Source organism: Rhipicephalus sanguineus, chromosome 3 (genome assembly GCF_013339695.2).
Source record: "Rhipicephalus sanguineus isolate Rsan-2018 chromosome 3, BIME_Rsan_1.4, whole genome shotgun sequence".
Taxonomy (NCBI): domain Eukaryota; kingdom Metazoa; phylum Arthropoda; class Arachnida; order Ixodida; family Ixodidae; genus Rhipicephalus; species Rhipicephalus sanguineus.
In genome coordinates, this window is record NC_051178.1 from 108,724,447 (window position 1) to 108,853,697 (window position 129,251).

Genomic DNA, 129,251 nt, shown 5'->3' on the forward strand with positions numbered 1-129,251 from the left:
ATGCCCTTTATATTCACGGTGTTACCAATTAGCGCCACTTTTTACTTGCAGACGAGCTCTAACGTAATTCTAATTGGCAGGACCGAACCAAGGTAACTATCGATCCTCCAAAACGAAAAAAAAAAAAGGAGAAAAGCATTTGAAGCACTTGGGCCCTTCCAGAGACATATGGTGCGAACCTTCTTTTTCTGCCTTATCACAATGCATTAATTTTGCTAAATATGCAAACTTTCTCATAAACGTTTCACTATTTGGAACCCTGTGTCCATGTCTGTCGCCATGGCAAATATAACAATGAAACACATCGAGGAACAAGCTCTTATTTCATTGCAGCCGCAGTCAAAAATCTTTCACAGATACGTCTCAACGACTGTCATTCGAGCGTCAAGAGGTCATAAGTCACAATTATTCTCTCATCTAAATTTATCCAACGAGTATTCAGTTCACCCTTGAAACAGAAGACTCCCTGTCGTTTTTAGATGCCCTTGTAACTTGCAAATGAAACTGTGCAAACACACCTACACAAGTCGATATTTTCAGTTCACTTTAGAACCCCACAAAAATCCGCAATACATCAGTAGTAAAGATATTAATGCGAAGAGCCGGAACGCAGTGCAGCACACAAGTTTAGAAAGAAAAACAAGAAAAACGCGATATATTCAGGAAACGCGCCAGGAACGGCTACCCAAAATCTTTTATTCAGGAAGCATTTCGCTTCCAAAAACACAACGACGCAAGCTGAGAAATCCAGTAACAGGTGTCCCCCAATCAACATCACGACAGAAATACATATATCCGCTATCCGTGGCGCCAGCAAAACCATCGCCCGTTTCCGCGGCCGGCTGAGTAACGTGACAGTAAGAACGCGAATGGCCCGTCGGCTCTTGCGCTTTGCCGCCTTTGTGCCATACACACGTGCAGTCCGAAACGGGAGGGATAAAGACCTGACCGAAGCCAGTTCGAAACCGCTAACGGTGGCGCGCGCGCGACTTCAAAGCGAAACCACATGTTCGAAAAGCCGCCGGCGTACTAGGCTGCCGAAAAAAGAAGAAAAAAAAACGGTCTTGTTGACACCCCACTCCTCCGAGCGTGTGGCCCGTAGCCGACGATGGGGACCGGCGGTTCGTGAAAATGTTTGCAGCATTACGAACACAATAGCGCGTTCTATGCCTTCTCCCAAAAACCGGCCACCGGAAGAGCGTACCCAAGCCATCTTCAACAAAACTGATTGTACTGGCTGCGACGCGAGCTGCATCAGCGGAACTGAGAGAGACGGAAAAGACGTCCCCAATCCATCGCAGCTGAAGCCAATTACTGGAAATGAATGCTGGCAGGACTTCGCTTTTCCCCGCGCAAAGCGCAAGAAAAAGAAAAGGAAAAAAAGATGTACGCGTACAGCCTCACAGTCCGGCACTCCAAGTATCTCCCTTTCCCTGTCTCTCATCTAACAGTGCACCTCGACACATCCACACGCCAAAGGTGCTCCCCACCACTTTTTACTCTTCAACTCATTCCCACCGATCAATCCCTCGCACTCCTCTGTTCTTTGACCGAAGAGCACTGCCGCCGCCTGCCTCACCCTTTCATACCCACCAAACAAGAAAAGAAGCCCTGTTCATCCCTCCCTCGACCGCTCAAGAAGGAACCGTATGTATTCCGAAAAGTAGGGAAAAATGTTCACTCAAAGTTCCAAAGATAAGAGGGCGTCGGCGGCGCTTCGAAAATAGTGTTTTTTGTTTTCTTCGGGGCTTGCGTTTTCTACAGGCAAATGGTGTCGCCAGCGGGGTGGCCGCGCATTTTTTTTTAACTTTGTTGACAGAGGACGGACGAGCTGTATTGGAGCGGCTAGAAGAAAGGCGACCTCGTACGCGGCTCGTTCGTCAAAGCGACAGCAAACCCGGGAGGCCGTACAGCTCGAGCGCATGGCGATATTCGTTTAAGCACATACACTGTGGTTCCTGCATTTATGAGCAAGCCTTGGCGCAACTAGTGTGTGCGTCGACAGCCATGCCTCAGTACCGCGCGCACGCAGGGACCCCAAGCAAGCACGAATGCTATGCGAAAATCCATACGTTGCGATAGATGGGAGGAGTAAGACGACGGGGCAGAATGAGTAATTGTTTTCAAGGACGCGTGACAAGAAAAAAGGGCTTTGGAAAGTGCGAGAGTTATATTGGGGTGCCACGTTTTCTTTCTCTTTTTTTTCAGACAACTCTCGCCCTTTCTCTTTTTACCACTTCTTTTTTGTATGTTGTACATCGGACGGAAGCTACGAAGTTTGATGTGCCCCCATGCACACGTTCAGTTCGCTCGCTAGAACTTGCTTCTGTGTCTGCTGCGCGAATCTGCGTCGAATGAGCTACCACATCACATGCATTTCGCTGAAGCGCCAGTCGAACACGATCCTCACCTACTTCCCGAAAAAGAGTCCGTATTCAGATTCAAGAGATGCAGCGACAGCACCGGAATGCCCGATTGCGGCCAAAAAGGAAGCGATGACTCAGCACTTATCGCCTTCAGATGCGTCAATCGATCAGTCACTTATCACTGAGGATACTTCAGTCGCCGAACCTGTGCACCCGAATGACATGGCAAGACGGTAAGCCTGGCTACAGTGCAGCTGCATTGAGCTGCACGTATATACTGTTTATAATCAATGCCACAAAGCTTATAGTAAATATTTACGATGCACTTTCAGATTTGTAGTTTGGCGAGGCTTGAAGGAAGTATAATATAGGATGTTCTGCTCACATTGTGCACAACATTCTCAGTTACAGAGTTCTTTAATTGCTAAAGTTGCCAATGGGGCTTGTTTGTATGACATTTCCTGATTACTGTGGTAATCGGGCACAAGACACAATAAATGGGACACAAGAAAGGCACACGGCGCCGGGTGTCCTCGTGTGCCTTTCTTGCGTCCCATTTGTTTGCGCTAACATAGTAATAATTTTTTTAACAGCAATGCGCGACCGCCAGCAGGCCGGCACGTCAGCACCCTTATCACTACCTGGAGCTGAAAAACTAGCAAAAATAAGTATTTGCCAGGCATCTTTGTTGGAACTATATTACGCGTTGGTTTATTCAATTTGCCATTTATTTTCTCCGTGCGCTGCTTCACTGAACAGTTTCTTGGCCCTCTCAAGTTTTTCAAGATCTTGCTGTAAAATGCTGAAAGATCATCATCATCATCACATTTGATATTATTATTATTATTATTATTATTATTATTATTATTATTATTATTATTATTATTATTATTATTATTATTATTATTATTATTATTAGCAGTAGTAGTAGTATTGTTATTACTATTTGGTATCTCATATTTTCTTTGTCGTTGCAATCCTCCAGCCTAAACAACGAAATGGCGTATTATGCAATGTGCCTGCACCCCCCCCCCCATCCCACACTCCTGTAGGCTTCTCAGAATTTCAACCCCCCCCCCCCCCCCCTGAGAGAATTCCTGGGTGCGCTACTGGTTCCATGGCTCAGCATCGCAGAAACAAGGTTTGGTGTGGTGTCGGCTGTCACAATACCTACAGCAATTCACCTGGAACAAAGTTTTACCGCTTCCCGAAAGCTCATGAGCAGAGGGAGAAATGCCAACGTTGGATACAACTTGTTCGCCGAGACAAATAAGATTTCTGTCATTGTATTCGGTGCAGAGTGTTACGTTTATTCCATGGGAGAGACGCCCATGGAATGAAAAATTGTTTCAGGGCCCGCCTTAATTGTGATACACCCATTAATCATGGTCTCCAAATGGCGATGTACTTTTTTTCACGCTGAATCGGTATCGCGAAGACATTGTTTATTTCTAGTTCTTATTCAATGCGCAGCGTTGATGGAACAGACTGGGAGCCCACAGAAAATAGCAGAATTTGCAGTAGGCATTCTTTGGGCGATGCTAAGGCCAGTGAACAGGAGCACGCAGCCTGCCTCTCAACAATGCACAGTTTGTCTTTAGGGCTGATATACCTGTTTAGAGCTTATCATCCTCGTATGTTGTTTTTGTTAGCTTTAAATAACAAAAGTTTTCGTTCTAAAATCAGATTTTTATATCTTTGCAGGTACACGGCCAGTCGGCCACTGCCGCAGCGTGCTTGCACTAGCCGGCTATGCCTGCTCCGCAGTCGCAGGTCGCGTCAGTGACGCATCTGTTTCGAGAGAGCTTCAAAACAAGCGAACCAAATGAAATAATACGAGACCACTGAATACAAATGCTTGCTTACTGTCAACTTCATGGCCTTAGACGGAGCGTGGGTATGCGTTTACGACAAACACCGACCTGTCACCACGCTTCCGTCCACAGAGACAAGTTCTTTAATATTATGTACATGACCTGCCTCGCACAGAAGCTTGCCTTTATCAATCTTTACTCCCCTGAAGAATTTATCCAAACCTTCGATGGTTTGCGCCAGCAGTTGCAGAGGAGCGCGCGCAGACGACACCATGCTTGCACAAGCAGCCGTGCCTGCGGTCTGGGAAGGAACGCTGTCACCCCAGGGACGCGGAAACGGCCGCGTTGGCGCTGAACGCCGCCGCACTGGTGGAGCCGCCTATGCAAGCGCAGTGTGCCCATAGCCGAGCTAAGCCGCAGCCATTTTTGTCCGTAACAACTGCAGTCATCGACTATTGAGGTATGTGGACGTCGTCGGGACTGAACGTTGTATCTTGGTTTGTACTAGTGAGCGCGTTAAGCTCATTGCCCAAGTGCACCTGCGCATGCGTAGACCGAAACAGTCAGCGAGAGTGTCGGCGTCTTGATGTTTTATACCAGACATAACTGATGTCAGAGTTCAGAGTCATACTCCTGCATACGTACAATCCACTGACCTAAGCGTCCGGAAAAGTTATTCAGAGAGCACAGGGTGTGGTGTTCCGTAACGACTGTGAAATGACGGACGTGGAGATGGGGACGGAACCGTTCCGTCCATATCTCCACGTCCGTGGCTTGGCTGTGGTTTGGTCAGTGCAGAAGTTCTGCACTGACCAAACCACAGCCAAGCATTTCTGCTCATTTATCGTATGGCTCTTCTCGGCAGCGGTGACTACGCGGCTGGCGTATGCAACAGCTCTCTCTTGCGAGGAATTATCGCAAATAGGGGGAGGGCCGCCCCCCCCCCCCCGCGCGCACGCCTATATACACACTCGCACTAAGGTTTTTCAATAAGGTGTCTCGACAGAGCATTCTCGATCCTTTGACAGAAAGGAAAATATAATGGACGCGTTTGTAGGTGAGTTGTGAACACTACGTATCTTTTTGAACTTGAGTTGAATTTTACGGGCGAAGCACCTTATGGTCTCAGCTTGTCGGCGTGTCATGTCGTCGTCACGGTAAATGAAGTTGTCAAACTATGGTCAAAAACAAGTGTATAATTAGTCAAAACTCGTTCAGAATAAACTAATTTGAACTGATCTAAAAGAGGAACAATCAGGATTTAATTACACTAAATAAGATTAATTTATTAAGTTCCATCTCAAAATTGGTTTCAAATGGCAAGTTTTCTCCTAAAGCATACTTCGTAGCATGTTGCGGTGTGTAACACGAAGACAACTTACGGCAACCTTGCCTCGCATTTAAATGATTAAAACCGGTTCAACGCAAGAAACGCCACCGCCTCGGCAAGGGCGCGATTGCTTCTCCCACCTGCGCTTCTCCGGCGCTCAATCAGCGCGCGCCGTGTGGCGAGAGAGAGCGAACGGTGCACGTTGGTTGCGTAAAAATTCTGCGATGGATGCTGAACTGTAAGCTCTTAAGGAACGAGAACACGCGTTCGCCCGTGAAAGACAATGCCGACACAGGGCCGATGAAGCTAAAACACCGGCGCACACTGCATGCTTCGCCCCTCCCCAGGTTTCACGTTAGTGGCGCTGAAACATGTGTCAAGCTTCGTTGCTTCAAAAGTTTTTCCCCCTTTTTTTGCAGCAGGCTTGCAGGAGACAGAGAAAAAAAGTCAGTAAGGTAAAAAGTTGGGCGAGTTGGTGTTGGTTCATGATACACGGAAGGGCGCGATAATACGGTACACGATGAAGAAGATGGACACGGGACGACGCGCTGTCCCGTGTCCATCTTCTTCATCGTGTACCGTATTATCGCGCCCTTCCGTGTATCATGAAAAAAAGTCAATTTCGCCGCAGAAGCGAAGCAATGAACGCAATAGCAACAAATTGGAATGTTATACGAAGCAAGGCTAGCACCTTTAGCATCCGGCTTGGCACAACTCAAGAAAACGCTGGATGGAAGTGCGGCCGCTACACCGAGCAAGGCGACCTTCGTTCCTTCTACATGTACTGCGATTAAGCAGTGGATATACGGTCCACGTATAGCGCCCGTTTTTGTGTGCACTTCCCTTGTCCGCGTGTAAATCAGCGCTGTTTTTTTTTAGATGCGATGAGAGCGCAAGACGCATGAGCCGTCTGCTGATCGCCTCTAAATTTACCTGACATCACACTTGCAAATATTGGTAACAGGTTGACTTGCGCATTTCGTATTTGTTTATGTTCTTTCATTTTTCAAACACGAAAGTGTTTTATGCCGGGGTCCACCAAGACATCATCAACGTCATTTCCGTCACAGATATGTCGTTGGTAAAATGCACACAAACATATGACAAAGGAAAACGCGAAGAAAAAGTTTCGTTGACGCCCTAGGTGTCGAAACCATGACCTCTCGGACCACGACAAAAGGCACCCGGCGCTGTACCCATTGCGCTACCGACGCACATGCAGGAAGCTCCACAAACTCGCTCCCTCTCACCATGCCTCTCACAGTGCTCTTTGTGGCGGGGGTGTCGCCATCTGGGAGCGGTGAAGTACTGCCGCGGTAGGCGCTTCGGTAGTTTCGGCGTGACGGAGGCTTTCGGTGCAACCTCCCCCTCCCCCCCCCCCTGGCTACGCCCCTGGTGATTATGTTCTTGTTGATGCTATCCTTGTGCGTGATTCACCACATGCTGTATCCAGGTGTATGTTAACTACTTAAGGTAGGTCACCACCTTCGAGAAAAATTTTCACAGTTATGGTCCGAAAGTTACAACTGCACTTTTGGTGTGTAAAGCTTAGTTATTTGGAATGTTTAAATTTAGAAAATTGCAAAAAATAAAAATTCTTTTTTTATAAAAATCAAAATGTGCCAAAATATGCATGTTGCGCCAACAGCCATAAGTGAAAAATGGTCAATGCGATTCAAATGCAACTTGGCAGGTATGTAGTGAGGACAACAGGCTGTGCATCTAAGCACGATCATCACCGTATCTCAAAGCTGAGGTGCGTTATCATAAAAAAACTAATAAAGATGATCTCCGGCAGGTTTTTTTTTTTACGCAATTGGCCGTAGCATAAAAAGTTACTGCTGGTTCTCACTAATTCTGCTTGAATGCACAGCTCTATGTATAATAAAACAGCACACAAAATTTCACTCGAAAATATTTATTACACGGAGAGTTATCATTGTTCGCGCAAGTGCAGAAAGCAAAAAAAACATGTTTTGAGAAAAAAGGGTTTAAAGATTTTAAATGAACGTTTATGTAATAAAAAAACATCAGAAGTGCCTAAAATCCGCCAGGCTCATAGCTTGGGCCCTCCTTGGAAGCGGCACGGTCTTCTTTTGAACGAGCTAATGCACAGATTTTTTTTTCTTGCGTGCTTTGCGTCTCCACCTGAGTTGCGCGCGGCCTTCCTCACACGGCAGCAGTCACTGGTCAGGCACGCCATCGTCGTGTAGTGGCCGGGTTCGATGCCTACTCAGCTTTCGTCGTGACTCACATGCTCTGCATTTGCTAGAAAGTCCCTCTACGTCGATGACTTTACCAGTATCGACAGAAATCAATGACACACACCCATTGAGTGACGATCGAATGTTCGCGCTTTTGCCATGTGCCGTCCCCCGACACGCCGCACTCGTTACTGACGACAAGATTACGCACTTCACTGGCAGCGTCGGCCATAGATTTCATGGTAACAATTTTAGCAGCTTTAGAAAGCTTTGACGATAATTTCTGGTATGCAGAATGCCAAGGAGGTGGCGGCATGTTCATGACTTTGCAGAATGTGACAGCACCTTTGTGTCCTTTTCCGAGTTGTCGCATGGCATAGACAAGGCGGACATTGCTTTCTATTGTGCGGCTACTCTTTCTTGATGACTGGAACGCACATTCAAAGTCGCACAAAACACACGAAAGACCATAAGTAAAAGAAACACCACAGCGGGTGCGTTCGTCGAGGTTTAGCGAAGTGTTTTTGCATTCTGGACATGCCAAAGATGAAAAAACGGAAGAAAGGATTCCAATGTCTATGATCCTGTTACCTTCGAGGGGCCGATCTTGCGATGAAATGTCACAATCCTGCTCCACACAGCCTAGTTTTCGGGCACTCGCTGAAACAGTAGCATCCACATGCTCTACGGCGGGCGCACACTTGGTATGTTGATTTCCTAAGAACTTCCGTTGACGCTTCCTTGTAGTCCTGTATTTTGCCATATTTCATAGAGTACACAGACTTTCTTCTTGAGTGTAGAGCGCTAAATCCCCGATGGTCAAAAAGCGCGCGAAAAAGCTCACGCGACACAGACACAGACGCAAACGCCACGCGAACGCGCAAAGTTAACAAAGAGTGCTGTATCGCCCCGTAGCCCTCTAGTAGAATTTTTTTTATGAACTCAGAAGATGACTTGCCTCAAAAGGCTTAGAAAAGCTTAAGAATGAACTAAAGCATACGAAAATGATGTAATATGCATTCTGAGAGACATTTATGACGAGGTAGCAGACGCCGTGGTATCAGTTTCGGTTTCGGACGCATCTAGGAGGGGTTGGAAAAATCGCCAGAACTTTTGAACCGCTTGAGCTATCAAAATAATTCTTTTTGCTAAATATTCTTGAATAGACAGGGAATCTAATAATATTAATTTTAAAAAATCAAAGTTTTTTCGAAAAGTCGCTTTTCGAAGGTGGTGACCTACCTTAAGCTACCACAAAGGTTTAATCATGATCAAGGACGTACGTTAGTCATCAGAATTGAGATCTCACTAGGCGTCAACGTGGGTGCATCCACGTCAAACGGTGCTACAGCTGCCAAACACCAATGTACACTGTGCAAGCTCTCATGTATCAGGGTAGCATACCGGTTAACATCCATGCATTTCCTCTGGCTCCTGTCTTCCGTCCATCTCATATATCAATGTACAATAAACAATCAACTACTTCTGTGAAGACACGTACGCTTCACTTTCGTGTTATACCAATTATATGATGGGGGATCGAATCAGCCATGCATCTTTTTTATAATTTTGCCTCTCCCTTGGAATCTTTTAATCTCAGTCCCCATTATAGGAGGTATTCACGTGATGTCATCCGCAAGGGGCGCTAGCGCGGCAGTCGCCATACTCGCGGTCGCGCGCGGACATCATCGTTGGACTACAACCAAAGTTCTCGGCAGCACGTGTTGTTTTTAAATTTTTTTTCAAAGAAAACGGCGTAGTGAGGTGCAGCGTCGCCAAACAAACTGTCATACGCCGGATCGCTGAAGGACCACGGCTGTGACGGCGTAAAGCCCCTTGATCTAGGAAAGTAACGACACTCTCCTCCGCGCGCTCGTTTCCTCCTCGATTCTCCTCGCCCGCCGCCGGCGCGCGCTGCGCACGGCGCCATTTTACGCCGGGGCTCCCGCGGACGCGCGGCAGAATTCAATACAGGCGCGTGATTTGGAACCACTTGCGCGCCCCAGTGGTGTAGAAAACTTTGAAAAACGGTGTTAACAAGATCGAGAACACTGAAATGAACGTTCATTAAAAGATTAGTTTCTTCCGAAAGCCGTGCAAATGGGGCATGCTAATTTAAAAGGAGTTTTATGGAGCGTTCCCTCATGCAGACGTTGTTTCTGCCGCATGATAACATGCTTTGCATCTGCATCTGATATAGTTTATATCAGATGCGTTTGTGGTGTCCTGACTTCTTTCTTGTGTCCGTGTTTGCACGCCCTGTCTTTTTAGAATGAATACTTACCAACTAGCTCAGCTCTCTGTTATTCTATGATATAGTTTAGCTTGCGTCATGTCCGCCTGTGTCCGGATTTTTTTGTCGCTTTCCTGTGCGCTCATGTGCAACACAGGTGCTTAAAGCGTCGCATCTTTTAATGACTTCGTGGATAATACATTCTCAATCCATGTGTTATCTTGACGTGAATGTAGGTTTGCGCGGGTGTCTCCTAACTGACCAAGACGCTTGCGCAGTCTCGGCACGATCAAGTAGGGCCAACAGTAACGCATCTACCGCAATAACAGAAGCGCCGTAAAAAGAGATTTCAGAATAGTATTTTGAGGTTCGTGTCAAAGAAACTAGCACTCGGTTTACCTGTGAGAGGAGACATTCCGTACGTTGAGGATAAGTAAACGCCTCTAGTAACGTATTATGACAGTTACACGAAAATGCCGTTGCAATATGTAGTAACAGAGTTGCAACTGTGAATTTCATTAGGCAAAACAAATGATAAGAGCCAGAATCAGAGTGCAATATCAGCAGGATGTTTTATTTTCATGCGCGCGCAACTCGTTGGTTGATACGTAACTAAAAAGAGCGTCGTATCATAGTCAGCCCCAGAATCATCGCTAGTGCATAACTATGTTATGAAGTAGTACTGTTTCGAAAAATACAGTGTCAAGAAAATATAAAAGTGGTAATAGTATATCACTGCACAAATATACACAGATTTACACATGACACAGAGGTTTCACTGCGACAAAAGTTGGACGGAAGACGATATCTCGCACTATCAGCTTGTTGTTTACAAACAGCGCCTTTATATTCTCGGAAGTGACAGTGAGAAGAGGTAGCACGTTTTCTTTTGAGCCGAGCCACTTTTTGCAAAGAATATTCCACGCGGATATTCGTGCGATTGAGATTGGCTGCGCATATTCACAGTCAAGCCAATAATTTTATGAGCTCGATAGTCGGATACAGCCCAAGAAGCACTTAGAAAATAACAGTGTACATGCAGTGAGCATTGGTAGACGTGGTATCCCGTGACGCAAACAAGCGCTGTTTTCGAAGGTCCATTCAAAGTATACAGCTTAACAGGGACAACTGCAGTGCCTTTACGATAAGCATAGGCACTCGTCAGGTGAATGGTCATAAAGCAGACAACACCGTAATCAATACCGGTGTCACGCGGGCACTTTTGATCGTGATCGGGGCCGACCGGATTAGGCTCGATCCGGATCAGGTGCTGCTACACGGTCACTTTGATAGCGATCAGGTTCGATCGGGATCGAGACCATCGTGATATACTCATCGACATCTGGCTCCCACAGATTGCGATTTGATTTACGTTTGCGCCATACTCGATCTGGATTTGTTTGTACCGTATAGTAGCGATGATTGTTGATTGCGATCAAGAAATTCGATCGGGATTGACTGTGATCGCGATGAAAAGTGCCCGTGTGACTCCGGTAAAAAAAGAGAATCTAGTTTCTTATTGGGAAACGGACAGCGCGTTAATGCATGCAGGCGTAACTAAGACGAGCCATTTCGGCCGCAGCATGCTAGATAACGGCTCACTTGCGCTCACCTTCGCTATCACGGTGTTATTGTTTTGTGTTGCGCAGTGGTTGTTTTTATTTTTTTTTTTCTTGCGCCGGATCGCATTTATGTTATTATTTTTCTTGCATAGACACCCACGTTCCCCCTCGAAAAAAAAAAAAAGAAAACAAGAACCTAAAACGAACGCCAGTAAGGGTCATTCGTCCAATCGTTTCTTTTTTTTTCACCAAACATTCACGTTAAGCGGATCCTAACAATCACGACAAGCGCGATCGAGAAGCTGTATTGTTCGCAGCGGAAAGCAGTTTTTGTAGTTGTGCATTTCAGACTGAATAACAGTTGCCGACATGCGAAGTGATGGAGTCTCAGCATATTGAGAACAGCCCCATTTTTATGCAACGCGTAAATAGCCAAGAAAAAGAAGAACGTTTATGAGCATCCAGAAGAATAATAAAAACGCTGCATTCGGCAATGCTTTGACACGACCGATAAGAAAGGCGCCTTTCCTCGCAAAGAACACTGTTCCTTGTCGAAACAAGGTTTTTTCGGCCCATGTTTTGCAGCCACTGCTTGTTGCGCCGGCCATCACGCTTACTTTGGGGAATCGTAAAAAGTGCATAACCGTTCGCACTCTCGTTGTTGCAGTTATAGGCGCAACAGAACGGCATAGCGCCCACGCAAAGCACAGAAAACAAAGCGCGCGCAACGTTCGCTACGTGGAGCCCCGGCGTAAAATGGCGCGAGCGAAAAAGAAAAATACCAGCAAAACACAAGATCCACGCGTCTCTAAGGGCAACGGCGAAGGAGACCAATCGTCGGCGCGGAAAGAGCGGCGGAGAACGGGAGGCCGCGAAAGATCAAGGGGCTTTATGACGGCGCACTCGCTGGCGCCGCCTGGTGGGAGGAGCCCCGTGAATACCTCCTAGCATGCCAGTGGTTATATACGCGCGAGCAAAAATTTGTTTTTCCAATAAACAGTCTCCCTCTCTCGCCTCTAAAGAAGCGCGTGCGACCAAGCCCTGAAAGTTAAAGTACGCTTTCCTTTCGCAAGCACGCACCCCCCCCCCCTCCAGCTCCTATCTCCATGCGCCTTTCAAGCGACGAAAGGCGGATCGACCTCGCGCGACGCGCGGGGCGTTTTCGCATGCGCCCTTCGCGTGATGGAGATAGCCGGCTCGTTTCATCTCTGCTTCAGCCGAGTTCGGCGGCGGCGCTCGCGCGCTTTCCCCCGCATATATATATATATATATATATATATATATATATATATATATATATATATATATATATATATATATATATATATATATATATATATATATATATAATGTTATCGATGTGGACTTTATGCGGAACGTGACGGCGACAGCAAAAACCAGCCGAGTGTCCATGTAATTGTTATCGCAATTTTAAAAATTAAGCAGAAGTTCAATGAGTGGGAATTATCCAAGGCATGCATGGCGTATGATGTCCGTGTTGCTTGCTGCTGCTGCGACTGTTTAGCGGATGGGATGTGGGAAAAGTGGTGCTTGGCGTATATGCGTGTGGTATTACTGTACTTGCACGATTCTAACGCGCGCTTTTTTTTACTAAATGTAACCTTCAAATACGTGTGCACGTTAAAATCGGGCTCAAAAACAAAACAGGAAGTCATTTTTCCAATTTTCCTTATGTAAAATTACCTGTACGGTACAATTGAGGGCACACTAGAATCGTGCAAATACGGTAGTACAACGTATATACATGATATACACTCGCGTAGTCTTGTATTTCACTTTCCCTTATGTCCCCCATATCAATGAAAGGAGTAGCTTGTATGACAGAATCTTCACACTTTTTGTAAGTTGACAGAACCTTTGCACTTTATGCAAGTTGGACAACCAGTAGACTTGTGTCACCGGATTACTATGCTGAGAGGAACCTTTGAATACATTTCACAAGATTTGCCTTCACCCAGCAAGCACCTAATGATGAATGATGATCCCTTAATATAGAGCTGCGACTATCACAAATATGGTCATATGGACGTTTATGTTCCTATTGAAGAAATTATCAATTATAAGTGGTCGCTCAGTTCTATCTCCTTCCTTTGTCATTACCATTTTGGCACATTTTAATCTCATAGATCTGGCAGATTGAACTTGCCAGTTATAAGCAATTTGCATGTGAAACATATATATTCTTATAACTTCACCCCCGATCCTGGGCCGATACCACAGTGGGTATGAGCGACGCCACCTATAACATTGGTGTTGGTATAAGCCTCCCCCCCCCATCAGCGGACGTTTGCCTTGAGGGATGGCACTGGTTGTAATACAGCTTTTGCTGGCCCTTCAATTTCCTTAGAGGGAAGTTCAATGCATCACAAGAGACAGCGCTGACATCTGTGCTGCAAAATGTGTATAAGCTTACACAGCACACTCGTCTGGAGACGAAAGGAAGCAGTCAATGGCTACTGACCCAATCGCACTTCCTATAAAAGTCTTTATTCACCCAGCATTATTGCATCCTTGTTCTTCAATACCTTGAAAGTGAAAAGTCAGATGTAAACCAGCACTTATGCACAGGCAAACACGCACACACGCTTGTCAGGGAAGGCCAGTCCCAGATTTAGATATATATAGGTCATACGGATTGTTCCAGCGCCACACACCATACGATTCACAGGGCAGTGGCGACAATGGCACTGCAGCAGGTGACCCTTAGTCGTACATCAGTGGTGCTGGCACAGCGGTTCACAACAGAGGAGCAACAGCGCATAGTGCTAGAAGAGTGTAGCCAGTCGTATGACCTGGTGACAACACATACATGTGGCAATATTTCCATTGCCAACAATTAGCTGCTCATGCACGCCCGTTCCAAGAGACACGTACATTTACAATTCTCACAGGCTATTTTCAAGCTCGCTAAGACAGGAAAATTCGTGGAAGCAAAGCCACAGTGCACTTTCACAGCCTTAGAACCATGCTGAATCCCCACAGTACATCATCGAGGCCAGCATCAGCCACCAGACAGCAGAAATCGCACCATGCTTGGTGCCAAGACCTCAGACAAGCGCCATGCATGAAGAACGACCAAATGTTCTGTACGAGTGACACAGATTGTAGAACTGCTACTAGTGTAGGATAAAGTGTATCACACCAGAACTGTAGAAAGCTCCTTTTCAAAGCCACTAAGGCCACATCATGGAGGAGGAGAAATGAAATAAAAAACAATGGGCACAAGTAATGCAAATCGCGATGGGCCAACTAAAAGGGACCGAGTATGCACCTTGGGTCAACACTGTTAGCAGCTAGCATGTTGTACAATCTGTAGAAGCCTAAACCAGTAATTCTACCCTCGGCCATCAGCTATCATGGAAATGGCAGCCAGCAACAGAAATTCTCAGAAGAGTGACAGTAGAACGCATGTGCTCCCTGCTTTCAGTGCTGACAGGTGATGCTTTATATGCCTTTATGGGTGCAAAAGAATGTTTACGGCTAAAACATTACATTATAAACCGATTCTGTAGCTTCAGAACTGAAGAGGTTCGCAGTAAACCAGTGTTCTTTCACTGTTAGTCATTCAGAAGCTCCAGGTTTCACAAAAGGAGCTGCCTATTAGTTCTGGCTACCAGGGGCGTAGCCAAGGGGGTGGGGGGTTCAACCCCCCCCCGAAAATTTTCAATTTTGCTTGCGTATATATACACGCCCACATACAAACGCATAAACGAACATACATAAAGTGTGGTTGAACCCCCTCCCCCCGAAAAAGATTTCTGGCTACGCCCCTGCCGGCTACCACCAGTCAAAAATGAGAAAAAGTGATGACAACACCCAAGCTGATGTCACTACCTAGCACTGACACCAACGTTGGTGCCCTTTTACACCATGCACGGTCTTACAAGAAGCAAAGGAGGTAGCAGCAATGTCGCTAGTGTGTTCTGTTAAATATCAATGCTAACAAATACAGATGTCAGAAAAAGCGTGTTAACCATGCTTAACTTGAGGACAACATTTACAAAGATTCAGCTAAGTTAAGGCTGTCAGGATTGAACAGCGAGCATCTCAGCAGTAAATATTTGCCAGTGTAGGCAAGCCACTGGCGCTAGCTCACACGACTCTAGCGTCAATGGAGAACACACTTGTGCAGTACTCCCTCCAGAAGCAGCATGGCTGAGTGAAAAAAAGTTGACAAATGATCTGACATTGACAGCTTCGTGGACTTCCTTCAATGTTAGTCCAAGCTGGACTGCAATGTTTTTACCTTCGTTATAAAGAATCGTCCTCCATTTTTATATCGCTCTCTTCACAATCTGTTTAAACTGTAGCATAACTCAGGAATTTCGATATGCTATGCTCAACAGACATCCCAACCACTTTAGGGTCGCCTGCATTGAGAGGCGGTAATTATCGTATGAGGTGTGCTACCGTGCCAGCCTGGTGCTATTGCATTGCACTGCAGGTACAACTCAATGCCACAAGCCAAGAGATATGCTGATATATGAATGTTTAGAAACAAGCCTTCAAAGGATTTGCTGTTCTAATACATTTTGGAGACCCTAACCCAGCAGTAACCCTTTGAATGATAACTGCAGTGCAGGCAATTTAGATAGATTGAACTATGCAGAGTGGTTTGACTTGAAAGCAATTTGAATGTCGCAGGAGGAGGAATAAACTTGATTATCAACCAGCAATTTAAGTTGCTTGGCCTAGGCCTCCCACGTGGGGACGTCAAGGTCAAACTAGAAATTTCTTCATTCAAACCAGGCAGTAAGTATGAGGCCATCAACCTGAGTGCAGCACAGGAACAGAATGAAAGCTGGCAAAGCTACAATGAAAAGTTACCAAAACCTGACACCTTGGAGCCACTATGGTTCCTTCTTGAGGATTCACTCATGGAGAAGTCAGTCAAGTCCTGAAACCTCTCCTTTTATCAAATTTTAGTTGTAGATTACTCAGCTTCAATGTCGTTAATCGTCCAAGCCAGGCAGACTTCTAGTGAGTGTTTACGTTTGAAAACTGAAAGCTGTTGCCACATGTCCAGATCCTAAGTGAAAATCGCAGACAAAATATAATTGCTTTATATTCATGCCTTTGTTTGCTGTTGCAAAATGGGTATACTTGTAAGAATTTTTATGGAAAGACTGAAAACTCAGTTGTTAGATCATGTGAGCAAATATCTTCACTACGAGTACTTAGCAGTCACACGCATTACTTCAACCCTACAGTCAATCTGTCCATCAAAACATAGGAATGCCATGATCTTTAATCTCAGTACTTTAGCTTTCAAAAGGTACACCTGTACAGGCATACCGCCATAATAGAGTGACATGGCACTAAAGCTACCTTATAAATGTGTTTGCGCAAAGATAATGAAACATTTTTTAATGCATGTGCATGTGTGTATAAAATGACCAAGATAACCATTTCTATAAGTGGTACGCATGCACCTAAGACCTTCAACAGGTAAAATGCAAGGATCGCTGAAAATTTTGAGAGGAAATGACACCAACACAATAACACTGTAGATAAAAAAGGGGGGCCGACACAGGCACCATTATATATTTACACCTCATTCGTGACTCACAGCTAACACAAAGTTTGTGTATGCAAAAACAGCAAGAAGTACACTCTATCATGGTAAAACTCCGTGCATTTAACATCTTTGTCGGCAAACTCCACTAGTTGCGCATCAAACTGAGAGAACTCGTATTCCAGAAGCCACAGAAAATCAGAAGTAAAAACAGCTACCTCGACAAAAGCAATGCACATGCAAACCCACAAGAGCAGAAATTAGTTTAAATACCTTAAGAATGCTATAAATGTGGCACAACAAAAAAATAATTTAACTTGTAAAATCTGCCCTTGCAAACTCAAATTTCAGTGACCGCAAAGGGGCTTGGCAATAGTGAAAGTAAAAATAAAAACAAACTGCAGTTTACTGCTGTGCTTTGCTGAGCAGCAGGTGGACAGATTCATCATTAGAAAAGCTTTCTGTTTTCTTTGTTAGTTTTTTCTGGCTGCTAACGAGAGTGACAATGCCTTGTTTTGTCATTAACAATTTTTCAGGAGATTGGAGAAAGCACTAGATACGCTGTTAAGCAAAATCGGCTTGACAAACAAAGGAAGTCAGGCAAGAAAGCCCGGTACCTTGAATTACACTTCTCATTGTCTTTAAACAGGAGATAAAACTTTCCCGGGTTTTATACTGCCCTACAATACGCAGATTTACAGAATGCATCTCTTGTTTCCTTGACTCTTCGCTTATGTGCATTGTAAAAGTTTTTTGCTGCCTTAGACACACACCACATGGAGTGAAAACTCGGAGGGATGCAGCCGTAACTTCCGATGAAGCAGATAGGTTAAATGTTATTTGACTTGAACATTCTAAAGAACAGCAAAAAAAAATGCAGAGCTTCAAAAGGCACAGTCACTACCCCAGCTGCCCGACTACACCGCAACAAGAAGCAAGGCTCTTTGAAACACCATCACTCATCTTTCAAAGAACATCTGCACAAAGAAAAAATTCTTGTAAGATTGTGTGAAAAAGCAGATATCTTGGTGAAGTCAGCTTATAACAGTTCAGGAAGTACACACACCCTGACCACAAAACTAATTGCTAAAGGCAGTGGGGGAAAAAAAACAAGAAATAAAAAAAACAGACTGCCAGTATGCAAAAGCTAACGAAGTATGTTCAGAAAAGAACACCAAATAATGTGAGCAGCTAAGTGCACATTTAACATTTTTGAAAGAGAACAACAGTGAACTCAAAAGTACACACAACCAAGTAAGAGTTCCACTATAAGATCATCCTCACGGAGCACTGCATTCTGTTACTGCAAAGGAAAGTGTTCTACAAATGTGCACATTAGCACTAAGAGAATCCAGACTTCAGAAATGACACGCAAAATTTTTTAACACTTCCTATGCAATGACAAAAAGCGCCAGCGGCAACACAGAACCATAAATCACAAATGCCAAAGTTGTTCCAACCGACAAAAAAAAAGAAAGAAAACGATCAAGCAAAGGATAAAAAGTGCGACTATGCGTCTCGTTGGAAACCACCAACAAAGAATAAAATATAAAGAGTAGGACAGCAGGAGCACAATACAATGTAAAATATAATATGCTTAAAAAGAGGAGCAAAGTGAAATTCAATGCGTAAAAATATAGAAGCCACCATTCTGCAGTGGCCACTAGTGGAGACCACTAAAACTAGACCAGCCAAGAGACACGGCAGCTACACTCATTATCACTACATATCTCTTTTGTTCATTTTGTACACAACATGGCATTCTCAAAAAAAGAAATTATGCAGGAAAAACATAAAGCGGTGAAAGCATGACATTCGCTCGCTGATATTGCACAAGGACGTTAATACGATAAACATTTTTTTCTTGTGTTTTGGGGCTGCTGAAGTCCGATGATTCAAACCTTTCGGGCAAGCTAGAGATGTGGACGTCAGCAGAAATATCTCACTTATAGCTTCATAGTGTAACAGATAGCTCGACTACAGTCATATTGAAGTGCTTTCCAAAAGAAACCATTTACGTCAACTCCCTTTTCAAAGCCCAGTAAGCAATTGCGAACATTTTCAGTCATTTCCATCCAAATTTTTATTTTTGCCATCGGTAATTGTGTATAAAAATATACCGCGAATGATCCTAAGTCATTACAGAAACTGGTTAAGACAATGCTGCAACCAAGCAAAAATATGAATAAGCGAACTACGTGCTATGTCATCGATCTCCTCATCTCTTCTTGATCTTTGGTACCACTTGCATAATCGACTAACACGCTGCCTGGTGGGACTTCAAAGAGTACACCTGTCTGCAACGAGTCCCGTCGTATTTTCACGCCCAGCCAGTTTACTTAACAAGGTCGCGTCAGTAGGAAAGGGGTAATTATATAATATACCATAAATAAACTGTAAGATAAATACTAGACAGCAAAGCAGTAGGACAAGTAAAAAAAGCATCAAGTACTGGACAAACTGCAAAAGGCACAGCTTGACACATGAACACAGCTAAATGAAATCGTTGCTCAAGAAGACAAAACCCACATCAGGGAGGTGAAGCACTCTATGAAGCGTATTCCCGCTAAATGAGCGCAATACCAATGAAAGACGGCCACATTCTCTTTTCTGAAGGAAGTGGAACAAGCCACCAGGCACCCTTTGTCCTTCCAACATCATTATTCCAATGTCGCATGCCACATTTTGACTGCAATACATTAACTGGTGTGCCGTGATTCTGTCCCACAGTGGCACTCTCAAAAATACCACAGTCTACAAAATACCTTCAATCCTTTCAAAGCTACCTGAAGAGTAAAAAAAACCTGCACTGTCACATAGAAAGGTGCCAATAGCAAAGGAAATCTAAGTGCACTGGCAGCCTGAAGCACCTACGAGCGTGCAAGGAAAAGCTTCAACTTGTCAGCATAGCTACATGTAGATGCGTGAGGCTACCGGCTGCCGAGAAGATTTAAGCTGCACAGAAGACTAAAGCTGCCACAAAATGAGCACAGAACCCTAGTGAAATCCCTTGTATGTCTAGTGCTAGTCTAGATGAAGTCCACAATGTGGAGGCGCCTTGATGTTCAGAAGGCTTGCAGACTTACACTCACATATTACTTGAAAGGTTTTTCTGGCTGATAGTGGGGAATAAAAAAGGCGCATTGGTGAACGCATGCGCTTCCACTGATAACACAGTAATGAGAGGCATCTAATCAAGAATCAAGCGAGTTGCAAAGAGAGAATAAACATTCAGCTATTTCTGCACAATGAACGAAAACAGCGGAAAAGTGATGCCATTTTCCTCACATTTACGCTAGCATGATCAATAAGGCTTGCAACCTCAAAAATTTTAATTATGCCTCGTCTCTCGACAAAGGCAGCAGAGTAAACTAGTTTGCACGTGCCACTTCTCGCACCCCTGCCATATTTGTCTGCATTCACACTCTGTCTACCAAGTAGCTGCCCTCAACTAAGTCAAGTTTTCAGTGCGAAAGCTAAAAGCCAAGTTGCCAACCAAAACAGTTCATGCAAGTCGAGCAACCTCAAGAAGTGCCCAAATGAAACATTCCGGAAAATAGCATTATAAATTCTTTATAAAGGTATGCCCACTTGAGAATTTTAGTTGCTGAACTGGCACAAGCCACAGTCTCGGAGAGACTCGATATTTCGAGGACCGTTTGGTCCCTTCTTCAGGGGTTGACTGCAATGACCGGCTAATGCCACTTAAGCATCCATTTGAGAATGCGTTTCACACACCTTTTTGAGCTTTTCACACGTTCAATTTTGACACACCATTATTGTCCTGAGCAAATGATCTATTTCCAAGTGACACCAAAACCTACTGCGGTGTGAGTAATGCCGCTGACTACAAATGACAATGCATTTTCCTGTGTGGCAGGAGAATTACTGCACTGCGATGTTGAACACAACAAAATTCAATCTGCAAGCACTCGCACGTTATCGCATTCAGCCTATTTTTCTATGACAGCATTCAAAAATCATGCATCTTAAAAGCCTCACCTCACATGGCAGCAAGCTCTTACTGCCACTTATTCAAAAGAACCTTTCAAAGACTCGACAGCAGTACAGGAGCAAATGCAGCTTATCCATGAAACACATCAATGCCCATTTTGCATGGCAAAACGGAACAGCTCACACAATGACGTGACCAGCACAACAGCAAACAGCACTGCTGCCACCATTTACCGACTGAACATCGACAAGCCATCCTGATCAAAGACACGGGCATGTGGTAGACTCCCATTATTACAAACATAGACACTTTGGAAACCTGAGGCTACACTCTTGACCAAACACTTTTAGACATACATGCTGAAACACAGAGGACAACACCTTGCTGAAATGACAGCTTGAGAAGTAAGCAATAAGAGAACCATTCCGACCGGGGACATTCTCTCTATGTTGTACATTTCCATTGGTTCAGATCATCAACACGCACTAACTGAGACATCCCTGAAGGTTATCAGTCTCATTAGACAAAACTGTCAGGGCACTGACCAAAGTTGAAACAAAAAGAGACGTTACGGGATCACTACAGATTTTGTTCGCAACGGAGTCTGTTGCAAACAAGGAATTCGCAGTGGTCCCAAAACATTTTTTTTTTCGGCTTCGGTGAACAACCCACCACTTTTCCGTTACTATACCTGACCAGACGGCACTCCGTTACAGCCTTGACTACATTCGTTTTGTCAGATGCTCACCATAGATGCGCCAAAAGGTACGGCGTACTGGAGAAGTCAACCACACTAGGTTTGTATTGGAGGGAGTCTACCACGTAGCTTACAACACGGACACATCTTCCCGCTGCGAACCTTGCAATGTCGCCAAGTCAGTCACGCAAAACGATTTTCTCTGACGAGTTTCCACACCCAGCGACGACATTAATCCTAGAAAGTGTTGCCTCTAAGAGAACCAGCTAAGCAAATTTTCAGACATCTTGATGAGAATGACATGTCAGTCGAAAATTTCGTGGACAGGTGCACTAACAATAATACCAGCAGTGCTTGGCCAATGATATGCTAGACTGCAGGAACGTACACTTTGTTTCAGCACTTTGTACAAAGCATGCAATGCCATGGAGACTAGCGAGACTTCTTGTAGTAGCTGTGTTACAGGAGGAAATAGCTTAGTGTTTTTCCCAGAAAATACGGAAAATTCTGCTTTTTTCAGGCTTAGTGGTAAGTCAAGACTGTTTGCTGCCTTAAAAAGGCACAAACTGTACGGTGCATTTTTGGTAGAATGTGGCGCGCACACAAACACGGACACTAGAAAATGAAGAAAACCACACAGATGCTGCTGTTACCGTGTTGTGCAATGTCAGCATAAAGTTTTTAAATATTTTACATTTTGCTGTGTTCTTTTTCGGGTTCTTCGTGTGCAGCTTGTTGCGGCGCCTCACATACAGGCTCGTGCTCAACTCATACCAGCATTCAAACTCGCGAAAGCTGACCGCAAAACGTGCAGCGTTATGAATTTTTCTCACCGAGCTTTTTGCGTAGCTTCCACGGCATTGCATGCTATGTACAAAACAGTGTAGTCAAATTGTTCTTCTCTGACTCGCCCTTAATACATGCACGTTTTGAATGCACAGTTTTGAATGCTTCAGCCATTGCAGCAAGCCATTTCAAAGCAACAACACGACTGCCTTGTTTTCTATAAACGAAAGTAAGCAGAGCATAAGCAGCCTGTCCACATGCATGTAACTAGTTCGAACAAAAAGAACTAAGCAGAGGATGCTCTAATGTCAAAAAAAATAATTGCTGAAATTTCATGAAGTGCCTTGCCTTACGGATTTCCGACCACTCCTCACAAGATCAAATTGTGCCTTTCTCACTCACCTTAAGCTAACTTTTTCCATTGTTGTATCAAAATGTTGCCTTTTCATGTCATGGACATGCAACACTCGCATAAGCAGAAATGCTACACAGTGAAGCCTGTTCACCGACTGGATTAAAGGGTATTAACAAATATACCTTTCTATGTTTTCATTTTAGCTAATCTGTCTTTGGTTGTGAACCTAGGCTAAGCAATTGTACACATAAAATCCAGTTTCCCTGCTACAACATTCCTGAAGTTTACTGAACCATACAGGGGTAAACTGATAATGAGCCTCTTGTGTGAACAAGTTTGATGCACCAGGATGAAACATCTCCAATATTTTACGAACAAGGAAAATAGCGCTCGCCACGTGAGGCCAAATTCTGCATTGCTGTCATTTTGACTTGGCGCATAGACTTTGGTGAAATTCAGCCTTGTTTTGTCCTTCACTCTTTTAAAGAATTTATCAAGCTTTTAAGGAATCTGCCATACAATAGTTCAGGCAGTCACGTTTCTTACACTATTTTGCTGTGGCTTATTTGTCATGAATGCTCAAACACATAACCAGTCGAAGTGTTGTGCACCAATCGCAACAAGCAACAAGAAGGCCCTCGGAACATAGCATCATAAAGGATGGAACTGTCACTTTAAGAATAGAAATGATAATTGTTACTTGGCCAAAGACCACTTAAAGTAACTAAAAGCATTTAATAAAAGCGCAATAAAGGTGTACACCGCTCGGAGAGCCCTATTGCTGAAAATGTGCAACACTTAAGCTTTAAAATAAAAAATGCGTCGCATGTTTGCATGCAATTCCAGGGTGCTTGGTTTTGACAACTTGCACTTGTTTGTAAATGCAATGTAGCAGTCCTAAGTTTCTTGTTTGCTTTTTTTCCTTCCAAAAGAAGTAGTTGTGAAGCTTCTTGTGCAGCCCAAACACAGCAAATGCTCTAGACACAAGAGCACCAGCACTTTGTACAGGCCAATCAGCCAATTCCTCTGCTTGAGATCTTGCTTGCAACATCTTGAGTAGCTGCCAAGGCACCTGCAGTCGCTGGATGTTCTTTTTCTGCAGCAGCACAAATGTTTCCGCAGCTTGGCCTTACAGCACAATTCACAAGGCCTTGTTGCATACATCGAAGCTGACAGCAGGAGGCTAAGCTTAGCCCGTGGCCTCAGTGATTAGCTCCGGCAACGCGCCGTTGCTACGGCCATCCCATTCAGCGCGTTTCAAAGAGGAGCAGTGTAATTTTGTCAATGCATTAACATACCACAAGGTGGCAACGTTAGCCCAAGCCTTGCTCATAGCATCCATCCATATTAGAAAAAGCTCTGTGACACTCGCCTGCCTATAACACTGCGTTCCCCGCTTACGCTCGTCCAGTGAGAAATCACAGCCGGGCTAGACGGGAGACACAACGCTCGTTGCATTTCCCCCTAGCCCGGCCATCCGTGGGATATTCTGTTAACTCTTTAACTTGCTACGGGATGGCGGCCTTAGCCCAAGTTCTCTGTCCAGTCAGTGACGCTCTTCTGGCTGTCACACTGCTTTCTCTGATTACACTCTCCCGATGCGAATAGAACGGATTGAGCAATGGCGCGTGGCCAAAGCTAACCGCTTAGCCTGACAATGATGTGCATCTCCAAACCAGACACACTGAGAGTATAAGCACGATCAGTACATACAGGCAGCTCTGCACATAAAAAGAAAAAACCTCAAGAAGGCATCTGCAGGGTGTACGGTGATAGTGGCGTTTTGTGCTAGTCTTCTTCACAGTGGTGGCAGGTCACAGCGGAAGGCTTTCCCCAACACCAACAAAAAAAAAGGAATCACCATCACCACGTCAGGTGGCGGGAACCTGCATTACGGCCCCGACGCGCAACCACCAGTTATATCACTGTTGGTGAAGCTTCACTGAAAAAGTGACTCCAGCACCGACCAGTCGACGCATCGGGGTTTTGAACACCAGTGCATGAAATGAATCACCATCACTGTGTCTGGTGGCCGAAGCTTGCTCTGCCAGCATGCCAGCGGTAAGCTGGATCGCTCTTCCCGAAGCAATCCAATACGCAGCCGAAACCACGAAATCCAAGGTGACGAGAGCAGGTCCAATCTCGGGCCCACCTTCTGTGGTCAAAGCAGGAGGTGCATGGCCTTCTTGCAGAAGGCCAAAGTGCTGTCTCGAAATAGCTCGGCCATGCAGCCGAAGATGGAATCGGAACAGCGGGTGAGCCTGCCTTGTGTTGTCTACAGTGCTTGGCCCTCAGTGGCTCTTGGCTGCCTCCTTGGCGGCGACAATGAGCGGATGCAGGCTAGTGAGTGGCCGTGCTAGCTTCAGAAATGGGTGCTGTGGGCATGGACAGGAGAGAGACACCATTGAAGAAATTAAGAAAGGTTTGTAGTGCACAGTATAATCATACAGTTCTACCATCACAACTCTAACCCCATATTCGCAGCCAACACTTGACTCTATGCCCTTCTACACTAGGTAATGAACACTGCCTACCTTTGAAAGCTGTTGTCGCAAAATCTCAAAAGTATCCAGTCCAGGTTACAAGTGATAAAAGTACTTGATGACACAGAAAGGGTGCAACCAAATAGGCCGCACAGTACACAGATTCCACACTAGTTTATGTGAGCATGGCAGACAATGCAACGGTTGACTTAGAGTATGGCAGTATTGCCTCATAACATAGCATTGCGAACAAATGCTTATGGCGAATTCCATTGAGAGAACAGGAGTGGGGGCGCCGTGCAGTGAGGAGTGGGGGGCAGAGCACTGAGAGCAGTGTCACTCGATCTGCCACTGGAATGCAGCACGCTTCCAGAGAGCAGGTGGGAGGGAGTAGAAAAAAAACGAGTGAGGAGAAATGTTATGCATCCCAGCATCCTCTGCTGCGAAGCACGTGTGATCTGAGCCGGGCCAGCCGGGCGGTCGGGGAAAGCACATGTGGCAGTGATCGGTAGGACGCACTCGCTTGCTCGCCATCCTGCAAAGTTGCCGCTTCCTACTATTACATGATGGAATCGCAAGCTCAGCGCATCCTGCTTTCTTTGATGCAACGTCAGCCACCGTCTACTACAGAAGTTAAAGTGAATTTGATTGCTTTTTTGCTTGTTTGAGCGCGCACGTCGCACATGCATTTTTGCGCGCGCGGCCACGCGTCTAGTGGTTGTTTGTAGGGACCCTAGCCCACTAGTCTTACCGTAAAATGCCGAACAAGCGCCCCCCTTACGGGGAAGGATAATCCGACCAGATTTGAAGGTGATGGGGGGGGGGGCTTGTCCCGAACCGAAACTCAAGATTGTCAAGTATTTCGGCAAGACGACGACGCTTTGCTGCCACCGTCCCCCGTGCATTTGACGACAGGCAAGGTAGGCGAACACTACCAGAATCTACCGCAACGACGTCAAAATTGTTGGAGCCAGAGCACCACACACGCTTCGCTGCCGCCATTGCCGCCGTACACGAGCAAGCGAAATACAAACAAGTGAGGAGGATTGTTGGGAGGGTATGAGCAGATATGACGTTAACAAGTCACGTGACTTCCTGTGTTCTCCGCTCACTCCGCTTTTCAACGGGGAGCAGACTGAACTGCTCTTCGCTGCTCTCGGCGCAGCAAAAGCGCTCTCGCTCTACCAATGGATGACGGTGCTCCAACTCCTGTTCGACCACTGAAACACGCCGGCTCTGAAGAGAGCACTTTCAGCGTGCTTTTGAGTGCTCCTGCTCTCCCAATGGAATTCGCCATTAGTAAACCTGAAGGTACAGTACTGCAATGGTATAACACTGTTTGCGCAAGGCTTAGTATTACCGGCCATGATACAGCACTTCACATTGACAGCCGAAGTATTGGTTGAAGACATCTTTGTTTTCATTAACAACACCAGGATAATTTTGTAAGGGCAGTTTTGGTGTGCAAGCTCTCTGGAATTAGTCATGGTCACAGCATGTGTGACGTCATTTCCTACTAGGATCAGAACTACCGTATTTACTCGATTCTACCGCGCCCTCGATTGTAACGCGCACCCGTTTTCCGCGACCAAAAAAAAAAGAAAGTATTACATCGATTGTAATGCGCACCCATTTTTCGTGAGAGAAAAAACAAAAAAAGTCCGTAGGAGTCAAACTTCGCACATTCAGAACAACAAGTATTTCGGTTTTACAGAACTTAAGTTTCAAAAAGTAAAACACAGTCAAAAAGCGGGCCTTGCCGCTAAAACTGTCACCACTACGGCGGCGATACGAGTCGCGTAATGGATCAGTCCTCGTCGCTATCCGACAACTCCTTGTCGCTGTCAACACTCTTCGATTTCAGGAAACCGGCCCTGCTTTGGTCCACTGAGACCTTTTCGTGAAGCTTTGCTGTAAAAAATCTGCTTCCGTTTGCGCCAGTCTCGCACGCACGTTTCGGGAACTCCGAACTATATCCGAACGACCGCGATGCGGCCCGATTTCCGTCCGTCTCTCTGCACATGTAATAACTATTCTTTTAAATGCGGCATCGTGGTACACTCGTCGAGTATTTGGAGTCGGCACTTCCATGCCGTCGACAAGGTCAATCTAAATAGGTCGCGAAAGTCGGAACGAAAAGTGGTCGGAAACCTATTGCGACAAACATCAACACCCGCGTGACGATTAAAGCGCTAGTAGGTGAGGGGGGGACAAATAATGAAAACAAAAAATTGATTAAGCGTTTATTTTCATTAGTTTTAAATTTATGTGTCACGAATTAAATTAGTAGATTACTTTAATCAAACTTTAGTCTTGGGTATGTGGTTGAGTGGCCAATTTTTTTCGTTTATTTTCAGAAACAGCGGGCACATGCAGGCAGTCTGGTAACATGGGCCAACGGTTTTGCGCATTTTGAGATGCAAATGCCGTCGCTCGTTTTTGCGCGGTAGGTTTGTGCCTGTCGTCCGTAGGTGATTTCCTCGCATAAGCGTTGTTTTCTAGTCGTGGTACTTGGCAGAAGGTAATATAGCCCATCGCAGCCATCGGGAACCGTTTGACTGTGTTTTGCCAGCGCACGGCCGGCGTGCTGTCGCCCTTCGGGACGATGAGTCCGCCACGCTACGCGAAGAAACGCTGCGCTGTCTACGGATGCAAGGTTTGTGTGCAAGGTTTGTGTGTGTGATGATGTGGATTGTGTGGCCCGTGACGGGGCGAAGAGGGAACGACAGTTCTGCTCTGCGGTACGCCTTGGAGGGGAAGACGACGAAAAGGAAGCGCGAGCGGGGCGTGCGGCTCGAGGAGTTGGAGCGTGACACGGTTGGAACGGCAGCCGCTGGTCGGCGGTTCGGGTCGCGACATCGCTTAACCAGGCTTCCGGCAGCCATGTGGACCTGGTGAGCCTGATTCCCGCTCTGTGCCCGGTGCTGACACTGAGACCGGCAGCCTAGTCTGTTCCTGGCCTGAGGTCCTGGGGCCCGAGTGGTGTCACGAGGTGGCCGCGGCTCATGTTGGCGACGGGCAGCTAACCTGCGCTGCAGTGGCCTGGTGATCTACCGGCCTGCAGTGCCATCATCACCACCACTACCACCTCGCCACGGTCAAGGCAGCGTGACTGTTGACTGCCCAAGGAGTACCGGTGACGACCGACCTCGCCGCAGCGGCAACAGTTCATAACGGCGAGTAGGACAGTTCGTGTGCGAGGCGCGTAGGACCTTTAGGATGTAAATAAGGAATGCTGTAGTGTGTTGTGTGTGCATCGTCAGAGTTATCGGTTGTGTTAAAGTCTGTGTTGTGTGTACAGAATCACCTGACTGCCGGTTGAATTATTTCGGATCCTGGGCCCACATTACACCATCACAGTGTGCACGTTGAATTGTTATGCTACTTCTGATTTCTGTGTTATATATTTTCGGGTAATATCGTGTTCAACTGCAATATTTCGCCAATAAAATACACCTTATTTATCAAATCTGTCATTTTCGTCTTCCCGTTATCTTGGAGGCTTCCATTATGGAGCCGTCATAGTGATAAGAAAAAGAACACGCAGCTATAAAAAAGTAAGAAGCGGCGCCCTGTCAAAAAATTTCATGATTTCGCGCCCATCGCGTTAAAACGTGAGTTCATTTCCGCTTCCGGTTGTGACGTCATCTTTTTCTTTTTTTTTTAATTCTGTTTGTCCCCTCCTCACATAGATGGCGACTGTTGCAACAACTAGACACCAGCTTGACACGTTGGCTTCTACGGAAGTTACGCTACCAGTTTACATATACCTTGCCGTCGATGCGAACGCAGAACGGGATGACAATCTCCTCGGCACACGTACGAACTGAAAAAATGGCAGAAATGGCCAAGGCGCGTGGGAGGCGGCCATTTTGAAATGTCGATGGCAATACGATAACCGAGTTTCTTTTTTTTTTTTTTTCCGGTACTCGATTCTAACGCGCATGCGATTTTTGGACTCGTTTTTCCGGAAAAAAGGTGCCCGTTAGATTCGAGTAAATACGGTAGCTGGCTGCCACAACTCGGAAAAGTGAACAGATCCAATGCTGGTAGCCACTACGAAAGTTTGTCTTAACCATCAAGCAGTTCATATTAAGCTGCTTTTTTCTTACATTGAGTCCATTAAAAAACACCCAAGCATTCCCACACTGCTCAGTACGTCTGAGAATTTAGCTTGCCAGAGAGCTAGCCTTGACAGGACTTTACTGCATTTGTAGCCCAACCACGAACAGCTGATTGCCGATTCTCCAGCAGAACTTCAATGCATACCTTTGCAATGGTCAGTAAGCACAATACAAGGACATGACAGAGAGCTTTCGATAAAAAGAGAAAACAGCACGAGAGAAAGCCTATGCACCTTGAGCAGCTCGGAAGCCGAGTATCGTCGATCGACGTCGACCTCAAGGCAGCGATCAAGCATGTCCTGGAAGACGGCGCTGAGCTTCTCACGCTCCTTGATCTCGGGCTTGCCATTGGTGGCGATGAGGTACAGAGCACGCAGGGGGTTCTCGTTCAGATAGGGGGGCTCCCCTTCGACCATCTCGATGGCCATGACGCCCAGCGACCAGACGTCCACCTTGGGGCCATACTGTTTGCGCGTCACCACCTCGGGAGCCATCCAGTACGGCGTGCCCACCATCGTTGTGCGTTTGCTCTGCTCTGGCGAGATCTGTGCGCAGAACCCAAAGTCCGCTGCGCATACGGGAGAAGGTCGGGAGAAGGTGTTTTACCAAGGGTAGCAAGAAGGCATGGAAGAGACCATCCATAAAAAACAATGCACGGTCCTAACCTTTGCCCGATAGCACTTGGACATTATAAATTTAGTTAATGCAGAGCCCCGTTACAGCACATTTCTACGTATAAATGTGCACATCTGCTCCTTACCAAAGTTTTATTTCGAAGTTCAATTTCTTGCAAAAGCATGCATGCTTGCTGGTAAAACGAACGTATGTGCAGCAAAGCTATGCCCTAGGCCATTTTGGAGTAGCTTTCGGAGCACGCAAAAAAAATTTTTTTGAGCAGTAACGTGGCTTTTGGAGCAGGCAGAATCTGTTTTCTGAAAATTAAAAATTGGCTTTTAGAGCAGCTGTCTGTAGAAACTATTGTAAAACAATTAAAAATTGTAAACTGCAAGTGAAGCCCTTGCGATGAACAAAAGGTCAGAAGCAAGTAACGAGTTACAAGTTCACTGTCATGGTTACAAGTTCATTATAACCAGAGGTAGGGCAATTTTACTTTGTTAAAATTAAATTTTAAATGCATGGCTCTCTATAAGGAAGTTAAGAGGAACTTAATTTACATTTTTATATCCATTATTTTGTTACATCCAATCTAATTTACAATGAGGTACAAGAGTAAGTGGTATACTAATTTGACAACAAGGTAAGTTAAAAGGACAGTGAAGTGGACAGAAATTCAAATCGCGTCCAGTAGGCTGCCACTGGCACGTTTCTGCTCACTTCAGCTCTGCATTTCGCGCAGTCGGTTCGGACTAAAGACCAATGCAAGTGGGAACGCACTCAGCTTGACGCTGCCGTCCATGCCGAGCAAGATGTTGTCGCTCTTGATGTCGCGGTGGATGACGTGGTTGCGGTGCAGGAAGTCGAGCGCTTGCAGCACCTCACGGCAGACGGCCGCAATCTGGCCCTCGTCCATGCACGTCTCGGTGACGACGTCCGTCAGCGATCCCCCCGCCAGGTATTCCATGACGACCCAGAGCTCTCCGTCGCCCACCAGGTAGCTGTCCAGGTAGTTGACGACGTTGGGGTGCTTGTTCTCGCGCATCACCAGGATCTCGTTGATGATGAGCTCCTTCTTTGGCTGCTGCGACAGGTTCATCTGCTTGATGGCCACTTCCGCACCGGTCGACGTCTCGATTGCCGTGAACACCTGCAAAACAATGTGGGCATGAAACCCAGTAAGGCATCCGTAACAACTGCAGACTTCTAAATGATATTTAAGAAGCATGTTCTACAAGAGAGTGGTATGAGCAATACTATATGCAATGACAGTGCAGTCTGTCAAGGTCTGCAACTTTAACTACTTAAAAAGAGTAAAGTAAGCCGAAATGAAGACGCTCAGGAAAATGAGCAGGGTACAAAGGGTGAGCTCGATCAGGGTATCTGTTGTGGACAGGAACGCAGATAGTATTGTGGACAGAACGTATCTTCGGGTGGTGAGAGGTACAAGATCATGTGTCACATTGGTGAAAACAAGCATTCCTTTGTTTCACAAACAGTGTATATTCTTAAGTTGGCCCTCAAAGTGGCACAAAAATGAAATGTGGGATGACTTGGTGATGAAACAGGGTAAGCCGAACTGTATGGAGCCATGTTACCTGAAGCTTGTGCAAGGATAGTTATTTTGCTTAGATAAATTCATTGCTTCCAATTTTATTTCATGCACTTTTGCTAACTTTTCCTCATGATAGAGTAATTTCTTTCACATTTGAAGTTCCCCTTGTTAAAAGTACTTTCATGCAGACATACAGTGTTGTGCATCAGTGGTGTGAATCACACCAACAGGCCATCAAATACTGTTTACTAAATACTGTTGACGATGCTTACAACCGTCTTGACAAAATTATTAAATAAATGCATGCACCCAATATTGGCTATTTATTTTATATTATGGGTACTAAAGCAAGTAGTAATTATATTGAGCGAGGTGATATCACACCGGACAGAATTAACTTTTGATGCCGCATGCCAACTGCCCCCTGCTCCCCCACGAAGTTGTTAGTTATTTAGCCCTGGAGTTTTTCAAGCCAAAACCATGATAAGATTGTGAAGCACTGTGGCGGCGGACTTCAGATTAATCTCGACTACCTAGGGTTCTTTAACGTGCACCCATATCTAAGTACATATATGGGCAATAATAATACACTTTGTGGGGTTTTAAGTGCCCAAACCACAATATGATTGTGAGGCACGCCAGAGTGGAAGGCTACACAAATTTCAACCATCTGGTGTTCTTTAAAGAGACACTAAAGGCACATGTTAAGTCGAAGTTGATTGCTGAAATAACGTTCCAGAAACCTCGTAGTGCTTGTTTCGTGCCAAGGAAATGCTTATTGTGAAAGAAAATCACGTTGTACTGGTCCACACAGCGTTAGCGCACTTCAAATCACCCGCCTGAAAAGCCCTCCTGACGTGGCGTTTGCCTTCCCCAACGTTGCCCGCCTTTACTGCCCGGCAGCCGATGCTGCGGTTTCTGCTCTGAAGGACACATTACAAGCCTTGCCCAAGTTGCGGTTGATCTCGTAACCCTCTGCACGAAAATGCAACGAGCACACACGCCGATTTTTTGGTTGTTTAGCACACTGTCACAGAGGCACAACACTTAGACACTTCGGCGTGGGTTTATTTGTGGCACCCATTGGAAAGTTATGTCGGCTTCTTTGCTGCAGCTGCTGTTGCTCAAGCGGCACACACCATTAAGGCATCCGGCAACATAACAGGGACACAGCATTTTGTCAAACTTTCCTTTAGAACGACTGTCATGTGCATGCAAAGCACACAACAGTATGTGATAACGAAACTACCAATGAGACACGACCGCACGATCGGAGAGGAGCCCGGCGAAAATGGAGCTTTTAAACCACCCATGCCGTTCCCCTTGGTAACGCCAATGCCATGAATGAAATAGAAACACACAAGCGGCATTCTATCACGTCTTGTAACGTACGGAACATTATTTTTTTATTATAAGTAGTTTGAATAATAGTGATTATTTGTACTCGGGACTCTTGACGCCATCGGGCTCATTCCAAAATGTCCCACTGGTGGCATATCATGTCCTACATTTACCTTAATTTCTCGATTAGCAGAGCACTGCTGCGGATAATACTGACGTTGTAGGCATTCTCAAACGTTCACCTTTCGCTCTGACACAAATATTTATCAGGGGTGTGCGAATACTTGAACTTTCAAATATTTTTCTAATAGTGTTTACTATTCGAACCTCCGGAAAAAGAAATATGTAACGGTTTATAATAAAGGAAAATAAATATGGTGACGATAAATCAGCGTGTAGCGTGCTTGGTCTTGCGTTTTGGGGCGCCAACATGCGAAGCTGCTAGCCGCTTCCATCGGTGCTCCAAGCGGTCGCTGTGCAACGAGCAAAGTACGTCATGCTCGATCGCGAGTACAAAGAGTTGTCCAGCGATGGCCTTCGTCACGAGGTCCGAAGTGCTGACAAGCAGAACCTCTAACCGCGGGTTCCACGAGTTGGTCCGAGACGCGCGTATGCGATGTTCGCGACGAGCGCAGCGCACTATCGTAATCTGATGATTGAGGTTCCGCTTGTAGCTGCCAAACTAAAACATAATTATATTCTAAGTGATCGTCGACTCGAGAACACACAACGAACGAACGCGTCACTAAGCAGCGCGATTGTCGACAACCGTGACCTCGCGACGTGCAAACAGCAGACGACGCTCTCCCGGAGCGAGCATCGGACCAATGGCAAGGTGTGCTGCAGCAACATTGCGGACACACCCAATGGGAGAACTAGAAATGAACTTTAAACATTTGCTTTTTGTATGCTTGTTTCCGAATGGAGAACCTAGCTGAAGCGGGAAATTTGAAGACGGAAAAATTATCTTTCCGACGAGCCCCAAATGGTGGCGCCCGGTTGCGCCACTGCGGAGCTATAATTTTTTAGAATATAATTTAGAATATGCTTAGGGACCCTCTGCAATTTTTTGTCCGTAATTCCGCTTCGAAGTATTAGAAAAATATTCCGAGAAATATTCGAAAATTATTCGATTCGATTCACACTCAAACTTCATTATTTGAATTCGCTTCGCACTCAAAATTTTGCTATTCGCACAGCTCTAATATTTATTTCCTTCAGCGTCCCTTTAACGTGCAGTGACATCGCACAATAATAGGGCCTCTAGCATTTTGCCTCCATCGAAATGTGACACCCACGATCAGGATCCAACCGGCGACCTTCGGGTCAGCAGTTGAATCCGCAACCACTTAACTACAGCGGCGCATGGGTGTTTTCCGAGTTTCAACCCCATCAAAATGTGGCCTAGCCGGGGCCGGGAATCGAGCCCATGCCCTCATGCTTGGCACAACGCCACAGCTGTTAAGCTACCATAGCAAGTCCCACTAAAACTTTCATGGCACATCAAACGAGAAGCAATGCGAACACTTGCCGTGCCCGAGGCGCCCTGCCCGATTTTCTCCATCTTGGTGTATTTGCGGTTGGGGTCGCCGACGGACACGATGCTGCGCAGCTTCTCCATGATCTCCTCGTCGGTCATCTTCTTCTTGCGCGGTCGGGTCACCGCACCTGGCGCAGCAGCCGTGCTGTTGTTGTTGGCAATGTCGCGTACATCGTAGCCAAACGCCGCCCCATTCTTGTTCTCCTCCTCAATGGGCTTTGTGTACTGCGAGTGGGAAATCCAACAAAAATCCCGTTAGACCGATGCATGCAGTGGCAACAACATAGTATAGAATACTGTAGAGAATACAGTATGAGGCCTTTTCAGTGAAAAGGTTCTATCACATTCATGCTTAATTCGTGGCTTTCCAGCACTTTCCTTAATTTATCGACACTTGTTATTTGTCTCCCACTTGAAAGATTGTTTGGCTTTTCAATATGTTAGCGAAGGTTTGAGTATTAGCCTGCGTGTTCAGTGATAAAGCTGAAGTAGAGCACCAAGTCGGGCTAGTTGGTTAAGATTCATTATGACGACTAAAACTGCGCTAAAAACACAAAGACAAAGACGAGGAAAACAGGACTTGTGCAGACTCACAACTGAACGTTTAATGTTTGAAGGATGACATATATACATATATTTGACATGTATTTAGAGGATGAGAACCCGGGAGGGTGCCAAGCTTTCAGCTTGGACGTTGAGGATCTATTTTATGCCATCCCGCAAAGAGAACTTATGGTTGCTGTGAAGGAGTGCATTACGCAGTACAATGATGAGCAGTGTTTTGTCGCACAGTGCGGCATTTCTCTTCAAAGTTTTCTGGAACTACTGAGCATGTATTTATCTTCCACATACGTGTGCTGGCGAGGCCAGCACTACCTCCAGAAGTCAGGGGTGTGCATAGGGTCTCAGGTCGCCCCTGTGCTTAGCGATATATTTTTATCTAAAGTGGATAGAACTGTGTCTAGGTGTGTAGGTAGTACTGCTTCTCGTATTTTCCGCTTTGTGGACGACTACCTGATATTTGCAGCTGAAGGCGGGCTTGAAGAAAGAGCTTTTCAAGCTAAGCAAGTGTTTAGCGAATCGGGCCTAGGCCTCAGTTTTACGACTGAGCTTCCTAGTAACAACGAGTTGCAGTTCCTAGACATTCGGCTTCGTTTTGGTTCATCCCATACATGCTGGCTATATCAACCTAGGTCTCAGAAAAGTCCGCTAAATTTCTCATCTAGGCATTCAAAGTTAGTTAAGAATGGAATTGCTTTATCTTGCATTGATGCTGCGGTGTGGAAGTCTTGCGCGCATGCAGTGACGGAAAGTGTGCAAATGCAGTTGAGCAGGCTAACTAAATCTGGTTATCCATTATCTATGATTGCAGCAACCTGCGAAAAACTAATTAAGAAGTTTAAAATGAACGGCGCCCAGTCACCCCGAAATCGCGCCATCGAGGGTGGGGGCTTTGCGGTTATCCCGTATCAGCATAAGGTAGCTCATCACTTGAAGAATGTAGCTCAACGCTACGGTGTGAACATTGTGTTTTCGGCACCTCAGAAAATGTCGCGATTGTGTGCCAGGGTAATGAATGCCATTGATAAAGCACCTAATTACAGCCCATTTGTTTGCAGCATTGAACATAGGTCCAGGTTTGTCCCATGCGCCTGCGCAGTAGTTTATGAATTTCCTTTTTCTTGTGGGCAGGTATACGTGGGACAAACGGGGAGGTGTATAAATATTCGGCTGAAAGAGCATCTTAGGAATTGGTCTACAGATGGCTATTCGCACATGTCCAAACACTGTAGGGAGTGTAAAGTAGGCAGCAACGAGTTGTGCCAACCGCTTGTCAATAAAACCAAGATTTTGTTTCGTCACAAGGACCGGTGCACACGCGAGACGTTCGAGGCTTTCAAGATTAAGGGGGGACGTGGCTTTCGGTACCAACTTTTTTATTTCTTCATGGATTTTGATGAAAATTGGCACACTTATTTGAAATGTTTTTTTAATGCTACTGTAGAAATTTCATGAATATATCTTTACAACTTTTAGATGTACAATATATTTCACCTTCTGCTCTTGTTCCGAGTCTGACTCGTTTAAAAAATGTGATAGCAAACTCGTTCAAAGTGCTATGCATTCTAAGATGTCTGATTGTGGGCATGACATTCTTAGATTTTTTTATTTGCAACAAATTTTTTTTTAGTTTTCATTTTTCATGAGGTGACTGTGCAACAGGCGTCGAGGCTTTGTGCAACTCGTCAAATAGCTAATTATCAAAAGGCCATACTGAAAAAGCAAGAATGTCACGCCCTGAACTGTGCTTCAAGGAATATAGAACAAAAAACGGAACTGAAATAGACCCAGCGGTCAGTGAGAAATCAGCGGAACAAGCAAAGCAGGAAGCAAGAAAAGTCGTTTTGAGAAAACGGCTTTTAAAGTTGTACCAACGATATTACTTTATCAAGAGGCACTGGGGTCGTAATCTTTTGGGTCCTTCGTAATGTGCAGTTTCTTGAGTGCCCTGTCTTTAGTTTGAGGTGCCTTGTTTCTCTAAAACACAAGAAGATTGTGGTCTTTAATGTGTTTTATAAGGTTAGACCGCCTGCACATGTGGCCTTTTATCTGTTGTGCCTTTGTTTCCTTTCTTTTTTCTTAAAATCCTTTTCTGATATACAAAGAACATGTAGCATGAATTTTAAACGAAGTTATGAAGTGGTGTAATAGACATCACAAAAAACAAGATATTGTAATGCAAGTAGGTCATGTACTACGATGATTTGCCAGCTTTCTTGTATTCATGCTCTCATTAACATAATTAACAGCCTTGATTGCAATTGATCATTGAATCATTTTTATAGGATACTAAGAGCGGCTCTCATCATGACAACCTATCCCTTCCTCCTAAATAACAGGCAGTTATGGCCAAGACATTGGTGGAATAGGAATTCCTTAGCAGTTTATTCAAGACGCGAACTGGGCAGCTATGAATTCATCTCCCTGTTTCACTCGTCAAGTTAATTTGTAAACCTCGCCTGCGATGCGCTTCATCATTCACCCGGTCGCGGATACGGTTTTCTGCGTGGCTTTTATTTTTTCAGATGATTCATGAGCGCTTACGGCGATACCAAGCACGGCCCCAAGCGCGCCTAAATTGCATCACCAGTGCTCTGTTTCACCACTAAGTGCTCGGCCGCATAGTCCGGGAAGTCGGCATGCGATGTGCTGGCTGGCGGCATTCGGTGACGATGCGCAATATGCCTAGGTGCGGCGACAAAAAATATGCGCGCAACGTGTTTGGCCTCGCATTTCGGGACGCCAACGCGCGCCCGCTGCGCGACGAGCTTGGCCGTGGGGTCCGCTGCCGATGCGTGAAATGACCATCTGCTGTACCGAGGAGCCGGCGGGGGAAGCGCTTCGTTCCTTGCGAAGAAGCATACTGCCGCGAGTCCGCTAACGCGTTGTTCTTGCCCGCAAAGTTCGAGGTTCGTCTCGCGTGCCGACGCCGTGAGCGGAGTTAGGCCTAGTGACGACTCCGAGCAGTAGACGCGCCGGCTGCGGTGCCCGATGTTTCAAAGCACGTAATGCGTGGTCGCGAGTACAAAGAGTCGTCCTGCGATCATCTTCGTCACGACGTCCGAAGTGCGCATAAGCAGAACCTCCAACCACGGATCGGACGAGTCAACGCTAGAGAGTCGGTCCGAGACGCGCGTTTGCGATGTTCGCTACGAGTGCGGCGCGCCGTCGTAATCCCACCGAGCTTCCGCTAGTAGCTCCAAACTAAAACTTAGTTCTTGTTCAAAGTTATCGTCGAGCCGTGGATTGCGAATACGCCACGAAGTAGCGCGACTTTCGACAGCCGTGAGCTCGAGACGCACGAGCTGCAGACGACGATCTCCCGGAGCAAGCATCGGACCAATGGCGAGGCGCGCTGGGGCAACATGGCGGACGCGGCCAATCGGAGGGCTCGAAACGACCTTCGAACATTTGCTTTTTGTGCGCTTGTTTTCGAAGGGAGGAGCCAGCTGAGGCGGGGAATTTGAAGACGGAGAAATGCGCTTTCCGGTGAGCCCAAGATATAGGCGCCCGATGGCGTCGTTGCGGATCTATGATTTTTTGAATATCAGTGTTTTTTTGCGATTTCCCCAATAATTTTCGCCACCTCGGCAGGCGCAACAATTTTTTTATAGCACTTCTACGCGGTTTTCGGTGAAGATATTTTGGAATCGGATATAAAAAGGGCTACAGAAACTGAAATTGTGATTTTCAAAAAATCGATTTTTTTGCCATTTTTCGCGATACGAAAGCCGCGTCCCCCCTTAACATTACACGGGGGTGTATAAGTGAACCTTCCGTATCCCTTGCCGATTGTGAGCTGAAATATTTAGGTGCCACTTTGTGACGTAGACATATCTGTGTCCAATGATCTTATTTCATCAAATGTTAACTGCGTATATATGTCATCCTTCAAACATTAAACGTTCAGTTGTGAGTCTGCACGAGTCCTGTTTTCCTCGTCTTTGTGTTTTTAGCGCAGTTTTAGTCGTCATAATGAGTGATAAAGCTGCTTGCTAATGTGTGTTATGCAAATACAGATTGTGGGGATTGAGGCTTGCCCGTCGCCACTGCGCGGGTTTTTCGCCTATTTCTGCCATCCTCATGTCCGATCATGTCGCTTCCCTCCTCCGGCGTCCTACGGCGCTGGGCGAGCGGGGGTGACGTTAACCCCCTCACCCCGGCGCCGGATCGCGACGGTGGCGCCGCGTGCGGGTCTCGCGTGCTCGCGTCTCGCGAGACGTTTTGCGCGGCGAGTCAGACCCTCTCTGGACCTCGTAGGGTAAGCACGCATTTTCTTTCCTGTCCGTCGGCTCCTTTGTTTGGGCTCGCTCGGACGGAGTTCGCCAACGGTGCCTTGCGCCAGCGGCGAGCGCTTACCTTACGTTGTCCTTTCCGAACGCTAGGCTGAAGAGCGGTGCGGTGCATTCGCGCGTGGTCTTACTACGCCGAAACCGTATCTATCGAAGCCAACGCGAGCGGAGTTTGCCCTTGCTCGAGCGATCGGGCCCTGTTTTGGTCGCTGATCGTGAGAGCACGCAGCATAGTCGCGAGGGAACGTTTCTCTCAGCGGCGTGTCGCCGTGAGCCCTTTTGCCCGCGGAGACGTGCTAGCGGCACCCTTTGTGTTGTACTTTCGCCCGTGGCGTGGTTAAGCCTGTTTTGCTTCTCCCGCCGCCTTTGGGAGCGGGCGTTGTACTGCGTTTTGTGGAGCTGCCGCAGGCAATAAAGTGTTGCGGATTTCGAGAGCAGTACTGTGTACTTGCCGCGCTACGCTCGGCGCCTTGTTTGCGCTTGAACGTACGCATGCAGCGGCGCGCTAGTTCACGCGAGGCGACGGCAGACGCGGCCCGGTGGCTCGCTAAGTCCGAACCCACGCTAGTGGCCGTACTCCTGTGAGGTACGTGCACACTATACTGGCGCCCAACGCGGTATCAAAAGCTCATTAAGCTTTTGACTGCTCTTAGCGAGTCAGTACGCCTGTGCGTCTCGGGCTCGCCGCAACATGTCTGCTTCGCGGGATTTTTGTCCGTTGACTTTTCTGGCGGATGCCGCGTTGCACGAGAATGAGGCCAGTGCCTCTGTCGAGGGGCACCTTTGTGCACCCATACGTGTCGCAACCCCCTGTGGGGACGACACAAAGCGCCTGCCAGCTCCCTTTGGAGATGGTGCGTCGTTGCGGACTGGGCCCTTTGCCCTACCCGAACGGTGCGCTCAGGCGCCTTCGACTGCTGCAGTACCCTTCGAAATGCGTGGCAGTTCGACGGCACAGTGCTTTCAGTCGGTTCCCTGTGGAATTGACGGGGCGCAGGCTTTGGCCCTTGCCGACTTTTGCCCGCCGTCAGCCGTGCAACCGACAGTTCGACCGCACGCTGAGCAGGCGCCTGTATTGTCGACGGTAGCCGCCCCAAGTGGCAATTATGTTCGACAGCAGGCAAATCCCGCTAGGAGCCTCTTTTGCTCTGGGAATGGCGCGCAGGGCGGTGGTCCTTTTGAAACCGCTCCACTGATCGAGCTGGGAGACTGTTCACCTTCGCTCGATTGCGCCGCTAACGCACCAACGGCTTCCTGTGAAGCAGGTGCGACGCAGACGCTGCTGCAAAACGCCGTCGAGATGATCCAAGCGCTCTCGGGAGCTGTCCAAACGCTTTCGGCTGTTCCGAAACGCGCCCACCCCGCTGTTATGTTGCCTATGCCAACATACAGCGGATACGGGGATTTGCTCAGCGCCCGAGACTACCTTGACTCTCTGTCACGTTATCAGAGAGCAATGGGTTTGGACGATCAGGAGGTGCTCGGGCGCGTTGTCCCAGCTGCACTGACTGATACGGCGGCGAGGTGGTATCGGCTTTCCGGTTACCGAGCAGCAACCCTCGAGGAGTTCCGCGCGGCCTTTCTGCGCGAATTCCTACCCGCTGACTACGAAAGTAGGATGCGGCGAGAGCTCGAGCTCCGTACACAAGCTCCTGATGAGTCGCTTCAGGAGTACGTACGCGCGATGGATGACCTTTTTTCTATCGCTGAGCCCAGGGCCTCGAACGAGGAACGCGTCGAACGGGTGATTCGGCAGGCACATCCGACCTTTTCGGCGTACCTGCGCGGCGGTCGCTTCCGCGATTTGGAGGAGCTGGCCGCCGAGGCAAAGCGCATTCAAGGCGACCTTCTCGCCGCGCGTGCCTATCGCCCGCCACCGCCAGCCAGCGAGGCCCTTGAGCCGCGCTGCGCATGGCGAGGGGCCGTGCCCCAACAGCAGCCCCACGGCGCTGCCTTTGCGGCTGCCAGTGGCTGCGCGCGGGAGTTGAGCGCTCGCGCTCTTGATCCCTACACGCACGAAAGGCGGGCAGCCTGTGCTGCACCACCTGAAACCCACACGAAGGGACGCCATCCGACCCAACGCAGTGTGGGTGACGCTCGTCGATACGTATCCTGTGATAACGTGGCGAGCCGATCACAGCAGCTCGAGGCTGCTCCGTCTCGTGAACGAGACTGAGATGGAGTGCGCTGTTTTCGCTGCCGTGAAAGAGGGCACATAGCAAGGGAGTGCACCGTATCTAGGCCTCCTGTGAGGCAGGGAAACGGATTTGCGGGTCGTTCGTGAAGGCACGGGCGGCCCAACCTTTGCTTATCCCCTCTGCGTACAGGGCAAGCAGTCTTGCTGGTACGCACGCGCCGTTCATTCCGGTCATTATTGCCGGCCGTGAATTTTCGGCGTTGCTAGACACGGGCGCTAGCGCTTCGTTGTTTGGCGAACAGGTATTGTCCCACTTGCAGAAGCATTCGGTGCGCTTGCGGGACTGCCGAACGACATTCACTCTTGCGACAGGCGTGGCCCATTCGGCTGGCGCCGCAAGGTTGACTGTCAGATGGGGAGATCGAATGAGACGCGCGCGTTTTGTTCATCTCCCAGGGCTCAATGTTCCTGTGATTCTCGGTCGGGATTTTCTTTTGAAGACCGGGATCGTTGTGGACATTGCGAATGGCGGCTATCGTGATGGGCCCTTTTCCCAACTCAAGCCGTTCATCAGCCCTCCGGCGCTTACTGTTGCCTTTGCTGCAGAAACGTCGGAACCGTGCCACGCGGAGAGTTCGGGGTCATACCCCTGCTCAACGCATTCCTCCTCTCACAGTCCCCTTTGGGAACGAGAGGCACGGCACGAACCGTGTCGCGCGCATACTTCGGGGTCATACTCCGGCAGTACGCGCTCGTCGGCTCGAAACCCCCTTTTGGATCGACCGACACGACACGAAGAGGCACCACATCCTTTGATCGCCTGTGCGACTCATTTGGATGATACACAGAAGGCTCGTCTGTCGGCGCTTTTACGCCAGTACGACGAGCTCTTCACCGATCAACCGGGCTGTACCGATTTTGTCAGCCACGTGATCGAAACTGGCGACGCGCTTCCTTTGAAGTGTAACCCCAGGCCCGTCAGTCTCGCCAAAAGGCAGATTATCGACGGCTTGCTAGACGACATGCTATCGGCAGGCATTATTCGCCGTTCGTCTAGCTCCTGGGCGTCTCCAATTGTGTTGGTGCCTAAGAAAGATGGCAGTCATCGCCTGTGCGTCGACTATCGCCGTCTGAACGGAGTGACTCGTAAGGATGCCTATCCGCTCCCTACGATAAGCTCCATCGTAGGAAACCTGGGCGATGCACGGTACTTTACCACGCTTGACGCCTCGAAAGGTTACCTACAGGTCCGGATGGGTGAGCGTGACCAGTGCAAAACTGCTTTCACGTCCCACAGAGGGTTGTTCGAGTTCACTCGTATGCCCTTTGGTCTTTGCAATGCTCCTGCGACGTTTCAAAGACTCATGGACCGCGTCCTCGGGGAAGCAAAGTGGTCATACTGCCTGTGCTACCTCGACGACATCGTGATTTATTCACGAACCTTCGAAGAGCACTTGGCCCATGTTGCCGATGTGCTCGAGAGGGTGCGGGCTGCCGGGATGACGTTAAATCCCGCGAAAGCCCAATTAGCGCAGACCCGTATTCAGTTACTCGGGTTTACGCTGGGCGAAGGCTCCATTGAGCCGGATCGGGAGAAACTTCGAGCAATCCTCGATTTCCCCGTGCCCAAGGACGTACGTGGCCTTCGCCGCTTTTTGGGAATGGTTAACTTTTACCGTTCTTTCATTCCGTCCTGTGCCCGACTGCAGGCGCCCTTGACCAAGCTCTTGGGTAAGTCTGCAGTTTGGCGATGGGGACCTCAGCAGCAAGAGGCGTTTTGCCGACTGTCTAGCGCCATTGCGGAGACAGCGCAGCTCAGACTCCCCGACCTGACCAGACCGTTCGTTGTTCAGACTGATGCGAGCGATCTGGGATTAGGAGCCGTTCTCCTACAGGAATACGATGGCGTGTTGCAGCCGTTGGCCTTTGCCAGCCGCTCCTTGGTACCCGCGGAGAAAAATTATTCCGTTACCGAAAAGGAGTGCCTCGCCATCGTGTTTGCACTTCGGAAATTTGACGTCTACCTTGATGGGACGAAATTCGTGGTGCAAACGGATCACAGTGCGCTCAGCTGGCTGATGCGGCTCCGTGAGCCTGCGGGCAGGCTGGCGCGCTGGGCTCTCCTGATACAGCACTATGACTTTGCAGTGCAGTATCGAAAGGGGAGCACCAACGTGGTAGCTGACGCGCTATCTCGTGCCCCATTGTCTGCCGAGAACCTTGATTCCGGTGCGACAGCCGCTAGCGGTGCCTTTGCACAAGCAAGCGGTGGGGGCGAAACAGCGGCTTCGCCGCCGTTCGGCGAAAAGGGCGAGTCCGCATTCGGACGAACCTTGGCTGCTATCCAGGCAAACAGCGCACCGCGACGCCGGCCAGCGGGTGAGCTTTCCGAAGGCCACGATGCCGAGAGCGAACCCGTGACGCCGACGCAAGCGGCGGTTGCTGCGGTCCTGAGTGGGCGCGATACCAGGTTCCCCTTTGGGAGAATGGGAATCGCTTTCAGCAGACAAGAGCTACTGAAGGCTCAGCAAAGTGATCCGTTTTGTCGCGAAATGTGCGACGGTCTCAGGGAGACGGAGCGCCGTTACGCTGCTTGCCCTGCAGCGGGCGCGGAAGGGGGGCTGGAACCAGCGTGTGTCGCTGAGTCCCCCGCGGATTCATATTTGCTGGACCATGACGGGCTCCTGCTGAAATACGTAGCCACCGATGACGAGTCTATCGATCCGTTTAAGGTGGTTATGCCCAAAAGTCTGAGAGCCGCCCTGTTGCGATCCTCTCACGACGAACCCATGGCCGGTCACCTGAGTGGCTCCAAAGTTTTCGCAAAACTGAGCAAGACGGTGACCTGGCCCGGCATGAAGCGTGACGTTTATCGCTATTGCCGTTCCTGCCACGTCTGTCAAACGGTGAAGTCTAGGGGTGGCAAGCCACCTGGTCTGATGAAGCCGATTGTCAGTGAGCGTCCGTGGCAAGTGGCCACCTGCGATCTAATGGGACCTTTTCCCAGAAGTAAGCAGGGATTCATTCACCTCATGGTAGTCGTGGATCACTTTTCGAAGTGGGTGGAATTGTTCCCTCTTCGAAAGGTGACAGCGCGAGCGGTGCTCGAGAAGCTGCAGGAAGTGTTTTGCCGGTTCGGCTTTCCGGAAAGGCTAATCACTGACAACGCTTCGTATTTCACCGCTCGGGTGTTTGGTGTCACGTGCCGTTCCCTTGGAATTGATCACTGCACCACTTCACCCTACCATCCCCAGTCCAATTTGACGGAGCGCGTCAATCGTACGCTCAAACCAATGTTGGCGGCCTTTGCCGAAAGTCAAAGGGACTGGGCAGACCATTTGAGCGAGCTCGCGTTCGCCATTCGAACATCCGAGAGTCGCTCAACTGGTTTCTCGCCCGCCTTCTTAAATTTTGGAAGGGAGTTGGCAAATCCGGTGACCAGTGTCATTCAATGCCAGCTCGGGGACGAGGAGACGCAGCCAGACTGTTCGGCGTACGCGTCAAAGCTTCGGGACCGGCTTTGTCGAGCTTTCTGTAAAGCAAGGCAAAGTTTGGCGTCAGCCAGGGCTCAGCAGAAGGCCCAATATGACCGCAAGCATCGCGACCTAGCATTTGAGGTGGGCGATCTTGTCCTGAAGCGCAACCACGCCCTTAGCGACGCGAGTAAGGGGTTCTCAGCCTCGCTCGCTCCTAAGTGGCTTGGTCCGTACCGAGTGGAGAAAGCTTGGACTCCACTCGCGTACTTGCTGAAAGATCCCATTTCGGGAAAACTCAGCCGTGCCCATATCGCAGACCTGAAAGCCTTTGCATCACGGTCTGACGAGCTTGCGCCAACGCCCTGTGGCACCTCGCGCAAGCAACGGGGCACACCCGGTGCGGCGGACCGCATTCGGACCCCGCATCGGTATAATCTGAGGAAGCGGTCACCTTTGTGATTTCGCGCCGGACGGCGGACTCTGTTTTCCGCAACCGAAGGCCCTCAGCTACTTTCTAGTCTCAGGCTGGCTTCTTCCAGGCCAATGCTCTGAAAGAAGTCGGCCCCGCCAGTTGCTGCTAGTGCTGTTTTATTGAGTGTTCGTGTTAATTTTCTGCATTGTCTTATGCCAAATGCCCGAGATGCTTCTCTTCTCCATGTACGCGTATTTTTTTCTCTAGTTTTTTTTTATTTTTCTCCCGCGCGCTCCGCGCTGAACGTTCGCTAGCGAGCGCGCTGTGGTGGCGATACCACGTGACGGCGCACCGCCGTTGCATTGGACTGTGGTCTGGTGCCGTGATTGGGGAAGGCGCGCGATGCGCAGTGACGTGAGTGAGTGTGCGCGCTGTGATTGGAGCATCCTCGCCGACAGCCCGGGCGTGCTACGAAGCAAGACAGCGAGCCGTGCGAACTCAGCGTGCTCATAGTTTCGAATCGACGGCGCCTGCTCTCGGTCACCGCACTCCCGACTCTCGCCATGTCCACCGTCTCGAAAAAGCAGCGGTCGCCTGCCCGCCGGCAAGAAACGAAGTCGGCGCCGAAGACACAGCCACACCAGCAACCTGAGCCCACGGTCCCGGCGCCGCCGCGGGCGAAGGTGCAACAGCGAAGTGTGGCTACCTGGACGCACCAGGACCGCCAGGAAGCGCCCAAGTTCTTTGTCAGTGACCTGCCGTGGAAGGCGCAGCGGCGGGTGCGACGAGAAATGCCCCTCGAACGCGTGCCGTGGCCGTTTCGCGGTCGCACGGTCACGGAGGCCGATGTACGTTCCCAGGGCGCCCGGCTGCCGGACCCACCTGGGGTACAAGAGTGCGCTCTCTGTGGCGTGAACGTCTACTCCCAGAGCCACTTCAAGGGGAGCCTGCACGTGGCCAAGACCAAGGCGGCGCGAGACTGCAGACGTCGACGGGCATCGACCTCGTCTGCAGCACCTGCGGCGCTTCCCGACCAGGACCTGGCTGCCTTGTGCCGCGAGCGCATCTTGGCAAGTCCGGACTTCGCGGCTCTCGTCGGCCCAGTGCTTCCCGCGGCTATCGCAGCTGCACCGACCGCAGACGACGCAACAAGCGGGGACTTGCTCATTGACCTCGGCGAGAACTTTATTTAACTTTTAACTCACGTGTGCCTTTTGTGTCCCTCCTCGTGTTTCCTTCTTCCTTTTTCTTTTTTTCCCCCTTTTCTAACGAACATAAAGCTCATGTTCTTTATGTATTTAAAAGTGTATGTTCTTTTTGTTTGCAGCAGCAACTGGGTCAGGAGAGGCTAGTGGTTGCTCATAGCAGTGTTATTTTAACTGCGTGGGTGACCGCCGGCTGCCTTTGCAGACCGGTAAAGGGCAAATTTAGGAGAGGGGGATGTGGGGATTGAGGCTTGCCCGTCGCCACTGCGCGGGTTTTTCGCCTATTTCTGCCATCCTCATGTCCGATCATGTCGCTTCCCTCCTCCGGCGTCCTACGGCGCTGGGCGAGCGGGGGTGACGTTAACCCCCTCACCCCGGCGCCGGATCGCGACGGTGGCGCCGCGTGCGGGTCTCGCGTGCTCGCGTCTCGCGAGACGTTTTGCGCGGCGAGTCAGACCCTCTCTGGACCTCGTAGGGTAAGCACGCATTTTCTTTCCTGTCCGTCGGCTCCTTTGTTTGGGCTCGCTCGGACGGAGTTCGCCAACGGTGCCTTGCGCCAGCGGCGAGCGCTTACCTTACGTTGTCCTTTCCGAACGCTAGGCTGAAGAGCGGTGCGGTGCATTCGCGCGTGGTCTTACTACGCCGAAACCGTATCTATCGAAGCCAACGCGAGCGGAGTTTGCCCTTGCTCGAGCGATCGGGCCCTGTTTTGGTCGCTGATCGTGAGAGCACGCAGCATAGTCGCGAGGGAACGTTTCTCTCAGCGGCGTGTCGCCGTGAGCCCTTTTGCCCGCGGAGACGTGCTAGCGGCACCCTTTGTGTTGTACTTTCGCCCGTGGCGTGGTTAAGCCTGTTTTGCTTCTCCCGCCGCCTTTGGGAGCGGGCGTTGTACTGCGTTTTGTGGAGCGCCGCAGGCAATAAAGTGTTGCGGATTTCGAGAGCAGTACTGTGTACTTGCCGCGCTACGCTCGGCGCCTTGTTTGCGCTTGAACGTACGCATGCAGCGGCGCGCTAGTTCACGCGAGGCGACGGCAGACGCGGCCCGGTGGCTCGCTAAGTCCGAACCCACGCTAGTGGCCGTACTCCTGTGAGTTACGTGGTCACTATAAGATGCACTGTCAATATGTACCGTCCGCAACCCTTAAGGGCTATTCACCCAACATTTATGGCGTGCTGGTTTACGGTTGCAATAAAATGTCTGTTAGAGAAAAAAATTTTCCAATGTAGCAACAAACACTCGTCAAGGATAAAGACATGGAGAGCCACAATCGTGTGCAGAGAGGCTTCGAGTGGCTTACGATGGATTTGGTCTTGTCTGGCCGTGTGGCAATGGGAGGTGGCGGGCCTGGTTCGTCGTCTTCTTCCTCGGGAGAGGAGGGTTCCTGCTGGGACTGCAAGAAGCCAAAGGTTGCACTGTAGTACTAATGGCTGTTATTACAGCAGAGGGCTCCAGATGTAATACAGAATTCTACGTGCAGTCACAACGCGAACGAGTCAGTAGTAACTAAATTGCGCCATTTTGTTTTCATTTATGCCATTTTGTGCGACGTTAACACGATTTCAGGCTGTGCACATAGGTATGGGAAGCCCAGACAGTGTCTGGCGACTGGACAGATGACCATGAAGAACAACACTGGAGAGGAGGTGTTTTTATTTATGCTTTCCTGTTCATTTGCTTCATTTTCCCAACAGTTAACAGGCACCATGCCCCTGCAGCATAAGAGCGCATGGTAGGTGCCTCTAAGGTTTCAAGTGACTTAAGCACTTGAACTACACAGGGTTCACATGGCTGGAAACCTAAAGCATCTTTCATGCAGAGCACTGGTATTAAACACTGCACAAAGCAATGACATTAAAAGGCAACTGCCGATTCAAGTGTAATGCAAAGTGGTGATGTGATAGCTGGCAAATGCTGCCAATAAGCTGCCAGTAGGCGTAAACGAAAGAAAAAACAAGTCTACAGTAGACTCTCAGTAAACAGAAACCTCTTAAACAAAACTGCTGCTTAAATAAAACAACTTCCTCTAGTATGACTGCTTTTGTAATTGAATTCCACACCCCTGTTAATATATCAGTAAATGGAACTCCCGTTGAATGGAACATATTTTCCTGGTTCCTTCAGGCTTTGTTTAACGAGTCTACTGTAATTTGCACTTTTTTAACGAGAGTCTACTGCTGCCCAATGACGAAAAGTGTTTACACTGCACTGTCATTCATTCATTCATTTATTCATTCAGCCAGTCAGTCAGTTACATACTTCTCACACAGCATTTCAGGATTTTTTGTGAAATTGGCAGACATCAAAATTAAAAGGGGAGTGGCCACATAACAGCTATCGCTGTATGAAACTTATTAGCAAACATGTTGGCCTTAGCATGTTAGTTTGAAGTTCTCGTACTGCTATATGACAAAAAGAGAACACTGTAAGGTAAGCAAGAATGCACGCTGACCTTATAGACAATTTTCTCAGAGACATTTCTCCTGGGCTCGTGGGGTGACAAGAACTTGGGCACATTCTCTGGCTCAGATATGCTGTCCTCCTGAAAACGAAAAGACAAATGAGCACAAGAGGGAAAAAAAGGCTGAAATCTCTTCGCTCTGCGTGCAATCTCTCTTGACATGCAACCTCTACACAACGACCCTGTTTGCACTCACTTGTACGAAATGTAGCTAGCTGTGTGTTGATTGGACAAAGGTTAAAAACTTCAACAACACACGACCAGTGCAGGCAATCGGTATGTTACAGTGTTGCCGCATGAGACTGCACAGTCTTGCTTGATCATTACTGAAGTATTCTGGCTTCAACAGTCCACGTACAAATTAAAAATATATATATATATATCTCCTAATACAGCATCAGGACATCATGCTTGCATCAGGACAATGTCATAGGAACACTCCGCCTTCGTTGGTACCTCGAAAGAAGACACAATTGAATGAAAAAAAAATTGGGACACATTCAATTCCAGCCCAAGAGCAATTGTATGTGTCGTAACTGAACTAGCCATCTCATGCTAATTAAGGCACGACAAGTACAAATGTCTCAGAGCAGAAGAAGAACAAAGATGAAAAATACAACGCATACAAGCAAGAAGAGAGCTGAATGAGGCCGGAACTTCCACCTTCAATTTGAATAGACTTCACTTTCAATCTTGTTTCTCAACTTCCATCTTGTGCCAATTGACGAGGCCTTCAAACTTGCTGCACAAACATTTACACTTTCGAGCCACATCTCCAGCTTCAGTCACCATTACAACATTCAGAAATCATCATCATCGTATGTTTCCTTTCGCAAACATCGCCACATGCACACAGCGAATGTCTACCATGAAGCACAGCAGGGAACCTGCAACTCCAATGTCAACTCACCGAGGTGGATGAACCGATCACCGTCGTCGCGACAGCATACTTGTCTCCCAAGTAGCTTGGCCGGGGAGAGGGATCTGCACGCCGAAGGCAAGCACTGATCAGACGAAATGCATCCTAATACCACGCTGGAGCCGCCACCATCGTCAACACATGCTGTCCCAACTCCCTCAAGATGCAGGAGTACTTTGCCGTCCAATGACCTCAGCCCAAAACTGATTGGCAGTCCATACCCACAGAGAATAAGAATGTCTGACAAAACCGATGTCACCCTACAAAAATGTTACGCTCAGAGCCTGTTCGCGCATGCCCTACATTTCCATTCTGCGAATAAGGTAAAATGCGAGCAGATTTTCACGCTACAGTCAAGCCCACTTAAGTGAACAACCAGTCACTACAAACAGTTTCTCGTTGACAAACACATCTAGCAAGAAGCCCATGAAAGGCATCCAATTGCAATCTGGGCACCACACCAGCCAGGTTAGTGAACTGTGACGTAGATCAGTGTCTAGACTAGCCAACACACCCAAACACAAAAAAGTTTCAGAAAAATAGCAAGAAATAACGGTAGATGAACAGGAGAATGCTGGCCATTAACTGTGAAAATCCTTTGAATTTCAGAAGACGGGCTACCACGCATGCTGGACATTTTAGTGCGCAGTTACTCTATAAAAGCAGCAGTGGACTCTTAAAAAAAGTCTTTCCACCTTTCTACATTTCTTCCAGGGGCGTAGCCAGAAATTTTTTTCGGGGGGGGGTTCAACCATACTTTATGTATGTTCGTGCGTGCGTTTGTATGTGTGCGTGCCTATATACGCAAGCAAAACTGAAAAATTTTGGGGGGGGGTTTGAACCCCCCCAACCCCCCCCTTGGCTACGCCTCTGATTTCTTCACTGTCTGCTGGCCATGATTCACTCTACCTTCTTAAAATGTTAATATAGCTTTTAAAGTTAGTGTCACCTTTTTCTGATCACTAATGCATCTGCTTTCTGTCTACTACATACCAGATTCACAATACCACAAGCGTCTTCTGAATTAACGTGCAGTTGTTTGACAAAGTTCAATGTTAGAGCAACATGTCAACGCGCATAGGAGGCCGGAGCTTTCAAGGCTTTTAAATGGTATTGTTTGTGTCATCACACTGTCTTCAGCCTATGCAGCTGCACATTTTGTACGATGTTACGCTGCGCACTGATAACCTGATAATTCTCATAAACCATGTAATCTACACAGCTGCAACATACGTTGATTGGCAATTAGTGCTATTAGACATCACATGAATTATTTCTGAAAGAATATGTTTCTTGTCTGTTTCATTGACCAAGTGGAGTTTCAAGAAAACAAACTAAAGCGAATAGCAGCTTTCGACTCTTAAATTTGTTTTCGTGGCTGGAGCTCAAGGTCTGGAGTTTCACAGCGATGCTTGGTCACGATCAGACCACTTTCACTGCCAAATGCAGTCAGAACTTTTTGAGATGCATGTGCTATCCAGCAATGCCACTGCAAAGGATGTGCTGGTATATGGATGCATTATACAGAACTACACAATGAAACAAAACAAATAAATCTACACCTAAATATTCTCAATACTACAGCTGATGTGCCTTGCAGGTACGTGATTCCTTTAATAAAGTGAACAAGCTTTTTATAAATGTTCAGCAATTTGCACACATCGACGATCATCCTCAATGGTTTCTGCACGAGTTGCATGCCTAACACTTTTTCCAACCGTAAAGGTGCTTTAAACGGGCTTGACTGTAGCTGAAAATGATACTCTCATTACGATTCAGGCCCCATAGGGCAACATAACATGAGTCAGAAAACACTTGTTAACCACATACATATTCCTGCACACTACCACCTAGTACAATGTTAGTAAGCACACGGATTGAAGAAAAACAAAATGGTTACCAATTTACAAAAATAATAATAACGCAAAACTGACAAGCCTGTTTTCGTGCAATAATTCAGAAGTAACTAAGATGCTAATGAAAGGAATAACGCAAGGAAGCAACACCAGAAAAAAAGAAGGAAGAAAAAACCTTGCAGGAGAACAGGCGCAAGAGAAAGAAACAGCAAAATAAAATGCCAGATTCTACATGCTCTTGCATGCACGAGGGCTGAGACTGTGGGAGATGAGACAATGCCAGAGTGTTACGTACGTGAGATCTGCCACAGCTCTACAAGCTCGGCTGGGGCGTTTCCAGTGTTAAGCAGGTAGAAAGTGAGAAATGTAAAAAAATAAATAAAAGGTGATGGGATGGTAGGGATAGGTTAGAAAAAGAAAGAGAAAGACAGTGAGAAGACAAGGCGCAACACTCCAAAAAAACAGCAGTTAATCACAAAAATGTCACAGGGTCAATGACCTGATGTCTACTCCGCAGATGGCAGTACAGTATGATGTGAAGCCGCCCGAAATGTGCCCCAATTTTTATTTGCTAGCTTGCACACTCCGCTTTCAATGAGCTACTCTGACTGACAGGAACATACAGATGCAAGAAGATGATGAATTTAGCACAGAGAGCACAAATGCTGCGTGCACACAAGAGCCATTTCACTTTCTGCACTGGATGTGTGTAACATCAGGCCTACTAATGCAAGCCCTTTTTTATTGCCAAAGAACGTCTTTGATACAGTCAAGGAATGTCTTTGATACAGGCATGTCTGGGCACAGAAGGTCCTGAGGCGTTTCCACAACCTCATTAATCAATATGCTCGTGCCTCGGAAGGCACAACTGTCTACAATGAATTTCCATGAACTACCTTCTCCATGAATTCTACAGTAAAATGACAGGCCTTATCCACTGTGTGCCATATTTGTAAAGCTATGAACTGCCTAGAGCCTACATATCATGTTTGTTCCAAAGAACGGTCGCTGGATAGAGTGAGCTCGGACTGCACCTTTCGTACTTTCGCTAGGTATGCAAAAAACAGGGTGTACTATGTACGTGCATACTTGCACCTTTAGCACAATGCCCCGCATTTACACCTGACAAGCACCTTTGAAACTCAAGTACCCAACCCACTTCAAATACCCTTCTGTGTACACTAATAGGCAAGAATACAAGCAGGCGTATCACAAAAAAGTTTGAAACTCATTTTATAGATCACATAGTCTTCGAAATAATTAACTTGCAGGAAATTTTGAGCTGTGATGGCAAAGTGCAAAGCATGGCAATGCTCCTGGAGATTATATAAATAGAAATTAAACAAAAGCTAAGAAAATGTTAGTCCTCTTGTGCGCCTATGATGGAATGTGTGGTGTTACGTGCTTAGCTTGATTACATCACAGCATTGGTTCTTTATGGACATGGTAGTTCACATCATCTTCCTCGGCCTATTCTATGTCCATTGCAGGACCAAGGCCTCTCCCAATGGTCTCCATTTTACCCTGTCTGGCACACGTTTATTGCATTTTATGCCTGCAAACTTCTTCATTTCATCAACCCACCCAACTCTCTGCCACCCTTGGTTGCATTTCAATTCAATATAAGTACGAGCATGAAATGAAATTGATGACAGAGGTCAAAACATGTTGACAAGGCAACCGCAAGACAAACTAGCATTTGTCTTATCTATGTGCATCTACATCTGTCTTTGTTTTCACTTCCCATTTACTTGATTGTTGTGATAGCCAAGTTACTAGTTGGCTACGAAACAGTAATCAATAAATAGAATAAGTAATTAATAACCAACAAGGCAGCAGATAAGCTCCAGCAGCAAGTTTGAAAGTGCACAGACACATTCCACTGTTTCTGGGGCACAATAGAATATTAAGGGACAAATTCCCTACTGGGGTGTTGTATTTAATGGGCTTGTACTATTTTTGTTGGCACCAACGATATGAGAACGTAATCATAATGAGACATACCCCAAAGAAAACCATATATGCTGACGATGCCACAGTGGGCACATTTTATCACAGATTGTGTTTTAGTTAGGGGTGTGCGAATATTCGAAATTTCGAATATTTTTCGAATAGTGATTGCTATTCGATTCGATTCGCACTGAAATTTTACTATTCGAACAATTCGAACTTCCCAAAGACAAATGCAGTCAACGTCTGGTTGAAAGTGACCCCTTCAAATTTTCAATATGCTTCACCTCATTACACTCTCGTATTGCGGCAAAGCTGCCTTTCAAGCTCCGTTACGGTCGAACTTAGCTAAGAGACAAAGTCCGGTTGAAAGTGGTCCCTAGATTTTCAATATGCTTCACCTCATCACACCCCCGTATTGCTGTAAAGCTGCCTTTCAAGCTCCGTTACGGTCGAACTTAGGCAAGAGAAAGTCCGGTTGAAAGTGGTCCCTAGATTTTCAATATGCTTCACCTCATCACACCCCCGTATTGCTGTAAAGCTGCCTTTCAAGCTCCGTTACGGTCGAACTTGGGCAAGAACAGTCAACGTCTGATTGGAAGTGGTCCCTAAATTTTCATTATGCTTCACCTCCCGACACCCCCGTATTGCGGCAAAGCTGCCTTTCAAGGTCCGTTACGGTCGAACTTAGGGTTAAGACAGTCAACGTCCGTTTGGAAGTGGTCCCTAGATTTTCAATATGCTTCACCTCATCACACCCCCGTATTGCGGCAAAGCTGCCTTTCAAGCTCCGCTACGGTCGCAAATGTATTAACTCGAGAAAACGCTGGTTCCAATATGGAGATGAAAGATGTGGCAGAGCTGGGGGCTCAATTAAGGCTGTTTTGGACCTGAAATTTGGGCAGGGAATATGAAAAATCGGACGCCGAAGCTTTTTAGCATCCAAAATTTCAGATGTTCTTGTATATCGACGTCTACGAGGCAGATTTGGAACTCCGGACTTGAAGGGAGCACACCCTTGTCCGCCACATCAGTTGGCCTTCCACAGAAGTTGAAAGAGGAGGAGAGGCTGAGGAAATGGCATCCCTGCCTATCACGTGTAAAGTGTTGTAGGCAACACTTTGGTTGCACCAAATCATGTACATAAATACGATTCGGCCTCTACATTGCCTCACTCTTGATAAGAAAGACAACTATGAAATATGACCCCACCAGCGCTTCATCAACCTAGCGAAAAGAAACACTTTCATGTTGCGATCTCACAAGAACATACTTAGGGATTCTCTGCAACTTTTTCTGTAATTTCACTTCGAATTATTCGAAAAATGTTTGAGAAATATTCGAAAATTATTCGAAAATATTCGATTCGATTCGCACTCAATCTTTATTATTCGAATTCGCTTCGCACCCAAAATTTTGCTATTCGCACAGCTCTAGTTTTAGTTAACATTAAAGACTTTACAAAGACACTGTATTGTTTTAGCACTTTCATCGGCACATAATCTGCCCGCTCATGCGCTCGGTTTAGGTCACGCTGCCCATCCATAGGGGCTGTCAGTTTCTGCAGTATTTGTTCCTTTTTTGCATAATGTGTCCATGCAAGAGCTCGCCTGCATGCCCACAGCTCTTGCATACGGGCTGTCTGTCGTTGAAGCTCAATTTTATTTGTCACGTAAGTGCCTGCACGTGGGCTCTGCTGCATTACAGTTTTTCTCGCTGCGCAACACAAATGGACCAGATGAAACCAGCAGACACCTTCAACAAAGTGTGCTCCACATTAGGAGCGTGAGAGTGACCTCCCCCAACTCACCGAGTGTCCGGTTCATGGTCATGTACTTGGAGGCTCCCTTGTCCTTGGTGGAGGCATCGTACCAGTTGAGCACGTCCAGCACGGCTTGCGGGTTCTTCTTCTGTTCCAGTTTGGTGATGTTGGAGTTCTGCAGCAGCCGTGCCCACGAGTCCGGCATGCCTGTGAACTCGCCCGTCACGGCGTCAAACCCCACGTGCACTGTGTGCTCAAAGTTGGTGGGTGGAGAGATGATCGGCTTCTCCAGTTCCTTGCGCTCTTTCTTGGTGCCTGAAAAAAAAAGAAAAAATGGCAGACACAATGCTTCAGAAAAGAAACCTATTTCAGCTATTGGTTCCTTGAAATGCTCATAAGTACCACATAGAAAACTCTTTGGAGCAATGGGAGGCACTCCTCGCTAGCTCGGACCCGGAGGTGCAACTAGCGCTCCTGGACCATGTCCGGCTGGCGGCACAAGCCAGTGGAGCCTTGGACATGGGGCCCCACCCATCTAGCTCCTAGACCCCTTCCCTTTTCCCCAATAAAAGTTATTCTTCTTCTTCTTTGGCTTCATTCACCTTGTGTTATGTCCCTTCAAACAGAAAGCTGAGCTAGCTGGCAGAGATTAACCACAGCATAAAAGGTCATTGACCAGTGCATCACCGTCTAACCTTTCATTCCACTGTCGCTACTATACATATGCACCAAAATTTGATTATTGCGCAGTTTCGTGCACACATAAAGACATAAAAATAAATAAACATGTCTAACGTTTGAGCCTTGGCATATTGATTAGTGAAAAAACCATGCGTAAGCCATCCCTCGATTACCTTGCATAAGAGTGAAATGTCATGCTTAAACAGTTACTGCTCGCATCGACCTGCGCAAGTCTCAGCGGGACAAATGGCTCTGCTACTCCTGAACATGCAGATAAGTTTTGCGCCTGACTTTTTTTCAGCCAAGGTACAGTCTTTCATTTGATAGAGGATGTTTGTGTTGTCTGTTTCCCCTTCTCTCATATTCATGTCTGCATGCCTAACTTTTTCTAATATGATCTCCCTTTATCGCTTGTGTTCTCCTTGATAGCTTTGCACTGTTAGAATTCTAGATTGAGAACAGCAGCAGGCACCAGTTCTAGTTGCCTTTCGTTCATGGAATGAACCAAACTTCACCTTCACTTACATGATCCACTTTCCTTCGCGTCACATATGGGCCATCATATTCTGATAAAGCACACTTAATTGGGCCTAAAACAAATTGACTGTCACTCCAGGCACTGATAAGAGAGACACACTGCACCCATTCTGTTTACAAGTAAGTCAAGTGCCAGGCAGCATCCCAGAAGCTAGTGGCCGCTGTCGGGGTCTTCGAGACCCTTTTCCAAAAAAAGGTTCCATTGAGTTTTCATTATGCAATGACACTGGTCAAACAATAGACGTCGCAAGCTGGAGTGAAGGTTTCGACAGGGGACCGCCCTTCTTTAAGACTGACATGTTCTAGGCAGAGAGGGCGCTGCACAAGGTTGATATTCAAGGCATCGGGGAATACAAATACAGTGGAACCCCGCTGTTACGTTCCTCACTGCTGCGTTTTCCCGCCTGTTACGTCGTTTTCCGCTGGTCCCGGCATAGCTCCCGTAGGATACAATGTATTGGGAACCCCGCTGTTACGTCGTAACTGTCGGACCGCTCCCGTGTGATACGTCGCGAAGTGCGCTCGGAGCCGACCGAGTGACTACCAAAGAGAGCGGCCATGGTGCATTTTCACGCAGCTTGGCCTCGTTTGACCGTAATATTAGCCGCATGAGAGGCGCAAGCAACAGAATCTTTCAATTGATGCAAACAAAAGCATGGCCTTCAAGATTCAAATTGCAAAGATGGCGTCTATGACGTAACTGCTCGCGAAAGCAAGGCCTTCGAGATTGGCATTTACTATTGACAAAACCATAGACTTTGAGATTTGTATTGCACAAACATGGCGTGTATGACGTAATTGCTTGCGAAAGCAAGGCCTTCGAGACTGGCATTCACTTCTGCCATCGCGTTGGCGTAGACTCATCATCATCATTATTTGTCGGAGAACGGGAGGAGTTCGAGCTGGTTGGAGCTCGCATGGTCGTGCGTGCGGTTCGCGGTCGGTCTCGCCGCGCCGGTCGTGATTGTGTGTGCTTAGTTCTTTCATGTCTACAGCTGTTGGTGTTAAAAAAATCACATACGTTGATTACATTTCTGTGGATGAGGCCATCCCCAGCTCCGCGTTTCTATCCATCGACTAGATGCGGCTGAGCGCGCCAATTTTCGTGCTGCTCGTAAGAATTGAAATAAAATTCTGTACCACTAAATATTTTGCCGTTTTTCCTGTTTTTCGGCTCTTACGTTTCCTGTCTCTTACGTTTATTTCCTACGGTCCCTTCAAAAACGTATCAGCGGGGTTCTACTGTATTGAGGCTTTAACTAAACAAGCATCAAGACAATTATACGGGCTTGCATGAGTCGCTTTGTCAGTGGATGTCGGTAATTCTTGTCTAGACGTGTATTGCAAGTACAGTCAGCCTGAGGAGAGGCGAGTCAGGTGAAGCACCTTTAGAAGGCTTGAGCTTGCCCTTCTTCTCGAGTTCGGGCTCCTTGGGTAGCGGCCTCATGTCTACAGGCACCGAGGAGGAGTCCCGAACAGGTGTCACACTCGCGCCTCGCACCGTGCTGCAATGGAAAATGCATACACACACATGAACTATTCGCAGCTTGTCGGTGAAAATGAAGGTAAACGTTTCACTGATGTCAAATGCGCAACGCGACAGTTGAGCAAGGGAGTGCTCAAGCGAGAGAATTGCCTTTAGTGTGCTAACCCGCGTTAGAGTTATTGTGTTACAGAGTATGTGACATCAATGTTTGCCACAGAAGGAAGCCGTAATGAGTGAACAACAAAGCATGGGATACAAACACCGAAAACCGTAGACAATGTGCATGGTAAACCTATGGCACTCCAGGGATCAAGGCGCTTTTATGCACGTGGGCGATCTTTAATGCATCCCGTGGAGTTTATTATACTGCCAGAAAATTCAACGCAGTCATGCTTGAGGGATGGGTAGTGACTATGGATTGAACAATGTGTTTACTATGCAATCATACGGGTGTTGTAACCTTTCTGTTGTGATAGACATCAGCCTGTGACATTCGTCAGGTAAGCAGTTAACTTGATAACAGCTGTAAGAGTGTTGAACACAGTTTTCCTGAAAGCTTTACAATTTCACGCAAACTCAATATACATTGCACGTCAACAAAGAACTACACGTAACTTCTGTGACAGTAAAACAGCTACACTGCAGTGGCACTTTGCTGATTTTGCTCAAAGTGATAGTACGTGCATAGCAGAGAATGATCCACATATTCATCTTCAGCTAACGAGCTTCACAAACCTTTCAGCAGGACAGATAACGAGTGCCTTCTAGTCAGGTGCCAGAAGCCAAGTGTCATGCTTCGAATAATTTTCACATCCTTTGTCTAGAGTGTGCATGAAACACAAGTGCATGATATCTTAGTTAAGATTATAAGGAAGAAGTGGAGTTGAACAGGTCTCATTTGTACGTACAAAAAAAGACATAATGAAAAATGAATTTCAAGGCATCGAGAATGATGATGATTGAAAATTGACAGGTGGGGGTGATTTAACACAGCCTAAAATTACTAGACGAAAAATATGGCTCCAGTCTCTATGGAAGATGCAAATATGCTGGTTCAGCCAGCACAGGAATGTTGAGTAAGGCGTGCACTCGCCTGAACGACATCCTTCTGGCTTCAAGCGACACTGTGGCTTTGCAAATAAACAATCTTCAAGGAAACATTACTTCAGAAGAGTAACAACTGTGTGCAGAGGCACATTTGCACAGAGAAAAACGAGGTTGCTTGTCGATTTAGAAAAATATGTAAAGCATAAAAAATAACTAAATAGCACCAATATTAGACAAAATTCTTCATTACAGCAGCAGTTTAAAGACCACAGCATCAGAGCTACATCTTGCAATTTTAGTAGCAAGCTCCGTGGCAATAACAACTCAAGAAAGCAATTAAGTGTGGCCAGAACAGTCACCTAGCAGCACAGCAGTGCATGCAAACGAAGTGCATGTAGCATCCTTGAATGATAGCTGCAAACAAAATGTAATACTACGTCTCTTAGCGCAACTCTCGCGCTCAAGGATGCTAAGCAGTGCGGTTGCTACAAACAACATCCTCCTTAAAAGAGGACGCATGTGGCCTCACCTGGCACTGGTGAGCCGAACAGGGGGCGCCGGTGGTTTGTCATCCATGTTGTCAGCCATTTTCCACCACTGCTACTGACCCTGGGAGTGAGGCAGGGTCAGACCACCAGCCGTTTCTGCGGGAAATGTGAGCCATACATTGGTATTAGTAGACTGCTACCACCTAACGACATGCAACTGTTGAACTTGAGTACATCAGTGCTATCCTCGGCAATACATGACAGGTGTAAGCGGAGGTTTGACGAAGGCCTGCAAATGACGGAATTTCAGGACATGAAGGAGCTACATATTACATTTTCAAGGTGAGGGGACACCTGTCACCACCCCCCGAGAGGAATCGAAGATGAACGCTCAAGGGCAACCATTGTCAAGAACATACTGGCCGCTCTGAACATTCACTATTTTTTTATTCAGCTGCATAGTCTGGTTCCTATGAAGCTCCCAACACAGACCTCTGGACAGCGAGTGCAGGTTTTAAGGTTTCTTTTTGTACATATTTAGTGATGGACACGCGGGTGGCCTTCAAATTTCTGGCGCAAATCTTACCACCAAGAACCAAGCAACTCTCACGTAAAGTGCTACACGTCAGCAAACACTAGGAAGACGTCATAATTTGGGAGTTCACTCCAACGGAGGAAGTGAACTCATCAATGATGACGACATAAAGTCTCACACCATGCATGTCAGCTTTGTACTGAAACATTTGTATTTAAAGGATTTCCGGCCAGTGTGTGCAAAGACAGGCACCTCATTCAAGGTTACCTATAAGGACTGTTCTGCTGAAATCGACCAGAGCGACAAATATGACCATTGTGAAATTAATTAGGCATTGTCCTTTTCTGCGCTCGTCAGTGCCAAAAGTCCTGTACATTTTATTGAAAAGCAAAGATAATGATACCACACTAATACCACATGATGGCACAAATCAATAACAAGTAGATGAACAAAACTTGCTGCAGCTTTATCATATTTTACTGTCTTCAACTGCTTGCATGTACATGGTTCAAAGATGGTTCTTAGGGCAGCCAGGAACAATGTTCTGAAAGTATGACACAGACGTGCGCATTGGCACATGCCATGTTCCCTGTCAAATTGATCACGTGCTATACACCACATATCAACTAGCACTTTCGGTCATCTGTGGCCACCTCTGAATGCCTGCAATCAAATTGAATCAGTTTGGGTGTTTAATAGTGCAACTAGTTTCCAAATGCCCATGCTTCCTTCAACGATTTTGTTTAGGTTTTTTTGTTGCTCTGGTGCAACATGAAAATTCCAATGTTTGACTTGCTCGCACTTAAGCTAATGTGTGAAAAGGCACAGCTACAGTGCAAGAAATAGATGACAGCTTGAATCCAAGGCGAAAATTAACAAGAGTTAATGTCACCTGAAATGGCACAGCACCTGAGTGACCCAAAATTGAGCGTTTAATACTAGAATTGCAATAATCTACATTACAGTAACATTTAAAACGAACTGCATCGAAAACACGTACGAACAGTATTCTTTGAGACTGAATGAAATGCAAGTCAAACATTTCTTCAAATAACAAATGACCTTCATAACCGTTAACATAAACCAACGGATGGTCATATTCTTTAAAACCTTCTGCCACTAAACTGGTCATTATAAACCATGCTACTATATATATTAAAACACAAATGGAGCTTTAAGAGCAAATAAGTAGTTTCCTAAACTCACCACTAACATGCATGCATTATAAAAATAATGTAAGGATTTATTCCATGTGATTTCGTTTATTTTTCATCACCCCTATTCCACGACTCGCCAATTCTAGTAATAACATCATCAGAACGCTGCCTGCACAACTTGCACAAAGCAAAAAAGCATATTGCCGGGACAAACTTGTAGCACCATATCAGCGCCCCTGAAGAGAATTCATTGTGTTATCAGCCACATCCTGCCAAACTGTCAACTAAGGTGTGGCAGCCCACTTGCACGTTGCTGTGCGATCATTCCTTATTTTTACAACGTGCGACTTGCAAGTGCTTGCAACTTCCAGAAAAGTGCAAAGCTTGTTACACATTGACCAAACTCAACTTGGAAGATCAGCAACTATTTACCTGGTGCATTTGCAAACTCGTCAAGAGTGTCTATCGAGAAAGGACTAATGTCAATAAAGACGATACGATGAACAAAACAAAAAAGGAACTCTTTCATCTGGGCCCATGTTTTGATATCTGAATCTCTTTTTTACGCGTGCCTTTCTTTTTCTTCCTTAGTAAGGGGCTAATACATGCAACTCTGAAACACCAAAGGCCAGATTCTGAGGCAATCACTTTTGGGGATATCGCTTTCAGTGTGTGCCGAATGGCCTGATGAGCAAATGCTAGCAAGCAGTTACTTCAATCGTCGGACATACGAGATCGTACGTCAAGCAAAGTTCCACCATCAGCGGAAGTGATTGTCTAAATAATATGGCCCAGGCAGCTACGCTTTGATGCAGGCTACATTATTCGTTAAGATCTTAAAGCACAGTAAAGATTCTGTGCTATTCGTGACGACAATGCCTCTAAGTTAAGTGAAGTAAAAGCTTGTAGGATCTTTCTACTTGTTTGTTTTTTCCAACAATGTGTACACTGATTACACGCAATTTGAGGAACGTATTAACTGTGCCCTCATCAAGTCGGTTGTAAATGCATTCGTCATCTATTGTTCTTCTAACGTGCAGCTGGCAAAGGTTATTTACCTCTCAACTTATAAGACATACAGCATTCATAGCACAATTAAACACACATGTCAGGCTATTCTTTCAGGCACGAAAATACTTATCTGCAACTTTGATTTTTACAATGCAGGCAAGTTCAAGGGTGCACTCACTGCTATGTACACAGGAGCCGTGTAGACCTTATACTGATATTAACCGTTGCTTGCAACAGAAAATGTTTTAGAAACAGGCTCCTACACAGCACGCTTGCTCTAATTGCTGATCTTGAGTAAAAGCGTAGAAGACGATAACAGATTACAAGAAACCACAACTGCTAGTGACATTTGTTAGTAAAAAACCACTTCAAGTACATGAACGATCACAACTTGCATTAGCCGTTGAAACCAGTACCTACAGCTGAATACGTCGGTGATGTACAGCACGAGATGCGTAAGTAAATGTACTGTGGCCCACTTAAGGATGTCCGTAGTGGCATATCGGCTGTTCAACAATAGCCATCGCCAACTCCGTGAGCCGAACCGATTTGAGCAGATCGGCGCCGATCGGCGCACGGCTGTGTGCAAACTTTCTACCGATTAGATTAAGCTGCGAGTGCGCTAGGTTAGGCAGTCGTACGACCCACAAATGCCATTTAACCCTCATCGTAAAGACAAAGAATTTCTTTTCCACAGAAGTTTTGCGAAGTAACTGCGAAAGAAGCCAACTCGGATCAGCAACGCAACTAGATTGACACGTCTGTCGACAAGCGACTCCTGACTCGATCAGTTAATCAAAAGCACAAAGAAACCGAGAACTCCATACGATCCGCCAGATCAGCGTGTCGTTACAGGACTTTTGTGTTTTTGCAAGCTTCGGTGTTTGGGCTTCATCGCACGGACTTCATCACGGACTTCATCATTCGTACGGTACCCGAGGAGGCCACTAGCGGCGAAGGCAGCGCGCTCGTTCGCTTTGCCAAAAATCGACGCCACAGCGTAGTCAAGGGGAAGCACACCTGTCCAAAAGTCGTCTTCGCGCTCGCACAGGCGAGAGTAATTCGAGCCGGACGAATCACTCGATAAGGGTTACACGATACGACAACGCCTGTCCCAGACATCGCTGCCCGCTGGAATAACGGCACCGCGGGGATACGGGATACGACGCGGATACACACACACACAAGCGCGATACGGTTTCTCCTCTGCTGCACGCGCTGGTTCTCTTGCGCTGCTTTTCGAAGAGAGCAGCGCTATTTATTCGAGCACGCTCAGAATCCACTGGCGCCGGAGTTTCGGGGTCGACGTGGGGGATCGCGATCATCGCCCGTCAATCAACCGCCACAGACTAGGGGCCGCACATGGACCCTGTGCCGCGACGCTGCTGCTGGCGTCGCGTTTAAAGCCGAAAGAAACTCCGATCCGACACATTCGATAAGACGTGGGATGCGCAAACCCAGCAAGCGTATCGGACTTCAGAAGCACTGCTCTGTCTGCACGGTTTTACTACGCGGGTGTTGTGAGGCGGCAGCCTTGCGAAGCGGTGGCCGAGCCCACCCGTCTTTCCGCGATCTCCAACTACAAGGGACGCTCTCTGAACAATGTGTCGAGGCGACTCACCTTCATCCTAACTTATCCACGCCTTTTCTTACGATCCGGGCCCATTCGTCGCCGTCTCCCACAACATTTTTACCACCACCGCGACCGACCGCCACACGCACACACACACACGCACGCACAACCCGAAAGGGGGGGGGGGGGGGAATGCGCGAACTGACGGACGCTGGCTAGAGACTGTGACGTCACAAGATAGACCCACCTCCACCCTCTTCTATGAGTCATCTCGGCCGAACAACAACAGCAAATACGCGTCTAGGATCGAATGATCGCTTTTAAATGAAATTGTATCGGTAAGAATGTCGCTGTCTTTATTCTTTCGTTCTCTAACAACCCCTCCTTGGGCCCTGCTGCGCAATAAAGGCTTCACAGCAACGAGGCAGCCTGCATAAAATCGGCAGCATTGTTATATGCATCCTATGTTTAACATGCAGAATGAAACACATTTGCTTGCGAAGAAAAGAAAACTGCGAGTAAGGTTTAGCATGCGATCGGGTCATTGGACTAGTAGTTAGTTACGGTTTTGATTGCAGCAGACGATTGAGGAACATGGCTGCCGCGCGTGTTACCAAGGCACGGCCGCTGGATGAAAAAGCGCACGGTACGGCCTGCCGCGTCAGGCGGCTTTCTATGGGAGAGCGCGTGTTGGCCCTAGTTGCAGTTGCGGCCGCTGCAGCGCGACGGGGCGGGGAAGGAGAAACAGCTGCCGGCGGCTCCGTTGGTGCAACAGCCGCAGCAAATTAGTTGGTGGTGGTCACAACAACGGTCCCACTCAGCTGTTCTAAGCGGTTTTTTTTTCTATCTCATCTGTCGCAGTCATGACATCATATGCATTCAGTTGTGTCCGTTCGCGTAATCTGGTTAAATAGCCACTTAAGTTTCCGTGTACGTGCCGAGCTCCTGGCATTCTTTTTTCCAGGACTAACTTTTTGCTGTGTGTCTGAAAGAATATTCCAAAATGCTCGTAGCAACATTATAAGGCGCTGAATGTGTGAAAAAGTGGTTGTTATATTTATGTGCGTGTAATCAATGCATCGTTTGTTATTTTAACATATCGATTCCCGTGACATTTCTTCAGCACCTTTGAGTTTTCTTAGCTGCAAATGCTTGACAGGTATTCATTTGAAACATCTGACAATACACGTTCATGTTCTTTATACACAGAAAGTGCACATAAAAACATACGTCGCATCTTTTTCATGATGTCTGATACATGATACCGTGCCGAAAACTAATTCAGCTTCGGATGCTCGATGCTGCGGATTCTACAAATATAGCGACGCACTCCTCGTAACTTTGTTGGAAAGGCTGCGAAATTATATATTCATTAGAAGTGGCTTGCAAATTTGTTGACAGTTCTTAGCAGGGCAATGTCATCAAATTTATGTATTTATATAAGGCCGACCACTGGAGTGACTAATATCTCGAAGAATGAAGCTGACAATAATAGGCCACAACTGAAGTTTTCTTTCACTCAAGAAACAAAACCACGAAATGGCGGGGATAAACTCAAGATATATATATATATATATATATATATATATATATATATATATATATATATATATATATATATATATATATATATATATTGATGCGTGCCAATCGCTTACCCGTTTTTTTTTTTTCGAGACGGCCGGGTCAAGTGACAACCACGCAAAACCACGGCTGCTGTAAGACAGTCAAGTACGTACCTTTGTTGGATCGAGCACGGGTGCCTTTGTAGACAATATATAATAGTAAAAATAAACAGTAATAGATGACAGAACCACATGACGGAGATTGCCAGAAGACAATCACGTTGGTGTGCAACGAAGATTCGCCAGTGCCTGTACAGCGGCTAACATCAAAGGACCAAAACGAAAGGTCTGCACAGACTGGAAGTAGACAGGGAAGCCAAAAATTGGGCTCACAAGCTGGAGGCATAACAAAACAATAATAAAAAATAAGAAGAAAACACAGACGAGTATAAGAAAAGCGTTTACCCCCCCCCCCTTTTTTTTGTTGTTTACCGTATAGCTGTCAAAAGCGACCCACCTTAACTTTGTCCCTGTGAGTCGTTCGCAACGTGTGAGTTGGCTGCCATGTATATTTGTTTGAAATGAAATCTTGTCGTCGCCCACCAGCCGCTTTTCTGCACTTTTTTGTCTCCGCATGTTTTGCTGAGGTAAGTTTGAGTCTGTGCCTCGTTCCGCAAATGGCCAGACAACTTAACTCTCTGAATGAAAGGGATACACGTGCTTTTCACGGCAACCAACATCAGTACCACATGGCACTGCGGGGCAACGCACGCCACCGCAATGCGACAGCGTTCGGAAACAACCGGTACAGATGACAAAGGTTGAAAGATGGTAACTAGAAAAAAACGAGAGATAAGAGAAAACGGGAAGGTGGTGTCACGGCCGTTGGATTTCAACAACGTTTGCAACCAGCCGCCGTTTGCAGCTAGCAGGGATGAGCCCTTAATTTATAATAAATAAAATATACTTCTAACATTTTGTCCAGATTTTATGTTCACTATTGAATTCGTTACAAATTACCATGAAAACGGCGTGACGGCAAGAGACAAAAAGACTGAAAAGCGCAGGAATGCAAGCAGTTGTGTTCGTGTGTTTTCAGCTTTTTCATCACTCTTTTCGTCTGACCGTTTTCATATTAATCCGTAACAGCTCACCCAATTGTCAGTATTGAAGAAGTCACTGAAATTTTAAATGGGCTCGAATCTCCTTCTATGAGATGGTCGCACACATGATAAGCATTATTTCATGGCAGTTTCATGCGATACCGTATGGTATGTGTACTATATAGATGTTTGGAGGAAGGAAAAAGTTTATCTTATTTTATGTAAAATTAACAGTGGCCGCTGCAATTTTTGAGATCACTTTTTCAAATGAAATTATTAAATCTGAAGCAACATACTCAGAGCCAAAACAAAGAATTTCGATGCATTAGGAAAGGTGCAGCGCCTCGATTTTGGTTAGTTGTGGTCTTCTAGGATACCAGAAAAACATGCCCATGCGATTTATTCCGCAAAAAGCGATCGGTGTGCGAAGTTACATCTTGGGCAAGGCAAGACCAAAAATTCCCAAGAGCTGCAAGTATGTACAAGAAATATCGGTAATTAACTGATGTGTACACGCTAGATGGATTTTAGAAGAAGATTTCGGGCGTCACATGAAGACGCACGCGCTCAAGCTTAACTACCGCAAGCGCGCCGCGCATGTGATTCTGCGGGCGTCCGCGAAACCCGTCCCCCTCCGGTGGCGCTGCGGCGGCGGTCCGGGAAACTAGACCCGTCACGCCAGTTTCGGAGCACGCGGCAGGCCGTACCCGTGCGCTTTTTCATCCAGCGGCCGTGACCAAGGTTACCAAGGTGACCGCGAAAGTACCGTTATCACAACGTCTCGCACGTTTGTGCCACCGTTGTGATCGCGGCGAGATTGTGACAAGTTCGAACAGCTTTCGCGAATTTAAGAGCGCACCGCACTTGCCAATTCTTTCGAATGCGAGACGAGTACGTGCTCTCGAACGTGGCTCGCTTGCGACACGACCGCGGATTACGTGCCGGTGCGGAAAATCCTAACCAAACTCATCGGGAAAGACCCGCTGCCCGACTCGAGACTGCGTTTAAAAATTCTACGGCTAATGTAGCGCTAACGTCGTTCTTGTGTAGGTCTTGGTGTAGTCCTAAATCCCGCGCTAAATTCTGCGCTAATGTTCTGGTGTAGGGTCCGGTGTAGTTCTAAACGCCGCGCGAAAGCGTGCGCTAACATCGTTCTGGTGTTGGACCTGGCGTAGTTCTAAATCCTGTGCTTAATGCATCTCCACTATCGTGAAACCTAAGGAAGTGCGCAGCATGGGCAATCCAGCGATTCCCTTGGCAATCGCACGCTTGCCGAGATGGTGGCGCCCTCTCTTGCGCGGCGCGCGTGTCGGCCGGATGTTTCAGAAGCATTTTTCGCGATTTTAGGCAAATTATTGCGATTAATTCTTTGTTGTTTCTGTCGTTTGTTATTTTAGACCTGTCTAGTTTATTTAGCACTGGTTTTGAGCATTGTCAGCCTTGTTTTAGGCCTGTATTGACCACTGCGTGACCATACAACATGAGACAGTGATGGACGACAAGCCGGGCCCCTGAAGCAATACGCAATTAAAAGCTAGAATTGGATGCGTGTATCAGCGGCCCTTCCTCTGGGCTTCTACTTATGTTAAGTAAAGAGATAACACACTGTTAAGTATCACATTGGGAGACACGAATGACTTATGTATACATGTATGTACACACATAAGCGTGCGCAGGGTTCCCCTTCAGGGGGGGCGAAGGTTCGTCGCAGCGCCCCCCTCCCTATTATGTCAATGTATGCGGCTGCCTTTGCGCCCCTCTTCTCGCCCCCCCCCCCCCCCCCCTACAATGTATAGGGCTGACTTTGCACCCCCCCTTCTCGCCCCCTTGCCCCCCCCCCCCCCTGCGCACGCCTATGTGTACACAGACCGCAGGTTCGCCGCATAGTTTCCGGTTCTTACGTATGCAAACAGATGGTGAAGTTCTGTCGACTGATACAAAAGAGCAAGCAGCCTTTCTCGTCTATACAATTGCCTTATGCCAAAAGTTTCACAACATTCATGAACATCATCATGCACTTCAGTCAGAATATTGGAGATTATATCAGCCGCACTTAGAAAGCCCATTCATTGTCAAACCTGCAGATATAAACCGTGCATCAGTAAATAACCAACGTATTTTCTCAATATCAGGAAATCTCTCAAAACTCCTGGTGCTTACAAAAAAAGCTCAACGTCCTCTGAAACTGGAGGAGGAACAGCAAGGTGCCAGCAGTGACACTTACAACCAGTACAATAGGCTGCAATTAACCATCTAAGCTTCACTACACCTGTCCGATTGCATGTAAAACCACTTTCACATGCTCACATGGCAACATTTCCGTAGCTTCAGGACTCTGATGACACACATACCTTCCACACATTCAATGTGATGCACATTGTGAAGCCATAGAAGCTGACTGCACCTATCGCTTATGTCGCTGGAGGCTGGAAGACCCTGAAAGCAGGCCGCCAGCGACAGCTACGGCTAGTGAAGAGTGCATCTGCAAGCGTACTTCGAAGAGAACACACAATATACACACAGTATCGAACATTTGCAGTAGTTTCCACCTCCTTTATTATTTATATTGACATCCAGACCTCTGCTTTCCTCGGAACTAAAGCTCCTCGCCCTGCTACGAGATTTTTTTGCACACCATGTATAACTGATAAGTCAGAATTCGAGATGAATTGGTCCACTTTGGCTGTGACAAGCATCCATGCGTAAAAGGATGGAAGAAGTGGCTGAAGGGGTATTACTTTGCACACAAAGTCACTGAAGTCCTCCTTCCAATCATCTTATTCAAACCTGCTCGTGCAGCGAGCTGTTTCCAAGTGTAGCATTACCGCTCCTCCTTCCATACTGGTGGTACACGTAAGAAAACTATTGTAAGAGTGGAGATGCACTACCCTTTAAGTGCACAGCCCTTTAGGGGCCCGGCTTGTTGTCAATACATGGATATCGTGCGGCGTGATCACACCGCTCACAATCAAGTAGTCAACACTGGCCTAAAACAAGGATAGCAATGCACAAAATCGGGTTTAAATAAACGAACAGGGTCTAAAATAGTATAATTAACAGGAATGACCAAGAAGTAATAACAACAATTAACTTAAAAGCACTAAAAACACTTCGGAAACATGCGGCTGTCAGCCGCAACACGCAAGAGAGCCACAGCCTCGCCAGGCACGCGATTGCTCCTCCCACCAGTGCTGCCCCAGCGCAGGTGTTACGAACTCCTGCGAGAGATCATTTATAGACAGAGACTAAAAATAGCGCTACGGGAATCCCTGGGTGCCCGTTCTATGCACTTTCTCAGGTTTCACAGTAGCTCAGCTGTTTGTTTTTCTTCTGCACTTTCCTGCATTCTTGACTAGTCAATTAGAGTGCATTCCCCAATGGCAGGTGTGCACTAGACACAGGCACCTTGTACAAATAGTTAATACATTTTATTGTAATACATGGTCAGAGTGCTGACGTGTCCGATGGGCAGGGCTACAGAGCAGATGGTTATGTCCTTCGTCCTGCACCAAAACACAAACAGAAATACTTGCACTGTCTTTCTAAACACTGCATCCACAAAAGCAGTACATTTCAAAAACACACTTGTTAATCAGCACAAGCCATCAAGACAGCAGAACCCAACAGCCTCCCCACTGAAAAACTGGCACAGCGACTGCATCATCGAGCAGTATCGTTCACCACCAGCCAGCGATTCAGACATGCACACACCCGTTTTGCAGAATCCCTGCAGACGCCGCTACTGACATGCTATCTTGCACCAAAGTGGAGATCTGGCGAAATGAAAGAACCGACGGTTCTTTCTCTTCTTTTGTCTTCATGTGTGTGCGCTGTTCATGACGACTATCTTTGACTTTGTCTAAGTGCAATGTAATCGCACAGGCCATAAATACATAAATAAGGTGAAGAACAACGCTGCGTAGGTAACGCCATGAACATGTGACCATAACACTATGCAGATCCCATGTACTGTAGAAATCAATGTTATGCAAAGCATGTTGCAGCTAGGGGCTCAATCTTGTACACGTTCTGCGAAAGAACGGAATTTCATGGGAGAATGCAACAGGAAAATAGCCAATAGGAGAGCTAAGGAAATTCAGCAATGTTTTCAACGCATGAATAAACATAGAATTATAACTGCACATCAGTACTGCCAGACACTGTTTTTCAAAGCTTGAAATTGAAAAGCACGATGCCTAGTTTATTTGTGTTAAAGCCTTCATTGGGCACTAGGTGGTGTCGCAATTTCACGAAATTCGGTGGTTGCCATTTTCGCGAACTATCAGCTCGGAAATGAACTAAGCCAGGCACAAAACAAGCCAATTCGATTCTGCAGCCTGAGCACTTTCGTTTCGATCCAGTCCCAAGTCGCCCAGAAGCTGTTCTATCGGATGGAACGGTGTCTCCATCTGTTCCGTGTCGTTCTTTGCCTAGCAGACAACAAAATGATTGACAGCACTGCCTTTTCCGGTTGGTGCTCTCCCTCTTGACCGTCAGACGAGCCTCGACCAATCCCGTGCGGTGTGATAGAACGTTCCATCACAGATTCATTTTGTTTAGACAAAAAACATGTCATGTTTAGTTTACAAAACACAGTAATTAATTCTTATTGAAGATTAACTATATTGGAAGAGCACATCCTACTCACGTTTGCACTACACTACTATAACAATGCCATCTGTCTTGAATGCTTTTCTTTAAAGGGGCACTAAAGGAAAATTAAGTTGGGTTAGATTGATTTCTTGACCTGTGTTGGAGCATATTGCTTCGTTCTGAGCGCAAATAAATTTTTTGTGTTGAAAACAGCCACCAGAAAGTCCCTGGTGCAGCTGCTCAATTTCAATTGCCCGGAACGAATGGAAGACTTCACGTCACCACCTCGGCTGCCGATATCTATGAACCATCGGGCACCCGAGAGCTCCACAGCCATAATATGCAGTAATAACTGTGGCGTACTGCACGTTTATTGTAGAAATTTGTATTACATATTTAACTTTTCATCTATAAGCTACAGCAGTAATCGAGTAATTAAGACAGACGATATAATGTCATTTATCGAGGTACCCCCACGGCATGACAGAGGGCGCCACTCCTATTTCTCAGTTTCGCTATTTCCTTGCTTACAAATGTTCTGTTCTGTCCAGTAATGGTGAATTAGTTATTACACAAGCCTCATATTCAATCTAATTCGACTCAATCTTTGCCTTAATATGCACCCAGTACTTCCAGGTCACAATTTGCACGAGTCTTACAAAACGCGACCTAGCCTTCTTGAAAGGAGAGTAGCAAGTGAAAGATTTTCAAGAAAGGAAACCCTAAAGAAGACTATGGTACTACTGTTTGTATGCTCCAAAGGGTGTCCATATTTAAAAGCGTGTAGCATTCTTAAGGCATCATTATGAAAAAGCCCACATCCCAAGCAAAGATGCGTTTTGGCCTCGGCTTACGTCTAATGGGGGCCCCAAAGTGAGTCCGGGGCCGCCGCCGCGATGCACCCCGGCTGGTGCCTTGAACTCCGTTGCCGTTCTGCTGTTGATACTGTTCCTGGAGCTGACGGCCACGGGCACGCAGGAAGTGAAGTAGACTGACGAGCTCCGATCGCTTGGCAGCACGGTCGCGTAGCCGCGGTCCGAACAGAAACTCCGTCGACTGCTCGCCGTCTCCCGCACCGGTCGGACGAAGTCCATCGAGCAACCGCCGCTGGTCGGGTGCGACTCGTTTCAGCACGGAGCAGCGACGCTCCTCCGATAGGGACTCGAACGCCCGACCCAAGTGGGCCAGTGCCGCCCCCGTCCGCTCGGCAACAGCCTGGCAGAGAGAGAGAAAAAAAAAAAACAATCGGACAAGACTTTATGCCGTTGCCCTATAGAGACAATATTAAAGCCCGTCTGCAATGGATAGCTTTCACTGACACCAACGTGGCCACTATCTTGGTGTGCTGGATTGCCTAGAAAGCAAGAAGTGTGACAGCATGACAGCAATGTCTTGTGCAGAGAGAAAAATCTATAGAATGATGACCCTCTGCTAAAGAAACTGCACACTGTCGAGTGATGAATGTATGCCAACGCTGCGCATTGATGTTGCAATGGCTGCAGTGCTTGGATACTAGCACAGTGAGAAGCTGCCACTAGGACATGACATGTAATCTGGCTATACACTCAAACCTCATTATAACTAACACGGATATAACGAATTATCGGTTATAACTTATAACAAAGTAATTGAAGAATAGTCTTGTCATAGCTACAGTGTTACAAATAAACGTTTATAACGAATTTTCGGATATAACGAAGTTATTTTCGTGGCAGATGCGACTTTGTTATAATGAGGTTTGAGTGTAGAAAGCAGCCCATGTACAGTATTTCCTCCCATATAACCCACCCCTGCACATAACCAGCACCCACACTTTTTAAGCAAATTTTTCAGTTTATTGCCGAGGGTTATATGCGAGAAAATATGGTGTATAGTGTGCTGGCCGTTTCAGGTGGAAGACTCCATATCAGTCTCAGGCAGTTACTACCTTTACTAATAACACCTTACAAACAACCAGTCACTTTTTCAAATAGCTTGAAACTGTGACTCTAGCATATTTTACTCAAATGTGTAACTGTCACACAGTTACCGTTTACACGGTAATGGCAAGGCCGCTCCGCTACGATTACCAAAGTGTGTACAGTTGTGCCACAAGTTACATCTCATTTACAAAAGAGAATGCAAACACAGGTTAGCCTGACAGATTAAGTTGAATCAATTCATAACTTTAATCAAATGCCACAAAAATTCCACCGTTATAACTTAATTATTACAAATGGGTATCACGGGAAAAATTAAAAGGGGGCACGGCAGAACTTTGCCTACACTTCTGGCTGCAGAGTGTGTGACATGAATGTACGGCACACTTGTTAAACGAAAACAGAAGGGGCCAGGAAAACACGTTCCACTATACAGGAGTTCCATTTACTCAGAGTTGAACAGGGGTGCAGAAATCAAGTACGAAACCAATCATATTAGAAGCAGTTCTATTTAAGCAGCATTTTGTTTAGAATGAAGACTATGCAAAAATATGTTCAGGTGCGTTCTAAATGCATCTGAACAAAAGTTATAAAATGTTGAACGTTTGTGAGTGAAATCCCACCTTGACATTGACACACTCGCTTTTTTGTGCATACAGTTCTCATTCTAGATTATTTGACATGCTAATTTACTTTGCAGCTCTCTCAGTTTAGGAAAAGTATGCCTCCCCCCCCCCCCCCAAAAAAAAAGTACATAAAATGCCCTACATTTTAAAACCTACATAGTGAACTAGGAAAATAAGCGCAAATATTCTGCATGTTTTATTAAAATTGAAGAATTCTAAAAAAAAATTTGGGGTAGCTATGCGCCAGTGGTGCGAATACTGAGGAAACAGTGGAGCCGGTGGCGTTCCCCTCCTCCTCACCCTGACTTCCCTTTCCGACTCCTTGCTATACTATACATTGCTATGCTATGCTTCACCATCTCCCCTCACTCTCAAATCAACCCTCACCCTCGCTTCCCTTCCCCACCCCTTGCTATACATGCCTATGTTATGCTTCATCTCCCCTCCTTTCCCTCCCCCTCACATAACTCCTCCCTCTTTCCCACCCATTGCTATACTATACATTGCTATGCTATGCTTCACCACCTCCCCTCCTCCTCACACGACTCCTCACCCTTGTTTCCCTTGCTATACATGTCTCTGTTATGCCTCATCATCTTTCCTCACCCTCACTTCCCTTTCCCCCCTTGCTATACTATACATTGCTATGCTATGCTTCACCACCTCCCCTCACTCTCAAATCAACCCTCACCCTCGCTTCCCTTCCCCACCCCTTGCTATACATGCCTATGTTATGCTTCATCTCCCCTCCTTTCCCTCCCCCTCACATAACTCCTCCCTCTTTCCCACCCATTGCTATACTATAGATTGCTATGCTATGCTTCACCACCTCCCCTCCTCCTCACATGACTCCTCACCCTTGTTTCCCTTGCTATACATGTCTCTGTTATGCCTCATCATCTTTCCTCACCCTCACTTCCCTTTCCCCCCTTGCTATACTATACATTGCTATGCTATGCTTCACCACCTCCCCTCACTCTCAAATCAACCCTCACCCTCGCTTCCCTTCCCCACCCCTTGCTATACATGCCTATGTTATGCTTCATCTCCCCTCCTTTCCCTCCCCCTCACATAACTCCTCCCTCTTTCCCACCCATTGCTATACTATACATTGCTATGCTATGCTTCACCACCTCCCCTCCTCCTCACACGACTCCTCACCCTTGTTTCCCTTGCTATACATGTCTCTGTTATGCCTCATCATCTTTCCTCACCCTCACTTCCCTTTCCCCCCTTGCTATACTATACATTGCTATGCTATGCTTCACCACCTCCCCTCACTCTCAAATCAACCCTCACCCTCGCTTCCCTTCCCCACCCCTTGCTATACATGCCTATGTTATGCTTCATCTCCCCTCCTTTCCCTCCCCCTCACATAACTCCTCCCTCTTTCCCACCCATTGCTATACTATACATTGCTATGCTATGCTTCACCACCTCCCCTCCTCCTCACACGACTCCTCACCCTTGTTTCCCTTGCTATACATGTCTCTGTTATGCCTCATCATCTTTCCTCACCCTCACTTCCCTTTCCCCCCTTGCTATACTATACATTGCTATGCTATGCTTCACCACCTCCCCTCACTCTCAAATCAACCCTCACCCTCGCTTCCCTTCCCCACCCCTTGCTATACATGCCTATGTTATGCTTCATCTCCCCTCCTTTCCCTCCCCCTCACATAACTCCTCCCTCTTTCCCACCCATTGCTATACTATACATTGCTATGCTATGCTTCACCACCTCCCCTCCTCCTCACATGACTCCTCACCCTTGTTTCCCTTGCTATACATGTCTCTGTTATGCCTCATCATCTTTCCTCACCCTCACTTCCCTTTCCCCCCTTGCTATACTATACATTGCTATGCTATGCTTCACCACCTCCCCTCACTCTCAAATCAACCCTCACCCTCGCTTCCCTTCCCCACCCCTTGCTATACGTGCCTATGTTATGCTTCATCTCCCCTCCTTTCCCTCCCCCTCACATAACTCCTCCCTCTTTCCCACCCATTGCTATACTATACATTGCTATGCTATGCTTCACCACCTCCCCTCCTCCTCACATGACTCCTCACCCTTGTTTCCCTTGCTATACATGTCTCTGTTATGCCTCATCATCTTTCCTCACCCTCACTTCCCTTTCCCCCCTTGCTATACTATACATTGCTATGCTATGCTTCACCACCTCCCCTCACTCTCAAATCAACCCTCACCCTCGCTTCCCTTCCCCACCCCTTGCTATACATGCCTATGTTATGCTTCATCTCCCCTCCTTTCCCTCCCCCTCACATAACTCCTCCCTCTTTCCCACCCATTGCTATACTATACATTGCTATGCTATGCTTCACCACCTCCCCTCCTCCTCACATGACTCCTCACCCTTGTTTCCCTTGCTATACATGTCTCTGTTATGCCTCATCATCTTTCCTCACCCTCACTTCCCTTTCCCCCCTTGCTATACTATACATGGCTATGCTATGCTTCATCTCCCCTCCTCCTCACATTACTCCATCTCATAGCATAACGCAGCATATAGCACAGAGACACAAGGAGATGCCTCCAAAAGACTCTTTCGCAGCTGTGAAAAAGCAATGCGAGGCCAGGTGCAGGTGTGCGAAGCATTGCTAGGTAATGGCACAGTGACGTCATAGCTAGGCGCGGATTGTGCCAATGCTACCCGGAGTTTTGCCAAGCTTAAACATGCCGCTCCGTTGCTCAAAATTAGCACAGCTTCAATGACTTAATGTCGCAACGACTGATGAAACAAAAGGGTTGGCGGCTACTGCTTAGCTTAGGGTCTCTTTTACCAAGCACTATTTTAGCTGTGGTATAACAATGACAATGTGATGCCATCGAACAGTCTGTCAGCTCCGGCTGTAGCCGTTCTCTTTCTACAGTGGAAATTTTCCAAGACTCTCAAGCCAGTCTCTTCTCTTTGTCAGTGGGCGACCAAGAGTCTCTATACCCGGTGACAGCTTATCATGACAGTGAAGCGAAGGCTATGAGGGAGGGCTTCCGCACATTCGTGTTGCTCCGCAAGTAGTGCGGCAGCCTAAAGCTGATTTCGGTTTTGCTCGCTCGCATCGTCAACGCGTTTACAAAATTATATACACAAAAAATGTGAATGGGAGGTACATTTCGATTGTTCAGTGAGAACTTTATTGTCATAGCATGAGCATATTTTTCTCGGAGAACTAAACAGCGTGTTTGCGGCCGCACACTGACCCACTACATCATGAACGCCATGTTTACTTTGGAAAACGGGCGTGCTGAAAAAGTGATGCTCTCTAAGAAATGGCAAGAAAAGGAAGGCATTTTTGCGAAGTGAACAATAACTGTGTTTTACTTACGACTTCCCACAACTGTCCGAGTCATCATAAATAAAGCCGCATTTCAGCAAGGCAAATGAGAAAAGTATGTGTGAACTTAAGTACTATTTTTTGGCATGGTAGCAGGCACGCACTTCGGTTCTCTACCTTCCACAGTGCTGTCAAGAAAAGTTGTCACCGAGTATACCAGATCAGCCTCTTAGTACTACTACTGCCGGGACGCCACATCCCTCAATTGAAACTCTGGATCTCTTGCTCTTCGCCGTCGCTTAGCTTCCACTTCCATTGCATGGTATTCCGGGTCGGCACATAGTCATATGACCTGTTCTCAAGTAGCTTCCCATCGTTACTGCCGCTGAGGCACTTATTCAGGAGTCAGCTACTTCACCCTCTCCATGCTCACAGAAGAATGTCGAAATGCTCTGCGCCACTAGCGCACACCTTTCGTAGAGCTTGGCAGACCCCTCGCCATCCCACTAAGCGAAGCCTCACGTCACAGCTACGTCAATGGCTGCCTTCTCCTTGGCTCCGCCCACCTGTCGCCTGGCGTGCGCTCTCCCTTCTCTCACCCTCACCGCTCTCCAAACACCTGTGCTTGGCACGTCCTCATTGGCTCTCCTCCTCCTTGGCTCCGCCCACACCACCAGCCCCTCCACTGCTTTCTCCCTCTCCACTCCTTCACTTGCCTCTCTTGCCTATACTATGCTTTCTCCCTTTCCCCCTTAGCCTTGTTATGCTATGCCTCCTCTCTCTCTCTTCGCTTAGCCTCACCCAGCCGCTCAGAGTTCTTGCTTACGAACGAAATGGTTCAGTGTCGATCTTAAACAGCTCCGCTGTTGAAAGTATTAAAATGCACCGCCCCCTCAGAACTTCGGGTGGCCAGGATTAATCCAAAATCCTCACTACTGCGTCCCTCATAATCTTATTGGTGTTTGGCACGTAAAAACCCAGAAATTTTTAACTTCACAAATGGATAATCGGTCACTGAGCTTGCAAATTCAGAGCACAAATTGTTGGTACTGCGAGGGATTAGTACGGCATGCAAAGCCAACCTGTCGAGTCACGTGAGGACCCGAGCGATCGCAGCAGTCCAGCAGATCCACCAGGGCACCAACTGCGCCCATCACCGACGCCTGGGTGCAGCGGAACGATTCGTCCCGTCCCCGATCCAAGCCAATAGCCCGGAAGCGACTGTAGCCCTCAAATTCGGGGTTCAGACGAGGCACCTGGCACGGGCAAGCAGAAGCACACTCAAAACGTGCACACAGAAAATCTGCACGACAGGAACTGTATGAGCAACAAAATACAATTGAATGAAAGCCGTCACACAGTCAGACAAGAGAAACAAAATTTTTTCTGCGCTTCAGTAGAAAAATAAAAGAAGAACTTCCTAGTGTGTACTTTAGGCAAAACTTACTGTGGCATTGCATTTATTGCTTTGTTGGTAGTGGCGGGGTACGTCAGAAGGTGCAAATTTGTACTTGTCAGTTACACTGAAACCTCGATATAACGAACACAGATATAACGAAATATCGGTTATAACGAGGTAAATGAAAATAGTCTTGCAATACATACAGTGCTACTAATAATCGTTTATAACGAATTTTCGGATATAACGAAGTTATTTTCATGTAAGATGTAACTTCGTTATAATGAGGTTTGAGTGTATTGCGTATTACTGTCTAGCGCGAAGTTTTGCCCCGTTTCCAGCAGGTACGTACTAATAGGGTTTTTTGGCAAGTTACAGAAATACAGCACGGTACTGCCGTACCGCTCCTCCTGTCTCGCTTGATGTGCTTCTGCCACTCTTAATTCCAGTGAAGGCACCCGAACACCACAAATGCCTTTTTTTTTAAATTACTATGGGGATGTCACTTTTAAGGGCTTGTTTTTTGTTAGACACAATATTAATGAGAACTAACAGTCAATAATGCCAAGGAATGTATAGGGGACGTTATTTGCAGTAATTAGGATAGAAATCTAAAGAAAGTAAAGCCCCTTCTTAGCATGCTTTTCCATGACACTGGTGTACTCCGCACGGCACTGGCGTACTGCAATGAAAGTGGCTCCAAAAGCATTCTGCATGTGACAGAACAAGGCCAGGGAATTTTAGAACCGCTGTCCTTTTCTTTCCTTTTGCAGTGTGGTTAGGGTACAGTGAACTAGTGATCACGGTTATGGTCTGCGTGTCTGGATTGGATGATGCAAAAACTGCAGATGACCAACACAATCGCCATTCCTTGCTAAAATGAGCACAAATGAGAAAAATTTGAGGCTGGTCGGTCAATGTGGCACAGCGTGGTGCAATTTCAACTTCACGGTTTTGGCTATGCTTGGCACAAAAATAAGGAATCGTATCATATTGACGCAAATGGCGCAGCTGTTGCAGCCCTGATAATGCCGTCTAAAAGTTGAGCCTCTGGCAAAAAAACAATTGAGCCCTCCAGTTATACTTTTTGCTACTTATACATAAATCAATCAACATTCTTCTACATCTACAGCAGTTGAAGGTACATAGGGTACATGCTAAACAAAGCCTGAATACTATGCTTGACAGGACCTACGCCCCTAAAGCTGCGAATGCTAGTCATATACAGACAGCAGAGTATCAATAAATCGAAATATCTTAAATGTAAATGCTTAAACAGAACAACAGGCTCTAGTTTGGTTTATGTTGTATGTAACTGCTTTGCACGCTCTATACGAGGTCTGTTAGAAAAGTATCCGACCTTATTTTTTTTTTGCGAGCACCTGATGGATTTGAAACAAGCGCGCTTGCATCAGCCGACCTTGAACCTTTGTGTGCATGCGTGAATTTTTTCCCGCCTGCCAATAGCGTCAGTCGCTGGGACGCAGCGTTTGAGTGAGGTCGTGCGCAGTGCTCTCGTCGGTTTTTCATTGCAAGGAAAATGACGGAGCGACTGGAGCAGCGCTACTGCATCAAATTTTGCCAGAAACTGGGCGACAGCCAAGTGGAAACCATTGGGAAGATCAAGACGGCTTTCGGTGATGACGCTATGAGCCGCACACAGATTAAGGAGTGGTACAACCGGTTTAAAGGGATACTGAACAAAAATTTGAAAAAGCTACGAAAACACTTCCATTCGACTCGGACGACACGACTGTTCCTGTACGCAGCGTTTATTTCACGTAATTTCGAGCAGTTGGCCGTATTTTTAGTGGATTGTGAGAGCGCGGCGGCTGCATGCCACTGCGCTTGTCGGCGGACGTGACGTCGAGTGCTACAGCAAGAGGGGGGCAACCGGCACACTCTCTCCTGCCCTGCCACTTCCCTTTCTCCACCTCTCCTCTCAAGAACCGAGGGTGGCTGGTGTGGCGCTGAGCCTTGTCCTCTTTTCCCCACATAGGAAACAAAATAGCGCTTATTCCTCAAAAACCGCTACAACTACCGAGCGTGTCGCGAGAGCGCAAAGATGCAAGGTGCGAGTGACAGTGGTTCCACGAGCGGTCATTGCGACTCCGAGTTCGACAGGCCTCCAAAACGGATGCGCCAAATACAACCATATGCGTGTGACCGTTCTGCTGTGTCAAGCGACAGCAAGGACGACGAGCCAGACGAGCCGCCGTAGCCCAACGTGGGTCGGCAGCCGGGACCAGCAATTTACACAGTAACTCATAGTCACTATCCTCGAAGTGTTCGGAGCACAAAAAGTCACGCTTTGAAGGCACCCACGTTGGCTGCGATGGGCGCGCAGCGCGAATCCATATCCTTCGAAGCTTCGGCTCTGTTGGAAAGGTATGACAGGGCACACCCTAGACACCCTAGCGCAGAACAGCGTTGAGGCATTCTGCGTTCTATCAGGTGCTTCGCCGTTCCCATTACGTAGCAGCACACAACACAGACGGCAAATTCGTAGACGTGGGCGCAAGCTCCGCTTGAGAAAACAAATATACGGCCGAGAGCGCGGCAATGGCGTCGTTGGCTGCCGGTTGAGAACACGCACGGAGAACACCTTCCCGACCGTGAAAACACGTTTTGAGAGAGACGCACGGCAGCGGGTGGCGGCTTGCGATGTCGATTGGTAAGCGATTTTGCTGCGAGCACGGTTGGCGAGTCACTATCCGCGGAGTTTCGCGTCACTTCCTCTCTAGTTCGCGGCGCAGTCGCTAGACGCGCCAATTCGCGAAAAATGCATTAAATTCATTATTTTCTGCTAGTCTCTGGCTGAAATGAAGGTTGTTTCAACAAATTTCAGCACCCAATCTTTCAATTGAGTCATTTATCTCGGCGGCGAAAATTTTGTTCAGTATCCCTTTAAAGACGGCCGCACATCGGTGGAGAGCGAGCCACGCTCCGGTCGGCCATCAACATGCCGAAATGACCAGGTCATTGCCGAAGTGAACGCTGTGGTGATGCGGGACCGTCGCGAGACTATCCGGGAAATTGCGGAAGAGGTGGGCATCAGCACTTTCTCTGCACATTCCATTATGACCGAAGATTTGGCTATGAAGAGAGTTGCGGCGAAATTCGTGCCGAAACTGCTCACGGTGGAGCAAAAGCAACTTCGTGTTGAAGTCTCACAGGACATGCTGGATTTCACAAGCAGTGACCTTAACCTTATGAACACCATTATCACTGGTGACGAGTCTTGGGTGTACGGGTACGACCCGGAAACCAAATCCCAGTCGTCACAGTGGAAGCATTCCACGTCACCAAGACCAAAGAAGGCCCGCCAAGTGCGTAGCAACGTCAAAGTGATGCTGAGTGCTTTCTTTGACTCCCGCGGTGTGGCACACCACGAGTGCGCACCACAGGGTCAAACAATCACCAAAGAGTACTACAGGGATGTCCTCCGTCGCCTACGTGATGCTGTGCGGCGCAAGAGAGACCTGAGCTGTGGTCAACAGGAAACTGGCGCATCCATCACGACAATGCTCCTGCACATTCCTCACACTTGGCTCAGACTTTTTTGGCGGAAAGTCAGACTCCTGTAGTTCAACAGGCTCCTTACTCTCCTGATATGGCCCCCTGCGACTTCTGGCTGTTTCCCAAACTCAAGAGGACATTGAAAGGAGAGCGATTTCAGACAAGGGAGGACATTATGGCTGCAACGACAGCTGAACTAAACTCCATTCCGAAAGAGGCCTTCTCAGAATGCTTCCAACAATGGCAGCACCGCTGGGAGAAGTGTGTGGTGGACTACTTTGAGGGGGATTAGGTTTCCAATGCTCCAATTATGCCAGTTTTCTTTCTTCGACCAAAGGTCGGATACTTTTCTAACAGACCTCGTACATCCCTCTTAGTAAATGAAAGTATGGTTAAATCAAACGTTTTTTTCTGGTCCCTTCATGTTCAAGATACTACTACACAGGTAGCCCAATTATTCGTATAGTGAACACTTTTTTAGCAGAAAATTTATGAAATGTTTGGGCTTCTTCATTATGCCAAATAAAATTTTTAGCAATTTTTTTTCTGTGGCCGCATCTTAGCTACAGTAATCAACACACATAATGATTGTGTAAAAAATCAGTTACAAATGACAAAAAAAAAGTTGCGCAAGTTAAGGGAAAAGTATACCCTGAATGAGAGTCTGAGGAGCGTGCACTCGTGTCACCTCTTCCGCTGTTTCAACTTCAAAGGCCCTAATCCTAGAACAGGTGATCATCATTAGAGATAACAGGGACTGACAGTACAGTTCACTTGAAGCTTTCCACGACGGTGCCGTCGGAAATAACTTTTCACGTTTCTAAACACAAGGTACGTGGCATTTCACAGGTGGCACTCTGTGTTCAGCTTGCATTAGCAGACGGCCACTCGTGGCATCAAGTTAAGGGTGTGATCATTACGGGAGGAAAAAGAAACACCGATGTGAGAAGTGGGGGTGCATCCATTAAGAGAGCTCATCCAGTATGCGAGTAACTGCTATACTGCATGGGCAAAACAAATCTGTCAATACAGCGTATAGCAGAAATTCTCGTGCATCAATTCTTTCGCTACCATTGACAAGTACAGTCGTCGTAAGATTTTGTACCAAAATGACCTATGACTATACTCATCACATTGCTATGCTGTAAAGCCATCTTCCAGATACCTTTTTTTATACGCAATTAGTCAAATAAAGGAGCCCATCTGAATTGAAAGGATGGTACCATATCATTCTAAAAAAAAAAACCTACACAGAGTGAAAAATTCTGTAATTTCAGTACAAGTTTTCTTTTTTTTTGTGGTAGCAAAAGGGTTAAGCAGTACATGTCACAGGACGTCTGTGCAATGAGACATAACTGGTAGTGTAACAAAAAAAAAGTATAAACAAGAAGCTAACTAGAACATACCTTCAGGAAAGGCAAGTTTGGGTTTGGGTAGGCTGAACGCGCCTTGCGACAGCGTCCCGCTCGCCCCCGTGACTCCCAGCATCGGCGTACAAAGCGGCCTATGTAGGGTGCCACCGGACGGCTGGCCTCAAAATCTTCCTCCGTCCACTGGCTCTCCTGCAGCACACAGCAACAACAAACCGCAATTGTTTGCCTCACTTGTAACAATACAGCAAAGAACATCACGCGAATGTGTGGGTAGCTGTTAAATGCCTTCAAAAAACAGACATCATATGAACTGATAGTTGCGACAGCGAAACTAAGCGAGGCTTGGGGTGCATATATTGTGACAAGCGCACGTGCAATTTAGCTATTTTTACAACGGAACAAAAGAAAGATTACACACAACGTTATCCAGATTTTTTTCTCTTTTTTCTTTGCAGATATTCCCAGATGTTCATGACGCAGTCGAAATATTAGAAAGCAATTTCAAAAACTGCGGTTTCCAGTGTGCGGTTGAAAAAAAAAATTAGGTAGGAAATCGGGCTTCAGAAGGTGGCACGGATATTTCCATTTTTTATTTTATGCAACTACAATAATAATTGTTGGGATTTTACATCCCAAAACCACGATATCATGAGGGACGCCGTAGTGGAAGGCTCTGGAAATTTTGACAATCTGGTGTTCTTTACTGTCCTTAGACCTAAATCTAAGCACACAGGCTTCAAGCATTTCGCCGCCATCGAAGTGCGGCTGTCAAGGCCGAGATTCAATCCTGCGACCGTCGGCTCAGCAGTCAAGCACTGTACCGACTAGACCACTGCCGCGGGTGGAACGCAATTACACTGGTGCCGTTGCATAGAGGAGGGATAAGACCTTCAGATTAAGCAGTGCTGCATTCTGCATTTCCGCCACACAACTATAAGTCATTTGGCTTGCTCGCATTTCTTTTCTTGAAAATCCGGCTCTTGCCACATCCCCTTCAAGAATGCTATGCGACGCTGATAGCACACATGCCGTTCATGACCAGGAAGAGCCGGAACCGTGGTGATAACACAAGGAAAGTATGAGAGGTAGATGACGCTTATAGTTGTGAGCCAGAAATACTGCCCAAATATTCAATTTTGTACTATATAGTGTAATCTAAAAGCAAGAGAAGCAAGCAAAATGAAAAAATGACACTGAGAATCATTACTGCTGCCACGTGTATATACGAGAAGTGCTCCTATAGGCCATAGAGATTTTAGTCGTTGCCGCACGATCGGCGCAGCTGGAAATTTTTTTTTTTAGTCCGAGAACACTTGGCGATCCCAGTACACCGAGTCACCCACTCTTGTATCTATCGTTATTGTGCTTGAAACGCAAAATCGTTAAATAAAAGTTTTGTTGACACTACTATTGAACCATGTTGAACAGTACATTTGTTCAACATGGTTCAATAGTAGTGTCAACAAAACTTAATCACAACCTCATATTTGATGAATGTATGTATTCAATTGCAGTATTTCGATCATTAATATGATTTCATTATAATCGCAACTTTCACACTTATATTGCAGTTTGCTAGAATACTTCTTGTGACCATGGACAGGAGGTTCCAATTCAGTTTAACTACGGGACCTAGTTCTGTCTCTACACCACTTGCGATTGCTAAGATTCTAAAAAAAAAAGAAGATTCTGACAACATCCTCAGTTATGGACACTATGCAAATGCGGTCTTGGCAACTTCATTTGGTAGTTTTGGACGTCCTTTTTATGTCCAATGCAATGCTACCAACAGTTCGTGTCATGCATGGTGCCTTGCTCACATTTCGATTGCAGCATCACCACATCACAGACGTGAAAAACTCAAATGTGGGCCTTTGGTTTGATAAGTCATGGCGACGATTAAAGGTAATCCTGGATGCCTTGCAGCACTGGGATGCCTTGCAGCACTGCCTTGCAGCACTGGGATGCCGACACGGCATTCTAACCAACTTGCGCCACATGAGATCTTAAAGGACCACCGACACAAGGATTGAAATCTCGAGATGTTTGTCTTCTTTGATTGTCCTGTGGGCGCTACTGACCGATTATTAGTGCCAAATGTTGCCTTTAAAATATTTTAATTTGGTCTTAAAATAAGTGAATGCTAATCTGAGTGGGCAGCACCTCGTGGCATCGCCACTAGTATGACGCAGGTCGGAGACCTTACGCGACATTCCAGGAGTAAAGTAAGTAATGTTGACATCACAGAAGATTTGTGAACACGACGACTGGCACCCGGCGAGGGCTACTGTTCCTTACCCCTCTCGCTCTGCTGTTGAGCTGCTTTCAAGGTGGTTCTGGCTGCTTACGCCAGGAATGCTTTTCTTTTTCCCGAGGAGACGTGCCCATGACAGTCAAGTAAATGCTTAAAGGGACACTAAAGGCAAATAACAATTTATGTCAGAGTGAAAGCCCAATGTATGACAACTTCTAAAACGGCAATATTATCAACAGCAGTGCCCTACTTACCGAGAAATTAAGCTAAATGTATCACATGATGAGCGCCACGAGTGGGACATTTTCGAAGTGATCCCGATGACGTATGGAAGTCGGCCTACAATAAATCACTAGTAATCAAACTAGCAGCAGTAAAAAAAGAACATTCCGAGCATCAAAAGACGTAATAAAATGCTGTTTGTTCGTTTCCGCTTGATTCATGGAAAACAAAACATCCGTGGCGTTGCCATGGGGAACGGCGCGCGTGGTTCAAAGGTTCCGTTTTCGCCGAACTGCGCCTCGCCCGTCCCTCGCCCGTCTCAGTGGTAGTTTCGGGATCGCGTACTGCCGTGCGTGTTTTGCGCGCTCGTGAAAGTTGCTCTGACAGAAAGTTCGACAAAATGCCGCATGCTTGTGATATTGCCGGATGCCCGAATGGTGCACAACGCCAGTGCTGCAGCAAAGAAACCGGTGTGTCCTTTCCCTGGGTGCCGCGGAATGAACCCTTACGCTCGAAGTGGCTGTCATGCCATTGCGCCAGTGTGCTAAACAGTCAAAACCTCTGCGTGTGTGCTCGCTGCACTTTCGAACTGAGGATTACGAGACCAACCGCAACTTGGTGAAGGCTTTCAATGTGCCCATCCGAGCAAGTCTTTGCCGCAGCGCCGTTGTTGCTACTGTGGGTCCCGCTACTTCCGCTCGGCTGCTACTAGTGTCGGCGGCCGCGCAGTAAAAGCGGGCAACGTTGGGCACGGCAGCAGTGACGTCTGAAAGTCGTATTTTCAGGCGGGAGATTTGAAGCGCGCTAACGCGATGCGGACCGCTAAAAACGTGATTTTATTTCAAAATAAGCACTTCCTTGGCACAAAAGCAACACTACGAGGTTTCTGTACCGCTATTTCAACAATCAACGTCGACTTAATATTCGCCTTTAGTGTCCCTTTAACAGGCTCAACTCGTACCAAAACGCCCCCATAATTTCATTCTTCATCACGCTCTCCCCCTGCCCTGATTTTAAAACTACGCTTTCAACGTCAAGAAAGCTTGAGCACACATGATCTGAGCCTCCCACACTCCACCAAGCGCTTGAAGTGATGCTAAAATTGGTCACAATTAATGACGCCAGCATTAATTATACGATATGTTAGAGAATTTAAGATTCAATTTCGGGATTACCAGACAAAAAGCTACAAATTACAATGAAAAAGTCCCAAACAAAAATTGCGGTCAGGGGTCCTTTAAGCTCGACACAAAGTTTTTCACCATCCATCTCCCATTGCTTTGACTTCTCACTGCATCTCCCTCTCTCAAATCCTGTGCAGTCTGCACGCTCTATTCATCATGCTCGCACTCTGCACTTCATCAAGCATGCCCACAGTTTTGCTAGATGACTGAGAAACCGTGGTGGAAACCAACCGCTAAGCCACAATCACAGGTTACAGTACAATAGAGGGCGTGAAAGACTTCATACGTAACAAGACCGACCTGAGAGTCTTCAGAGACGTCGCCTCCACCTCCCTCATCATCGTCCTCGGCAAAGAAGTCATGCAGGAACTGCGACCCAAAGGAGGTTACAGAGGAAGAGGCTGCTGCCCCACCTCCGGCTGGTTGATGCTGCTGCTGCAACGCCTGGCTGTTTTCAAGGACGCGGTGCAGCAGCGGCCGCAGCGTCTCCATCTTCTGCGACAGCACGAGCAGCGACGACTCCAGAGCCTCCAGACGGGTCTCCGTTGACGGGGACGCAGTACGAGCTGGTGCTGCCATGGCAATTGTATTTCCCTGTCTCGAACCACGAACTACAAAAGAGAAAAGAAAAAGTTTGTCTCGTAAACGACACTGCAGGATGCATTTTGCTGGCAGAAGCAGCCATTGCTTTACATAAGGCCGACCTTAAGTTACAAGCCTAGAACAAGTAACTGTTGGCAGAAAATTTACAGCGTAGACCAGACAATGACACAAGGACGGCACCACATAACACGTATACGCTCTTGCTTTGATCATACAAAATTACCGATTAACATCATCAAACGCAATATATATATATTTTTTTCCCCCACAGCGAGTCAATTTCAACCTCAGACACCAGTTATGACAGCACCGAAGTCCTGAAGTTACGCACAAAAAGAGGAAGAAATGCACGCAGTGGATACACTGACCGTGAACACTGATAAGCTTTTTTTTTTATTGCAACATAGACTTGCCCTGAAGGCATAATATTTTGTGTATCTGTGTATTAGATGTGCGCTGTCAGGCCGAACGCGCTGCAGCTGTCACCGATTGTGCTACACTAGTATGCAAATTTTGTATCACCACAAGATAGCCAGCATGAGACTACTGAGACAAGTATAAATGTAAGACAGAAAATCATTTGGTGCACTTGGCTGGTCATCAGCGCATTTGGCATGGACTAAATGGCGTAGCCAGACCTTCGGGAAGGAGGTTCAAGCCCCCCCCCCCCCCCCCGGACACGGTTCTGGTTACGCCCCTGATAGACTACTATTTAAGCGTAAAGAAGTGCAAACGCAGAACGATGAAACAAACGCGTTACTAGACGCCGTGTTACTCTGCACAGAAGCAAACACAAAACTAACAGCGCCGAGTGTATTCACGAACACAACACGAAGTTCATGCACGTAGCCAACCAAGACGTTCGCGTTAGTAAGGCATACAAATTTTGCGACGGGAGCAAAGCTTTGTCCCGCATTTTTTCTTTTAAAGACTGGCGAACGTTCAACAAATTTTTCCAATGCGAAAGTCCAACTATGGCACACGAGCAATGGACGAGTCACTGTGGACTGAGAAGTGTTAAGTTCTGTTGCACCGGCTGAGGTCGCAAGAAAAAAAAAAAAAGCGCCTAATATGCTCGTGGCTGTCTTCCAGGGTTTTTTGGCGGAGCTCGCTATGCGAATTACAGGGCAATAAAATAATTTGCGAAGCAAGTGGGAAAGCGTTCAGGTAGCTGGACGAGCCACATGCAAATTGACCAACGACGGTGTGGAACGTCGTGAAGGGTTCACTTACCAACGAAAAAATATTAGAGCTTGACAGCGAATGACGGCACGGAAGCGCACGCGCGAGCCTATTAATGCAAGCAAACGATTGAAACTGCCCGTGGCGAGTACATCAGAAGCAATACACGAACCTTCTTCACGCTTAACCAAATTTATACAAGGGCACGATGAGATGTAAAAACACAAACCAACTCCAACTGTCAGCTGTAAAGTGGAAAGCGCGAAATTGCCCCTTACAATGTTGCCTAACGGGATCTGCACTGGCGTCAAATGGGTTAAATTTGTGTTGAACGCGCTAGCAAGTGAATTGAATGCGTTAATTAAAACAACGTCGTGATCAAAATCGACGCAACGTTAATATAAGCCGCCACAAAGAAGGTCCAAGCTGACGTCCAGGCCACAATTATCTCTCAATTATCTGTCAAAAGCTGCGCTTTTGCGTACTCCAGTGAAAAAAAAAAAAAAAAAAACGTTATGACCGTCTTGTTTGAGACCTGCTGTAAACTCAGCCAGCGCCGATCCGTGCCAATCCTATCCAAGTCAACTTGCAGCTAGATGTTTGTTTTGGTTGCGAGGTTGATTAGTTTAGCCGCGTTAAAAGGTCGTTAGTGTATTCTATCCTACGAGAAGATGGAGGAATTCGACGAGGAAAGGACGTGGGAGGAAGGCGATGCCGATTCGCCTCTGGGCGAAGACCAGGAGGCCCTCGTGGAAGGGATTCAACAGGAGTGCATCGAGAAGTTCAGCAGTCTGGACTTCATCATGGAGCCCGGCATATTTGCCCAGCTGAAGCGTTACTTCCAGGCGGGCGGCAACCCGGAGCAAGTTGTAGACCTGCTGCTCGAGAACTACCAGGCGGTTGCCCAGACGGCGAACCTTCTGGCCGAATGGCTCATCATGGCAGGGATGAAGATCACCGAGGTAAGCATCTGCTGCTGTTGCGTTTGCTCGGAACGCTCTAAGAACCTCGTTCCGTTAACTGTGCATTTCCGCCGAAGTAATGGCACCAACGCACAGAAGCAATTGCGATGACGGTTTAGCGCTTATCGCTTGGATTACACGTGTAAAGCTGTTTTCATCTATTTGCCGCATCTTCTGACTTTCTGTGTGTGTCATTGATCGTGTGTCATCGTTTGTCATTCCACAATCACTTAAAGGAAAAAAAAAACGGCATTTCTTGCACCATCAAAGCGCTCTTCATCGTGTCAGCACAACGCTAAACATTGTTGTCTCTTTCACAGCTTCAAATTTGGGCGAAACTGGCTTCTCTTTAAGCTCTAGTTTCGACTTCGGTGCGTGTACTGCTATGTAATCGCAGTGAGGGCTGTTTCCACTTACACCATCGTGTCACTCATGACCCTTGGCGAGACAGGTTCAGGGCCTGGTGGAGGACCACCTGAAGCAGATGATACTGAAGCACTTTGACCCCAAAAAGGCCGACTCCATCTTCAACGACGAGGGTGAGACGCCCGCCTGGCTGACTGAGATGATTGAGCACCCCACCTGGCGTTCGCTCATTTACAAGCTGGCCGAGGAGTACCCCGACTGCCTCATGCTCAACTTCACCATCAAGCTCATCTCGGATGCTGGATTCCAGGTATGAGAAGGACGCCCTCGGAGTACAAAGTTCAGGTTCACACCGTTACTCAAATGGCTCTTAAGTGCATAGCACTTTAGGGACCCGGCTTGTCATCCATCCATTAGGGAGTTTTCGAACAGGGGCCCCAAAGAAATAGTGTCGAAGCCACTGTGCATGCGTGTGACCCCATAAGCGTTTGGGTTTTGCGTTGGTGACGCTATTTCTCGAATTTAGCAGGAGCCCAAAAGCCTGCCCCAAAAGCTTTGCGTCGAGCAAACATGACGGCACCCACTGAAGCGATGGCTTTTCGCCCAGACTAGAGTGACCTAGAATAGGGGGAGTGTCCCAAGCGCCGCAACCCTATTCGAAAACTCTTAGCTCCTGCTTGACCCAAAGTGAGCACACGCAAAGGGCGTTGGGGCCCTTATTCGAAAACTCCCTATTGTCTCATGTCGCACGGTCACGCAGTGGTCAATACAGGCCTAAACAAAGTAGCTGGCTGGGCTAGTTGGTTGTGCATACCTGAAATAAACAGCGCAAAAAACGGACGGCCACGGAAAGGAAACACACAGGACAAGCGCTGACTTCCAACTGAATTTTTATTGACAAGAAAGACCTTATAAGTGCTTGCAGGAAAGTTAAAATCAGAATAAAGAACAGACCAAAAAAATGCAACGATAGAAACCAGGCAAAATACAAACAGTTCCAGTAGCCGGCTGCGCCCATCCCCGCATTCTAAAAAACCCCGCTCTCTGTCTGGTAGCAAAACCGATGGCTTGCTAGCGCACGTCAGCACGTGTGGGTGCACGCCGCAGTTTCAAGGGACCACTGTTGTGGATAGGAACAAGGATGAGCAAGCACGAGTAATCAGTGAGCCTGCGCAGGTGACACGAGAAAAGAACAGTTGCGTTAGCAAGCCATCGGTTTTGCTATCTGACAGAGAGCGGGGTTTTTTAGAATGCGGGGGTGGGCGCAGCCGGCTGCTGTGACTGTTAGTATTTTGCCTGGTTTCTATCATTGCATTTTTTTGGTCTGTTCTTTATTCTGGTTTAGCTTTCCCGCAAGCACTTATAAGATCCTTCTTGTCAATAAAAATTCAGTTGGAAGTCAGCGCTTGTCCTGTGTGTTTCCTTTCCGTGGCCGTCCATTTTTTGCACTGTTTATTTCAGACAGGCCTAAAACAGGGCTAACAAAGCTCAAAACCAGTGCAAAATAAATTAACACGGTCTGAAGTAGTATAAACTACAGAAATAACCAAGAATTAATCACAATAATTTACGTAACATCGCTAGAAATGCTTCTGAAGCATCTGGCTCAGACCTGCGCTGTGCAAGAGAGGGCACCACCACCTCGGCAAGCGCGCGATTTCCGAGGGAATCGCTGGGTTGCCCGTGCTATACGTTTCCTCAGGTTTCACGGTAGTGAAGCTGCAATAAAGGGACACTAAAGGCAAATATTAAGTCGACATTGATTGTTGAAATAGCGGTCCAGAAACCTCGTAGTGCTACTTTTATGCCAATGAAGTGCTTATTTTGAAATAAAATCACGTTTTAGTGGTCCGCATCGCGGTAACGCACTTCATATCACCCGCCTGAAATCCGACTTTCATACGTCACTGCTGCCGTGCCCAACGCTGCCCGCCTTCACTGCGCGGCCGCCGACACTAGTAGCAGCAGAGCGAAAGTAGCGGGACTCACAGCAGCAACAATGGCCATCGAAGCCATCGAAGCTTGCCGCAATGGATGTGGATGGAGTACTTGACAACGAGACATTGGCTCGCGACGCTGGGCTCCAATTCAGTGACTTGAGCCTCGATGAATGCGGTATGCTGCTGAGGGCTCGTAGTGCCAGCGTCGTTGCATGCGGCATTTTGTCGAAATTTCTGTCAGAGCGACTTTCACGAGTGCGCAAAACACACGCGGCAGTGCGCGATCCCGAAACTACCACTGAGACGCGACCGCGTGAGCGAAGCAGGGCGCCGAGCGAAGCGCAGTTCGGTGAACCACGCGCGCCGTTCCCGTGCCGTTAAACCGGCGCGGGAACGGCGCCGTTAAACCTCGCACGCCTTTCCCCATGGCAACGCCACAGAGGTTCTTTTTTCCATGAATCAAACGGAAACGAACAAACTGCATTTTATTACGTCTTTTGATGCACGGAAGGTTCTTTTTTTATTGCTGCTAGTTTGATTACTAGTTATTTACTGTAGGCAGACTCTCATACGTCATTGAGATCACTTCAAAAATGTCCCACTCATGGCACTCATCATGTGATACACTTAGCTTAATTTCTCGGTAAGTAGGCCACTGCTGTTGATAATATTGCCGTTTTAGAAGTTGTCATACATTGAGCTTTCACTCTGACATAAATTGTTATTTGCCTTTAGTGTCCCTTTAAGTGCAGGATTTAGAACTACACCAAGACCTACAGAAGAATGACATTAGCGCGGGATTTAGAACTTCACCAGGGCCTACACAAACACGACGTTAGCATGGTGTTTAAAACTTTGCCAGGGCCTGCACAAGAACGACATTAACGCGTGATTTTTCAACTGGTTCTCATTGTGCTCCCACTCACTTTACAGGGATGTGCAACCCTGTAGGGGTTGGAGCCAAGTGAAGCCTGCCCAACTCAAGTATTCAGCTGCTCCTAGTGCAATCATACGAGCCACATGGCCAGGATATCCTTTCAGATGTCAGTCGTGGCCGCAACTGGCAGACCCCACGCGGCACCAGTCCGGTTACTTTTGGGTAGTACCCCCTTGTACAAGTGAAAAACTCGAAACTGAGGATGCATCACTTCTGGAATAACCCGACACACTGAGAGTGTTGTGAAATAAGTGTTGAAGCTGTATCAGCTTGACCTGCTGAGTGTTCCTTGTAAGTGCAGTTTGACCTCTAGGTAACAAACTGTAATACAAAAAAGATACGAAGTTTCTGATATCTGGAAACTGTGGCCGCACTGGGAGCCACGCTCTCATTTCATCAGCTTTCAATATTACACAACGTGGTAATAATATATGCATACAACCCAGCATGTTTGTTTATTCGTGTTCTGATCTTTGCTGAGTACTTCCACGATTTCTGTGCAGGCAGAAATTACGTCCATCTCAACAGCCTCACAGCAGCTGGAGGTGTTCTCACGTGTGCTACGAGCTGCCACTGATAACTTCCTCGAAGGCGGCGAGGAGCGCATGAGCCAGAATCTGTCCGAGCTGACGCGCATGGTTTGCCATGGCGAGCACACCTACCTGTACAGCCAGTCCGTGCTGCACACCCTTGCACAGGTGGGCGTGGCTTCTCTGGCGTTGCCGCATGCAAGGAGCATTGGGGCTCCGTGCTCCCATTGATACATATCAAGCGATGCTGTGAAAGCTGTAAGAAACTTGGAGAACTTATTGAGCGCTTATGACCATTCAGGTGGAGCATGAGAAACAACTGGACGATGGGCTTACTTGCAAGTGAAAATTTTTTTTGTGAACAGGCTTTACATGTAGGAAGGCGACCGCGAATGCATCAGCCATCCTTCTCTTGTGCTTTACATTAAGAAGTTCACTTTTGTGTTTTGTTTCTTCACAGCTTTTTAAGATTAAACCATGGTTACCGTTCTCAGTTGCCCCTGATCTGCTCTACCTCACAGTCGTGTTGTTATACGTGAAACCCTTTAGAAACCTTTTCAGTTGTGAGTAAGTGCCTTCTCCTGTCGTTTCATGTGTGCTGTCTTTCATTGTGCTTACTAAGCTCTAAAGATGAAAGCCTACAAACATATCCATTTACCCATTCTGCTGGAAAAAATTCCATCGATGCTCACATTCACGACCAAAATGTGGTGCACTGTATATGAGAACATATATGGGTGGGTGTTATGTGATTTAATGTAATGGTAAGCGTCATACTTTTATGTAACAGTGTTGTGTGCTCATTACTTTAAAAGTGTTACACAACTCAACCTTTTGCCACCAAATGAGCAGAGAGTTCTGTCTCCAGCAGCCACAGTGTACCACTTGCGCTTGCAGTCTACGCATAGTTTGGTGCATACTGGAAGCATGAAGCTACATGAACAAATTGTTAGTTGATGTAGCCTTACATCCATGGGTTTTAGTATTTAAAACAGTTATTGTGTAGAAAGCATTGCAGATTTGAAAGAACTGTACTGCGAAACATGTATAACAGCTTTTCTATGACTGTGCTATACTTGCATAACTAAAGTTGTGTTGCATTTTACTAAAAATGACGTTTGTTGAGAAGGTTTCCGTCATCAATCCCCAAACCTTCTATTGGATGTTGTCTGATACTGAAAGGATGCAAGTGCTTTCACATATGTTTCTGTAGAAAATCTCGTAAGGCAGGCGAAATTAGGAACACAAAAGTCGCTGAGGAAGTCACTCTTGTGTATAAACAGTGGGTTGCTTGCCAGTACCGTTGCAGTTTGTGAATTAAGAAGGTGGCAGATACGTTAAATGGAATGTGAAAATAATTAGGAAATGGGAGACAAAGGCAAAAGCAAAGACAACCAGCTGCCCTTGGTCACTCAACCCACGTCTGCATGACAGATGCAATAATTTTACCCATTTAGTTATGGCAGTAGCTACCCTCTATTGCTCTTTCATTGATATACACTGAAACCTCAACATAACGAACACGGATATAATGAAATAACGGTTATAACGAAGTAAATGAAGAATAGTCTTGCAATACATACAGTGTTAGGAATGTACGCTTATAACGAATTTTCGGATATAACGAAGTTATTTTCGTGTAATATGTAACTTCGTTATAATGAGGTTTGAGTGTATACTTGTGTACGTGTACTAAGCTTAGCCTTAAGAGTGTTAGCCAGCACCACTCATGACAATGATTGAAGTGCATCTGTTCTCATGATCCTTCAACAAAAGGCGTCATAAGTATGTGATTTTAGGAGCAGGTGACTGGCTGTTAAACTCTTCTATGCCTCCTTACTCCACAGATAAAGCCCTTTCTGTGCACTTGAGTGAGAAGATTTAGGGAAACAAAAGCAATCGATTTCTCCTTAGTAACTATTAAGGATACCTCAAGGAGAAAACATTTCATAAGCCACTGTTACAGTGTCAGCCTAAAACCTGTCTCTGTGCTTACATGTAGTTTCCAGATTAGTATGTCATGTGACAACTCAGGCAAACAAGGAAAGAAAAAAACATATCTGTAAAGACAACAGATAATGAAACAAACGAAAGCACAGGAGAAATTCACCTCTACTTTATTTCTAAGTTTCTGTTGTGAGCTTTGTTGCAAGACATTCATCTCAAGGTTCCTTTTATATACTTTCAGGTCAAACCTCAATGTATTTTTTTTTCACTCCCTCCTTCTTTCCCATTTCGACACCCTGTTACAGGAGCCCCGTGGTGGTTCAAACGTCAAGCGGCTGGCGCAAGAGATCAGTCGGTACGCGCAGCGCACAGGTCACGACCCGACGCCCATCACGATGGCATTGAACGGCGCAGCGGCCTACCCGCGTGCCTGCCAGGCCCTGTCGGCGATGCTGTCGCGCGACGCGCTGAACCCAGCCGACGTGACGGTGCTGCACAAGATGTACCAGACGCCCGACCCGCCGCCCGTCGAGCTGCTGCGCGAGCCCCACTTCCTGGACCTGCTTCTGGATGCCCTGTTCCGGCCGGGTTCGCGGCTCAATCCCGAGCATCGACCCAAGTACGTGTACCTGCTCGCGTACGCGGGCAGCGTGTACGAGACGCGCCGCAAGGGGGTGCGCAAGTCCCTAAACAGAGACGAGCTGCGTGCCACGCAGCAGGCGGTGGAGAAGGTGCACATGTTGTGCCAGGAGCGTCGCGGCTCGTCGGAACTGGTGCCCGAGCTCGGGGCGCTGTTCCAGGCAATGCGGTATCCCGTGGTGGCTCTTGGAGTGGTACACTGGGTGGAACACACCGTGTCCGACCCTTCCTACTTCAAGTTGAGCACCGAGCACACGCCGCTACACCTGGCGTTGCTCGACGAGGTGGTCGTCTGCCACACTACCCTGCACCAGAAGGTGAGGCCTCTTCACACCATCGAAACAGGAGTTACGTAATACAGTGTATACTGGATGTTGAGGAACAGTTTTGTTTTTGCATGAACAGTTTTGTCCAGTTGGTCCAGCCGGGGTAAGCTTTGCTAGGCTGGAGGCCTGTTAGCAACAAGTAGAAACTATTAGAAACAAGTAATATAAAAAAAAAACAGATGTTCTCAACATAAAACTTAACAAAATTTTGTTCCATTGTCCTTTACTTTTATGGCTGTACGGGAGTGATCGCTGTGTTCGTGTTCCGTGTACTTGTGACAGAAGTGGCCTTAGGCTTGCTTGAAGTTTTGCCAGCAATTATGGAGCCCATGTATGGGGGGCCTGTACTTCCATCAAAGCTGTCACAGCACGACATAGTCATGAAAATTATACTGTCTGATATGCCACCACCACATACTACCCTGCATTGTTAATTAAGAGCCATCATCATTAAGCGAGAACCATCCGGCAATACTAGTAGCATCACTTCTGAAGATTGAACAATAAGGCTTGATCCTCATTGATCAATCCATTATCAGAATATTGGTTTGACAGTATGTAGTTTTGATTGACCAAGCCAGCTGAAGTGGATGGCATGGTAAGTGGGATAACTGCCATCATCATTGGTTTTAACCTATCACTGGGTGAATGGTGCTGCACTGAGATGTAATGCAGTATATAGTATAGTGTGAAATCTTAATGTGATCACTTTGAGAATGTGAATTCCTGTGTAACTGCAGTATCTTGCTTTCTAGAGTCGGCAAAGACTGAATACATACATTCTTGTGTGCCAAGTCTGCCTACTCTGTGCTCACGTTGGCTCAAAGTATAGTTGTCACAGCTGGACACAAATTGCACAGAGGTATGACTGCTGCCCATTTTATTTCAACAAGCCAACTCGACTTGCTTCCACCATGTTCATGTAATTTTCTTAACCAGCAAGGTTGCAGGTAGAAAACTGGAAACTAGGGGTGTGCGAATATTCGAAATTTCGAATATTTTTCTAATAGTGTTTGCTATTCGATTCGATTCGCACTGAAATTTTACTATTCGAACTATTCGAACTTCCCAAAGACAAATGCAGTCAACGTCCGGTTCAAAGTGACCCCTTCAGATTTTCAACATGCTTCACCTCATTACACTCTCGTATTGCAGCAAAGCTGCCTTTCAAGCTCCGTTACGGTCGAACTTAGCCAAGAGACAAAGTCCAGTTGAAAGTGGTCGCTAGATTTTTCAATATGCTTCACCTCATCACACCTCTGTATTGCGGTAAAGCTGCCTTTCAAGCTCCGTTACGGTCGAACTTAGGCAAGAGACAGTCAACGTCCGATTGGAAGTGGTCCCTAGAGTTTCAATATGCTTCACCTCCTCACACCGCCGTATTGTGGCAAAGCTGCCTTTCAAGGTCCGTTACGGTCGAACTTGGCCAAGAGACAGTCAACGTCCGTTTGGAAGTGGTCCCTAGAGTTTCAGTATGCTTCACCTCATCACACCCCCGTATTGCGGCAAAGCTGCCTTTGAAGCTCCGCTACGGTCGCAAATGTATTAACTCAAGTAAATGCTGATTCCAACATGAAGGTGAAAGATGTGGCAGAGTTGGGGGCTCAATTAATGCTGTTTTGGACTTGAAATTTGGGCAAGAAGTTCGAAAAATAGGACGCCGAAGCTTTTTAGCATCCAAAAATTCAGATGCTCTTAGATATCAAAGTCTACGAGGCAGATTTGGAACTCCAGACTTGAAGGGAGCACACCCTTGACCACCACATCAGTTGGCCTTCCACAGAAGTTGAAAGAGGAGGAGAGGCTGAGGAAATAGCATCTCTGCCTACCACGTGTAAAGTGTTGTCGGCAACACTTTGGTTGCACCAAACATGTACATAAATACAATTCGGCCTCTACATTGCCTCATTCTTGATAAGAAAGACAACCATGAAATATGACCCCACCAACACTTCATCAACCTAGCGAAAAGAAACACTTTCATGTTGCTATCTCACAAGAACATACTTAGGGATTCTCTGCAACTTTTTCTTAATTTCACTTCGTATTATTCGAAAAATGTTTGAGAAATATTCGAAAAATTATTCGAAATTATTCGATTCGATTCGCACTCAATCTTTATTATTCGAATTCGCTTCGCACCCAAAATTTTGCTATTCGCACAGCTCTACTGGAAACTGAACTCGCCTGCACGTGTTTTACATTCAAACACACCGATTTCACCTTGCTTCATTCTCTGCCCTAGGGCTCCACAGAAAGGCTGGCCTATGCATAGGTCTATGTACAGAAAAGGCCTGTTTACAGAGTTTCCGTGTTTAGTTTATCAAATTCGTCCGTAACCTATTGTGCCGACCCACTGGGTGACCACCCCTCTCACCCCCGCAGGTGCTGGACCTTCTGGTGCGACTCTTCGAGTCCCCACCGCATGAGGAGCTGGACGTGCTGGTTCAGCTGGAGCGGCGCAAGATGCTCTTGGATCGAATGGTGCACCTGCTGAGTCGCGGGTGTGTCGTGCCGGTCGTCAGCTACGTTCGGGCCTGCTGGGAGCGGCAGGACACCGACGTGTCCCTCATTCGTTACTTCGTCACCGAGGTGCTAGACGTCATCGCACCTCCGTACACGCCCGAGTTCGTCCAGCTGTTCCTTCCCTTGGCCGAAAGCGAGGAAATCACGGGTGGGCTGCGCGGTGCGGCCGCGACCGCAGAAAGCAGCGGCGCTTCGGGCGGTGGGGGTGGCAGTGGTGAGGGAGACGCAGTCTCCGAGTTTGTGGTGCACTGCAAGGCAAACTACATTGTCATGAGTTGAGCAGTGCTGTTCTTCTGTGCAGGTACCTCCCGTATAGACTCGTGTAAGAGCTGCATCCTTATTTCTTTCACAACTTGAAGAGCTTCAGTGCTTACACGGAACCGGGCCATTTGGGCAAATATTTCAAACTGTGGGTCTGAAATCTACCGTAATCCTTCGCAATTGCCCAACACAGCAATAGGAAAGGTAGCCTTTTCATTGTGAATCCATTCCTTCATGCATAATGCACAATTGGTAATTCGTCTTATCTATTGTTGCCATTGCTTCTTACGCTCGGTTCACCAGCACGTTCCTGAAATAAGTCATTGTTCGTGCCATCTTAGACATCGGAGGCACTTAGTACATGGGTGCAGCACCTACACGAGTCAATACGGTACTTCCCTTTCAAGGGTAACACGAGGGCTTTTCCGCAATGTCTCGCTCCCTGAAACGTAGCACCCAACAGGTTGTTGGAATAACCATTGTACAAGTACAGCTCACGAAATCTTCATGCCCAAAGCAAGCGAGCGCGTTTAACCTGTCAAAACCGTGTTTATCAAGTGAGTGTACGATTGGAAATTGTTTTCCACGCGCTTTCCTGCGGCGTCTTGACGCTTGATACTACTGATGTTTTTGGTGAGTTCCGATGCAATGTTTAGGACAGTGTTGCTTTGCTGGAGGGCCAACTTTGAGCACACTTTTGAAAGAGTGTGTGTATATAGTCGGCAGCAGCGAGCTCTCTATTTTGTACTTCTTGCCCTTTTCTGTGATGACTGCAACGAGGCAAGTGTTGCAGTATTGTAAAGAGACTTCCTCCGTTAAGGAATGGAGGCATTGTTTTCTTTTTTTTAGTTCAGTTCTATTTTTACCACCTTTTGATCAGGCTTACATACATGTCCTTCTTTCAGGTTTTGCAGCTGAGGCATCCGAAAGCCCTTGTGGGGTGGTGGAGTTGTCGATCCAACTGAGTGATCTCTTTTTTTTTACAGCAACGCTGTGCAAAAAAGTTCCTCTACATTTCTCGTGCGGTTGCGTGGTTGGCATCACATGTCAGCTGGAGAACAACCAACATGACTGCCTGCATTAGAAAATGCAGCGTAGCGTAAAACAGTAGTGGCCATAGGTGCGTGCACAGGGGGGCGGCAGCCACCCCCTTAATCATCATCATCTAAGGGTGATGCCAAGTCTGCCTCATACCTTAACTCAGTCAGACCTGTCCCATTGTGCACGGCGATGGCCATGCAGGTTTTTGATAGTAATAGTTGCCAAGGACTCCTGATGTTGCATTCTAAGAACTGTCTACTTCCTGCCTCTACCTTCAGGAAGCCAGGGACCAAAGGCAGGCCGCTGTAAGAAGCACATCATCGCTTCATTTTCACTTTTGCATCCACGCGAAGCTTGTTTAACTTGACCACTGAAGGGGGGGGGGGTCGCTGCAGTGACACGTGGTTCCCCCTGTGGTAGCGTCTGAAAAACCAGGGTGTTGGGAGGTGCTTCCAGGAACCGTATCAGATACAGTGGAGCATTTGAAAAAACATTGCTATACTGAAGGAATCGCATATGGTGAGGTTTTCAGTGAGAGGCAACTCGGAACCCTTCAACTTCTTAAAGTTTAAAAAAGTGCGAGAGCAGTCGTATGCATTTTTGTCTGCCCTTTTTTGTGCAAGCTGCTGCAGCCTGCATGCTACATTGGTGAAGGCTTTTGTGTTATTTTCAAAATGAGCCTAACAGTGGCAATTATGAGTTACGCAAAAATTCTTCCCGTTTGAGTTGTTGAATAACAAAATCTGTTGTGAACCCTTCAATTGGGATAGCTATGCAGTGTGTGGCAGCACCAGAAGTGGTTCTGCACCTACTCAAACATGCTCTGCCTCACAACACAATGCATAGCCCCAACAGTGCAAGATAGCTTACCAGCATTTGCACACAGCAAATCACAAAATCATAACTGCCTGTTCAGCGTCCTTTTGATACTATGGCCTTCTTCAAAGGCACCCTGCAGTGAATTACACTAGGTTTGCAGAAGTAATGGGTATCCTGCCGACTTCAATTAGCGAAAGGCTGCATAACTGCCCTAATTAAAAAGTTCACTACCCTAATCACATTAGTAAGAGGCCTGATTGGGAAAGCCAAGGCACTTAAAATGCTTTCCACTGATTAAGATCATGCCTTACAAATAAGTGAAATATCTCAAGTCCTCCATATTGATTCAACTTAGGAGTACGCAATGCATTAAATAATATACCGTAGCTGTTACATAGGCGGTTTGGGGCAAAGCTCACTTTCAGTATTCTGTGTACCTGTATGCAGCAAACTATTGCTGAAAAAATTTCCTCGAGCTTTTTGCTTATTTTCATTAAGTAATAGTAGTACCTGTGATCTCGGGGTTTGTTGCACATTTAAGTGGAAAACAAGCGTTTCCTTCTGATGTTTTATCTTTTGTAAGCATTTTTGTGTGCCTTATTTCAAGTACCCAGCATGTGCCTGGGTTGTTGTTTTCTCGCGAGTTTTTTATTCACCTGCTCGTTACTGGCATCAGTGAGTGCAATTTATGTTGATGTGATCAGTTTTTTAGAGGCCTGGATGACCCACACAGCTAGCCCAAAGCTTCCGAGCTCTGCTAGGGCTTGCATTTTAACCTATTGAACGGCACACGGAGCCTGAAATGTACATACACCTTGATGTGGACTTGATGAAGTACATGATAGAGATATATTTTTATTTTTTGTGTTTGATCAGCATAAGAAAGGATTCATAGCAATGTTGCTGTTATTGCACATTTTAAGCATTTGATGCACCAGGGTGTGAAAAAGATGACACAGGCAGCTTAAATGCTGCCACATTGAAATGCCAGCATCATTATGTTTTATCAAGTAGTGCTGTTTAGTATGCCTTTATGTTTCGCACCTCTGTAGTGTGACTAGTACACACCTCCGTACTGTTTGTGGGGCTGACACTGTGCTCATGTATACCTGTACGCTCATGTTTTATCATTTCACAGCTGATGCGTGTTCTGTCACAGAAACAAGGGGACATTGGCAACAGACATAATCCACAGCAGTTTGTCATGGCGTTTCGCTACCTTGGCTTCCTTGGTGGAACTACCATTGTACATATATTTTTTCACCATCACATCATGACTTTCTTTTGTACATACAAGTGGCAGCATTCGGTATCTGTGACGAGCATTAGTTGGAACATTGTTGCTGTTCAAGGGTCATTGTAAATAAAGTTTCATCTCAGACCTACTGCGATTTGTCTGTCAGTTTGAATTCTAGAAACCTGTCACGATGCCTATGGCATGTGACAGGTATTAAACACAACATTGCATGTTCAGTACTGGGCCATTGCAGCCGCATCAGATGGAGTGCGAAACACAAAAATGCGTGTGTACTTGGGTATAGGTGGACAATAGAAAACCCCAGGAGGTCAGAATTTATGCAGACCCCTTCACTCGGCATCTCTGATAACTCACATGTCACTTTCGGATGTCAAACCCCTCGAATTGAAAAAGCAATCAACGCTAAAGCATAGAAGGCACCTGCGTACATCAGCTTCCATGATGCCTTGTTACTCGGCATGTGCGAATATCCGAGCACTTCGAATATTGCAGTATTCCAATTCGCTTCAAAACGGATTTAAATTATTCTAAACTTTGAAGTACTATTCGAAACGAACGAATAGTCATTCATGAGCCACATGTAACCCCCTGTAAAGGTGGTTTTACTGCAGTAGAGGGGTGCTGTACCGCGAGTACGCCCATCCAGGGGATATCCGCACTGCCGCGAAGCCCCACTTCAAGGTTAAATGAACATATTACCATCACATCGATTCATTTTGTAAGTATAAAAGCTTGTTATACCGGCTTGTATGCTCCAAGTATAGTAAATCTTAAAACCACATATTTTACAGGTTATCACTTGCATTCTACCAGAAGTCCTACTACTATTCAAAGTTTCCACTTCTCTTTGAACCAAAAAGAATTACATTCACACATGCGTTGTTTCAATTAAAAAAAATATTGTACAAGTTAGTTGGGTCATGACAAATATGCTCATTTTTCTTTATAATATGTGATATATACTATTCGAATTTGATTCAAAATTATTCGACCAAATCACTATTTGCTTCGAATTCGCTTTGAACCTAAAATTTACTATTCGCACATGCCTACCTGTTACACAACTGTCTTTAGAGTAAACACTCAAGCTAGGTACGGCTGTCGCCACCTAAAAGCTCAGTCTTCTTCCCCTTGTTATCAAAAATGAATTCGCTCTATGGCTTACCACAGCATAGAGAATGTGTGTAGTTGCCTTTCTGTTGTATGTGAGCTGCTTGAAAGCCATGGAAAAGGCAGAATCTGCCTTTTCCAGGTATGGTAACACGAAATTAACGAAGAAAAGGCACTATGCAGAAATCTTTGTGGATGTCTTTCACACATTTCAAGCCTTTGTTTAAAAATAGGCAATGCCGTCTCAAAGGTGCGCCACCTTCTGTGGCTGCGTGTGCATCAGCATTTCTATGGTGCACTGTACTACTGTACAACAATATCAGAAAAAATGCTCCCAACGGAAGCGCACAGACTGGCACTCGACTGACTGAGCTTGTTGACACCATCGTCTTCAGTCAACACTTCTTTTCAGCATTTTAGTTGTCAATGCTAGCAGCTCTCAGTGAAACAGCACGCCCATTCGTGCTTATTAGAACGAAAGGTAGTTGTGTAGTAAAATAAAGCACGAGCTGGCAGCGTACAGCATAACTTCTGCGTGAAGCGATGTGCCTGCTTGTCATTCTCTGTAAGGTGAACTAGGTGGCGACGTGATAGTTAACTTTTGTAAAAGGTACAACTTCACAACAGGGTGCCATCGCACACAGGTGGACATTCACCAATTTCTTTATTTCATTCAACACTTTGGTAGAAGCACAGTACAGCGATATCAATAGCAGCCTTAAACGTATATCATTGATAAATTTTTGTCCGTCTACAGAGCATATTTTGTCAATTTGTCCGGTCAATAAGACTTAGCACTTAGTTAGCCTTGAACTTTAACCGTTCCATTACCAAAGACAATGACAGCATTTTCTAATTCATCAGGCGGCGTGGAAACTGACTGCCTGTCTTACGTTCCTGCCTGCCTCACTAGTGAATAAACAAACGACTTTGCGGAACGCATTTGGGCTATACATATCGAGCAATGTTCAGCTAAAATGTAAAAAAAAAGGATCACAGGTTCACAGGACTATTACAGAACAGCAGCAATGTAAATGCAAACTATACTTCGTCAAATCACCAAGCACAAAAATGCAAGAAATGTGATAACACTTGGCTAGTTGACATAAATACACGGCTAACTTTGCAGCTCGATTCCCCCGCTTGTGATTACACAAGGCATGTCTGGGAAACGCCAAAAACGCTACCCACTCTGAAGTAAATGCAGAAATGACGAGCATTAAAAAGATAATCATGAAAGTGACATTTCATTAACAGCTACACACAAAAAACACATTCGTACATTCATACACCTGGTGCCATCATGGCTTATCTGTGCTAAAGTTGTCAGGATTGTGCCAAAATAAGTTAGTGTCAAGATAAACAGTAGAAATATGTTACAAGGCAAGTGTGCTTCGAGCAGCACTTGCTGCTAGCCGGTTACCTGGCCGTCATGTGTTTGACATGCATTCCTACGGCTTCAGAAGTTCATTCCAAATACAAGCAAAATACACAAACACTACAAACAGTTAAAATGGCACAACACAGCAGATGAGCAAGTTTCGGACGTTCTCGCGAGATAACTTTCCAAAACGCTGTTGGTATAAAAGGTGACCAGAGTATCCAACTTTCAGAAGCAGTGCCACAGGAGTCCAGTGCAAGGATAATACTAGTCACTAATGCCAAAATTGCGTACAAGTTCCTATACAAGTCAAAACGTAAAACACAGGCCTGCGATGAATATAAAGCAAGTAATTACCCGTAAATTAAACTAACTTGCAATGCTACCGCATGCAGTTTAATACGAAGACCAACTGCCACACAGTTTTGCTTTGGCGAAAGCTTTGTTTTTTTTTTCACAAAAGAGTACTCGTATAAACCACAGGAGTGACCCTTGGCAAAGTTACACGTATGACAATATTCTCGTTAGCAACATTTTTAAGCAGAGGACTCGTGTACCCAGTAGCAGTAATGGATGCATTTTGTGCAGTTTCAGTGCCAAGACATCAAGACGCTGGTCGAGGAAATCCCGTTGAACGCGCAGTCAGCACAGCACACAGCAGAAGGCACCGTTCACGAATGTCGTGTTCTGAAAGACTCTCTTTATTTTTAGCCACTCCTTAAACAACTCTTGGGGTGCCACTAGCCATTTATAAGTTCAGTGTGCCCTCTACAAGACACAGCAAACTCTGCTAGCTTTTGAAGACTTGTAGTAACTTTCTTGTGGACTTTTCCATATATATACACTATTTTGAATAAGACAGTCCGAAACTACGCCGCAGTTGGCCTCTGATGCAAGCAGCTTAGCATTTGCAGCGACTCTGCGCCACCATATGCAAGCACAGCTTAATGGCATCGCTTGTGTTCTGGCAAAGTCGTAATGTCCCCAAGAGCGAAAATCACACGCCTCTGATCAGACCCCGTGCTTTAATATTAGAGTCATGGTCCACAGTGTGCCATAAAAGAGAGCTCATTCCGACGCAAGATAATTTTTTATTCCAGGCGCAAAATACATGCAGAGCGATATGTACAAATCAAAATACAATATTTTACAACACGTCCTGGACTACTCGCTGCAGTCGAGCATGGATGTCTCTTCGAAAATGCATCTAGTGGCAAAGGAGCGATTTCAGTAAAGTTTCAGGGAAATGACGCAACCCTAACGGCACGACCTCTTGCCTTCAACAATTTTAAAGGACCACTACTGACAAGTGAAAACAAAAAAATGTCATGCCTGAAATTGGCGACCTTTGCCCAAGGCACTTGCATACCTTTTTTAAAGGTATTAAGGGTCCCAACAATATCCTTGCCCGCTCACTGTGCTGCAGAATCATGTGACCATCAATACAGCCGAGCCCGGACACAACAAGTACCTCCATTACACTAACACTGTTCGCTGTGTGAGATGCTTGTTATTGTTAGACTTACCCTATCGATAACTAAACGGAACAAAAGTCAGAAGCGATGCTTTGTGTCAAAAAGATAGCGGTTCTCCATCGGCGAAGTAGCTTCGAATGCCTGAGCATAATGCTGGCACTATCCATCGGCCATACTATCGACCGATGAAGCATTGTGCGAATTGTTGCAGCACGAGAAGCAAGCGTGGTGGTGAGCTGGCCAGGCCCCTGAATCCAGGTAATCAGTAGCAATTCCAATGTTGGCCCGCTATTGACAAGTCTGCCTCTTCCTCCAAGGCTCAGCTATTATATATCGTTCTTGAAAGAAGAAGAAAATGCAAAAAAAAAAAGAAAGAAAAAAAGAAAACTGCCAAAGCAGTCTTATTCACAAATATTCACAATATTAATATTCACAAGTGTTAATCTTCGCGCATGATGCCTTCGACACCTCACTGGTATCTAAATGTGAAGTCCTCGGGGTCACGCCCTAGACTAGCGCGTACATCTTACAAGTCAACCGGTGCCAGTAGTGATCTTCAGCATTTCCAACTTGCTCAAGTTTAGCTGTTGCATTTAATGATGGAAACCTAACGCATTTTTCTTTCGGCTGCAACACTACACACCATGTGCCGAGTAGTTATCCAGGGGCAGTACTCTGAGGCAATCACCTTCACCAACAGTGTCAGCTTTGCATGATGTAGAATCTCGCACATTCAACGACTGAGGCAACTGCTCGATTGCCTTTCCTCAACCAGACAATCGATGCGCCATCTCCAAAGGTGATCATCTCAGAATACAGCCGCAGGATTTGAGCCAATAAATGCAGCAGAAAGAGACTGCGTGTTCCATAGCATTATGAGAATGTGAGCAAAAGAATTCAAAAATGAAGTAGAGTTAAAAATATAGCTACACACTGCAGCTGTGATTTCCTGCATGATGCCACCACTAAGGAAACCAATCTATGTGCCATACTGTCATACAATAGAACAGCGTGACAGGAAAATCAAGTGAGGGCTGCACAACGTGGTTATGTGCCATGGGGACACCCTTCCCTCAGCCGCTCGAAGCACTGTTAGCTTTGGTTCACTCCGTTCTTTGCAACAAAAATGAGCAGCGCATTGGATTGGTATACGTCGATCACTCTTTCGTACTCTCTTTACAAAACATTCTGGTTGTTGAGAAACTGTCCAAAGTAGTCAAAAATTTGTTCTAAGTGGGACAGTTACATGTGGGCTCGACTGTACGAACACACAGAAGTGGAAGTTGAATTAGTGGCAACACAAACGTATGCTATATATACAAAAACACCCCAGTGGTCATAGCAAGCACGGTGCTCACGGCAAAACCAGTAACTTTTCCAGCGTACATGGAGTACAGAAACGTGTCAACTGAAAACTTTGTACCGTATACAGAAAGAGGCTTTAAATGTACCGCTGCCTACATTCAGATTGTTCGCATCGCTCTTCACTAAAATACAGGGCAAAAATAACATAAGCCTATCACAAAATAACATAAACCTAAGACAAGTTCATTGAACAGGCGCTATCCTTAAGGGCACCAGCTTGGGCTGCAAAAAAACCAAACAGCCAACCTTAATCCATGCTCATCTCTAGAAGGGCCTGGTTTCCGCCATGCAGGCAATATATCTAGGGCCGGAGGGATTGCGCTTCATCCGCGAGCTACTGGCAATGTTAGCCGCACCAATGGTGAGCAATCTGCGGCTTGAAATCTCAGACACTTCCAAAGACTTCTTGAGTACCGAAACACGTGCTTGTGTATCTTTTTCACTGCTACCAGATTTCGCCGGCTAACTGTCGCGCGCGTTATCACCACGTGCAAGCCGCGCCTAGATGTTTGGAAAGTGCCTGAACCTTCTCAAGTGTTAATTGACACAAATAGCCGAGCACAATCTCAAATGTACGCGAACACAAGCGATTACGCTGTAATCTACTGTGACTCGTGTACATATATCCAATGCGCTGGATCCACATATTAGATTCTTGGCGACCGACAACTGTGCTCGCCGCTATCAATGAGCCTCCTCAATTTTCTACTTCTGGCCACATCTGGCAACCTGCGGGCTGCCAGAGCCAGTGAGAACACATTTGGCATTTTCGGCTGACCACACCAGTGCACTTGTGAGGTGCCGCACGTTCAGCTGGGCCGGCCACGACACAAGAGCACGCCACCATGGAGATAGATGGTGCAGCATGGTGCAATCCCATCATACAGCGTGCACTGGCAGACGATACGGTGATGTCCCATCAATGCAGACACAATTTACAGCTGGCGCTGCCGCAGAACACGGCCGGAAGGAAAAATGTGCGTGATCTGTATATAGTCCGGCCGTGTTCGCACAAGGCTACTTTTGCAGCCAGGATTTCACTGGACAGCGAAGGCGAAACAAAAATTACCGTAACCTTCATAGAGTCAGCAGCACAACTGCCTGGAAAACAGACGTGCACACAGTGGACACGCAGCGTCTTTTATTGTCTGATTTTCCATCGTTTGCGATCTTTTTCCCAGTACAAATTAGCCATTGGAAATAGTCTGCTGAATGGTGCATCTCTTGCAGACGGCGCTGCTGTCGCAGATTCGAGCTTGCTGGCTCACATCTGACCCGTAGCGGGGCCTGAAACTCAGGCGGTGTTGGACGTAACTTCTCTTCTATCGCCACGGTGCCAGTGCAGCTCAGCTGAAGATGCCAATATTTTTTTTCTCATCGGGTCACTCTGCATACCATGGGGCACAATTCCAGTGCGCATTCATTTATCACTGCTGGACCATTCTGGCGATGTGTGGGTCGCCAGAACCTGCCAGGACTACATATAATTAGAGCTGTGCGAATAGCAAAATTTTGGGTTCGAAGCGAATTCGAATAATAAAGATTGAGTGCGAATCGAATCGAATATTTTCGAATAATTTTCGAATATTTCTCAAACATTTTTCGAATAATTCGAAGTGAAATTACAGAAAAAGTTGCAGAGAATCCCTAAGTATGTTCTTGTGAGATCGCAACATGAAAGTGTTTCTTTTCGCTAGGTTGATGAAGCGCTGGTGGGGTCATATTTCATAGTTGTCTTTCTTATCAAGAGTGAGGCAATGTAGAGGCCGAATCGTATTTATGTACATGATTTGGTGCAACCAAAGTGTTGCCTACAACACTTTACACGTGATAGGCAGGGATGCCATTTCCTCAGCCTCTCCTCCTCTTTCAACTTCTGTGGAAGGCCAACTGATGTGGCGGACAAGGGTGTGCTCCCTTCAAGTCCGGAGTTCCAAATCTGCCTCGTAGACGTCGATATACAAGAACATCTGAAATTTTGGATGCTAAAAAGCTTCGGCGTCCGATTTTTCATATTCCCTGCCCAAATTTCAGGTCCAAAACAGCCTTAATTGAGCCCCCAGCTCTGCCACATCTTTCATCTCCATATTGGAACCAGCGTTTTCTCGAGTTAATAAATTTGCGACCGTAGCGGAGCTTGAAAGGCAGCTTTGCCGCAATCAGTGATGCTACCGAGGACTTCTGATTTGGAGCAATTTTTGGAGCAGCAAAATTTCCGTTTTGGAGCACTTTGGAGCAGCAAAATTTTCATCTTGGAGCACTTTGGAGCAGATAATTTTGCATCTGGGAGCACTTTGGAGCAGCGAATTATATATCCTGGAGTGCAATACAGAAGCATATTGCATTAACATTCAAGCACCTGAGTATTATTATGGGGCTCTTATGAAGGCTAGAAATATTTCGATTCATTGCAAATCTCATGGAAAAAATCATCTCAGGAGCATATGCGTGCGCAAAGGGGAGGGGAAGTGGGGGGGGGCCGCCGCCCCCCCCCCAATGACCTAAGAGGGGGGGGGCGCAAAATCTGCCTCATACATTGACCCTTGCGATAGCAATTATATGGACACTCTCGGCGGATTTTTGCCGTCGCCGTTGCCGTAATTTTCCGTATAAAGTCCAAATTAATAACATCACCACGCGCATTCTAGCCGCGGGTAAAAGCTCGCGAGCGTTGGCGACGAACGCGGCTGAAGCGGAGATTAAACTAGCCGGCCGTCTGTCTCCGCCGCACGGACAGCGCATGAGATAACATCTTCCCGCGTGCGGGCCTGCCGTCGATTGCTCATCAAACAGAGAGGAAACGCCCCGCCCGTCTTTCGTAAGGAGCATGAAGGGACGCCAGGGGAGCGGATGGGGGAGGGGGGGCGCATAGTTCGAAGGCGCAGTCGCTTGCGCGCGCGCTATCTCGAGGCATCAGGAGACGGCTCGTAAACTTGCTGTGCTCTCAACGCTTACTTCGCGTTTAGAGAACTCAGAGCAAGAAAACGCTTCGATTCCTGGAGGGGCCATATTCCCTAAAACCAGCGTTTTGTTGAGTTACGCGAGATCGGATCCAAAAGAGTTAGCTGCTAGTCTTACTTCGTTTCACACTACAATTTTTTGTTATCGCATTCATTGCTTCGCTCTTAAAGGCCAACTCCGGCGATTTTTTGGCCATGTCAAACTAATGGTGCTTTTATGTTCCTGAGACGCTCCTGTTACGGGCCCGATAGCAGAAATACTCAGCAAATTGGAGAATAATTTTAAATAAGCAAAAAAGCGCAACACCGAAACCGAAACCCAACCGAGTGTACTGTCTACGTATGACGTAGACGTTGTTACGAACGAACCGGAAGTCGTGCAAGGCATGCCGGTCACGCCGGCGCGGAGTATGAAAAACTGTGACAGCCGGGACGACCAGCGAAGCGCCGGTCAAACCAACGCTGTCTGTCGCCTTGTGCACAGCAGACGCTCGCTGTAGCGGCCGAAGCGCCGAAGTTAACGGTGCCCTCGGCTGCGTCACTTCCGCCGCCTTCCCAATACTGACGTCACAGAAGCAATGTTGCCAATAATTGTGGGAAGCCAGGAGGGCGTTTGCAGACAATCTTTAAAATTCATTTGCAAACAATCTGCACATGTCTCAAGCCTGTAATTTGGCATAAATGACGGAAACGTGCAAAGGAACGTACCCAGAGAATTTCATTGAGATCCATCGACCTCGAAAAATCGCCGGAGTTGGCCTTTAAGCGAAACTTAGTTTTTTTAACCGTTAGCTATTGACCCCCGAAAGCGAGGAGCGGACGTGTAACATGGCGTAGCCGCTTCACTGTGGGCCGTCAGCGACGGGCCCGCTACTGACAGCTGCGCATTTGCGGCTGCTCCGACCAGGAGATATGATTTTACCAATCAGATGACATTTTTAAAAAAGCAAGCAAAAAATTCGAATTGGAACCCTAGCACGTGAGCTCGAAAGGGCAGGACCTTTTAGGGGGTATTTACCGCAGAGTGATTACAAACTCGGACGTGCTGGCGGAAGGAATTACGAAAAAGCTGTTCTGGATGAAGATCCATGGATAAAGTATATCGGAGGAAAAGTGTCAACGCGTTTCCACCGTTCACGTGCTCTTCCATAAACGCGAAGCAAGGAAAATTCGATATTGTCCCATATATCTACTACGAGCGATCAGATTTCATTCCGCGATGTCCGGAAACAGAAGTGACAGACATTTTAGCGGCACTCATGTGGTTATTACTGAACATTGCTTTCCTTAAGTGCCGTGCGACGCTTGAAACGAGCTACAGCAGCGTTTCTGGAACAGACGACGTCCGCCGATGAATCGCCGTCGCACTTTCTCGCTACCGATAGGCCTAGTCGTCACGAGCCTCTGCGGAGAGCGCGTTTTGCTGTCGAGCCGACTTGCAGAACAGAAGCTGCGTCGGCACCGTGCATGGCATCGTGGCTTACTCGGAACGCATGCGCGAGCGCTATTTATTCAGCGGAATAATTCTTGGTCCATGATTGCGACTTCATTGGCAGCCCCAAGATCGAGCTGCACATGTTCTGACGCGCCGGCGGTGCGATTGCCGGTGATAGACGCCCCCAAACCCGAGACTTTGGCGCAGTTTGGCGCAAATTTCGTCGATATTATCAGGATGGCGCAGTAAATACAATTTGGCGCACTTTGACGCAGTTGGCGCAGGAGTGGAATCACTGCGCAATACGGGGGTGTGATGAGGTGAAGCATATTGAAAATCTAGGGACCACTTCCAAACGGACGTTGACTGTCTCTTAACCCTAAGTTCGACCGTAACGGACCTTGAAAGGCAGCTTTGCCGCAATACGGGGGTGTCGGGAGGTGAAGCATAATGAAAATTTAGGGACCACTTCCAATCAGACGTTGACTGTTCTTGCCCAAGTTCGACCGTAACGGAGCTTGAAAGGCAGCTTTACAGCAATACGGGGGTGTGATGAGGTGAAGCATATTGAAAATCTAGGGACCACTTTCAACCGGACTTTGTCTCTTGGCTAAGTTCGACCGTAACGGAGCTTGAAAGGCAGCTTTGCCGCAATACGAGAGTGTAATGAGGTGAAGCATATTGAAAATTTGAAGGGGTCACTTTCAACCAGACGTTGACTGCATTTGTCTTTGGGAAGTTCGAATTGTTCGAATAGTAAAATTTCAGTGCGAATCGAATCGAATAGCAATCACTATTCGAAAAATATTCGAAATTTCGAATATTCGCACACCCCTACATATAATAATAATCATAATTGTTGGGGTTTTACATCCCAAAACCACAATATGATTATGAGGGACGCCGAAGTGGGAAGCACTGGAAATTTCGACTATCTGGGGTTCTTTAACATGCACCTAAATCTAAGTACATGGGCCTCTAGCATTTCGCCTCCATCGAATTGCGGTTGCAGCAGCTGGGATTTGCTCCTGCGACCTTCAGGTCAGTAGCCGAGCACCATATCCACAGACCACCACGGTGGGTAACCTGCTGGGACGATTTTAGTCTGGTGGCTCTCCGGCCATTTTCTGGCTAGCAGATGCTGAGCGCTCGCCGCCATCCTTGTGAGGACTTGACGGATTGCCACGCAGGCGCTTGTAGGAAGCTTCCTTTATTACACAAGTCGTTATCTTCAAAAGCCCATTCCACTGTGTGAGATGATGCAATTACGTGAGGCAGCAAACATCTGTAGCTTGGTTTTTATTGGTTTTCAAGCTGTCGCTTTCGAGGAAGCGATAAGTTTCACGAGGTTTTGCGTCATGGTACCAGACATACGTGTCAGACAGCAATTGTTTCACTGAGCAAAGGGTGACATTATTGTTAATTAAGCCCGTCCACAGCGCAGCAGCTAGCTGCACGCCATTCTAAAGGTGCCAGCAGTTTTGTTCGGAGGCAAGAATTTTACAGTGCAGTTTCTACACTGTAATGTACGCAATCACATCTCCAAATGCAATCGCTTGAATATTGCTTCGTCTCAGCTGGCAAACCTACAGCTAGATATTTACAAGCAGGCGACGCAGAAAAACAGACTACATGCGCTCATGCGGCATGAAGTTTCGGCCATTGTCATCATGCCTGTAGTGCTTGCTTACATTTACGCTGGCTGTCCCAGCATTCGATTTTGTGACCTCCGGGCAGGTTTGAGTTGTTTCGGGCTGCCATAATACGTGACCACGGCGTCGTTTCATATCGGAATCAGAACCAGCTGGCTACCAGCGGATTGCCAGAACTGCAAAAACCGAAGAGGCCCATTGTAAGCGTGAGTGTTTTGTTTTGCCCGGCACAAGTTTGCCCAACAAATGGCTCAACCTGCGCAATTTTGGCTGCTGCATTCTTCGCAACGTCACAAGCGCGCGACAATGTGGACCGAGATGGGCTACCTCGGTATATGTATCCATGGTAGCCCGCAGGGCTTGCAAATTACCACGACAGAGCAGTGGGAGGCCGCACTGCTCAGCTTCGACCTCGGCGGGTAGGTCTGGATCACGGGCCGGGCAGAGGCCAAAGACCAGGGGCTCCTGGCCAACTAAGCGTCTTCGCCTCCCGTAATCGAAGAAACCATTTTCACTGGTCTTCAATAAAAGCTTTGTCCTTCTCCTCCTCCTCTGTGGGACCAGTGACTGAACTCTAAAACAGGATTAACGTAAAAATAAAGCGCATCAAGAAAAAAGAAAAGCACCATGGCCCGTATGACGGGTAAATGCAACTGAACGAGTGCTGTGCATGAAATGTATAAACGTATGTACAGTCGCTCCGTTGCATCAGTCAACAGCACGAGGGCGCAGGTTGTAGACGCGGCTGGGCATTCTTCTGCTCTCTCGGTTCAGCTGCCGCTGGATGCGACGTGCCAGCTGCAAGTCTTCCAGGTAGGATGCCGCGGCATCCTCACCGTGCTCGCTCGTCTGCGTCTCTTGTTGTTGCACCTCTAGCAGGGCCGTCTGCACACTGCGCGACTGCAGCCTGTTTTCGCCGCCACGTAAGGGTGTCGCCGGCGGTGGCGCGTTCCTTGTGGCACCTGTGGAAACAGTGCAGATGCAAGAGGCCTTCAGTTAAATTTACAAAAGCAGAAAAAAAATTACATTCCCAAATTTTACAAACAGAAACCATGATATGGCTACAAAACATATCCGGATTAATTCTGACCACCGCAAGTTTTAAAAGGAGCACCTAGGTCTAAGAACACAGGTGAGGTTTGTTTTTTTTTTCATTTTGCCCACGTCGAAATGCAGTTGCTGAGGTGGGAAATAAAATAACAAAGCCTGCCATGACACACAGTAAGCACAGGCATGCAAAGTACAGTCGGGTACAGCTTAGGATGGCAAGTGAGGCACCGCCCAGGTGATCGAAGCACAGCAATTGATTAACTCTGCGACTGAACAGTCCTGCTCATGTTCTCGGCTATTACTCCAAAGGCAGGATTGCCATCCAGCCGGCTCGTGACGTCCGTGTACAATCGCATACAACTTAAAGGGGCACTAAAGTAAAACAATAAGTCAGCTTAGACTGATAAATTATACTCTGAAAACTCTAGTGTCGTTAATTTCGCCACCATAGGTTTTATAGGTGAGAAAATCAATGTCAAAATTTTCACATTTAAATTTCCCGCCGAAATCAAGGGTGCCAGGAGCAGGTGACATGCTGCCCACGTGTCACCACTGTGTTGCAGTGAAGCACGCCTTCTTTTCCGCAGGTATGCATTTCAGCTGACCACGACTCCACGAGACCGTTCCTTTTTTCTTTCTTTCTTTTTGTTTGCACTGACAGCAGCGAGGCCTGCCATTTCCTTGCAGTTTGTGGCAAAAGTGGGACTGGGTATTGCTGGAAAAACATAACCCTTGGAGACACAAACTAGCAGGCACAGACGGTCCCAGTGACGTTGAATTAACGACGTCTTACTGTATTCACATTTAGGCAGTACTAAAACAAGCAGAAAAGGTATTTTTGAAAGTACAACTTTTCTTTTGTAGTTCACGCTGAATTCCACCATGAAGCCAGAAAAATATTTTAGTAAGCACTAAATAGCAGGACAGCTGCAGTGCCGCATTACATCTTTTTTTTTTTCTGCAGGGAATACGTTTCAGGAATAGAATTTTCAGTTCCACGTAGTCCATGCTCTTTGCGGGGTTAAAAAAAGCAGCTATCACTGCTTGCATGCACTGGAGATAATTTCAGGGAGAAAGGAATGTGAGCTCTAAGAATGAAGTCAAGTGTGTGTTGAAGTGGGCTTGTTGGTGCATTTTGAATGGCCGATTTTCCAAGCGCGAGGAACGACAAGGAAACAAGACAGGCACACAGGACACACAGGCGACTGTGTGTCTGCCTTGCCTCCTTAATGAAAACCAAGAGATAATGAAGCCCACGAAGGTATAGGGGATGTTAGTTGGACTGTTTTAACTGTATCATAGTAATTACGATACAAATGTGAAGAAAGTAAAGTGGATGAAAAGACAACTTGCCGCCCCGAATAACGCACCCGATGCTCTACCAATTGAGCTACGGCTGCGGTCGTCCTCTCATCCACTTTATCAGTTATTCATGTGCATGCAAACCTGGGAGTGTTAGCACCGCTCGTAGCCATGACGGCTACGAGCGACGCTGACTGAGATTTGGCCCCTGCCGGCGGCAAGATGTCTTTTCATCCACTTTACTTTCTTCCCATTTATATTCTAGTCACTACAATACAGTCAAAGCAGTATAATTAACGTCCCCTATACCCTCCTGGGCTTTACTGTCGGTTTTCGTTAAGGTAGTATCAAAAAAGAAACGAGCTCTTGTGTCCTTCTCGCTTCTCGCGCTCAGAAAAGCAGCCATTCAAAAGCTCAAGGTGTCGCAGCAGACGTACTTTGTGGCCTGTCCTCCGGAGGCATGAACGAGGACGCACTGTCATTGTCGTCGTCGTTCTCCGGCATGAGCAGGGAACGAACGAGCGGGACGGCGGCGAGCACGGATGGCGTGTCCCCGAACACACCCCAGAGGCAGGCGAGCCGCTGGTCCCGTCGCATCTGCCGTCGCTGCTCCTCCAGCGCCCGTTCCTCCTCGGAAGCCAACCGCTGGGCAAGTGCTTCGCCCTCCTGAGCCTCGAGCTCGCGCTCTCGGCGCCACTCGGCTTCGGCACGCTGACGCTGTTCCTCGTACTCACGCCTGATCTCGCCCGGCATGCACAGTGGTCGCAACACGATCCGCTGCGGGGTTCCTGCATTGCGAGTGTCGTTCTTTTATCTCCCTCATCCTCTGCTTCCCATAGATGAGCAACTTGGCACGTCCATGCATTTCGCATGCCCGCTACCGTTGGACCAGCTGAGGTACCGTGCAACGAAATGTCACAATAGACCCTTCTAGTAATTCGCAAGTGCGCTTCCCTGCACTGCACATTAGCCCAACTAGTGGCAGCGCCTGGTTTGTTTCGAGTGGCAAGGAGGTCCTAGTTGCACATGCTGGGGTTTGCCTATTATGCGTCTTCACATCAAGAGAGCTGAGTCTACATTTTGCGCGTCATAGAGCTAGCGAACTCCACTTGAACACGCTGTTTGTAAAAGTGGTTAGCTGCCATTAGTTGGGCAAACTGCATCACAGGAAAGCTAGCTTTACAGTTATGTAAAGGGTCTATTTCTCTCACCATAGACAATCTGAGCGAGCCCATGCACATATCACGTAGAGTAGTACTACGCTCAATATCAAGGTGTAAAGTGTAGCTCACCGAAGGAACTTCGAATACTTTTTGTTAACATGTGACAATTGATTGTTATCTTATTGTTCTTTAATCAGAGCCACCTACATATGGTTTTTTTGTAACCCTAGCGTATATCTCTTTCTTCTTATGTATTATGTTTTCATTATTTCTGTATATTAGTTATATCTTGTTTTGTACATTTGTGTAAATATTTATTTACATTGAGTTTCTAACAATGTTACCATTTTTTCGTGCAACCGCCACGTATGCCTTGTAACGGACCATCGGCCCAGTCAAGCTGTTATTAAACAGCTTTTAGGCCTGTATTCACAAACGCTCCTCGACTCGAAACTCGACTTCAAGGGATCCTTGAGGACTGTCTCGCGTTACAGAAATCACTCTCGACTCGAAACGCTCCTCGAATGGAGAGAATCCTCAGTGTGCTCCTCAAGAATCTCGAGGTAGGTCAGAAGCTCCCTTGAGCGCTCCTCAGAACAGTTTGCAGGCAGACGTGGCAGACGTACCGTCACTTCACTGCTTTTTGGAATTCGCTTTTAATGTTCATGATGTTTCCGGCGAACTTGCAAGCGAGTCAGATGCCACGAATTGTGTGCCTAGGCACTGGTTAAGGGATCGCTTGAACCCTTTAGAAGGGTACAAGGACACGGAGTTTCTCTCAAGGTTTCGCTTTACGAAGAGCACCGTAGCAAGTCTCCTGACATCTCTCCCGCTCAAGTCGAGCACGAACAACCGCGGACAACCGCGTGTGCAGTGCGCGGAAAACACGGACAACCGCGCGTGCAGTGCGCACCAACGAGCCGTCTTTTGTGTCGTCTGCCATACACAAGGGCCCTTGCACAGCATCGAGCACCCAAGGAAGTGGCTAGTTAAAATAAACTTTTGTATTATAATAACTACGTTGAGTAAATTAAGACTTTTCTCTTTTGTTGCTGTTAAAACTAACCAAAATGAACTACAAGTGCGAACGACTCATTTACAAACAGACGGCGCTCGCAGAGAAATGCGGTCGTCTGCTACATTTCGTTCGTCTGCGAAGCAATCGTTGCATCACATTTTCAGTGCGATGGAATCTATGCCGTGAAATATAAGTTGAGCAGGTCAAGGTAAGATTCAGTTGTTGTGGTTTTCTGTTTTACACCATTTTATACTTGTTTGCCACCTGACAGCGGAATATTTCTGTGCGAGGACTAAAATAAGAGCACACTGCGTGTGTCCCTTTCCAAATGGTCGTCTCGGGTGAGCAATTACTGATCCCATTGCCTACAGAATAATATGCAGGCGGCGCGTACACGTGTTGGGATCTTCGATGCGTGTAAAGAAGTAATATTGTAACCTGCTACCGCTCGATCGCATACTAGGCTGTTATGTTGCCGGACACAACAATGTCAGGAGCTCAGTCTCCACAACACACGATTACATCTCCTCCGCTGTACCACCGACTCAAAAAAACGTGCAACAGTTGTTTAGAATGGAAAATAAAAAGGAACATTCTTGTTTTGAGGCTCAAGGCATGCTTTAGACAGCATAATTTGCATATTCTCTTCTCCGCGTGCGTCCCTCAAGTGCGTCGAGGTGGAGGACGCCTTCGTGAAGGGCTCCTTGTCAGAGAAAACGTTGAGGGACATCCTTGAATGTCCCTCGCCCCTCGAGTTGAGGAGAAGCATTTTCCTCAACTCCACGGAGTCGAGGTGGAGGGCCGAGTCGAGGAGCGTTTGTGAATACGGGCCTTAGCCAATGGTATCCCCCAGAATGTATGTATTTCTGGAAATAAAGATGTATTGTATTGTATAGTACTACGCTGTGTCTATGCTGCTGTTTATTCATTTTTGCTTTTAGTTTGTTTTGTGATACTTGAATCATGTATTTTGTACATTTGCTCTCAGCGTTCTGAACTAACCCGCCCTGTAACAGCTTTGAAAGGGCTCACAGTATTGAGTTTAAATAAATAAATAAATCTAGCTCTTTTTTTTTTCTCATGCATATGGTGCTTCGATGCCATAACAACACTTTGCACTACAATACTGCAAGCCTCTGAGGGAAGCCGACTTTAACCAATACTTAATTTTCTCTCTATATTCTCTAATAAAGGCCACGACAGGTTGTCATACATTTTGACACAATGGCATCATTATCGATCACACACTCTTGTACACCATTTAGTGATAAGAACAGCTACTATACGAAAGCTAAACTGTAACTGATGCTTAAATTCACTAAATGTGCTGATCCTTCCCGTACTCATATTCTCACAACCTTTAAAGGCCAACTCCGGCGATTTTTCAAGGTTGATGGATCTCAATGAAATTCACTGGGTACGTTCCTTTGGACGTTTCCGTTATTTATGCCAAATTACAGGCTTGAGACATGCGCAGATTGTTTGCAAATGGATTTTAAAGATTGTCTGCAAACGCCCTCCTGGCTTCCAACAATTATTGGCAACATTGCGTCAGTGACGCCAGTATTGGGAAGGCGGCGGAAGTGACGCAGCCGAGGGCACCGCTAACTTCGGCCGCTACAGCGAGCGTCTACTGTGCACAATGCGACAGACAGCGTTGGTTTGGCCGGCGCTTCGCTGGTCGTCCCGGCTGTCACAATTTTCATACTCCGCACCGGCGTGACCAGCATGCCTTGCACGACTTCCGGTTCGTAACAACGTCTACGTCATACGTAGACAGTACACTCGGTTGGGTTTCGGTTTCAGTGTCGCGCTTTTTTGCTTATTTAAAATTATTCTCCAATTTGCCGAGTATTTCTGCTATCGGGACCGTAACAGGAGCTTCTCAGGAACATAAAAGCACCATTACTTTGACATGGCCAAAAAATCGCCGGAGTTGGCCTTTAAACCTTTTTAGAATTCAACCTAGAACAAGCACGTACAAGCACACTTCTTTAACAAACACTGGGATTCTTTGCACACAGATGTTCGTGGATTGCTATTAGGCGATTCGCTTTTTGTCTGCAACTGGCGTACTATATTATCTCGATTTGTGCAATAGCCCTAGTGGGATTGCAATATGTAAAAATAAGTGAATAACATTACAATGCCATACAAGCTTTGTCAAGGCTCATGCAAAAAAATAAAACTAAGCTAAATAAAGTATATAAAGGTGACAAAGCACCGATGACACTTTACTATAGATGGCTTGCACTGACAACACTGAAGCCACGATATTGTAGTACTAACAATGTGGGAATGAAGTCAACTGATGGCTATGAGTACATTGCACTGTCAACTGTTCTGGCACAGAGGCCAATAATTTTCCTGCAGTGCCTTAAAGACAATAAAGCTGGAGGTTACCCACAGCAGTGAATACACGTCATTGACACAGCCACCACGTTAGAGCACCAGCACCAGTACATTAGGAAGCTATGTCTGTGACGTCACAGGAAGCTACCAATAGCATTTTTGAACGTTCAGCATTCCCACGCAGCCTACCAAAAGCAACAGAGGTGGCAGCATGATTACCCATTGCGTTGTACGGAAGGCAGATACTTTACAAAATGATTTTAATCATGCTAGTCTTTGTGACAACAGTATCTGCCATTATAGGGTTTGACACACAAGGAAAAGAACATTATAGTTTTCGACTTGTTCATTCTTGCAGTGAGGGGGTCATAGAAATGCAACTCAGAGGAACAAAAATTTTGAAAACCTACATGAGTGTAAAATGTGTACCAAGTAATGACATGTATGACATGCTGATGTGTGCCCGTGTAAAGCAATCCTACTTCATAAGTTTGCTTTGAATTAAAGGAAGCAGGTAAAGAGGTTAAAAGACAAGAGCAAAAACAAGGAATGGGGGCAGAAAGGGACAAAAAGAAGACAGCATCACAATGTGTCGTCTAGTTCCTTGTCATCTTGCTCCATTTTTGCGTGCCGGGTTTCCTTCCTTCAAAAATTGACATGTTTTATCTCTGTGCTAGGACCACATATGCTCTATCTCTATGCCAGGCCTGCAAACAACCCTCTGCTGTGTCAGCTTCAGTTCTAATCATAAATACTAGAGATTTCTCTTTGTCTCAAAGGCTGACCCGCTTTCTAGTGAGCTTTCATACAGTAAACGTTTTATCTTGATTCTCGTATCGTGCTGCAGATGGCCAGAAACGCTTGGCTGTACTTATGTACAACACTTGAGGCCAGCCTATTAAAAGTCCGCTCACAAAGCTCAAAACTTTTTGCACAGCGGCGTTCAGCGCTTCCTGCCTGCCAGTGGCTTCACACTTGTCTTTGCAACAACAGCACGTATTAAACGTGCAGTGATCCTTATTTCTGGCTCACCGCCAATTGAGATACGCACGTTACAACTTGCCCAGGAGCGAACACGCGCGGCTGGTACAATAATCCTCCGAAGCGCTGCTCTTGAATGGCAATAGCATTTCAACGTTCCAAGGATGAGACGGCTAGTCGACTTACAGCTGTTTGCATTGTCTTTAAGTAGCACTCTCGGGAACCCAACGCGGCTTCAGCACGACTTGCTCGGTTCCCACCGCCACGCAGTACAACATACCGAGCGGTCTGGGCTCGATCGCGATCGAGCCAAATGGGCCTCCATCGAGTTCCTCGATTCTGAAAGGTGTGGAAAAGAGCCAATCGCGATCGAAAATGCCGTATGAACTACGAGGCACAGCGCGATCATTTCCTCAAGCACGGTCGTGCACAGTAGCACCACCACCTAGTTATTTAGGTGGTGTTGACAGTAGTCGGTGTCATCTGGACGGCGAAATGTAATGCTAACCTGCTCGACTGTCCTCTCCGCTCAGTCTCCTTGCAACCTGCCTCGGGAAGCGGGTCTTGATGAGCTCCCAGCGCGCTCGGTTGACCAAAGTGCCCTCGCGGGCTGCCCTGCGCGCCCACGATGCGATGCGCATGCGACACATTGGACACTCCTTGTTGGCCATGAGCACGGTGCTCGTGAAGCACGACTTGCACACCTCGTGCGCGCAAGGCATCGTCACGGGTTCGACCACCATGCTCAGACACACCGGGCACGTAACGTCCGACTCGGTCAACGACGATTCGTTGCTGCTGCTGCCTTTGCCGCTGTCCGGCGAAGAAGACAACAGCCGCTTGCGCCGCGGCGCCATTCGGCCGGCAGTGCGTCGATGTCGCAGTTCCGTGCACGCGACGGTGTTCAGTGGCTGAGCTACGTTACGGCAACTTCAAATTTGTATCAGGCCCTTATCGACGCCGGCACAACGCTCAGCCATCCCGGCTGCACAGATCAACAACGCTGTGTACTATGTGGCTATGTGTGCCGTGCGGATACAAAATACAAACGCGTTTCCGTTACTTGCGCGCGTTTTTCTGTTCTCCGTGCCGTGACGCGCCAGTCGGCGGAAGCGTGCTGGCCACGCGAGGTGCTGTTTCAGTATTTCAAAAGTAGCATTTATAGCGCCGTAAAAGCGTTTCATAATTGTTTACCTTACTGTAAAATTTTCATCACTTGTCTTTCTTTTACGCAAGTATACTTTTTGTTTGAAAACGGAACCGAAAGTTGCAAAGGGCGTTGGACACCATGGCTTTCGGATTCGTTTAAAACTAAACCGAAACTTGTAGTGGCGATAGTGGTTTGAGGAGTGGTTCGCTGGGGAAAAGTAATGAAAGAGAGGCCACATTCTCGAGAAATGAGTGCTCAGGCCGCGGTGCTATCTCTCCCCATCAGAAAAAACTCGATACCAGTCCATTCGATGAATGTGGGCGACCGTCAGGCCTGTAGACAGGAATTTTTTGCATGGGTGGAGAGGGGGGGGGGGCTTGCTGAAGGCCTTGACTATTCGAAAAAAAACACCTTTTTCATAATTTTTTTTTACTATTCGAAAAAACACATTTTCATCATTTATTTTCGGTAAAACACGCCCCTCCATCAAAATTTAGGCGGAGGCCCGGGCCCCTACAGTCCGCCCCCCGGACTATATACGCAGCGCAGGGGCGGCACCAGCGCTGCATGGTCAAACATATTCAAAGCACAGTGCATAAGTACCCAGTCTCCCTGTTCCCCTTAATGAACTCAGTTGTCGCGTGTGCTCCCCCCCCCCCCCTCACGGCCTCCAGTAAAAAAATCCTGGAACAACCCCTGATATGCAGCGGAGCTGACGGCCGGGTGCAAAATATCCTTGCATAAAGTAACCAAGCACTATTCAGAAATTCGGTCCGGATCAGGACCCTGTCGATCATGTCGGTGTAAGGCATGCGTTTTATTGAAAACTGCGACCTTCCATACAGCGCTGTTTTCAGGCGGCATCTTCCTTGTGCCTTCTTATAGGGGTCATGAACCACTTTTCCAAGTAATGATCTAATGACCTTAGGATCGGAGTTTACTGCCTCCCGAATCGATTGCCGCAAAAATTTCTCGAATCCGTCAAGAATCAGCGGAGTTACGGGGGTTTGGCGCATGCTCTCAGCGCTTTCTCTCTTTTCTCGTGCCGACGAGAGCACTGGAAGCTAGACAGGGAGGGATGGCACGGGGGTAAGAAGTTACGTCAGCGCGCGTCATAAAACGCGATCGCTCTCCCGCTGTGATTCGCACGCGCGAGTGCGGCTACCGTGTAAAGTTAGCAGATTGAGGAGTGCGGCGCGGGCAAGTGGCGGCACCCCGTGGCAAGAAGCGCATCTCATCCGGCTATCAGCCAATAAGCATGCTATGTCTCCGCGACGTCAACGTGCAGACGCCCCGCCCACCGACGAGAGTGAGAACCGGCCTCTGTTTGAAAAGAGGGCGCCCGGCAACTTCGCGCTCCGCTTGTGGCCTTTACGCGGCGCGCACGACTGTAATATTTTGCAGAGCAGTTCATAGCCGTGTCAGCTTTCCGCAGGTTGTGTTTTTTCAACAAGCCCAAGGGGTGCTTCATGACCCCTTTACTTGTAGCGTTCGTCATGCGTATCCTGAACTGCTGAGAGCGCATGTTCAAGCTCGGATTGAAGGACTAGGCATGTCGAAGCGCGAGTTTAGCTGCAGACAACGTTTTTAGATTGCTGCAGAGGGCTTGTATCCCACACCGGCCGCGGTAAAACTGGTGGGTGCCCAGCGGCACCGAGAGATCGAACTCGGTCTGTTCTTCTTCATGAACGAATTTACGGATTACGGTGCGGACACACGGTGTATATAAGAAGCACACGTTCTACAAAATGCCAAAATGGGCAGCTGTCGTCCTCAGTCACGTGAGCATATATATTGTGCAATAAACTCGAAATACTGCAATGGAAGGCTGTGAGAAATTGCCCTCCACAGCTGCCATAAAGTGTGGCGTATCACAAGCATGCAGCTCGGTATCAGTCGTCGGCTGCTGTCGGCATGCCTCACATCGGAGCACGGATCATGACCGCGTACAGACAAATGTGAGGGCTCTGAAGCGATAGCCGAAATCATCGCGCTTGACGCTGGAAGGACGCTTGAAAGAGTACCATGTAGTTTCATGCTGATAACGGCAATAACGCAAGGAAAGAACGCGAGATAGATTGTCGCGTGTGGCCGCAAAGATACGCTTTTTTTTTTCGTATACATTCATAGAAAAAAGCGAGTAAAAAGGGTGTCTTTTTGTACCACAACGATAATCGTCGTCTACCTCGCGTGCCTTAATTTCCTTGCATTATCGCAGCGCGCCCGATGCTTACAGGTCACGAACGGCAGGCGCGTTATCAGCGACACATAGCATTCCTGATACGGAAAAGTGTCGATCGCCGAGTTTTAATTCTAGGAAGGAAATGCAACCTAGGCAGATGATGATTACACACTAAGAAAAAAATCGAGTATCTGGGGATTATTTCTGCCACACAAATACAAAGAAAAAATCGAGTGTTTGAAGTATCACTTTAAGAAAAATCGAGTATTTGGGGAGTAGTTCCGCCAAGCAACTAAAATAGTGTATACACTCTCAGGAAAAAATCGAGTATATGGAAGTATTTCTGCCACACAACCATCACTCTAACAAAATTTCGAGTGTTCGGGGAGTATTTTTGCCACAGAACTATAGAGTATTTGGGGAATATTTATGGAAGAGAAAATCGAGTATTTGGGGAGTATTTCCGCCACGCGACAGTAATAGTGTACACACTCTCAGGAAAAATTTAGTATTTACAAGTATTCGGCCACACAACTATACCTCTAAGAAAAAATGGAGTGTTTGGGGAGTATTTCTGCCACACACCTATCACTATAAGAAAAAATCGAGTATTTGGAAGTATTTCTACCACACAACTATCACTCTCAGAAAAATGAAGTGTTTGGGGAGTATTTCCGCCACGCAACAGTGATAGTGTACACACTCTCAGGAAAAATTTAGTATTTACAAGTATTCGGCCACACAACTATACCTCTAAGAAAAAATCGAGTGTTTGGGGAGTATTTCTGCCACACACCTATCACTATAAGAAAAAATCGAGTATTTGGAAGTATTTCTACCACACAACTATCACTCTCAGAAAAATGAAGTGTTTGGGGAGTATTTCTGCCACGCAACAGTGAGAGTGTACACACTCTCAGGAAAAATTTAGTATTTACAAGTATTCGGCCACACAACTATACCTCTAAGAAAAAATCGAGTGTTTGGGGAGTATTTCTGCCACACACCTATCAGTCTCAGAAAAAATGGAGTGTTTGGGGAGTATTTCCGCCACGCAACGTGATAGTGTACACACTCTCAGGAAAAAATTAGTATTTACAAGTATTCGGCCACACAACTATACCTCTAAGAAAAAATCGAGTGTTTGGGGAGTATTTCTGCCACACCTATCAGTCTCAGAAAAAATGGAGTGTTTGGGGAGTATTTCCGCCACGCAACAGTGATAGTGTACACACTCTCAGGAAAAATTTAGTATTTACAAGTATTCGGCCACACAACTATACCTCTAAGAAAAAATCCAGTGTTTGGGGCGTATTTCTGCCACACACCTATCACTCTAACAAAAAATCGAGTATTTGGAAGTATTTCTACCACACAACTATCACTCTCAGAAAAATGAAGTGTTTGGAGAGTATTTACGCCACGCAACAGTGATAGTGTACACACTCGCAGGAAAAATTTAGCATTTACAAGTATTCGGCCACACAACTATACCTCTAAAAAAAATCGAGTGTTTGGGGAGTATTTCTGCCACACACCTATCACTCTCAGAAAAATGAAGTGTTTGGGGAGTATTTCTGCCACGCAACAGTGATAGTGCACACACTCTCAGGAAAGATTTAGTATTTACAAGTATTCGGCCACACAACTACAGTGAAACCTCGGTGATACGATCACAGCTCATACGAATTTCGGGGTTATACGAATTTTTCGTTCGTCCCGGCCAAGGCCCATTGGCCTGCAGTGTAATGGAGTACGGTTGTTGCGAACTGATTTTCACCCAGCAACGTTTGATACGAACGTACGCTACCACCCAGGTACGAAGAGGTGCTCGCGCTGTCGCGGAAGACGCACCAAGCACGTGCGAGCGCGGCAACGCAAGCGTGGGCATGCGTGCCGCACCGCCACATCTTCAGAATCACGGTGTAAGAAAAACACTTTTCTTACGGTCAGAATAAACCTTCAGAGACGCGTCACGGCCTCCGAGATTGTTTGTGTGCGTGAATCTTTGAGGCTCTTATGTGCCTCCGTGTGCCTTCGCGTTTAGATTACAGAAGACATTAGCGCCATGCATTTTTTTTTCTAACACGTCGACGCGGGCTGCTGTCATTGTACTGTGTTTACACGTGCCTGCCTTGTGCATCAGACATCACATGAAAGGTGGACGAGGACCGAAAGAAGGCGAGGACGGTCTTGGCGAAGGAGTCATGGTTCACAGCGTCAACATGCGCGACCATTGAGGTTGCACTTGTGTGGGCACGGCCGTAAATCTCCCCAAAAACATCCCCAACACCTCGACGATAACAGAATCATAACGAAGGATCGTGGTTCCGTGATTTTGTGTCCTTGATCCATAGCGTCAAAGCACTTCTTTCGTTACTTTCGCTGCAGTATTTCGGTGTCATGCAAAAAAGCATACTCAAATTTGGAAGAGGCTACTGCTGTCGCGGGTCACAACGCACCTGGTTCATTAATTAAATACGCGCGTACGGGCCGTATATTTACAAGTACTGGTATGGTTGCCGACATCTAAATCTTAACTGACAATCATTCAGGGTTCTTCCTGACGTTGCTGCGGTCCTGAAAAGCAATAAATGAACATGTATGTAAGCTTTCTTTTGTCGCATGCTAATTTTCCATGCTTTCTGGTGATACGAATTTTGGATGATACGAATATTTTTGGTGGTCCCGTGAGATTCGTATCACAGAGGTTTCACTGTATACCTCTAAGAAAAAATCGAGTGTTTGGGGCGTATTTCTGCCACACACCTATCACTCTAACAAAAAATCGAGTATTTGGATGTATTTCTACCACACAACTATACCTCTAAGAAAAAATCGAGTGTTCGGGGAGTATTTCTGCCACGCAACAGTGATAGTGTACACACTCTCAGGAAAAATTTAGTATTTACAAGTATTCGGCCACACAACTATACCTCTAAGAAAAAATCGAGTGTTTAGGGAGTATTTCTGCCACACACCTATCAGTCTCAGAAAAAATGGAGTGTTTGGGGAGTATTTACGCCACGCAACAGTGATAGTGTACACACTCTCAGGAAAAATTTAGTATTTACAAGTATTCGGCCACACAACTATACCTCTAAGAAAAAATCGAGTGTTTGGGGAGTATTTCTGCCACACACCTATCAGTCTCAGAAAAAATGGAGTGTTTGGGGTGTATTTCCGCCACGCAACAGTGATAGTGTACACACTCTCAGGAAAAATTTAGTATTTACAAGTATTCGGCCACACAACTATACCTCTAAGAAAAAATCGAGTGTTTGGGGAGTATTTCTGCCACACACCTATCAGTCTCAGAAAAAATGGAGTGTTTGGGGAGTATTTACGCCACGCAACAGTGATAGTGTACACACTCTCAGGAAAAATTTAGTATTTACAAGTGTTCGGCCACACAACTATACCTCTAAGAAAAAATCGAGTGTTGGGGAGTATTTCTGCCACACACCTATCAGTCTCAGAAAAAATTGAGTGTTTGGGGAGTATTTCCGCCACGCAACAGTGATAGTGTACACACTCTCAGGAAAAATTTCGTATTTACAAGTATTCGGCCACACAACTATACCTCTAAGAAAAAATCGAGTGTTTGGGGAGTATTTCTGCCACACACCTATCAGTCTCAGAAAAAATGGAGTGTTTGGGGAGTATTTACGCCACGCAACAGTGATAGTGTACACACTCTCAGGAAAAATTTAGTATTTACAAGTATTCGGCCACACAACTATACCTCTAAGAAAAAGTCGAGTGTTTGGGGAGTATTTCTGCCACACACCTATCAGTCTCAGAAAAAATGGAGTGTTTGGGGAGTGTTTACGCCACGCAACAGTGATAGTGTACACACTCTCAGGAAAAATTTAGTATTTACAAGTGTTCGGCCACACAACTATACCTCTAAGAAAAAATCGAGTGTTTGGGGAGTATTTCTGCCACACACCTATCAGTCTCAGAAAAAATGGAGTGTTTGGGGAGTATTTCCGCCACGCAACAGTGATAGTGTACACACTCTCAGGAAAAATTTAGTATTTACAAGTATTCGGCCACACAACTATACCTCTAAGAAAAGATCGAGTGTTTGGGGAGTATTTCTGCCACACACCTATCAGTCTCAGAAAAAATGGAGTGTTTGGGGAGTATTTCCGCCACGCAACAGTGATAGTGTACACACTCTCAGGAAAAATTTAGTATTTACAAGTATTCGGCCACACAACTATACCTCTAAGAAAAAA

The 129,251-nt window shown here is 46.7% G+C and overlaps 4 protein-coding genes across 5 annotated transcripts; 1 reads left to right on the top strand and 3 right to left on the bottom strand.

Annotated features, from left to right (window-relative positions):
* Positions 1-13,997: 13,997 nt before the first annotated feature.
* LOC119386918 (serine/threonine-protein kinase PAK 3) lies at positions 13,998-64,239 on the bottom strand. Of its 2 annotated transcripts, XM_037654206.2 has the most exons (12): positions 64,089-64,239; positions 59,806-59,920; positions 58,130-58,248; positions 55,574-55,840; positions 52,109-52,138; positions 49,949-50,022; positions 49,030-49,119; positions 47,878-47,970; positions 34,488-34,721; positions 30,841-31,210; positions 29,679-30,013; positions 13,998-25,213 (listed from the first exon to the last, which is right to left on the bottom strand). In XM_037654206.2, the coding sequence occupies exons 2-12, from the start codon at positions 59,862-59,864 to the stop codon at positions 25,130-25,132; spliced, it is 1,755 nt and encodes a 584-aa protein (XP_037510134.1). In that variant the 5' UTR covers positions 59,865-59,920; positions 64,089-64,239; the 3' UTR covers positions 13,998-25,129. The 2 variants fall into 2 exon arrangements, with proteins under 2 accessions (XP_037510134.1, XP_037510135.1); XM_037654207.2 differs by lacking the exon at positions 52,109-52,138 and having other exon boundaries at positions 64,089-64,238.
* Positions 64,240-70,114: 5,875 nt separating this feature from the next.
* Positions 70,115-89,094, bottom strand: LOC119386920 (uncharacterized). The gene is made up of 6 exons (XM_049413306.1): positions 88,931-89,094; positions 87,395-87,705; positions 83,468-83,623; positions 78,226-78,399; positions 72,156-72,516; positions 70,115-70,211 (listed from the first exon to the last, which is right to left on the bottom strand). The coding sequence occupies exons 2-6, from the start codon at positions 87,671-87,673 to the stop codon at positions 70,198-70,200; spliced, it is 984 nt and encodes a 327-aa protein (XP_049269263.1). The 5' UTR covers positions 87,674-87,705; positions 88,931-89,094; the 3' UTR covers positions 70,115-70,197.
* Positions 89,095-89,462: 368 nt separating this feature from the next.
* On the top strand, positions 89,463-99,393 carry LOC119386919 (negative elongation factor D). Its single transcript, XM_037654208.2, has 5 exons — positions 89,463-89,841; positions 90,293-90,517; positions 93,588-93,782; positions 95,867-96,517; positions 98,912-99,393. The coding sequence occupies exons 1-5, from the start codon at positions 89,551-89,553 to the stop codon at positions 99,329-99,331; spliced, it is 1,782 nt and encodes a 593-aa protein (XP_037510136.1). The 5' UTR covers positions 89,463-89,550; the 3' UTR covers positions 99,332-99,393.
* Positions 99,394-113,383: 13,990 nt separating this feature from the next.
* Positions 113,384-122,722, bottom strand: LOC119386924 (E3 ubiquitin-protein ligase rnf168). The gene is made up of 3 exons (XM_037654213.2): positions 122,184-122,722; positions 116,599-116,949; positions 113,384-114,771 (listed from the first exon to the last, which is right to left on the bottom strand). Exons 1-3 carry the CDS (start codon positions 122,530-122,532, stop codon positions 114,518-114,520), a joined length of 954 nt encoding a protein of 317 aa, XP_037510141.1. The 5' UTR covers positions 122,533-122,722; the 3' UTR covers positions 113,384-114,517.
* Between the last annotated feature and the right edge of the window lie 6,529 nt (positions 122,723-129,251).

Excerpts from the sequence above, each read along its gene's own strand:
- LOC119386924 (XM_037654213.2), bottom strand. The coding sequence starts at position 122,532 with ATGGCGCCGCGGCGCAAGCGGCTGTTGTCTTCTTCGCCGGACAGCGGC. Across the intron at positions 116,950-122,183 it reads CGGAGAGGACAGTCGAGCAG|GAACCCCGCAGCGGATCGTG; the intron begins GTTAGCATTACA and ends CTCGCAATGCAG. Across the intron at positions 114,772-116,598 it reads TCCGGAGGACAGGCCACAAA|GTGCCACAAGGAACGCGCCA; the intron begins GTACGTCTGCTG and ends CTGTTTCCACAG.
- LOC119386918 (XM_037654206.2), bottom strand. The coding sequence starts at position 59,864 with ATGGCTGACAACATGGATGACAAACCACCGGCGCCCCCTGTTCGGCTC. Across the intron at positions 34,722-47,877 it reads CAGACAAGACCAAATCCATC|TACACAAAGCCCATTGAGGA; the intron begins GTAAGCCACTCG and ends TCCCACTCGCAG. Across the intron at positions 25,214-29,678 it reads CGGCTTCCGAGCTGCTCAAG|CACCCATTTCTGAAGCTAGC; the intron begins GTGCATAGGCTT and ends CCATGCCCACAG.
- LOC119386919 (XM_037654208.2), top strand. The coding sequence starts at position 89,551 with ATGGAGGAATTCGACGAGGAAAGGACGTGGGAGGAAGGCGATGCCGAT. Across the intron at positions 93,783-95,866 it reads TGCTGCACACCCTTGCACAG|GAGCCCCGTGGTGGTTCAAA; the intron begins GTGGGCGTGGCT and ends ACCCTGTTACAG. Across the intron at positions 96,518-98,911 it reads ACACTACCCTGCACCAGAAG|GTGCTGGACCTTCTGGTGCG; the intron begins GTGAGGCCTCTT and ends TCACCCCCGCAG.
- LOC119386920 (XM_049413306.1), bottom strand. The coding sequence starts at position 87,673 with ATGGCAGCACCAGCTCGTACTGCGTCCCCGTCAACGGAGACCCGTCTG. Across the intron at positions 78,400-83,467 it reads CAAACTTGCCTTTCCTGAAG|GTGCCTCGTCTGAACCCCGA; the intron begins GTATGTTCTAGT and ends TGCCCGTGCCAG. Across the intron at positions 72,517-78,225 it reads GTCCTCACGTGACTCGACAG|GCTGTTGCCGAGCGGACGGG; the intron begins GTTGGCTTTGCA and ends TCTCTCTGCCAG.